This window comes from Calonectris borealis, chromosome 1, assembly GCF_964195595.1.
Source record: "Calonectris borealis chromosome 1, bCalBor7.hap1.2, whole genome shotgun sequence".
In the NCBI taxonomy this organism is placed as follows: Eukaryota; Metazoa; Chordata; class Aves; order Procellariiformes; family Procellariidae; genus Calonectris; species Calonectris borealis.
The window spans coordinates 209,127,905-209,272,083 of NC_134312.1; the positions used below are offsets into that span (position 1 = coordinate 209,127,905).

The 144,179-nt window shown below is 39.3% G+C and overlaps 1 protein-coding gene across 1 annotated transcript; it reads left to right on the forward strand.

The window, feature by feature from the left end:
• Positions 1 to 2,581: 2,581 nt before the first annotated feature.
• Positions 2,582 to 105,464, forward strand: SLC36A4 (solute carrier family 36 member 4). The gene is given in 12 exon segments (XM_075140135.1): positions 2,582 to 2,668; positions 2,670 to 2,700; positions 15,435 to 15,558; positions 16,325 to 16,415; positions 17,294 to 17,382; positions 19,199 to 19,294; positions 20,925 to 21,009; positions 32,297 to 32,524; positions 34,438 to 34,536; positions 45,559 to 45,728; positions 54,345 to 54,514; positions 104,876 to 105,464. Coding segments are annotated over 12 exon segments (1,578 nt in total). The 3' UTR covers positions 105,184 to 105,464.
• Positions 105,465 to 144,179: the final 38,715 nt, after the last annotated feature.

A 144,179-nucleotide genomic window follows, 5' to 3' on the forward strand; every position in this document is an offset into this window, starting at 1 on the left:
GTGTTCTTACATGTCTGCAGTTCTGGTGTCCTCATATGCAAATGAACATAGGAGATCTAGAAAAGACAGAGGAAGGGGACAGGAATGATCAAAAGCATGGAATGGCTTCTCTATGAGGGGAGATTAAATAGGCTAGGACTCTTCAACCTGGAAAAGGGATAGGAAAGAGAGTATGACAGTGATCTGTAAAATCAAGAATGACTTAGAAAAGGTAAATGCAAGAATTATTTTTACATTACAAGACTAGTGGTTATCAGATTAATGTCAGGTAGCAGGCTCAAAAGGCACACTTTTTTGCACAATGCATAATTAAAGTATGGGACTCACTGCCACTGGATGGTCTGGAAGCCAAATATAAAGGATCGCAACAACAGATTCCATGAAAAAATGGAAAAAAAGTCCCTCAAGACTTGAGCAGTCCAAAAACTAAAACTAGCTGACATCTGTGTGGAGGGATTGTATATTGAAACAGTATTTCTGTATATTTACTTGTATTTTTTTTCCCTAAAAAAGTGTGAAAGTTTAGCCAGAGATTAAACTCGGATTTAGACAGACCTAGCAGAGCAGCTATTCTCCTAAGGAGCACTTAAGTAGACAAAAAAAATTTCACTGAAAATGGCCCTTAAAGATTTCAGGGTTAGCTTTTAATAAAAAAATTAAAAATGTGGGTATTATACTCCATCTGGCCTTGTTCTGAACCAAAAAAACAACATGAGTTGAATCCATGATTTCTAAGAGGCAAGCTGTATATGCTATTCAGAATATGAAGCCTAGAGTAAATAAGCATTTGGTGACTGCAATATTCACATCATGAAGTAATTTTGCATTGATGGATGGATGGCTAGAATTTAACCAGATGTTTGCATTAAAGCAAATACTTCTATTCTTACCAATAAGGAACAAAATGCGTATCACAAAATCATGAATATCCATCACATTACAGTATCTCCTGTGTTTCATCTTCTGAATATTCATTGATCACCACTTGTTACTCAGATACTTGATATAATTTTTGGAGCACATTAGAAAAATCTCTCTAAACACATAAGAAACCTCTTCCCTGAAGAAGGAACTTCGATGCAAATAGTGTCAAGTAGTAGAAAAATAATTGTTTTCCATTGGGTAGGATGTTAAATAAAGATGTATACATCCTTAAAGTCTTTTCAACACCTACATGGGATTTACTGTGAGCCAAGTCCTGAAATGCAATGACAGGGTAGAACGAATGAACACTCTTAACTGAACACAAATTTTGAATATACATTAATGATCCGATTCTGAACAATGATCCGATTTTCTGAACAAACTTTGGCATTGTTAGAAACATTGGAGAATACAGAATATCCATGAATATAAAAAAAATAGTTATACACTGTGTAAAAGCTTGACACAAACATTGTAATTAGTGAGTCAGATCCTTAAATCGATAACCTGCAATTACAGATTCCCTACTGAGAACCCTTTTCCAAAATAAATCTGAGGAAGCCAGTAATAGCTCACTTACCTGGCTCTTTTTTTAAATAAAAGTTTGCAGAGGCATGGTACCTGGAAAGAAACATAAATTTGACAATTGAAAAGGAATGTCTTCCCCATTAGAACTTATTCATTGTAGATAAGTGAATTAGTGACGCCTGTCTGAAGATGATTGAAGCTTCTGAGAGCCTTCAGAAGATTCCTGCATTTCTCCTGTGTAGAAAAAAGACAAATTATTTTATCATACATTCTCATTCCAAAAAAAATGTTCTGTTTTAGGAAACCAACAGCTGGAAACTTTATTACTTAAGTCAAATTAGCCATAGATACAGGCAGAACATCATAATTTTTGATGAAAAAACACCGAGGGGTTATTCTGGGAGCAACTAGCATGAAAGACAGTTAAAGGGTGGGTGCCAGGTTAGTGGAAGATCAGTCTCCAAGTGTTCAAAATTCACAATAGACTAAGTTTGCTGGGAGCAGGTTCTATTGAAGGGTGATCCTTTTAGACTAGACAACGCTAATTCCCATGAGGCAGCCTGTGCTGATCTAAGAGCAGCTGCTCCTGAAAGGCTCTAAAGGGAAAAAAAGGATACAAGTTAATTTGCTGGCACTGGAAGGCAAACAAAAATTATCCAGTGTTTCGTAACTGTACGAGCCGTTGCACGTGGCGAGCAACTCACTGCGCGCTTCACCTCAGGCCCTGCCGCTCTTGTCGACGGTCGATCACAAGGGGAAGCCAGAGCTCCCGCATCCCACCGCAGGAAAGCCGTGCACAGCCATTGCAGCGTGGCCGGGCTGAGGTGCCCAGGGGCAGAGAGGAGTTCCATGGAGAGCGGGGCCCGAGGGCGTGAGGGGGGAACCTCCTGCAACAGAAACCAGATGGAGACTCGCGAAGACCAGCCCTGCAGAGACAGGCTCATATGTTTCAAAAGGCAGATGCTTAACAGGGCACCCAGCAGCGGGGTTGCTGCTGTGTCAGGGCATAGAGGAGAGCGCAAGACATCAGTCAGGAGGCGTCAAAGAGCTCTACATGGCCGCCAGCTGCACCCCGGAGGACCAACACCCACCCTGCCCCACGTAGGTCTTTTCTTTCCGGCTGGTATCTATGGTTCGCTCGGGCGGGGCGCATGCGCAGCGCCTCGCCGCGTCGGCCGGCTCCACATTGGCGGAAGGGCGAGCGGAGAGCCGGCGGGGAGATGGACGGCGCTGGCAGGGAGGAGCTGGGTGAGGCGTGCCGTGCGGCCTGGCGGCGGGAGCAGCCGAGGGGCAGCGGGATGGGGGCTCGCCGCGGGACGGAGAGGAGGGGGCGTGAGAGTGAAGAGCGGCCGGTCAACTTCTACCCCCCTCTCCTCGAGGCGGAATGGTTCGGCCCACGGGGGATGCGCTGCAGCGCTCGGCGCATCGAAGCGGGCGGGATGAACCATCCCACCCGGGGGAGGGGTGGGCCCTGTCTGGCTGCTCCCCCGCGTCAGGCGGCGGCGGCTCGGGCCTCCCCCGCGCACGGCGGCGGGGACGGGGAGGCGAAGGCCGGCGGCACCTGTGGCCGGGCGGGGCTGAGGGAAGCGGAGCGCGGCGCAGTGGACCTCTCCTCCCGCCGCGGCCTCCTCAGAGAGGGAGCCCTGGCGAGGGGCTCTCCACAGCGGGGTCGGCGGGCAGAGGGCAGGCTGCAGCCGCCTCGCGGAAACCCGCCGCTCAGGGCGGCAGGGGCAGTTCCCTGAAGGCGTTAGTCTCGCCTGGCTGGCTCTCGGTTTCATTGGGGAGTCACGGTCTTGCATAGAAGTTCAGGAAATACTTTCTCTTTGCATCGTTAGGTGATGCTTTTATCTACGGTGAAAGGTTGTGGGTTTTTGGTTTTGTGGTGGTTTTTTGTGTGTGTGTGTGTGCGCGTGTTGATATATTAGCTGCATTTATTGGAGATCACTCTTCGGACCTTTAAATCTGAGTGTGGGAGGGCACATACATGTTCACCTCTTAATTTGTCCATCCATAGATGGACAAGAGATAACTCGTAGCAAGTTTAGTTATAAAGTATAGCTGATTCTGGGCTGGACTGGGCAGACTGAAAGTCTCATCTTGAACCTATGTTCCACTGTAATTTCAGGAATTCGTCCTGTCCAGTGGTAATGTTGGGAAACAGGAGATGTGCTTCAGATTTTATTTTCTCAGAGACTGATCCATCTTGCAATGAGAGATTGCCACCTCCAGAACAAAGGTGGCAGAAAGAAATTTTAGCTTTTTTTTTTTTTTTTTTGCTAAGGTTCACAGATCTGACAGTTTCTCTGTTAGAAACCTTAGAACCAGATTTTTGAAATGGGATTAACTGCTTAAAAACGTAGATCAACACCTGGTAAGATTTCAGAAGTTTTTTACATGGTTTGGTCCTGTTGAATACTTAATAAAATTTAAATCTTACCAGTGTGTCATCACTTGAAAGTGTGTTAATCGTGTAGAAATGTGTAGCTTGGTCTAGACAGGACAGTGCATCATTTAAGACTAACATCTTTCCAAATAAATGATCTGTTGTGGGTTGGGGTAAAAGCGCTCCTCTGAAAGTGTATAATAAACTATGGAGACCTGTGTACACTTTGGTTTAATAATTCAGGTGTCTTGTTTTATTAGCCTTCTGAATTTGACAGTTACGATGCAAAAGCAAACAGTTCTTCCTGCTTACTGAGTGGCATTATTGGCTTTCAGCATTTGTTTAGAAATAACCGTTCTGAATTAATTATTAATTATTCTGCTTTAGAATTTATTAATTCTACCATACAGCAGAATAAATCTACTTTATTAAGTTACAATCTGTAATGAAGAGAAATGAATGACACAAAGATACATTTTCCAAAGAAAAATGAAGAGTGATTCAAATAACTGCACCAAGCATAGCTTTAATGTTCTTGAAAAAGAAACAAACACAACAAAAGCTAATGCTAATTTTTACTCTTCTGCAAAATGTAATTATTAGTATTTAATAGGAATTTTAAAATCAGATTAATTTTCCTTTGTATTTTTCATTATGGAAAATACATTTTTGTTTGAGAGGTTTTTTTTGTTTGTCTGTTCTGTGTCTCTTGTATTCAGTAGGAATTGTGGTAGTGGAAAAGAAAAAGGGAGCTGGCTTGTGTATGGTTGAATGGGATTATCTGTTAGCTCCCCCTTGAACTAGAAAAAACTACAAAAGTTTTTCAATCTTGACAAGCATGCCCCTAGCTCTACCATTCATAGGGACTTTGTGTTGATCCGTAATTTCTTCAGCGGTTCTGGAAACACGTGACTGAGTGATGTGGCAGATCGTGCCAGATTCACGTGTGTTTGGTGGACAGTGCCGTACGTGACAGTTTGATGCCTTCTGGAGAAATGCTGGGAAGGTTATTAATAGGCTGAAGTTTGGGGAGTGGAGAAACGGGTATTTTTTTCTGTGGTTGAGGGAGTAACTGAGAGTTATACAGCGAGCTGCCTACTGACCCAGTTGCAGATTCTGAAAATAATTAGTGACAATGTTTTCTTTGTAACCAATTTTTTCTTCAGAGCCCTGGTTCAGAACGCTGAATTGAAAAGCTCTGCTATTCAGGGACTTGATCACTAATCTTGTCCTGTAAGAGCAGCCACAGCCTTGGTTAGGTGGCACAGGCTCTGGGCATGCCCTCTGGATCATGAATATGGCATTCTATAGCCTGTGAGAAAATATTTGCATAAACCCACATTTTAGGCTAGTGTAAAGATTATGTGGTTCTGATTTTCTCTTTTATACAGCAGTCAAAACAGCTGCTTATTACATTGAATCTGTATCCCTATTACAGAGGTACTGGGTCGCCCTCTATTTAAGAAACACATTTCACAGGACTGTGAATCTTGTGCTGTGTTTCTGGCCACGTTAGCATGTTCTTGTGTAGAAGCTGACTGAGCAGTGAAGTATCTACAAGACCCCCTTTGCCTACTGCTTTTTGCCAAGCATTTAATATACACGTGAAGCGGTGCTCCAACAAGACCTGTGTGTTCCTTCTCCCATAAATGAGTAAAAGCAGCTGATGTAAACAATGATAAGCAGATGTAAAGATGTAAACAGGATATACCTGTCCCCCAAATCTTTTTATACTTATATGTCAAATCCAGTTCTTTCTATTCGATGACACTGACTCCAAAACCCTCAAGGAAAAAAAACAGATCATATTGCTAAATTGGATTTGGAAAAGGGGTTTTAGATAGGAGTTCGTCTGGGAGGTGACCTTCTCCGAAGGAACAATGGGAGATTGTATTTGGCTTTGTTTTTAATATGTCCTTTGCCTTTAACTTGCTGTGCAGCCCTGGCAAACTGCTTCATCCTTTTGCCTCTGTTTCACCCATAGGATGAAAATGGTGGAGATTAGTTTTGTCCCTTGTGGTGCTAAAAGGTTCAGTTAATTTTGGAAGTGTTAATTGCTTAAGCAGTATAGAAAAATTAACTAAAGTTCTTGGTGAAAATTAATTTCTTTGCAGAGCTTTTGAACCAAAGGATTACTTGAGTGTGCTTTAGAATTAAATACATTTAGTAACAGTTCAAAGGTTTCTTTGGCAGTATGTCTATAAGTGTTGGCAAGATGCTGGCAAATTCTGGGAGATAGAAAAATACACTGGAAGATACAAAACTGGAAATACTGGTCATAACAATTTAAACACTACAGATTTAATCTCACTATGTAACTAGTGGTTGACTAGTGATTGAAATTTTTCAGGTGTCTTTGAGAATACAGTGTTGACATTTATCCATGACTATAGTGTGATGTGTAGCTGTAATGAATCAGTGATTTATCTCTCCAGTGGATTAAGGAATCAGTTTAACATTGCAGTGGTAATTCTGGGAGAAGTTGAAATGCACTTCGTCTTGCCTTGTGTGGTGGGTTGACCTTGGCTGGACGCCAGGTGCCCACCAAAGCCACTCTCTGTTGCTCCTCTCCTCAGCTGGACAGGGGAGAGTAAATGTAATGAAAGGCTCGTGGGTCAAGGTAAGGACAGGGAGATCACTCAGCAGTTACCGTCATGGGCAAAACAGACTTGTCTTGGGGAATTATTACCAATCAAAATCAGAGTAGGGTAGTAAGAAATAAAAACAAATCTTAAAACACCTTCCCCCCACCCCTCCCTTTTTCCCGGGCTCAACTTCACTCCCGAATTCTCTACCTGCCCCCCCTGAGTGGCGCAGGGGGATGGGGAATGGGGGTTTCAGTCAGTTCATCACAGTTGTCTCTGCCGCTCCTTCCTCCTCAGGGGGAGGACTCCTCACACTCTTCCCCTGCTCCAGCATGGGGTCCCTCCCACAGGAGACAGTCTTTCACAAGCTTCTCCAATGTGAGTCCTTCCCACAGGGTGCAGTTCTTCACAATCTGCTCCAGCGTGGGTCCCTTCCACGGAGTGCAGTCAGAAACAGACTGCTCTAGCATGGGTCCCCCATGGGGTCACAAGTCCTGCCAGCAAACCTGCTCCAGCGTGGGCTCCTTTCTCCACGGGGCCACAGGTCCTGCCAGGAGCCTGCTCCAGCGTGGGCTTCCTACGGGGTCCCAGCCTCCTTCGGGCATCCACTTGCTCCGTCGTGGGGTCCTCCACTGCAGGTGGATATCTGCTCCGCTGTTAACCTCCATGGGCTGCAGGGGGACAGCCTGCCTCACCACGGTCTTCACCACGGGCTGCAGGGGAATCTCTGCTCTGGCGCCTGTAGCACCTCCTCCCCTCCTTCTTCACTGACCTTGGTGTCTGCAGAGTTGTTTCTCTCACATATTCTCACTCCTCTCTCTGGCTGCTCTTCCGCAACAGGGTTGTTTTTTTTTTTTCCCCTTCTTAAATATGTTATCCCAGAGGTGCTACCACTGTTGCTGATAGGCTCAGCCTTCGCCAGCAGCAGGTCCATTTTGGAGCCGGCTGGCATTGGCTGTGTCAGACATAGGGGAAGCTTCTAGCGGCTTCTTACAGAAGCCACCCCTGTAGCCCCCCTGCCACCAAAATCTTGCCACACAAACCCAATACAATGGCTAATTTTCAGTACGTTTTGTATTTTCTGTCTGGTTTTATGCATGTATCTTGTTTTCAAATTAAGCAGTAATTTTTATCAGATTGACCATAATAACTCCCCAAAATAAAACTCATATTTGGCAGGTTCATATACCACTATGTACTTTAAAGATGTCAGTTGTCCATATCTTCTTTTAAATGCTTCTACAATCTCACCGGTGTTACAGATTTCATAGGTATTCAGTTCGCATCTATATTTTTCTTACAAAATAAATGGCTAAGATATTTAATGTTCACTCAAACCATGAAATATTTTTGCTTGCTGGATAGTGAAGCATGTTTTAATGTAGCTAATGTCTTTTGTGGTATTCTTCAATGTTTTCAGAGTTCTGTAGATAGTGATATAATTCAGTAAGGTATGCTCTTGCATATACTCAGTATTTTTTTTTTTAAATAGAAAATGTTAAAATCACAGGGATTTCTTTTTTTGGTGAAAATGATGAAAGTTGAGACTTTTTCAACACATTTTATGAATGGATACTGTGGTAGGCAAGTGTAAGGTAAATAATCTTTTTGCTCTTGGCAGGATTTGTTTTGCTCAACTGTTGGAATTTAAAAATGGTTATAATTTAATCAACATTAAACTGGCATAAGCTGTTAGTTTTGCCTGAAAGGCAATTTTGTTCACTACTGGCTGCTTGCTGTTGCTTGGTGCTGTTATTTAGCTGGATGGTGGGATTGCATTTGTTGACTGCAGTGGCAGTTTATGCTACTTTAAAAGGTTCATGAAATTGCAGCTTTCAAAGCATGCTGCCTAATTCCATTATCTTGGTTCTCTCACCAGTGACAGGAGACATCTTCTGGGGTACCTATCTTACCTGTCCATTTTAGCATGGGATGAGTCTGGGGGGTGCCCTCGCTCACCACTGATAAAAAATGGAGAAGAGACTCAATGCTTAGTTTAGCAATAGCTAATGGAGGGTAAGGTGAATCTCATCCTTTTGTAACAACAGATGACTTTTCTGGTTTGCTGTATGTTGTATTAGCTTGCAAAATGATCTAAACCATCAACATTTTGATGATATAAAGTTGTTTTTCTTAATGAAAAACTGTAGCGTTTGCCCCTAATAATAATGATGATGATGGTAGTGAGACTGTGTGCCCTTATTGTCCTGGTTTTGGCTGGGATAGAGTTAATTATCCTCCTAGTAGCTGGTATAGTGCTGTGTTTTGGATTTAGCATGAGAATAATGTGATAACACAGTGATGTTTTAGTTGTTGGTAATCAGTGCTTATACTAAGTCAAGGACTTCAGCTTCTCATGCTCTGCCAGTGAGGAGGGAGGGAGGCTTCTCTGCACAAGAAGCTGGGAGGGAGCATAGCCAGGACAGCTGGCCAGGGGGCGGCGATTGCTGCTCGGGGACTGGCTGGGCGTCGGTCAGCGGGTGGTGAGCGGTTGCATCAGTTGTTTTTCCTGGGTTTTGTTTCTCTCTCTCTTTTTGTTGTTTTCCTTTTCATTACAATTTTTTATTTTATTTTATTTCAATCATTAAACTGTTCTTATCTCAATCCACCAGTTTTCTTACTTTTGCCCTTCCGATTCTCTCTCCCATCCCACAGGATAGGGAGAGGGTGAGTGAGTGGCTGTGTGGTGCTTGCTTGCCGACTGGGGTTAAACCATGACAGTCCTTTTTGGCACCCAATGTGAGGCATAAAGGGTTGAGATAACAGATCTGACCAGAGTGTGTTAAAATAAATTTGTTATAAGCATTCATTATATTAGTTTAATAGTTGCTGGTCACAATGTTGTTTTATTTGTTCGCATGGTTGTATTTTGTAAATCCTGACTTGCAGTGTGTATTCCCTACGGTGCTGTTTATCACTTCTGGGAGATGGATCAGGATTATCATTTTGCTGTACTGTGTAACATTGGTTTATGATATGATAACATCACTGGTCAAGAGACTAATCTGGTATTTGTACTTGGTATTGCTGTTATCTCCGTACCTCAGACGCCATCTCTCGGAAATTATTAATAATGACACTCTTCACCTTTTCTTCTTGAGAGGCAATCTATGGGGAAAAAGGGGGGAATGCTTTCCCCTGGTCTTTCATCTTTCTTTTTTCCTTCAGGCTAGTTACACCAGCTCTCAAGAATTTTGAATATCCTTGGGATGTTCAAGACAGCATGATCCTATTGCTATATCTCCTGTATGTGTTTCAGGTCTTGCTTAGGGTTAAAAAACTATTTAAAAAAATCACCCAGAGATCTGCCCTGAGGCTGGATGGTCATGGGTGGCACGCCATGTGGGAGAATATGGGCAGGTACTTAGAGAACTTCTTACCTCCAATGGTCTGGAACTTCACTCCTGAACAACTACAGGATCCTGATGAAGTGATGGAATGCTTGAAAAAAAAATGCCCTGGTTATTCCAAAGAGGCACCACTTACTGCACTGTGCTGGGCCCTGCTAGTATCTACCAAACACTGCTCGGTATTATGCAGCACCCTCCGGGAGAGGAGGGGGAAAAGAAACCAACAGGTGCTGCGGCCACTCTAACGCCAGTGACAGGCACTGTGGCTGAACCAGGAAACCAACCCGTGCCTGTGTCAGTCGCCCCCATACACAAGAAGAAATCTTGGAAGCGAAAGTCAGCTCATTTAATATGGGATGATGAAAAAGCAAGGCCATCACGACGAGACGAGGAGGAAGAGGAAGAACTCATAAATGAGGCAGAAACCACCCAATCCCTATCCCTGAGTGAGCTGCGAGATATGCGAAAAGATTTCATTTGTCATCCAGGCGAGCACATTGTCACCTTGCTGCTCCGATGCTGGGATAACGGGGCTGGTAGCCTGGAATTAGAGCGTAGAGAAGCCAAGCAGCTGGGATCCCTTTCTAGGGAAGGGGGTGTTGACAGAGTGATTGGAAAAGGGGCACAAGCCCTCAGCCTCTGGAGGTGACTCCCATCAGGTATGAAGGAAAGGTATCCCGTCAAGGAAGATGTTTTATATTGCCAAGGCAAGTGGACTACTATGGAGAGAGGTATCCAGTACCTGAGGGAATTAGCTGTGCTGGAGGTGATTTATGGTGACCTGGACAACGAGCAGTTATCCAAAGATCCTGATGAAATCCAGTGCACACAACCCATGTGGCGGAAGTTTGTACGGAGCGTACCATCGTCGTATGCAAACTCATTGGCAGTACTGACCTGGAAAGATGGAGAGGAACAAACGGTGGAAGAATTGGCTGGCCAGCTCCGGTAATATGAAGAAAGTCTCTCTTCCTTCCTCATCTCAGCTGTGGAGAAAGTGTCTCGGGAGGTCCAGCAACTCAAAGAGGATATGTCCTACTCCCCACCTGTAAGGACCAGGATCTCAGCTATTAGATGTAAGCATTCTTCTGCTCGAGAGAGGGGATATAGTGGGTACACGCCATGGGGCACCCTGTGGTTTTACCTGTGTGACCACGGAGATGACATGAGGAAGTGGAATGGAAGATCTACCTTGACCCTAGAGGCATGGGTATGTGAGTTTCAAGGAAAAACAGTCACTCAAGGGGGTTCTTCCAGGAAAATGGCTGCTTCGGTTTTCAGTGAGCATGCCCCAGACAGAGTAGAAGGGCTGATCTTACTTCTGATTGTAATGAAGAAATTCTTGACTCATATTTACAAGAAGTGAGTAATGAATACGATGACCAGGACTAGAGGGGCCCCGCCTCCAGCCATGAAAGGGACAACTGGATTTACTGGACTGTGTGGATTCGATGGCCTGGCACAATCAGACCCACAGGAGCGAAAGGCTGTAGTAGACACCGGTGCACAGTGTACCCTAATGCCATCAAGCAATAAAGGGGCAGAACCCATTTGTATTTTTGGAGTGACAGGGGCATCCCAAGAGTTAACTGTATTGGAGGCCGAAGTGAGCCTAACTGGGAATGAGTGGCAGAAGCACCCCATTGTGACTGGCCCAGAGGCTCCGTGCATCCTTGGCATAGACTATCTCAGGAGAGGGTATTTCAAGGACCCAAAAGGGTATCGGTGGGCTTTTGGTATAGCTGCCCTGGAGACGGAGGAAATTAAACAGCTGTCTACCTTGCCCGGTCTCTCGGAGGACCTTTCTGTTGTGGGGTTGCTGAGGGTTGAAGAACAGCAGGTACCAATCGCTACCACAATAGTGCACCGGCGGCAATATCGCACCAACCGAGACTCCCTGCTTCCCATCCATAAGCTGATTCATTGACTAAAGAGCCAAGGAGCCATCAGCAAGGCTTGCTCACCCTTTAGCAGTCCCATATGGCCAGTGCGAAAGTCTAATGGAGAGTGGAGACTAACAGTAGACTACCGTGGCCTGAACGAAGTCACGCCGCCACTGAGTGCTACCGTGCCGGACATGCTAGAACTTCAATACGAACTGGAGTCAAAGGCAGCCAAGTGGTACGCCACAATTGACATTGCTAATGCCTTCTTCTCAATCCCTTTGGCGACGGAGTGCAGGCCACAGTTTGCTTTCACTTGGAGGGGCGTCCAGTACGCCTGGAACTGACTGCCCCAGGGGTGGAAACACAGCCCTACCATTTGCCATGGACTGATCCACACCGCACTGGAACAGGGTGAGGCTCCGGAACACCTGCAATACATTGATGACATCATTGTGTTGGGCAGCACAGCAAAAGTTTTCGAGAAAGGGGAGAGAATAGTCCAAATCCTTCTGAAGGCTGGTTTTGCCATAAAACAAAGGTCAAGGGACCTGCACAGGAGATCCATTTTTTAGGAATAAAATGGCAAGATGGACATCATCAGATCCCAATGGAGATGTGATCAACAAAATAACAGCCATGTCCCCACCAACTACCAAAAAGGAAACACAAGCTTTCTTAGGCATTATGGACTTTTGGAGAATGCATATTCCAAATTACAGCCTGATTGTAAGCTGTCTCTATCAAGTGACCCGGAAGAAGAACGATTTCAAATGGGGCCCTGAGCAACAACAAGCCTTTGAACAAATTAAAGGGGAGATGGTTCATGACTTGGGCCAGTCCGGGCAGGACAAGATGTAAACAATGTGCTCTACACCGCAGCCAGGGAGAATGGCCCTACCTGGAGCCTCTGGCAGAAAGCACCAGGAGAGACTTGAGGTCAACCCCTCGGGGTTGAACCCCATATAAAGGGGTTCGAGCTGCTTCGGAAGTAGTTGGTACTGAAGCACAGCTCCTCCTGGCACCCCGACTGCCGGTGCTGGGCTGGATGTTCAAAGGGAGGGTCCCCTCTACACATCATGCAACCAATGCTGCGTGGAGTAAGTGGGTCGCACTGATCACATAACGAGCCCAAATAGGAAACCCCAGTCGCCCAGGAATCTTGGAAGTGATCATGAACTGGCCAGAAGGCAAAGATTTTGGAATATCGCCGGAGGCGGAGGTGACGCATGCTGAAGAGCCCTCACTGTATGATAAACTACCAGAAAATGAGAAGCAATATGCCCTGTTCACTGATGGGTCCTGTCACCTTGTGAGAAAGTATTGGAGGTGGAAAGCTGATGTATGGAGTCCTATACGCCAAGTTGCAGAAACTGCTGAAGGAGAAGGTGAAGCAAGCCTATTTGCAGAAGTGAAGGCTATGCAGCTGGCCTTGGATATTGCTGACCAAGAAAAGTGGCCAGTACTTTATCTCTATACTGACTCATGGATGGTGGCAAATGCCCTGTGGGGGTGGTTGCCACAGTGGAAGCAGAGTAACTGGCAGCACAGAGGTAAACCCATCTGGGCTGCCGCGTTGTGGCAAGATATTGCTGCCCGGGTAAAGAACCTGGTTGTAAAAGTACGTCATATAGATGCTCACATACCCAAGAGTCGAGCCACTGAAGAACACCAAAACAACCAGCAGGTGGATCAGGCTGCTAAGATTGGAGTGGCCCAGGTGGATCTGGACTGGCAACACAAGGGTGAATTATTTATAGCTTGGTGGGCCCATGACACCTCAGGCCATCAAGGAAGAGATGCAACATATAGATGGGCTCGTGATTGAGGGGTGGACACTATTGCAGAGGTTATCCATGAATGTGAAACATGCGCTGCAATCAAGGAAGCCAAGCGAGTAAGGCCTCTTTGGTATGAAGGACGATGGTTGAAATATAAATATGGGGAGGCCTGGCAGATTGATTATATCACACTCCCACAAACCCGCCACGGCAAGCACTATGTGCTCACCATGGTGGAAGCAACCACTGGATGGCCGGAAACATACTCCGTGCCCCATGCCACTGCCCAGAACACTATCCTGGGCCTTGAAAAACGAGTCTTACGGTGACATGGCACCCCAGAAAGAATTGAGTCAGACAACGGGACTCATTTCCGAAACACTCTCATAGACACCTGGGTCAAAGAGCATGGCATTGAGTGGGTCTATCACATCCCCTACCATGCACCAGCCTCTGGGAAAATCGAATGATACAACGGACTGCTAAAGACTGCGCTGAGAGCAATGGGTGGTGGGACATTCAAGCATTGGGACACACATTTAGCAACAGCCACCTGGTTAGTCAACACCAGGGGATCTGCCAATCGAGCAGGCCCTGCCCAATCAAAACTTTTGCGTACTGTAGAGGGGGATGAAGTCCCTGTAGTGCACATAAAAAATATGCTGGGGAAGACAATCTAAGTTACTCCTGCCTCGGGCAAAGGAAGATCCATTCGTGGGATTGTTTTTGCTCAAGGACCTGGGTGCACTTGGTGGGTGATGCAGGAGGATGGGGAAATCTGACGTGTACCTCAAAGGGATTTGATTTTGGGTGAGAATAGCCAATGATTTGAACTGTGTGATGTTAGTTGCTGCGTAATACTGTATGTCATCACTACTATAGTTGCCACATGCCATATCAATGGTGTTACAGTAAAAGTCACTCAGATTAGTGAAGAATGAACTTTGATGAAAGCGAGCAAAATGCAGGGGTGATGGAACCAGAACTGGCTTCAGTGTGCAACAATCCAACACCACACACCACCTCTCCTGCCCTGAAAGACTGTTATGAAAGATGGAGCCCAAAATCATGGACTAAATGAACTCAGCGGGCATTTTAGAGGGATGGCCCATAGGCTAAGGGAATGATATCTGTGTGTATATATATCAAAAGACAGGAAAAGTAGTGGTGATTAATAGGAATGTATTGGAAGGTGTGGGATCTGGGCATGACGTAGATGATAATAGAATAAGGGGTGGATGCTGTCCTAGTTTCGGCTGGTATAGAGGTAATTTTTTTCCTCGTAGCTGGTATAGTGCTGTGTTTTGGATTTAGTATGAGAATAATGTGATAACATACTGATGTTTTAGTTGTTGCTAAGCAGTGCTTATACTAAGTCAAGGACTTTTCAGCTTCCCATGCTCTGCTAGTGAGGAGGTGCACAAGAAGCTGGGAGGGAGCATAGCTATGACAGCTGACCCAAACTGGCCAAAGGGATATCCCATACCATATGACATTGTGCTCAGTATATAAACTGGCGGGAGTTGGCCGGGGGACGGCGATTGCTGCTCGGGGACTGGCTGGGCATTTGTCAGTGGGTGGTGAGCGGTTGCATCAGTTGTTTTTCCTGGGTTTTGTTTCTCTCTCTCTTTTTGTTGTTTTCCTTTTCATTACAATTTTTTATTATTATAATATTTTATTTTATTTCAATCATTAAACTGTTCTTATCTCAACCCCCGAGTTTTCTTTCTTTTGCCCTTCCGATTCTCTCTCCCATCCCGCCAGGGCAGGGGGAAGGTGAGTGAGTGGCTGTGTGGTGCTTGCTTGCTGACTGGGGTTAAACCATGACACCTATAAAGAGAGAATTTCCTGTGCAAACTTGTGGTATACGTATCTATCTGCCTAAATTGGATTTGTAGTTAGTAACACCCGTAAATCTCATGGTATGGCAAATTATTTGAGTCATGTTTTACTTCTAAACTATAAGTTTTTCTAATGTGTATTTTGTGTTTATTGTATAGACATGGAAGTAATGAAGCCTTTAATTGATGAACAAAATTCAGATGGCATCTCAGATGAGGAGCACGAAAGTAATTTCCTGCCAGTTGAGAAGCATTACCAGCTTGGTGATGAAGAAGGCATTACGTATGTATTACTCTTAAGTATCAGCTTGTTAAAAACCTCCAACTTGTTTCTCATGAGTTCAGTTCTCATTACTGAACTCCTAAGGAGTTTTCTTGCACCCACAGTACAGTTTTGTTGTTATACTTTAGCACTTTGCATAGTTCTGCCAAAAGGCAGCCCCTTTTGACTAGGTTCTGTGTTCTTTGGAAGCTAATGACTTACTGGCCGTAAAGTATTCCAAGGTGCCCATTTGTAAAGTTACTGGGTGACTCAAAATGCAGGCACTGTTTAAAGAAGATTTTGATTTATTTTATTTTTTTGTAAAGAAACTTCAGAAGACTTTGGCAATAATCTATTTGTTAAAGTTTAATTAGAAGATCTTGTAAAGGTTTGTGTTTTTTTTTTTCTTTTGATACACTTTGGCTGTCAGGACTGTGATTTGTAGCTGGTAATCATTTTGAATGCTATTGATTCTAAAATAGCATTGATGAAACTTGGTAATTTTGACCCTGAGGCAGAAGGACAATAAAATTGCACAGCAAATGACCTTTCCCGAGCTGGAGGAAGGAACTGAAGATCAGAGTTGTGTGTTTAATTGGAGGGAGCTCATATCTAAAGATTAATAAGAACATTCTTTGAATGTGCTGGACTATTTTGAAGTAGTTGAAGTTCACAAATTATCCCTGTATGTTAATAAATGATAGACAGCATGGGTTTTGTTTTGTTTTGTTTTTCCCCACCAATCTGAGTGTACTTCTAATGTGACTTTTTCTATTTTTATCCTCAGGTTTATACAAACACTTACGCACCTCCTCAAGGGAAACATTGGAACTGGGCTTCTTGGTCTTCCACTTGCAATAAAAAATGCTGGCATTGTGGTAAGAATTCAGCTATTTTTCATAGATTAGAAAAATTATTTAGAAAGATCTACAGATATGTGTCTGAGCCTGGAAAACTAAAATCTCAATAGTTTTTGTTTGTCACTACCAACAACAGAGTTGTGTTCTATTTTTCCTCTTTAGTTTGGTGAAGTTATTACTGAAGATTGAGATTTTTTTTTTTTTTTAAAGTTGCTACTTCACTCTGAAGACTTTATAGCATGTATTGTATTTTTGCTTAGCCAAAGTGTTTTTCTCTGGAAAACAAAAGCTTTGTCAGAAAAAGAAAGATTTTGATTCACTAAGACTGCTATGATGTCTTATGGGAATTGTTATGGGGTTGTCTTATCTTTGTCCAGACTTCTCTCTAGCCAGGTTGTATGTCCTAGGATGCAGTGTCAGCTTGTTAAATCAATCTTGTGTTTCTGCAGAAACAGGCTAGTTTATACCGTGTAACAAAGATCACATTTCCTAAATCAGGGTAAATTTAATTTAATTTAAAGGAAAGAAACCTTTATTGGCATTAACATTGCCACTTTAAAGTGGTTCAATATGCAGGCTTCTCTCCTGACATTTTTTGGCAAATATCTTAATGAAGTTGTTAGAGGAGTGAAATTGTTCATGCCCATTTGGTATTTATGGCTTGATAGCCTCTGAGTAGCCTTCTGTTAAGTAGTGAACTAAAAGTAAGGAATGCTGTAAAACATCAGCAGCAATTCCTCCTCTGAGAGGGAAAAAAAATCCAGTTGCATAAAATTTTTAATTCTTTATTTATTTGCTACAATGTGAAATTTTTGCATGTAAAGATTTTCCCCCAGCATATTTTCATGAAAAATTCTGTTTATCTCCCATGTCCTCCCTTTTTTTTTTCGTACCAGATTGGACCAATCAGCCTTCTGTTCATAGGAGTTATATCTGTTCATTGTATGCACATCTTGGTACGTTGCAGCCACTGTCTATGTCAGAGGTAAATGTGGAACTACTCATTGTGTTGCTGAGTTTGAGTATTATTTTTTTCTTTCTTCTTTTCTATTTCTAATTTTTGGCCTACAGAATGTTCTGATGCTGTAGCAATTTCTTCAGATCAGAATCTTGTACTTCAAAGAAACAACTCTCGCATTCTTATCGTGCAACTATAAATCATAACTGTGCTTTGTGCAAAACTGCTTTAATACATTGAAAAAATATTTCTTCTCTGCTCATATACAAAATTAAGTTGATTTAACTTGTGTTGCCCGGTATCCTGTTTCCTGTCCTAGCTGGCAAGTAATCAGAGCTTTCTCATTATGATTTTAATTGCTTAGCTTCAGTCCTTTAGTCCTTCTTTATCTTCATAGCTTTCTTCTTAGCTTCTGAATCTTCATAGCTTTGAAAAGTGTCCAATTTAAAAATAACCAGTTTATAAGTCCTTTATAGGAATAAAAGATAAACTAAGAATTGCTGTTAATGTCTTTCATGATTATATGTGAGCTCTGTCTCTTTGGATTGTGACAACTTGATTCTTCAAAAATGTAGTGCTGAAGGAATGTGTTAAAATGATGCTAGTGAGCAGTGTTAATAGATATAGATACTCCTCTAAGTGAGATGTACAGTTCTGGGGGGGAAGCAGTTATGCAAATTTGACCGATAAAGTATTTTGATTAATAGTGACTTTTATTAAACATTTTTATCTTACTGTCAGGTGTTAAAGAGAAGCAATGGGAGGGCCTCGTATTTAAAAAAGTGCAATAAAGTTTTTTAACTGAATGGAAACACAAAACTGTTCGTGTCCCTGTAGCTAAAAAAACTATCTTATCAGTTTAATGTGATATTGTACTGTGAAGGGATCCTGTCATTCCTGAATTCTTTGCTTTTTCCTCTGTAGAATCATAGAATCATTAAGGTTGGAAAAGACCTCTAAGATCATCGTGTCCAACCGTCAACCCAACACCATGCCCACTACACCATGTCCCTAAGCGCCTCATCTACACGTCTTTTAAATACTTCCAGGGATGGTGACTCCACCACTTCCCTGGGCAGCCTGTTCCAAGGCCTGACCACTCTTTCAGTAAAGAAATTTCTCCTAATGTCCAATCTAAACCTCCCTTGGCGCAACTTGAGGCCATTTCCTCTCGTCCTATCGCTTGTTACTTGGCAGAAGAGACCAACACCCACCTCACTACAACCTCCTTTCAGGTAGTTGTAGAGCACGATGTGGTCTCCCCTCAGCCTCCTCTTCTCCAGGCTAAACAACCCCAGTTCCCTCAGCCGCTCCTCATCAGACTTGTGCTCCAGGCCCTTCACCAGCTTCGTTGCCCTTCTCTGGACATGCTCCAGCACCTCAATGTCCTCCTTATAGTGTTTCTGTAGTTCTGAATGGCCTTTGAAGTGGTACATAAAACTAAGATCACTGAAACAATTGTGATTTACTGCTTGTCCAGGAAAATCTGTTGAGTCCTGTTGAAGTTCTTTGTGACTTCTAGGTTTGAGATCAATTTCTTGAGCTGATATTATAAGAATCTAATTTTGGATTATTTACTCAAGAAAGTTGTTCTGTAAGAAACTGATGTAGTACTGTTGAATTAGAGGGAAGCAGCATTGTGGTTCACATGCGTGTAAAGTGCTGAATAGCCCTTCCTGGGCAAAAGAAGCCCAAACCGTACCTCTAAAATTCAGCAGCCACAGAATGGTGCCACAGGTGATTACTTACTGTAACCCTGTGAGGCCACCAGAGTTTTCAAGGTAGGGATCTAGGCCCTCATAGTTTCTAGTAACTCTGTTCTTTCTTCACTCTTTGATTTCAGGATGAAAAAATCCTCACTGGGGTATAGCGATACAGTTAGTTATGCCATGGAAGTGGGGCCCCTGACTGCTCTTCGGAAACGAGCTTCTTGGGGACGGTAAGTTGCATTAGAATTTAATTTAATAAATCCGTTATTAAAAATTAATAGCTACACTTGGAATGGCTAGGAGATTTCCTTTTTACTAACATGTTACCTGCTTTAAGAATGTGTTCTCTGTGCTTGAAATATTTTTATGCAGTGTTATTTGTTATTTCCTGCAGCTAGTAGTGGTGACATGAGAGGATTGGGGAGTGTCTCTCTCTGTTAGGCATTTCAGTTTTCAGGTCTACAAGAGCTCTGAAGAAAAGAATTCTGTTTAGTAATATAGGAAAAGATGTGGTATAACCAGAAATGCATTCTGTATTGTTAATGTAATGAAGTAATTTAAATTTTCATTCTCTTTTACCATAAATGCATTTCTCTGCATCAGAGTTCACTCTTTAAGCAGGTTGGTACTGCAAATGTAAATTACTTCATATATTTATTCTGAAAGGAAGCAAAGCAATTCTTTGATTCCTGTTTAAATATAACATACAAATAATGGAGAAATATTTACTATATTCTGCAATAATGACACGCAGATATTAATAGCTTGTTGTCTCGCTTAAAGACTTTATCCCTCTTTTAAAAAAGACCATTATTTTTTCTTTGCCATTTGTTGCTGTATAGCTGTTTATGGAGTTTATGGTACGACTACACAGCAGTGAAACTCAAAAACTCAGACATGTTGTTCAACGTTAATTTAAAGTGGTTTTTTTTTCCTCACTTGAGGAAAAATTTTTGTTGGTCCTGTTATTTTCAAGGATGCAGCATCTTGCATTATGTGTTTTGGCTATTACTTTGTTTCAAATAAGGAAAAGGTGAGCTAGTCTTTTAAGATGTTTTGTGATGACTTCATAGGAATGGAGTAGAGCTCAATTAGAGGGGAGATTGGTTTGTAGTGAAATATAATGACAATTCTGTAATGCACCAAAGAGTTACAAGCCACAAATGGCAATTTGATTTCCAGAGACACTGCGCTGCAGCAAATCCATTCTCTGAGGCAGGTCTCTGCTGCCTCAGCAGCAGAGAAACTCTTTGCTTTTCATTACAGCATGTCTTCAGGCCACCATTGTGTATAACATTTTTCAAAAACAATCTGAACCATAGTTTAGAGTGTTTTTTCAATGAGATACAGTGCCTGAATGTGTATTTGGATACTTTGATATAGACCCACTTAATAAGATGTGAAAATGTTTGTTATCTTGAATTGCTGAAACTTATATAACTTAGACTGTGTAAGACATTTAATCTCTGGTCCTGGTGGAAAACTGCTGTGTTAGGGACTAACGGACCCCAGCAGAATTCATATGTGCATTGAATATATATATCTGTTGTTTATATTTGTACCACATTGTTAAGTCTTTGAATTTCATTTTATGCCACTTTAAAACGTGTGAGTACCTTCTTTTTTTTTTTTTTTGAGAAACTTTGATGCCTACTCAATGTTACCTTAAAAAACAAACACATACAAACCCACCCTATTTTGCCATAAGAGGAGCCTGCATTGCAGTGCTCATGAGATGAATGTGGCATTTGAATCTAGCATTTTGACTACTGTAAAAAGGAGTAGTAATTGCATATTAGGTAGAAATGGGTTAATTGTTTGGATCCTGAGTATAACGTATGTTTGTTTTTTCTTCCTCAGGTATATTGTCGACTTTTTCCTAGTGATAACACAGCTGGGATTTTGTAGCGTTTATGTTGTCTTCTTGGCAGAAAATGTGAAACAAGTGAGTAATGTTACTGTATGGAAACAGTTATGGTTTTAGATTCATTTTTTGTCACTTTTATTTCCTATCTTTATAAAGTCCAACAGATCTACTTGTAAAATGTGAAGTTGAGAGATGCACAGAATGGGTTCTACCATGGTTTCCACAAAAGAGCTTTTGGTAAAAAGGAGCAATGTGCAAGGTGAACTAAATTCAGATCTCGTGCAAGTGTTTGTGGCTTCACTGCCCTCTGATTTGTTTGTTGAATTTAAAAATTGATTGTGGAAATGATAGAAAATAAGGCTGAAAGTGGTTTAGGAGCCAGTTGTCCCTGATTTTTTTTTTTTTTTTTTGCCAGGCCTTCTGTTGACTTCCTTTTTTTCCACTGACCTCCTGGGCATATTTTTCCTTTTTCATGTCACTGGAATCTTTCTTTGGTTCTTGTTTAGTCTCTTCCATTTTCTAGAATGATCTCATCTGCCACAGAATCCATTGTATCTAAACCAATCCTGATTTTTGTTCTTAAAAATGCCTGACACTGAAATTTCTGCAGCCTCCTAAGTAGTCAGTTCCAGTGCTTTCTTATCTGTTAGACAGCTGCTTCTTTGTAGAAGCTTAAAATTTCTTATCGGCATTGTAAGTCCTTTATTTCATGTTCTAGCTGTAAGTAATTTATTATTTTCTATTTGTGACTACTTTTTATATTTTTGAATATTGTTACCATGTCTCCTCTCTATCCAATAGAGGGGAGACATGATAGAATTTGATAATAATTCTTGCTTTTCTGTGAACGCTCTGCAGTTGGTCACACCTGTCTCTTTTTTCCAAGTTTTATCCCTGAAGTTGGTTTTGCTACTCTAGTTGAAGTTTTGCTTGTGACCAGTAGAGCTGAAAGGTTATTTCACAGGTCTTACACATCATATTCCAGACTTGACGCTTCAGTATAATGGTCTTTTTGCAGGAGCATGTCACTGCTAACTCATGATTGACTTCTGGTCCACTGTGATCTCTCGATCTTTTACTGCAGAGCTGCATTCTAGGCAATTCTTCTGGTGGTTCTTTCTGCAGATGGTTTCTGCTTACCTATAGAATCCTTTATTTTTCCTTATCGGATTGTTTTTTAACAGTTCTTGAGGTTGAATTTTAATCCTGTTCTTCAATATTCTTTCACTTTCCATCTGGAATAGATGTTTAAACCCTGCTTACTACATCATCTCTGTTATTAATGCAAATAGTAACTAGCACTGCTCATGTAGCATTTCATGTGTTTTATTGTAAATACTATTACAAATATACTATGTAATATTAAACATATGCAAATACATTTCAGTATGTTTTTTAAATTGATTGAATATTAATTATTAGAAAAATACTGATTCATTTATGCAAGTTGATTTATTTAAGGATGTCTAAAAAATCAAATATTTTGTCATGCCGTATTTATAAAAAAGTAAATTAAAAATTGCAAGTGAACCCCCACAACCACAAATACCTATACACCTCGCAGACAACCCCCAAACCTTTCAATAAAATGTCCTTTTTCTCCCCCCACAACCATTCGTCACTGATAAAACCAAACAAAACCATGCCTGTCGCTTTCATGACGGCTGCTTCTGCTTTCATCCATGTTTTTTGTCTCTCATTCTCCAGTCCTTCTAAGCTCTTCTTTTTCTCATTGGTGGAGATTTTTCTGTTGACAGGGTCCCTGATGTCTGTGGGTCCTTCCTCTTTGCACACTCGGCAGTTGCAGTCAGCAGTTTGTCTGTCTGAGCAGGTAGTGCATGGGAGGTCGGCCAGCACAGGTTGGCTGCGCAGGCAGGAGCCACAGGCACTTTGAGCTTGTGGTGCTCTCTCCTCCATGGGCTTATTAAGATGCCAGGACTCTGCCAATGTACTCTGCTGTGTTTTCTGCTCATGAGGTTATGGTGAGTCACTTGACGTAAAGCTAATGAGGATGAATCTGGGCCTGTGTCTAAATATGTGTGCTTCTGTAATTAGTGAAGTGGGTGAGGAATAAGGTATGGCGGGTTACTGAGCTTTAATCATCCATGCGGATTCTTATTCTACCCAAAAGATAGAATAAATGTGTCTTGGCATATCTTAACTTACTTTAATTAGGAAGAATAGTGTCCCCTTGTTAGTACACAGAAGACAGTACGTTTTTTTCCCTCCCCTTGTAGATGAGTATTTATATTGTGTTTAAAAAGTATTCCAAGTTCTACGGATGAAGATCCTGTCAAGACGAGGCAAATTTGTGTATTTGGAAGCTGAATACTCTATAATTTGTGTCTTGGGAGGAAAAAAACCCCACAAGCTTAAAAACTACAGTGCCACTGTCACAATCTATCTCAATACCTAAAAATCCTATTTTACATCTGATGTCCTTCTGCTGGCTTTCTGAAGTGGGGATTTTTATTGCATCCTTTGCAATGTAAGTTTGAATTGAAACCTTTCCTATCAAATACATATCTGATCAACCAGTTGTTATATATGTGTTTTGACCGTAAGCAGAAGGCAAGACTGAATAGTTACTGACCTTGGCTTTTGTAGATTTTGAAAAAAACAAAACCTTTTCAGGAATCTTGAAGAAAGGTTGAAAGATCTTATAGAGAAGCAACCTCTGCAAAAGCGGTGGCTGCCGAGACCCATGACATGTACCCTGTGAGTGAATTAAAGTTGTCAGCAATTCAAAAGTCCCACTTCCAAGTGTATTTGATTCAGATTGCCCTGTACTCTTTCCTCTGGGTGGGAGAAGACTGTGGTTTCTTCCTGGCAACTTTATGTTGCAGAAATCTGTCCCGTAGAGGGCACCAAAGAACACAAATTGTTACTGCTTTAAATCTAATTATGCGTAGTGGAAGCATGAGGCAGATGAATAGAGGAAATGCGGGGGGTGGGGAACTAAGATAAAGGAAAAACATAGTCATAATGTTACTAATGCCACTGCATGACCAATACTTCTGCATTATGCTCCCTACTCTTCTGATGATGTTTGCATGTCCGTGTGTGCAAATTAAGCCTACTGGAACCAGTGGGAACTTCCACAGAGAACTTTTCTTTGATACTTAGTTAAAACTTGTACCACACCAAATTTAGTAGTCTCTTCCTTCACTTTATTTACTGTTTCAGAGAATAAAGATGTGACAAAGCATTTTAAAATGATTCTGGCACATGAATGGAATATTCATCAGTCCAGATTACTTTGAGGTGAATATTTAGACACATAATGGTGCATGTGAGTCTAAATATTTATTTCATCTTTTGAATTCTGTGAAATGTTTGATATACCCTTCTCACTAGTGGATATGCAGTATAGCTTCTGGTGCTAAATTTTTTCTGATTAGTGTCTGTGGGATTAAAACAATGTTGACTGCATTACATTAGTGTTTTCCAGACAATTTGTGCTACAAGACCCTATTTCCAGTTACTTCAAATTTCAAATGAAGCTTTTCCTAAGGAATATCTTCCTGGGGCACCAAAGAAACTCAGGTTGGTGGCAAGAGTTCTGGTTAAGCCTGGCAGCATGCAAATAAGAGGCTTATGTGTGAAGGTGTCTGGAATTGGAGAGGAATGGTAAAATTGGAACAAACAGCTGGAGGTTGACTGCAGCAAGACTGGAGCAGGAACACACTGGGACAGAAAAGAGAATCTGTGCCCAAAAGAGCACGGTCCTCTTTCACGCCATAGTTACTTTGCTTTTTCTGCTTGAGCAACAGAAGACCATAAGTCAAGAGTCTTGGCATTTATCAACTTGCTTGTGAATGTTTGCTGAGTTCTCTGGAAAAGTGTCCTTTTCTTATTGTTTGCTGATAAAGTAAAAAATGAAAACACATTCTTGCTGTGTAGGAGCACTTTATTAGATCTTTAGCACTTTGAAGATGACCTGTCAGTGGGATGCTACATAATGGAATTTTGAATTTTTTTTTCCAGTTTTCAGAAAAAGGAAAAAACTCCCCAAACTTAGGAATTTGTACTTAGACATAACACTAGAAGTGTTAAAAATGTTGCAAAGTTGAGTACTGAGTAATAATGAAATACCAGAACTAAATGAAGTGCGAAACATTTCTTTGACCTGTTCATGCCAAATTACAGGATTACAATATAGTCTTTATCTGCCTGATAACATACTGGTTTTGTGCCCGATCTGGCCTTGTGTGTTTACTGGCTGTTGCTCTGAGCTGAATAAGGAAGGAATTAGGAGGAACCAAGGGGTTCAAAGACTACTGTTTTGATCCCACTAGATGTTGAAAAATCTGTAGACTGCATGACAGAAAGAGCAGGTTTTGGGATACTAGCAAGGAAATAGTGGTCTCCGTTGAAGAGGCTAAGGAAGCAGAATTATTTCTTGCTTCTGAGATAATTCTTATAAAAAGTATGTTCATCAGCTGAACTGTATTTTCCACAGTCACTAGTTGTGCATTAGTCATTTTCTGAGCGCCTGGCATATGGAATCTGATAACCAAATTTGCACAAGTGTTTGATCTTCCTCGATACAGCTGAAGTTGGTGGATGCTGTGCTTGGGTTATGTAAATGAGACGTTAGGTGAAGAACTCCTGTAAAGAAAGCTGTTTCAGACATCACACCGTCATGTAAGTTAATGCTTGAATAACTAAAGTGGCTTCTGATGAAGTCACCTTGTGACTGAGGACATCACTAACCTTTGTAGTCACTATGCCTAGTGACTTCAGTGGCTGTGTACTACCTTTCTGTAACCATAATGATATTTCCCCATGTGGTTTAGGGAAATGTTTGTGGAACTCCCAGGTACAGTCATGATAAGCACAGAACAAAATGCAGATAATGCATGTTCAGATTGGAAGTTGAACAATATTCACTGGGCTCTGTGACATATACAAAAGAATATATGTATGTGTGTATGCCTTTTTCAAGAACAGATCCATTGGTTGGATAAGTGAAAAGATCTGTCTAAGTTGGCTGATACTCCAGTGATATTTCAGATTATGTTGCTTTGTTTAGGAAAAAGACAGTTAGATATAATGTCTGCTGTTCTTGGCCCAGCATGACTGCTGTATGCAGTGATGCATTAGCAGAGAGCAGCAGGAGATTGAAAGTGATTATTGTCCAGAATAGGAATCTGAGATTATATTAATTCTAATATTTAGGAGACTAGGTTAGACAGATAGTGAGTCATAGTCTGTCCTAATACAATCAGCAGTAAACTTGCACTGAGCTAAACAGCATATGAGAGAGTTTAACAACAACAACAAAGTCCTCCTGCTGCTTTGTATTTTGTTACTTGTTATACCAGTTTTAAGTGTTATCTGATCAATTTTTTTTAAAAATCTAGTAAAACACTTTCAAAGTTAAGGTAATGTTAGCCTGCATCTGAACAAATCAGTGTAATCTCATCTTCATTAGAGTTTTCCTCTGCTGCTCTTTACTGTCAAGTCTCCCACAGCCAATTGCTGAGGGAGAACAGTGATCCTTTTTATGATTTTTGCAATTTACTTTCCGACTCAGCTTTCTTCCACCCATCAGTCACTCTTGCCTGGTTGTTTAGCTCTCCTACAAGATTAACCTTTGCTGGATCTTATCTGGTGTTCCTCTTTTGAGTCACTGTACAGAATCACTGTTCTGTCATGTCTCAAAATCCACTTCTGCGGTATGGATATTTCCTGTGGCCTTGCCTAAACCTGTAAGCGGTACTGCCCTGGCTGATGTTGTTAAAGCTGCTTTATTGACGTGAAGTTGATTTAAAGGTATGTATATCCACAAAAGGGAATAAACTGTCCTCCTGTGCTTTTATATTGGTATAACTGTGTCCATAATATCAGTTATGTGGTATGTACATATGCATGTACGTGTATGTAAAATTCACCCCCAAGGTATTTTAGTAATGCTAAAACCTGTGTATAATGGACATAATGAAAACAGCTTGACAGTCAACAGTTGAACTGAAACTTGCAAAAGTTTCTTTTTTTTTATTAAATTGAAATATTAATTTTGAAGTCTTGGGCTTCACATTTTGCTGCATGCAAGTAATAGCTAGTGGAGAATAAATTTCAAAAACCTCCTCCTCACCCCGACAATACCGCTGTCTTTAGCAGTGTTACAGTTCACAGGAACCTCTTCATCCGATGGCAAGCCGATCTCTAAAATACTCTGCTTGGGATAAGTTTGTGCTGTAACTTTCAACAGTTATTAGGGGATAAGTGGAACTTAACTAACCATTTCACGTGTTTTTTCTCTATACAAAGCCGTAATCTTCCATAGGATAGGCTTCGGGAAATAGGTCTGTTTCAGGTAGGGCTCTGATTTTCTTTTTTTATTTATCTGAAGACTTATAGCAGAATAATCCTTTAGGGTTGGTCAAATCTGACTAGGGTGAAGGCTATCACAAATAAATAAGGTTTGTTCCATTTTCTGAGTAGAGTTACAAAATACCTTTATACAATGACAGCTGTGATCACACAGAACAAAGATGGGAAGAGAGTAAGGAATTACCCTGCTTTATATCGTTCAAGTCTGGTTAAAGCAGTATCACTGAAGACAAAGAGAAGAGGAGGGAGTCTGGGACCAGATGGGCTGTATCCAAGAGTGCTGGGAGAAACCTGAAGTCTTTGAAAGACCATACAAAGTGGGGGAGGTCCCTGAGAACCGAGGAGAGGCAAATGTTGTACTTACCTTCATAAAAGGCCAAAAGAATAATTTGGAGAATTTCAAGCGAGTCAGCCTCTCTTCAATCCCTTTGAAAATCTTGAGTTGAGTCTTCTTGGAGCACGTTTCTGGGCACGTGGGGGAGAATAAGGTGACTGGAACCGGTCAGCATGGATTTACCGAGGGACTGACCAACTTGATTGCCTTCTGTGAGAAAAAAAGTCTGAATTTGTACATAATGAGAAAGCGCTAGATGTCACCTTGACTTTAGCAAGGTTTTTCATGCTGTCTCTGGCAATATCCTTGTATCCAAGTAAGGCTGTTATGGATGGATGGACAACTAGCTGGGGAAAAAAAAAGCTGGTTGTATGGTCAGGCTCAGAGGGAAGTGGTCATGTTCATGAGCCAGCAGTGTGCCCTGACGGCAAAGGAAACCAACAGCATCCTGCATTGTATGAACAGGAGAATTGCTGGTAGATTGAGGGAAGTGATTATTATCCTTTACTTTACATTTGTTAGACCGCATCTAGAATATTCTGTCAAGTTTTGGATATCCCCAATACCAGAAAGTCATTGACAAACTGGAGTGAGTTCAGGGAGGGCTGCTGAAATGATCAGGGCTGGAGCACTTGCCCTGAGAGGGCTGGGGAAACAGGGCTTGTTCAGCTTGGAGAAGAACTGGCTTTTGGAGGACCTAACAGCAGCCTCCCAGGACTGCAAAGAGGTTGTCTAGAAAATGGAACCAAGCTTTTTGCTGAGGGCAAGTGGGAGGACAAGAGAAAGTGGTCATAAAATAACACAGGAGTTTCTGACCTGAGGCAAAGAAAAACTTTAAGACAGTCAAGCACTGGAACCAGTTGCCCAGAGAGGTTGTGCAGTCTCCATCCTTAGAAGTTTTCAAGACCCAGCTGGAGAATGGGGAGAGGAACAATCTGGTTTGACCCCAAAGCTGATAGAGCTGTGAGCAAGTGGTTGGACTGTAGACCTCCTGAGGTCACATCTAACCTAAATTGTTCTATGATTCAGTGAATGCAAAGCTCCATTTTTGGATGAGGTAATGGAGAAGACTGTTGAGAATACAATGTTTTGTGTAGTAGATAGGAGACTTGACAAGGCAAAGTGACTCAAATGAGAGATGGTATGGAAGAGAGGAAGGGGCAGAAGGAAGACTTTGTGAAATTTGTGGAGCTGGCATTTATTCCACACCTAGAATTGCAGCTTTTGGATTAAAAAGATACAAGAAGTAGGTGCTTTTCATAGCTGGGACTAAGACAGCTATGATTGCAAATCTGGTTTACTCAAAATATTAATCTGTGCTGAGCAGGTTCAGAATTTCATCTTTTTTCTTTTTTTTTCCTCCCAGCTAGAATGTCTTTGGTGCCCTGGCTTCTTTCCTTAAACTGTATTTCAAGGAACAGGATCTGATGCAGGCTCCTGCAAGTCATGACATTTTTGAGAATCCATTTGGCCTCTGAATCCTTCCTCTGGTGAATGCAGGGGCAGGGAAGAGTGCAGGGAGAAGGGTACCGTGCTTACAGTGTTGTAAAGCGGACTACAGTGTTGTGATTTATTGTAGGAATATAACTCACATCTGAAATGTGCAAGTGGGAGGTGGGAAGCTAAGGTCAGGGAGTCACGGTGTGATAATTTTAGTTGGCTGTGTTTTGCCAATTCTGCATCAATATTCATTGATGGTTGTGATGGTGGTTGTGATGATGGTTGTGGAGAGTTTGTGCGCAGCTGTAGCATGTTCTTTTTCTGTGCTTTCCTCAGTATTTTTGTGACAGTAAAAGGCAGATAATTATAAAGGCTATTTTGTATGACCACACTTACCTAACACAGCATGGAGGTGTAATCTCATCTTAAGCCCATCCTCAGGGCAGCTGATCACAGTAGACCTAAACTTGAATAGAATTATATAGAATATTGTACATTGCATTTTCCACCTGTATTAGCCAGTAAAATCTGGTTTACTATCTAGTTGGAATTTGGTGGTGTTAATAGAAAAAAATCAAATATTTCTGATTTTAGGAACTTTTTATTGGAGTTTGTGTGTACAAATGGAATGCCTTTGACTTAAGAGAAAACTGAAGTGGTTGAATGCTTGAAATTATTTGAGTAGAAGCTAGTTTATACTGTGGTATTTAAAAATGTATTTTAGAACCTGAACTGTATCCTGCCTGCTGTGGGGTTTTTTTTTTGTGTGGGTTTTTTTTTAAAGGAATAAACATTTTATTGTTTTTTTTTTTTTCCTAATAGCTCATCAGGCTACAGATATTTGTATAAATTGAAGGCATGCTAGGTTAAATATTTATTGTAGCTGAGGTTTTCAATGGGACTTACATGCTGAAATCACACTGTAATTCTTAGAAAACCCTCTTACATGTCCTTGTGTGCAGAGCAGCTCTGGCTACCTGCGAATGCATGCAAGCAAGTAAACACATGAGACTTCTTAAAGTGAAAGGCTGTTAAAGTGCTTGTTCTGTATTTTATTTTAAGTATGGTGGGAAAGCAGGCAACTTCTACAGAGAGCTTTACTTCATGTGGCATTAGGGAAGTAATTTGGTTAAGTGTTTGACATATTGCTTGGCAAAGTGGAGTTACTGTAGCTGCGTGAATTCACTGGAATTCAATTCTAAATCTATTTAGCTCTTCTTTGTAGCTTTCTAAAAATGTTATCTTAATGAAAACTAACAGATGTTAAATGTCTTGTAAGTGACACATAAGATTCTTGCAAGGCGAAAACCATCAGTGTTTCCGTAATGACTGGTGTCCTCTGTGTTCATTTAAAGTGAGATTTCTGGAAAACATGTGGTTGCAGGATTGTATCTTTTATCTTTCCCTTTTCATAATGAAAAAAATCTGTCTAGAGCTTTTTGTTACAGAGGAAAGAATTTTAAGTTAATTCTGTCTTCCTGAGTTTGTGGATTGTTTGAAGCAAATAAAGTGAATTGTGCAACTTTTTTTTCTCCTACACTTGTAAAGTCTGAGTTTTGACAAACTTGCCAATTTGAATGACTTGGTTTACATACACTTGGTTTTACATTATCAACCAGCTCCCTCTGCCTCATGAAAGTATCACAGTCCCAATGATCCCTTGATTGCCAACAGTATCTCCAGGCTGTCCTTTTTTCTCCACTTTGTCCTCTTCCTCAAAGTAAAAAATTAATAGCCCTGAGTTACTGTGACCTATAAAATAAAATAGATGCCATTAAGTACTGGTAATTGTGGTGTTTGCTTAGGACTGCCCTGGCTACATAAAAACTTACATTGTAATGGTAATACTTGTCCCTTTTATTGTAACAGCTTAACGTGTTTGGATTTTTGAGGCAGGATCAATGATCTTGTTTCACTTGCACAGATAATAACTGACATTTTAAAGAACAAACCGTGTTGAAAGAATTGCTCATAAATTAATCAGTCTTGGGACCGTGCCTGTGAACTATGTGATAAGGATAATAATATTTGAGCATTGCTACACTTTTACACTTCCTGGGATTGTAGTGTTTTTCGGTCTTCCTCTGAGTTCAATTCTATATCAAGTTTTAAGACTGTGGCTATAGTAATTGGTTCTCTGACGGTACTTAGGAGTCAGAGTATTGTCTTTGGTTGTTTTGTTATATATTGATTTCCCATTTTTGTTTAAGTCTCTTTGTGCTATAAGGAACTATTTTTTTTTTTTCACTGTATAGTTATCTTTTTGTAGTCATCAAGCCAGAGGCTTTCTGCAGCATGAACACATTAAGCACAGTCATGTGTGGATTTGTGAGATGGCAAATGCAATGGAAGGGAAAAGGAAAGGATACACTCCTAGGGAAAAGGCATGATAAGATTTAAACCAAATGGATTTGAACTGTTATTATTCTGCTTGCTGCAAAATTACCACCAGCGCTTGACGTTTTGATCGTGGTGTGCACATAGCACAGAATATTTCCACAAAACAAATTTTGGCAGTTACGGCCACATTAACATTTTTCCAAAAGAAGCAATGAGTTGTGAATAGTGCCAAACTCGGTCTTCTGAATTCCACCATAGGCAACTATTGTAATGTTATATACAAAAAACCTAATACACTTCCACATTGTGCACTACTCTTTATTTATAGGCATTAATTTATATCAATTTAATGGATACAGGACTCAACTCTATCGGAGCTCATGGTTTTTAAAATTGAGTTAACGGTGGTTAATAAGAGTGAAGAGTGAAAAATAAAATAATTTGAATTAAAAGAAAGACAGGCAGGTTCATATTCTAGCATTATTTTGTATGTGTGCTGCAATGATGTGCATGACAAAGTCATAAGGTTATTAGGCACTGAACTCGGGTACAATAGCAGTTAGTCATCTAACCCCCTTACTCTCCGTAGGAAAATTCAAACTCTAATATTTAGGCCTAGATCCATCTTGCTTGCATTCATTTTACCAATCTCTCTCTTTCTGAAAGGAATTTGATCTAAACTGCTCATGTAGATCTTTCAGGTCCTGATTTCATCATTTGTCTTAAGGATGAAACACTTGCTAAAAGTGCCTTGTCTTCCCCTCTGCACTGAGAGTACAGGGGCCCTGAAATGCCTGAGACTCAGTAGGTAAAGCAGAGGGTCAAATTCCCCTATAGAAAAACAGCTATGTGACCATACACAGAGACTCAGTGTTACCATTGTTCAATACGTTTTGTGGTTTTTTCCTACAGGTCCATGAAGGATTCTTGGAAAACAAGACTCCTCCCATAAATGTCAGTGCCACCAGCAGTTCTTCTGAGAAAAGGAGTACTGATTTACGAATATACATGCTGTGTTTTCTGCCATTCATGATTCTCCTGGTCTTTATTCGTGACCTTAAGAGCCTGTCCTCGCTTTCATTGCTTGCCAATCTGTCCATGGCTGTCAGCCTGGTGATCATTTACCAGTATATTGTTAGGGTGAGTATAAAAAAATTTATTATCTTTTTTTTTTTCAGTGTGGCAAGTTGTATTTGTTGCATGTGGCAGTTGGTCTCTGATAGATATATGCTGACTGACAATTTCTGAAAGGCAGAATTGTCTTATATTTAATTGAGGCATCTTAGAATCATAGAATCATACAGGTTGGAAAAGACCTCTAAGATCATCGTGTCCAACTGTCAACCCAACACACCATGCCCACTACACCATGTCCCTAAGGGCCTCATCTACACGTCTTTTAAATACTTCCAGGGATGGGGACTCCACCACTTCCCTGGGCAGCCTGTTCCAAGGCCTGATCACTCTTTCAGTAAAGAAATTTCTCCTAATGTCCAATCTAAACCTCCCCTGGCGCAACTTGAGGCCATTTCCTCTCGTCCTATCGCTTGTTACTTGGCAGAAGAGACCAACACCCACCTCGCTACAACCTCCTTTCAGGTAGTTGTAGAGCGCGATGAGGTCTCCCCTGAGCTTCCTTTTCTCCAGGCTAAACAACCCCAGTTCCCTCAGCTGCTCCTCATCAGACTTGTGCTCCAGGCCCTTCACCAGCTTCGTTGCCCTCCTCTGGACACGCTCCAGCACCTCCATGTCCTTCTTGTAGTGAGGGGCCCAAAACTGAACACAGGATTCGAGGTGCGGCCTCACCAGTGCCCAGTACAGGGGCACGATCACCTCCCTGCTCCTGCTGGCCACACTATTTCTGATACAGGCCAGGATGCTGTTGGCCTTCTTGGCCACCTGAGCACACTGCCGTGTGCTTAATTTAAGGAGGTGCCTTATTACTTGAGACATACTTTAAACATGGAGTTTTACGGTACTTTTGAAAGAAAGGATAATATTGCTGCACTTAAGATAATAAAAATATGTATTGTAATGACTTGAAGTCCTTGAGTGGAAGAATATGTGAATTTTTAGGGGTTGCGCTCAGAACTTGCAAGGTTTTAATCTATCAATGGTTTTGTTGCAGCAGCAGAACAGTTTCAACAGCAACGTTTATTTCTAGTATTTCTCTAGTACAATCAGGAGAAAGTTAAGACTTACCCTTTAAGAATACATATTCTTATGGAGACTTCCATCTCCTGAGAAGTTGAATAGTTCCTGTGTTTTTCTGCGTTGCTGCTGTTTTTCGTATTTGGAGGCATTTCATAATGGAACAAATTAAAATAATGGCTGAAAAAAAATCATGCCTCAAAACCTCTACATTTTTCTTTCTTATGATTTTTGAAAAGTGATAAGTGATAGACACTGTTGCGCACACAATGTAGGTAAGTGGTGAGTGCCACTATTATTTGAGAAAGCTTTCACATGAGTGTATGAAACGAGTGGGAAGCGGAGGATGGGGAGGAAGGCAGAAAAGCCCACGAGAGGTATTGGCTGGGAGAGGCAGGAGAAGTTACATAGAAGAGATTGGAGGAGGTAAAGAGTAATTAATTGTTCTGCAGGAACTCAGCTTGTATTAAAAAGATTTTCTTTTACTGTCCCTTATGGTTATGAAGAGTATCTATGCAGTGTGAAAGCAGATTAGAAAATGCAATACTCTGAGAATAGCATAAGTTTGCAGAAGATTAAGCTTGAGGTGTGAGCTTTCCCTTTTGTTTTAATTGATGCTCACTCATATACACCAGCGTGATACTTTAAATGTGAAAATTTCTAGTGTCAGTAATATGAACCTAGAATAAATGTATCTGCAAGTGTCTGTGTGTGGGTGGGAAGGTGACTATGAATGTATATAAAGGACTAAGTTTGGGAGGAAAACCAGGGATTGTAAATAGCAATGTATACACCACTGTCAACATGTACTAATTTTCTTTCCTATAGCATAACATATCAATCAAAACTGTAGGAACAGCTAAAGTGCTTTACATAGCACGGTTTTGCTTTGTTTTCTTCAGGATATGGTAGATCCTCGAAAACTGCCTCCTATGGTTGGCTGGAAGAAATACCCACTGTTTTTTGGGACAGCAATATTTGCTTTTGAAGGAATTGGTGTGGTAAGTGCTTTTTACTGACTCTTCAAAATACACAAATCTCTGCTAGATGATAGGATACAGGCAGTTTTCCTCCTGTTGTTATTTAGTTGTTTTTGTTGAAGCACTAATCTCCCATGTTGGTATGAAAAGGATTAATTTATCTTGTCAAATAAGGCAAAAATTGAGGGCACAACACAACACTCCCCATCAAAGGGGAGTTTGGTGAATACCAATTGCTACTTGGACACTTGGCACCTTCCCAAATTACAAGAATGTCTTTAGTTCCAGATAGATTGAGACAATACTGTAATAACAACTAGTATCATAATATGCTATGTAATAATATAATACGTAGCTAATAATATGATGGTACTATAATTATAATGATTTAGCAGCTCAGTTTTAGGTGATGAGGATGTAAAAATAGAAATATATTCAGCATCCTTCCTTTCCTTTGGGATCACAGAGTGATTTATTATAAATGTGTTATTATTCCTGCTTCAAACTTGTCTGTAGTTGTGACTTGACAGAGATGGAAGTGATAAGAAAAAGGATAGAAATTTCAGAGTATTTTTTTGATTCATGGCCTTCTGACCATGAACCTCAGTTCCTCATTGTTTCCTGAAAGATGTCAATTAAATAGATTTATCACTCCGAAAATTTGGTTTTTAAAAGTGGATCTTTTAAAATCTCTTATTCACTTATTACTGATTCTCAGGGCTTTCTGATTGCATCTCACGCTAGCAAAGTTTGCAAGATAGTTAGCCCTTTTGTGCCACATAACATATTTTAAAAAGCAGCCGAACAGGCTTCTGGGAATGGTAAGTCATGATCTCTTTAAACTGTTAGGAAATTACTATATACACTTTATTTGTTACTGATACAATTACATACTTCAGCAAGTGTTACTATATGCTTAAAACTAAAAAACAAACAACACCCCCACCCTCCAAAACCCCAACCAAACCAACCTCAAACCAGCATGCAATTAATCTGAAATGATTGTCATTGACATAACACAGGAGAGTTTTGAAATATCTTTTCTTTTCTGGAACTGTCAGCACTGCATTAAACCAGAATATTTTACCCTGCTACTGTTATTATCACTGCCAGAAGAGCTGAATAGGAAAAACTTGTTAACTCCTGTTATGTTACAAAAGTGTGTTTTCACACACGGTATATGTGGATCTAGTGACTGTGAGTCTCCATTTCTCAAACTGTTCTTGACTGTTTCTCAAACTTTGAATTAACTGATGCAGAGGTTTAGCTGCCATATATCTGAGTATATCTGGACATCTTTCCTTTTGTCACCTGGAAGTTCTGTCATAGGAAATCAGCCGTTTGTCTGGGATTGTTTGATGCCTGCAGGTCTTGGGCAAAAAAACCATGCTCAGTGATTCTGATAAATTGGGCTATACTAAGCTTCTTGCTCTTAAATTGTATAGTCTGTCTGGGACAGACTGCACTTACTGCATGCGTGTAAATGCAAGTCATGCGTGATACATACTCCAGTTGTATTAGATTTGTTGCTCATGTACTACATAGCATGTGGGTATGTATTTGTAGCCAGGAAATCCCAAGCAAGAGTCCTGTGAACCTCAGGAAAGTGTGGAAGGCTTACCATTTGCTAGGGTAGTTTATTGAATTATAGGTAGGGAATTGATTTATGGTGATTATTTTCTGGCACATTAGATCCCACATTAGACAGCTTCTTAAATTTACATCAGCAGTAGTAACACTGACTTCCAATGTAAACCTTTAAAGAACTGCCCAGAGCGTTGTGCTTGATTGAATCCCTGGTTGTTACTAATGACATCTTTAAGAACTCCAAACTTTTTTTCTTCTTTTATTCAAGACCATATAATGTAGGGTTCATTTGAATTGTACCTTTAAAACATAAAAATATTGCTTGATATTATTAGATATTAACATTATACGGTTGTTGCGTATATTTCTGTATAGGCTGTCTCAATTTCTTACTTGATCATAATTAACTTACTCTTCAAAGCAAATGAAGAGTGCGTTTTAGTTTTTTCCACTTTGTTACTGGTGTTTACAAACTAATTAAATGTTTATGTTCATTATGCTTTGATATACTTCATGTGTGTGTGTACATTATAGAAGACCATTAAAATAATGTGGCTACCTTTACAAGTTAAAATTATAGCAAAAGTGAAAATCTAGAGCTTAATGTTTCTTCCTTATATGTAGAATGATATTAATATGTCTGTGCCTCTCAGGGATATTTTGAACCTGCATAATGTTTGCTGTGCATTTGTATTGCTGTAGTTGCATGCATCATAGAGAAGGTTTGAAGAAACAAATTATTTTATGGATTTGAATAATCAGTACTAAATAAAGTTGTTTAAGCATGAAATAAATAAGATGAGCGAAGCAAAGTGAGACACACGTTTCCACTTTAAACAGTTAATATTTCATACAATTCTTGGCGATTGATTTAATTGATAACTAGTTATTACAGCTCAGTAAGTTACCATCATATACTGAACTGTGATATATCTGTGTGCTTGTGACCTCTTGCAAATGTGAAGTGAAACACGTTTAAAATTCTTCCATTGAGGTGTAAGCTAATGTAGTGCATTTCAATTCGCGTTACAATGGATTAAGAATATTCACAGTCACTGATTTGTGATAACCTGTTACTCTGTGTCTTAATTACTGTTGTTCTTATATCCATGTGGTTGAAGAGTTCTGATAAGGAAAAGAAACCACACCATTGAATTAGATTGGCTCCTTAGTCTACTCTCTCTGACTACAGGCACTCGAAGTGGATTTCCCTAATCTTGGTCTTGATGTTCGAGACTTCATTTTAGATTTTATTCTGGAATGTCTTGCAAGTAACACTTATTTCTGTGAAGCTATGTGAACATTATGTTATAAACAGAAGATTTAAGGTCTTAATTTTATCAGAAAAGTTGATTATGGTTGATTCATTTTATGCAATGTTAACCTTAAACAGTTATGAGGCCTCATTTTTCCTTTTCCTTGATTTCAAACATACTTTATGCTAATTCACACTGTACTCATCTGGGAGCTGCCAGATTATTGAATGTTATGAACAGGGACAGCAGATGAAATTCTGAGTTTTTGGGGCTAGTTAAGTCATCTTAAGCAGAACCTGACAAGAGAGGAAAAATGCCCTCGCTGTGGTTTCTCTACTACCATTGTTCTGTGTAAAATGGTCTTTCCTGCTAGGAATATTTAAAGATCAACAATTTGAGTAGAGGAATAAATGGTCTACAAGGCACAGTATAAAACAGTGCACCTTAGCTATAGCAGTCAGGGGGATTTATTTTCAAAGATACTTAATTGACTTTGTTTTCACTAACAGGAGAGTGGCTAATGTAGAAAGAAGATAATTGGCAGTTCATAATGCCATACTCAGTATGGAAACATGTTTGTCTGGTTTCTTTGAACCAAATGATAGACTGCAGGGGAAATAATCTAGCACTGATTTTTTTTTCATCCCATGGTTTCAAAAAGCTTTTTATATATGGATTTTTTTTTTTTCTTCTTTTCTTTCAGTTTAGGACTTGTCATCACTTGAAGTATGACTGTAGTTCTTTAGTAACTCTATTAAAATTAGTGAGACTAGTTAAACAGAGGAGTCTAAAGTCCTGTTCACTATGGGGAATGTGATTCAGAGAGGTGCACTGATTCAGCAGATTCCTAGTAAGATTTTCTTCTTGGACTTGGGAGAGAGTATATTTCTCTTTTAGATGGTGAGTGTAGGAACATGGGTTTTGGTTAAACTCTGTCATTAGTTTAGGACTGATTAGCTGTCCCTGTGTAATAAGAAAATCAGCAGTATGGAAGTAATTTGGAGTATCGTTGCTTTCGATCCCCTTAAATAGACTTTAAGAACCTTAATTTTACTGACTTGTGTCTGTAATAGCTCAAAGGAGGAAGGGTAGCCTATTTATAATTGAAATATAGAATCTCAAATAAACCAAGGCAGTGCCTAGACACTAGTACTTGTGTAATACTAAGAGCTAGTTAAACATTTAATCAGCCAGTGTTATAAAAGTATTTTGAGATATTTTCATTAAAATAAAAAATAATTAATATGATGAATTGATGATATTAATATGATGAATTGAGCTATTCATATCTGCCTGTGAGATCAATCTAAACTCTTATTTGATGGCAGAGTTGAACAGTTTTGTCGTTTTGCTAAAGTCCAGGCAAGTTGTTTGTTTGTTGCTACAACTACTACAGCAGAAATAAGGTTAGTGCCATCAAGGGCCTGATTAATGTTAATGCATGCTAAACTCTGATACATGTAACAACAGGATTATAAAGTGCTGCAGTCTTTTGCTTGTACTATTCATTTCTTTGCTCCCCGTTTGAGCTGTCTGTAGAAGTGGGGTCACTGCTGATTGGTATAAGGTATCTGCTGCAAATTGTGAATGTCTTGGCAGCCACGTGCTAATGATTGCTGTGTACTAACGGGAGGAGTTGGCAGCAGGGTTACCCAGTGATCCCTTAATATTGAGTTAGCAAAGAGGAACTGAGAGCTCAGTACTGTTGATCCGGTGGTTATCATTCATAGTGTTGAGAGTCGGTTTGGGATTTCAACACTTGTAAGTTAAGATTTTAAGATCATCAGGGTGACCTTGTGAAAATCGTATTGACTGGTTGCATCAATACAGTTTGTGAAACAATAGTAGCAACAGAAATGCTTCTGAGTGGATACAACAGACCATTTTAGATATTTGGTTTTGGTTTAAAGTGAGGATTTCTGTTCAGAAGGCAATAGTATGTTGATTAGGAGCTGGAGAAACTATATTCAGCACTCTGTGGACCTTTTTGAATACGGGGCTCTGCTAGAGTTGGGAGAATCTGCAGCTGCTTCTTTCCCTCTGTGCGTTAGCTTCTCTCTGGCTGTGGGTTCCCTGTGCCAGATGATGCTACCTGGCAAATCGCGGGGCTGGTGTTCAGGCCACAGAAGAGAAGAGAGTACCAGCACTACTTTTTGAATACAGGAGCTGCAGGTGATATAATGGAGTGAATGTGTCTTTCACAGAAGGTGTAACATTACTTTTTAAGAACCATGTTCAAGAGCCTCTTTCGTATTCCAAAGGTGAGTAGGTCTGTTTTTACAATGAATGTGAAATTTTTGTTATTGAATTAACAAGTAACTTCAGATTGTGCTCCTGAGTGTGCTCAGAATGTAGTTAAACCTCTTGAACATACTTTTCAGAAGAGTGTAAAACCAAAGCCTTTGGGCTTGAATACGTCTGTAGCATTACCATGTGCAGGTAATAGCTTTGCATAATGTTATATAATAGCAGTTACACTTAATGAGTATTTTGTGGTGAAGGCCTGGTTGGCTTTCTTGTCCGAGGTATAAAAACCAAATCCAAATGCGGAAGTGATATTTTAATATAAGCTTCAGGGGGAAGGAGGATGAAATAGATTCGTAACGTTTAAACAAGAAAGATAATTTTTCTTCTCTATTACTTATAAATATGCTAAATTAAGTACAGTTTGTACAATTGAGTATTTTTTTTTTTCTTCCCCTGTTGAGTGCTACAGACTGATTAGCCTATCGAAGAGAAAATATTACTTTCCAACATTAATTTCAGGTTTGGAAAATACGGCTTCTGATGTTTTAGCCTATTACTTGATGGTGTCTATTCAAACTACTTTTGAACTTGGATATCACAGCTTTGCAGTAGAAAGTCGGGTGGTATTTGTATACCAAAAGAGAGGCTCTGGAATTACATTAGGCAGCAGCTAACCAATTCCCGGAGATTTAGAAAAGAGAAAACTAAGTGGATTATGATTTTAAAATGTCGTTATTTGGATTTTGAAAGGGATGCAGATGAGCTTGTTAGGCCTGTGGCTTTGAGATAAAGGCCTCTCATTGTCAAAAAGTCTTTCGCTGGATTAGTATTATCCTTCAAAAAAAATAATGAAACCCAATGGCATTCTTCTGTTGTCTTTAAGACCAGACTGGATTTGTCAGAAACGGACATTTAACAGGTAACATGACATCATCTAAATCTGCTTGGGGCATCTCTAGAAGGTGTTCATTGGTGTTCTTTTGAGATAATGCAAAGGCTTTTATCATCAAAATATAAAAGGTGGGAGTTCTTAGAGGATGTTTTTACATTTGGACACCCAAGTGTAAGTGACTGGATTTGATGACTGTGGAGATGACCTACTTCTGAATGTACGTGGTAAATGTGGACTTTAAATGTCTTGTCAGCAAGACATGTGTTATACTGTGCAAAATCATTTGGTTTGGATGTCTTCTGAAGATTAATGTAAGAGAGGAGGAAAAAGATTATGGGCAAATGTGTAGAAACAGAGAATGTTGTTAGATGTAGCAGATAAAAAATGTTGTATCAGAAACTGTAAAAAAAAAAAAATCATCTGCCATATTCGGCTGAATGTATCAGGCAATTTGATATTACCTCTTTATCAAGTTAAATATTCCGTACCGATATCTTGCATTTCCTGAGTATGGAGAAACTTCCTTTTACCTTGGAGAACCGTTTGTTTGTGCATATTCTAACTTTAATACTTCCTATATTTACAGCGAGCCTTACTAACAGAAATAGAAGACTCCTGAGTATAACTTTCTTTCAGGCAGCATCCCATACCTGGGGGAGTGATAAATAAGCTCTTAAGCGTAAAAAAGCAAAAAGGAAAAAAAAACTCTGGAGAAAATACCAGGCTCAGATGACAAGCTAAGTAGGATTTATATAATTCCTTCAAGAATTGTTAAATCAAGGCCATCAGAATTGGGCAATAGACTGTTTTTTTGTGGATATGAGTAATTCTTTTTCCTGGTGAAACAGATAGGAAACTGCTTTGCTGGAATCTGAGAAGACTGAGTTTTGGAGTGATTGGAATTGCTCAGCAGATTTCAGAAGTAGTGTTCTGTAATGAGAACTTTGCTTCTGGATTTATTTATCTTGTATAAACCTTTTACTATAAAAATTGATGTACAGTCACCATTTGGCTTGCGTCTTTCCTTGGGTAATAGTAGCCACCCTTTTATTTGCAGTCATGAGGGATCTGTTAAGGAAAATTAGATTTTTTGTTGCACTTGTTGCAAAAGAGTGACATTCTGTATCTTCCTCAAGAGAGCGAGCTTTAAAAACGTATCTAGAAGTGATGGAATAAAAGCTTGTTGCTCAAAATACTGCATAAGACTTTTTCTGTACAGTGAAAGGAGATGGACAAGGGCAGGCAAGCAAAACGTAGCAATGTAATAGACATATGATCGTTAATAATGATAATATGATCATTATTTTACTTGGAGGAATCATACTTTTTCTGCAGACAGTTCCCCAGTACGCTGTAGGGTTGTAGATCTATCTTTCAGTGAACAAATGAGTTCGTTGGTACCTTCTGCAGACAAGAAGGAATGGGCCAGGCCTGGGCTGCATTGATTTACTGAGGATTCAATCATCTGTCTTTGGGGGTAGGTGGTAGAATTTACATTTACATACCTTGAATACCTTCGATATCAGCTTCCTCAGCTTTTTTGCTTTGAATGAACAGACCTTTATTTTGTTGCAGTGGGACATGATTATAGATGGATTTTTTTTTTCTGAGTGAATGTTGATAAATACATTGGTTTTAATTTTCCAAAATTCTTGAGTTGTCTGTACCTTAAACTAATCAAAACGTCTGTATAGCTGTCTCTATTACCTGAAATACTTATTTTAAAAGTGTGAGGGATGGAGGATTGCTTCATTCTTGCCTTTTTAGTGGTATTTCCTGAAAAAGGGAAAGATGGCCATATATATTTAAACGTTAAGCATGTCTGCTATTAAGTTATCTATTACAAGATCAGTTTTTAGTGGCCATGACAATTAAATCACAATTTATCTCATTATCTGCGGGCTGAATTCTCTTGTGGGTTTTTTTTGGTCTAGTCATATAAAAGGTACAGTAGAGATTTCTGATTAGGATTAGACAGTCCCCTGCAGCTTAGTTGTAGAAAGACTCAGTGTAGCAGCATATTCAAGGCAAGGAATGAGGAGACAGTGGTATTACTGGGGGATGTTTATACCTACTGCATGCAGCTTGAAATGAAAGGGAAGATACTTTGCATAATGGATGATGGTAGATTAGCCAGGTTATTTCAAAGATTTGATTATGCTTCTTTGCCAGTAAATTATGGGTAGTTTTGACTTCATTTGGTGGATTAAAGGAAGGTGAATTATGCTTTTATGTAAATTAAGAAACCAAAGGTTGACAGTTACTGAAGGAATCAAGTATTAAGTTCCAAGTAAAATAATAGCAGTGACATGTGCCAGTGTCTCAGAAATGATAGGAAGATCTCTGTGAAGCAGGGGGCAGAGAAATGTGAAAAGATTAAAACCTAAAAAATAAAATATAAACAGCTGTTAAGAATACAATAGAACAATAGTTGTAGGTTGCCTGTGAGGAATTGTAAATGGTACTTGCCCTTTATTCTATTGATTTCACATTACTTCAGTTCACATATTGATGTCTAGATTGAATTTCTCATAATAATCACTTTTTCAATTTTTTCACGTATGGCCTATGAAAAATCATAGCATCTTGCTGGAGGTAACAATGTGCATCCATAAAACCACAGAAAAATTAAGTTGGAAAAGACCTCTGGAGGTATTCAAGCCCAAGCTGCTGCTCAAAAAAAGGTCTACTTTTAGGTGGATTAGTTTCCTCTGGACCCTATCCAGCTGAGCTGTGAAAGTGTCTGAGAATGGAGGCTCTACAATCTCTCTTGGTACCCTGTCCCAGCAATTAGCTGTTCTCTTTATAAAATTATTTTTCCTTATGTCCAACTGAAAATTCCCCTTGTTGCAACTAGTGGCTGTTGCTTCTCATTCTTTGACAGTGCACCTCTTAGAAATTGGCTTGGTCTTCTCTGCAAGCCCTCTCTTCCTTTGGTGAGCTGAAGGCTTCAAGGAGATTCCCTGCCCTAGCCTTCTTTTCAGGATGAGTTAACTCAGCTTTTTTTTCCGTTTATAATCGCCAGAGAATTAACAGATACTCGCTGAATGAACGTTTTTATTACTGGTCCAGGCCCAAATGCTACCTGTTTGTAGGAACTCAAGAATGGGAAAACTTGCCTGAACATGAAGGGAAAAATTGCCTGTAATTTGCATCCTTCAAAGCCCTTAATAAGGAGGTATGTTAAAAGAATCTGAGTGCAACTGAGAACAAAAGAATCTGTCCTACCTGGCAGTTTTTGATGTGAAATATAAAAAGATGACTTGATAGGTACTGTACGGACACAGAAGCTTAATTCATTTAGAGGAATTAACATATTTTGTCTGTGTGACAGTAAAGTAATACTTCTTGCCACCTCTCCTTTTGTATTTTTTCTACTTCTCAACACTATCATTTAAAAATTGATTTAAGTTTTGAAATTCTTCCTGGTTTAAATTTTGCATTCTCTACCAGACTAAGTTAACAGTGCAAGCTCATATTGCTTTCTGGAGGAAAAACGTTGGCAGTGGAGGCTCTGACTTATATAAAGAGGCTCCTCAGTTAAGATGTTTAATGTATTTTAATTGAAGATGAACGAAAATTTGGAAATGCCTCCGAATGTGCATCTTTTTAGAGATCTCTCTGTTCCCAAGTGTAAAATGACTTCTTCAGGATTTCTAGTGTAGGAGAAATATAACAACGTGGGATGGATTGGCAGTGCTGATACTCAACGATAGGTCAGGAAGTGAATATCAATGGGTGACCAGGAGGAAAGGAAATAATACAGCAGCAATTCAAATACCAATTTGTTTGTTAATTAGTGGATGAAATCTGCTTTCTTCATAATTTACATTGGTTAAATTGAAAATAGTAAATATTCAGTCATCTAAAAAGCAATTTTGTATGACGGACAGTAGCTTTTACAGGGCAACCCTAAAAAGACGACAAGCTTGTTTAATTACACTGTCATACTGTTAATCGAATATAACCTGCATGTCTATGGAAAGATAAGCTGAACTGCGGTCTTCATTCCACTGACTATATTGACTAGCTCTTCGTTAGTGATCTTCATTACAGAAGCTTAGACATTTTATTTTTATGTAGGCATACAAAATTAGGTGTTTTAATCTTGAACTATATCCCATATGGATATGAGTGTACAGTTCTTCTGAATGACGTGGGGAAAGTATGCTTGTCTAGGACCACCCACGTACCTTCAGTTTGTGTCTTAACGAAGACATAAAAGGATCTGTAATGCTGAAATTCAAGGTGGGAAGAGCAGCATGTGAGCTTGTTACTTGGATTTCCTGCCTTGCCTGGAAATTGTGTGTTGGTGACTGAAAACTTGTTGGAACTTACTAAGTATATTTTTCTATACACTATGTAGTACATGTAAAAGGCAATCTCTCCAGCAAACTGCATGCAGTAATGGTTGTAATGCCTGTATCTTCACTTTGAAGTGATGGCAGGCCCAGCAAGCTCACTTGGCTATAGTTCAGGCTCAAAGCATTACGTTTAGGAAAAGCGGTGCTTAGTGTGCCTGTCCCTGTCTCTGTCAGAAAAATGAAAAAGAGCATGGGTCCACATTCTGGCAGCTGTGGACTCGAGCTTCCTATCCGGGGAGAGCCGAGACTGAGCATGAGCTTGTGTGTCAAGCGTGTGCATGGTAGGTTTGTCTGTGATGGAGACTGACAGTGCAGACATACCTAATAAAAATAGGAGAATTACCCTTGGATTCTGAACAATTCAGTTAAAAAAAAATCAATAAATAGTGTTGCTCATATTGCCTGTGTATTTTTATCTGGGCACTATAAGTTTCTCTTGTCAGTTTTTCTAACCTGTGAATATTGCTTTATTTTTCCACACCGGTGCTGTTTTTCAACCAAGATAGGTACTTTTCAGTAATTGAACGTTTCTATTGGGTCCATAAAACATTGCGATTTTCCAGGCTGTAAAACATTATTGTAGAGTAATCTTTATTAATAGCATCACCTAAATTTCAGAAATTGGCTTTGAAAGGGGGGAGAAAAGTAGTCGTATTGTGAGGACATAAAGTGTAATTGATTCTCCCTCTATTTCCAGGTACTCCCATTGGAAAATAGAATGAAGGACACCACGCGTTTCCCACAGGCGCTGAATATTGGCATGGGAATAGTCATGACCTTGTATATCTCATTGGCCACTCTAGGGTATCTGCGCTTTGGGGATGAAATCAAAGGCAGCATAACTTTAAACTTACCACAAGATATATGGTAAGTGCATACGTGACTTAAAACCAGTAATGTAGAAGGCAGAAATGTTGCAAAGGTTTTTCCATGCCTCAGTGCTGTCATGCTTATAATTGATAGATGCTCAAACTCTTTTAAAAGTATACTATATATACTATCTCTGTGCCTTGTACAGTTGAGCTATGATCCTAGCCAGCTCAAACTCTTTTAAAAGTATACTATATATACTATCTCTGTGCCTTGTACAGTTGAGCTATGATCCTAGCCAGCAATTTCTTGCATATTAAAAGGAATTGCATATGGAAACAGATCAATGATCTTTATAGTTAAGTATTCCATCTCTAGCAGGAGCTAGTTCCAGGTGTATTGGAGGAGGGAATATGCAGTTTGCAACCAGCTGTATTGCAGTTCTGAAACCAGTTAGTTTTACCTGGATATCCTGGTAACATAGTGGCCTTTTTTAGTGGAGTCACTGAGTTTAGCAGATAAACAACGAGAATAGAAGAAATCAAAGCTGAATAGATTTGTAGTTCAGATGCAAGTCCATGGATAATGTATAATAATAGCTTCCTATCAGGAAAATGAAGCTTATGCTTGCCAGTGTCTCAGGGATATTATAATTTTTGTTTAACTTTTTTTTTTTTAATGCTACGAGAGCTCCACATGTCACGTGCTGAAGAAGCACTGAAGACTATTTCAACTCGTGCATAGTTTGTTCTGTATCTGTCTATGGATGGATATGTACTGTAACTATTAATTTAAATATAACTCTTAATTTTTTTAGTACCTTTATGTCTGATGGGCCTAAGATTAGGTATATCAGCAGGGCACAAGTGTAAAAGCTGAAAAGTATTTTAATGTTTTCATTCTGATCAAGTAATGTCTTACATGTTAGATGCTTGCATCAACTTGTTGTTCGGTGTCTGTTGTGGTAGCGTATTGAAGTAGTGAAAACTCAAATTATGTGAAACAAAAACTGCTTTGCTGAACTGAATGCTGACTCCTTTTTTACTCTTTGAAAAAGAGAAGAACACATTTAAAGAATGTTCTTAATTTTCAAGTGTTACTTTTTCACTCTTTTTTTCCCTTTTCATTCCTTGGAGTCAGTGAGAGCTATGCATTTTTAATATTCTTAAAAAGTTTTGTTTAACTGCCTGGCTGATTCCAATGATAAATACATGAAATGACAATAAAATGTGTCTTGAAGGATGAAAGGTTTTTTTGTTGCTAGAATTTTCATGTCTTGGTTGTTGCTTTTTTGCTTGTTTTGTTTTTGTACTGCTATTGTTGAAAAACGGAGATTTGGGCCTCAGTTTTTTGCCTGTGTTGTGTTTTTTGTGGGTTTGTTTTTTTTTTTTCCTATTTTTTCCTGTGGTTCTATTTTTTGGGGCATATTGCTCATGATATATATTTAATTGTGTCCTTCCATTGGACATACATATTAATTAAAAACACCAGAAGTCTTCAAACATTTACTGCATCCATTCTGTCTATATGATGCATCTGAAAGCGAATATACTTCTATTTGTAATATTAATGGTATTGCTCGTTGTTGATATGATTTGTAAAAATTTTGTTTTAAATTGTAGCTCTGGGTTTATTTGTGCCTTAAGAGAAGTGCTCTTAAAAAAGGAGGAGGGAGAGGAATGTGGAATGAGGTGAGGTTGCTCACTCAGTTGCTTTTTATTGTGCTCATGCAAGCAACAGGATGAACTTTATTCTGCTGTAATATTCTGTTTTACTCTGCAGCCCTGCTGTCTAACAGGGCTGTTCAAATACGAGTTTTCAAATAGCTCTTGGCTACAGTGCAGATGTGATGAGAAGATGATATTTATCCTGATGGCTTTACAGACCTAATGCAAAGAAAGAGATAATAAAAGAGATGGAAACTGGTGTTCTATAAGGGGAGAATTGGCCTTATAAGTTTAATAACCTCAGAGCTGCTCAGGGCACATATGTAGAGATAACAGAGGCATCTGTTTTCTTCTTACCCTGGAGAGTACCCCAGAGCACCAAACAAAATTAGGAGAAGCAGCTCAGTGGTACGCCCACAGGTTGTGATGTACGGTGCTATTGCTGTGCAGTACTGTGAGTCTAACTAATACAACACTGATGAGCAAATGTGTGCAATTAACTGTGCTAGCAAAACAAATTTCCAGTGAACCATATGACAATATTTTGTTATTTGGTCCTCACATAAAAAGCCAGTAAATGGCTGGATTGAACTAGAGAAACGCAAGGAGCGGATGAGTTTTTATAAGAAAGCGATCATGCGAAAGAGCCTGGAATGTAGCTAAGCAGTGAGACTTGGCTTATGTGTTTAATTCCAGCTGGACAATCCCTGTCTTAAAAATAAGCCTTTCCTGATAAAGAAAATTAAAATTCTGCTGCTTTCTGAGTTTTATTTGATGTTCTTGCAGATGAATTGGCCAGAAGGCATACACAGGCCCTAGGCCAGTTAAGTCTTTAATTTAAATTATTTAATTTAAGTTATTTAATTTAAATAGAAGACTGCTCATATTCTTAAAGACATTCTGCTAGGTTGGAGCTTTTGGAGAAGAGACTTGTTGCAGTTCTAGTTTAGATTGTGTTTTGGAGTACAAATTGTCGCTCAGCATATTAATTAATTAATTCTAATATATTAATTAGAATATGTTGAAAATTGACTTTATGAAAAGAGAGTAGTTTTCAGCTTGTTTTTGCTGATCTTTAACAACAACTCATTTCTGGAATCAAAGAATTCTATTTTACTGCATTAAATCTTTCTTTTTACATGCAGTTATGTTTAGCTGTTTTGAATATCTTAGTAATTGTTTTTCATATCCTCAGAAGTATGCAGAGTACCTAGTGACATGAATCTTTTTACTCAGTTCGTTGCTGACTGAAGAGAGGACGCACAGGCACAGAGTATAGTTTATCTGATTTATTCGTGATCACGAGGTGCCTCCTGACCCAAGCCAAGGAGGGGCACCATTTGCCTAAAACAGCACATATTTATAGTCAAAAAGTGCATCAATTCGATGCACTTCAAATTGATGACCATCAGTTCGAACTAAGTCCTGCGACATCTGCAAATACAGATTATGGGAAATTCTGCTTTAGTAGAATTGGGGTCTCATACAATCATAGAATGGTTTGGGTTGGAGAGAACCTTTAAAGATCATCTATTCCAAATCACCCTGCCATGGGCAGGGACATCTTTCACTAGATAAGGTAGCTCAAAGTCTCATCCAACCTGACCTTGAACACTTCCAGTGATGGGGCATCCACAGCTTCTGTGGACAACCTGTTCCAGTGTCTCACCACTCTTATCGTAAAAAATTTCTTCTTTGTCCTTGGGTGGGGTCTCATCTTCCCGAATCCCAAAGGTTAACTACCATGCAAATATTATAGCATATTAAAGTTCAACAAGATGTTACAGGGTACTAGTTCAAGTGGAAGCTTAATGCCCTATTGGGTCTAGCTGTATTGATATGCAAGTTTTGTTACACAAGTTTCCAATTTTTTCCCCTTAAAAGAGGTACAAAAAAATCTAAAATGTAGAATTGAAGAGAAGCAGACTTCAGTTAACTTCTTTTAGCACATATGAATGATTTACAATTTTTTTAAAAGAGCCATCTTTATCCGATTGGACTATAATATTAAATTACTAGTAAAATCACTTTAATAATATAAAAATTGTTTCCTAATTTGAAAAATTTGAATCCTTGTAGAGCTAGAAAAATAGTTAGTGTAATGGAGATACTTACTTTGAACTACTGTGTATTTAAAGTTTTGAATCCTGTTTTTGAATATCTTTTAAAAATTATTTTTGTAAATGTTTGGGGTGATCTGAAGCCTGAGTGTTACAGGCTAATTGTGGGTAGCTGGTCAGTTTTTGTTAACCAGCTAAAATCCATCTAAGCTTCTGGAATAAGGACAGTGATGCAGAGCTGATAGAAAAGCGACTCTGTTTTTCCTTCTAAATTTCTTAAAACTGCTCAGCAGTCAAAAAGGAGTATGTCACAAAAGCAGTGACTTCTAAACTAGCTACACCGTTATGTCACCATGTAAAGTGATGTAATAGTTTTTCTGTGTCTTTGAATATGCCTTTGGGGCTTTATTGAGGTGTGTACAGTGATGGTCAAACCTTTGATACAAATAATTTAGGACCTGCTAGTCAAAGTGTATTTTTCTTTTTTCCCCATATATTTTATTCCTTCTGTATATTTGTTCAGCTAATAAAAAAGCTGATTTTATTAGCAGTCTTTTGGTATCATCAAAAATTGAAAACTTGATGAACTGTCTTGCAGTTGTGAGATGAGAAGCATGTAAGCCTGGACTGAAAGGGCTGTTCAAGTTCATCAGCTGTATTCCTCTGCTCAAAACACTCCAGTGTACCGAAACCATTACTGACTGTGTGTTCAACACTTCCTTCAAAACGTTGAAGGAAGGGTGATGGAGGCATCCTGTTGTGGTGGGAAAGAGCTGAGCTGTATGGATACAAATTTTGCCATGCTGAGCCATTTGGCCACAGGACGAGGAACCAAAAGCAATCCTGGCTGGATTTTATTTACTAATAACAGATACAGGCTATGATACTCGAAGGGAGTACGCTTTGAGTGACCCCTGCCAGGCTTTGAGAGATACAGAGACAAAGGTCCGATTTGTTCTTTCCCTACTCTTGCCACTGTTTTTTCTTTTCTTACTGTTGCAAGTTGCCTTTGCTTTCTGGTTGCAGTTGAACCTCTTTTTGAGGACTGAAGCAAAAAAAGGACTCGGTGCTTTGGTCTGCTCAGCATCATCTTTTGTTATGTCATTTATGAGAAATATTTCCTCTTTCATTTGTGAACACATAACACCCCATGGCAAATGAACCAAACTTTACCCAAAAGCTTTGATGGTGTTCTTATTTGCATTCTTAGAAACAAAATCATACCAAGAGACTCATAACTTGTGTCAGTTGGCTGTAAGCAGACCTATGACAAATGCTTGTAGTTTATGCAGCATGGATTAAAAATGCATCTAAATTTAAAACTCTTGGTGGCATGGATAATTCTTTGTCACTTGTTCATTCACCACAAGTTACAGTGGTAGAAGTGTCCACACTTCTTTTTTTTTGGAAGATTTACTCTAGTTGTTTGAGAACTTAACAAAAGTTCTCAAAGTAATTTCTCTGAGACCTTCTCTTGGAGTAGACCTGCAGATATTTTGTTTACAGAAAGCTGGAGATGTAAGAAAACCTTCAGACAGATCATGAAGGAAAAAACAGTAATGCTATAACCATATAGCAACGGATTGCACTGTGTTAAGATAAGTGAGATAAGAGCATGAGCATGATATCTAAAAAACCTTAACTATCTTGGGGAAAAAAAGGAATTTATTTATCTAAAATTTGGCAAGACAGTGCCAATATATGGGTTATTTTCCAACATACGTAAGGAAGCAAGATGCACAAGTCCATGCAAAATTGTATTGAAGTTAGACTGCCAGCCCATTCAGGCATTTTTAAAAATACATTTTCCTTATTTTATACCTGAGCCTCACAGCCGCTTTTATTATATTTCTTACTGAGATACAGTTTATCTGAGAGTAGATGTGAATTTTTTTCCGTGTTTTTTTTTGTCTTCACCTTTGATATAACTCTTTTTTTCTAATAAATACTAATAATCTTTTCCTTTACGCACAGGATAGGGTTTACGGGTTCAGCACAGATCTGAAAAAAAACACATAAAGATTAAAGCTGGATGATCTGAAGTCAGTTAGTATCTTTGGAATAGTAAAGAGTATTTTGAACGAATTTAGGCAAAAAGAAGTTAAATGTAGCTGAGCTTTATATTGTTTATAAAGAAACTGTCCACTATGTTGCACTTTCTGAACATTTTTATCTATACTTTGATGACATGCAGAGTGGAGTAACACTAGGATGGAAAGAGATTAATGAGAATAGAAATTCTTCCCTCTTCTTAAAATGTAGCTTGTGCCTTTTACCAGTACGCGTAGAGATAATTTTGCTTTTAATGTAACTGAATTCTTGGAGTGGTGCAAGACCGCAGCTTGTCTTTGTCTGGCACAGAATTTAAAACCATCCGGAAGTAGCTTTTCAACAAAATACAGAGTCTCTTAAAAAAAAATTATCTTGATGCCTAGAATGTTTGTCTAGTTACAGCAGCTCTAGTCCTGTATGTTAAGAAAGACATCCCTGCATAAAAATGATTCTACAGGAGCATACCTTCTTTTTCCAATTCCTTTTTTTTTAGTAATGTATCCTGCCAATCCACCACTGGCATAAGGTTGGCACAATTTGGAGCTGTAGAACTCGGTACTCTGTTGTACTGCTATGAACCCTATGAAATTCTGGTACAAAACAGTGTTTTTTCCTATCATTACTGACTTTAAATATCAGGGCCATTACTTATACTTCCATCACCTCATATTTGACACAACCCTACACTAAACTTTGGTTGTGTGTTACTCCTTTTTGACATGGCACAGTAATTTAATGGTGTTCTGTACCTAGTACTTTTGAAGAGGAGGGAGTGGACAGCAAGCAAATTTGGGTATTTTCTAGCCTTGAAGGTACACCTTCCAATTTTAATAAATTTCCTGAGATGTCCTCTTCCCAATGTGAAAAGTCTTGTTAGGAACACTTTGTGAATATGCAGAAATCTGGAAGATACTGGCTTTGGTCTTTAAAATGGCCAATGTTTACTTCCACTGTGAAAGGTTTATCAATGTGTAGGTTATATTTGATGTGAATTTGGAATTTTCTTTTCCCAAATAACTGCCTGCTGTATAACCTGCTCTTCTTTAAGTTTATTGATATGTGATTACATGATACTGATTTTTTGTGGGTTTTTTGGGTACATATTTTGGCAGTATCTGCTAGATCTTATGCTTACCTTCTGCAGTTTCATAGGCAGTTATAACTGTTGCAAGCAGATAATGTTATGTTTTTGTTTACTGGGAAAATACACCCCCACACCCCCACTTCCCTCCCCTCCCTTAGTGCCATGTGGCTGTAATGATACTTTGAGCATCAGACAGAATCCCACTACCATTCGTGAAAGTGCCTAACATATTGTATCTTTTTGCATTTTTCCTTCAGTTGATTGTGATCATCATCATCATCATAACTATTACTAATTTTTGCACCTCTTTTTATTTTGTTGGAGAACTTCATAGCAAGGTATTAAAACAGAATAGAACGTAATCTGTGTAACATTTAGTTTTCTATAACAGAATGACTGGTTTGGCTCTGAAAACTGGAACTGTGGCCTTCATAAGTGCATATAGTTTTGGAAGCAATAATTGATATGCAGGAAGGGCATCAAAGCTGTCTGGAAAAAATGACTTCTCTAGGATTTTCTCACACAAAATCACCACACTGCTCTTAAACAGAGACTTCATTGCTTAGATCCCAATTACAGTTATTTGTCTTCAAACAGATTTTTATTTTTCTGTGAGTGCTTATGTTACTAAGGTGTTTTTGATTGTGTTAAGAACTGGTATTCCATTTTGTGTTTGATCAATTGTTACCTGATAGCAAAGACTGATTGTCAAAATGATAGTGCATGATCAGTTTTCATCTTCATTAAGAAACACAAACACGATTACTTGAATTTTTGGTTTCCCACACATTAAAATACTTCTGTTGTATTGTTTTGCCCATTATTGCAGCTTCTCTGTTAAAGAAATAACTTGGCAAGAGAGGGATGAAATCCTGTACATGTAATATGGCTTTTATTAGTATAGTAAGTTGTGTTAGTATAATAAATTAGTATAATTAGTATAATATGATCACTGACTGTGTCTTGGCTTATCTCTTGAAATGAGTAGTGGCTACATTCTGTCATTGTGGCCTTCAGCCTACTACGTAAGGAGTCTGTAAATCACATTCTGGCTCAAAGCACGTCTGTAGACCCGCAGTTTGTGGAGAGACTGGGATGCTGGAGAGCGTGCGGTAGCATTGGATTTCTTCTTTCTATTTTCCCCCACTGTGGAGCCTGAACACGGTCACTGAACACTCCTAGGCTTGGGGTCTTGGAAGCTATAAATAACAGCTTTGTGGGATTTGAGCTGATTTTTAGTTTCGTGCAGGCTGCCTAGTGTTGATTTAGTTGTGTTGTCTAATGGGCAGGGAATTCTCAGAGTGAGTAGAAAAACCCTGGCATTGCACGTGTCAGAAGCAAAATTTGAACCTATTGCTCTGAAAATCCAAATAATCTTTCTGTCCACACCTTCCTTCTGTTTGGAGGGAGTTGTTATATTTATGATGTGTTTTTTGATGTACAATTTTAGAAGAAAGCCACCGTTGTTAACCAAAAATAGTCTTAGGGAAAAAAATTATAGTCACTTTACCAGTCTTTTTAGTTAACAATTCAACAACTGTGGGGATTTTTGTAAACCTTAAAGTGAAGGGGGAAAAAAAAAAAAGCACTGAACAGGTTATGTTTTAATAGGCCTTGTTAAATACTCTGAATTTACATACAGGTATGTAAATTCATACATTAGAAATGTGGGGCTTTGCTTGCTTAGCCATTAATGAATTCTCAAATGTCATATGACAGAAAATTCTTTAAAAGAAAAAAAAATTAGCAAGCTAATTTTTTAAATTAAGAGTTTGCAACTTACATGAACATGTGTAAATGTTTTGAACAGGTTATATCAGTCTGTAAAAATTCTGTACTCCTTTGGGATTTTTGTGACCTATTCGATTCAGTACTACGTCCCTGCGGAGATCCTCATTCCAGCTGTCACCTCCAAAGTGGAGCAGAAGTGGAAGTTACTCTGTGAGCTTGTGGCGAGAGCACTATTAGTCTGCTCAACCTGTAAGTATGTGCAGAACATCCATAAAAAAGCTTGCTATTACACATTGTTGGGGCTTGCTTATTTAAATACATGTTTTTTTACTTATTTTTCCAGAGGCTAGCAAACCTGAAATTTTGTTTCAGTGATTCAGTATGTTTTGATTGTCATGAACAAGTGAATCTAATGTTATATTTGTATTTTAACCACACTTTTTTTAGTAGGTGTGACCAAGTATTTGACAACCATATCTTTTGCCAATAATACTCTAAAGCTGCCAACTTGAAAATAATTTTCTTAGAATAAAAGTTTTTAAGTAATAGACACACATTGCTGTTTCATGTCAGTGTTTCTCTATGTGATCTGCAGTACATGCTGCTCGTGGAGAAATTCTTTTTCTGTTTTGTTAGTCTGAGGGTTAAGCCTGAGGTGTGCTGCTCTGTATCCATACAATAGCACTGGCAAACGTGGGTGCCTGGTCAGAGTGTTCATGCAGGGCCACTTATTTTAGGTGATAATGCTCCAAAGTAGTTTTGCACCTCTGCAGTCAATGTCTGTTACTCCTTTTGTTTTTCTCACTTGTCCGCTACTGTTCCCATCCCTCCTACTGTGTCCCTGCCTTTCTCACAGTGAGTCTAGGTACCACAGACACTAGTAGTAATCAGCAGTGCTCATGGAATGGGGAGCATGGTCTCATCTAGGAATCGATATTCCTGAAGATAATGAACTGAGGAAGTTTAGATTTGTCTTTACAAACTCACATCTAAAGTGCTGAATAACATAAGATGCTTTTCTCAAAGATGTTATAAAAAAGTTGTTTGCAGTATAAAGCTGGCTTCTTGGCTCCTCCATTTGTACTGAAATGAGCTGTTTACCTTAAAAAAAATCAAAACCGCCAAACAAGCAAAAAATGCCAAAACTTGTTTTTTAGGGGGAAAATATTGATGAAAAAGTAGAGTTTATTTTTTGTTGGCTCCCTTCTCTTGGTGAGTACTGACCAGTGGCTAATGTGCTGGACGGCAGCTAATAATTGTCTGTTGTCAAAGAGAACTTGAACATCCAGTGAGACGTTTTTAAGGTTAAGCCTGTTGAGATAAACAGTTTAATGTTGGTGCAATTTAATTACTGCAGTAAGCAAAGGGAAATACCATTGATCTAATAACTTGCTGATCTCAAAATACATCTGCTATGTGAAATTACAAAAAAACATAATGTGAAAAGCTTTCTTGAATAACGAAGTGCAGATCTCCTGAAGCACTATATAGCCTGTGTTCTTCTTCCAGTGTTCTTCATAGCAAACCTATTAAGATTTTAAGATTGAGGATAGATGAATAGCTCTTGTAATACCTGAGAGACATCTAGGTGAAGATGCTTCAGGATCCAAAATGCTTTTCAGTGTCTCTCCAGGATCCGAGTAAACTCTCCAGTATTAACCATATTTTGGTGTCATGAGGCCCTCAAGTCCCACTCATCCTTTATTGTGCTTTATGTGCCCCTTATAACCTGCCCTGGTAACAATACCACAATACATTTGAAAAGCTGAAATTCTTGTAGATCCAAACTGTTGTTTACAGCTGAAGGTTTCGAGAGTTTATAGGTGAAAAAGATGCTTTCAGAGATGTGTCTGATGAGAAGAGCCTGTGGCGAATAGGTCTAAAAGCACATTTGCCTGTTTGACTTCAGGAAATTATAAATGACTCCATGGTATTCAGCCTTTGTTTGTTTGGTTGGTTTTTTTTCCTCAATTTTATTGTTGAGCTTTGTAATTACTGGGAAGACAAAACTGGGGAACAATCTCCAAGAAAAGGAGGTAGAAAAAGAAAGAGAATTAGCTTTAAAATCTGGAAGAGGAGTCTGTGAAAGGTAAAAAGAAATGGAAGCAAATCAGAGGTGGGTTCCTTGTGAGCAGGACTTGAAAATGGAGCGGTTGTCTATTGGGTATAATTAACTACAGTTGGGTGAATTGGGACAGAAAGAATCTAATCCAGCATGAATTGTGGTGGATCCCTTTTTCCCAGAGGTATGTTGACATGTATTTTTTCTTCTTCTTTTTGTTTCCATGCAATTGTCCATTGTGATTTTTTCAGATTTTTTTTTGTATTATAGAATAGCAGCTGATGGCCTTTCTTTTCTGAAGGCATAATAAATACTTTAAAATGATTCAGTATAAAGTGAATGCTATATCTTTATTTCTTTTAAAAAATGTGTAGTAAAATTGGACGTGGTTTGTGCCATTGAAACTTATCTATGATGCAAAACTCTAAAATGGACCTGCTGAAGTGTTACAGGTGTAACTGGGATATTTGAGAGTATTAAATTGTTTGCTGCAAGGCTCAGAAGAGTAAAACTAAAAGTTTGCTCTTCAATGTTTGATATTTGCCAGGCTGTTGTGTGATATGTTGTGTTTATCCTAGTTGTCATTTCAGTTTTTTTCAAGTAGTTTCTACAAATTCAATGCATGCAGTATCTATAATACTTTTTCACCAACAATTGTGTGTGTAGGCTCCCATGCTCTGTTTGTCGTTTTTCATTGAAGTATTGGTTATAAACCAGAATTGATTTAAATAGTGCTTCGCTTTCACTAGGTGCAGACCATGGTTCCTAAAATGATTCAGAAAAGTGTTTCTTTATTAGAAAGAAAAACCCCAAAACCTTTTAAATTGAGTTTTAAAAATGAAATGGTTTTGGTATCTGTGGCAGAATATGTTGTAATGTCTGGACCATTCAGAGGTCATAGACTGATTAAAGGGACTCTGTCTGCTTGAAAAGAATTCTGTAAAAAGAGAAACTTCAGCTGTGTTACAAATAACACATTAGCTTACTAAGCGAAGACTTGAAAAATCAGTTATTACTTATTTTTTGGGCTTTCGCGTTTCTTAAATAAAAATCAATGAGGTCATTTTTTTATTGTTGCAATATATCAGAAACTTTGCTGTGAAAAAGCATATCCTGGAGGGTTTTTTTTGTTTTGTTTGGTAAGGTTTGTTTTACGTAAGAACTTGACAAACGACCGGAGATGTAACATGCATCCAAAAAACCATATGCCTTGCTTATGGTTTTTCATTATTTACTTGCTCACTTTTGGTTCTGTTACTGTTGCATATGCATTTTTATTTGAAATGTACTTTTCTCACAGATTTTACTTAGTGTTTGTGGTATTTGAATGTCAGATAACTTGAGTACTTTGAAATATTTGTCAGTGTGGAATTTTTATAATGTTGAAAGTATTTACCCTGATTTTATATCTGTAAAACACATGACACATCACAAAAATAGTTTGGATCTGGGTTTGCTGGATCTGCTTGGATACAGCTTGGGCACTGTGCCCATGGTTCAGCCCTTAGCTGAGCCTGTTACGTGATGGAGTTGTGGCTACGGCACATTGGGATTGACCATTTGAGTGTGAAGTTTTTTAATTTGCTTCTGAGTGAACTGGACCATCCTGGCTGAATTTTTAAAAGCTTTGTTAATATCTTTGCATAGAACAGTGTAAGTTTTACTTATATCTTTTGAGAGACCAGTTTATCTGGGAGAACAAGAGAAAAACCTTCTAGCCAAATGAGTCCTGTTTAGTGCATTGCTTGAAATAAGCTGCCATTATATCATGAGAGTTTTTTACTCTTCCCTGCCTACCTGGCACTGAGATCATGGTAATTCTGGAAGGGGAGAGTTTGGAGAGGTTTTGTTGAGCCTAAACAATTAATTCTCCTGTGTTAACAGCTTTAAAGTATGCTGAGAACATGGAAATTGAGAGGAGATCTGGAGATCATCAGCTTCAACTGCCAAGCATTAGTCAATATTGATGCTAAATAGCATCAAACATATTCACTTCTATTGATGCCTCTCAGTGAAAGCTGTGGTTAAAAAATTTAGGATGGGGCAAGAATGTAAGTTTCTAGTAGAATGTAAATGTAAATTTCTCACTTACTGTCTAGCAAAGGCTTACTCCTGTCTTCTGCCAGAAGGGCACTAAAATTAAATTGTGCTTGCTGGAGGTGTTGGAAGAATTAAAAAAAAAAAGTAGTATTGAGAAAATCGTTTTCGTCTGAATGGTGGCAGCAAATCCATGAAGAAGTAAAGGGATAAAATAGAAAAGAACAATTTAAGCAGTACTTTAGTTTTTAAAGAATAAGTTGCGTTTGATTTATTAGTTTCAAGATAGTAGTGAAAGAATTTTTTTTTGTGAATTGGTAAAAGCTGATGAAGAGCATCAGCAAATATAATGGAGAAAATGAATTGAGAGTTAATAGTATCTTTCATCCACACAAGAAATATAGATGGTTTTTTAATAGCTTAATTTAGGGCTGCATTCCTGCAACCATGATGCTCCTGTTAAAATGAAAACGAAGAAATACTGCATTTGAATGTGGATGTGGAGATATCAGTTGAATTGTCAGTTGTTTTGATTGTTAGCTTGAAACTTAATTGAAACAAATTTAATTGAATGGCTGATCCAGCCGAGTGTGAACTGAGCTGTTAGTGAGCTGCTTTCCATTAAAAAAAATTAGCCTGAGCTTAGTGTGTAATTTTACCAAGAGAATAAATGCATTATTCACTTGAACTTGTCAGTTATGCTTGTCTAAATATTTCCCCATTTGAACTGTACCTGGTTTTAGGAAAGAACAGTCCTTGATGCCACACAAGATAACATGATGTTTACCAGGTATCTTACACTGTTTAATGACATTGTGCCAATAAAATACTTGCTTAGAGTAGCTGCAGCAAAGGTGACATGAAGGAATTTTAAGACCTATATAGACTTTAATACATGCTTTTAGGATTAAGTGATAATTATTTATATAGAAGTGGTTTGTGTATCAGTCATTAGACACAGAATTTTTTAGTATGAGTTTGTTCATTTTAAAGGGTAATATTAATGACAGATAAATTGAATAGTTAACCTTGTGAATTACAAAAACTCCAGTTGGGATTTAGAATATTTTTGTGGACTGTTAACAGGCCCCTTGAAGTGGGCTTAAACACAAAATAATTGGTTATGAATTGTTAAAGGAATAAAATGAAATATTTGATTAATTAATTCAATTTTTTTTTTCAGTGTGGGTTTGTATATTTTTTTTTCTTGGATATGGGTGGTTGATGAGCATAATTCTTATTTCCTAGTAGAAGATCCTGTGCTGTGGTTTTCAGTTGAGAGATGAGAACAAGCATCGTTGTGTGGTTTTTTGGCATATGCTTAGGCATGAGAAATAGAGATGTGAAATCCAGGTTCTTCCAACCTGTTTGAGTATCTTTGCAAGAATAATGGATCTCTTAATATCAGGGTTATATCCTGATTATGATTTCTTTCTTTTGGTGTGCCATTATGAATTATGGCACATCATATGAATTGCCGTTGGTGTATGCATCACTTTCTGTATGTATAATAACTAATGTTCTTTCTCACAGTACAAATATTAAATTTTTTTTTACCTGATTTTAACATATGGATACCAAATGCCTATGGATTATGATTAATGGTTAAATGTTGTCGATTATTTGAATGATACTAGAAGTGTTTCTTATTGCTGGTTGCTCTAGAGACGTTAACTTGTGAATGTAAGTTGTATGAGATAACGGGTTGGGGATTTTCTTTCCAAAACTAGCACTGCTTCAGAAGTAACTGTAGGGTCCAGCAGAATAGTCTAATGTTAGTATTCATCAAAGCCTTATGAAGCCAACTGGTTTAGTTCTTCCTTTTGGTCCATTGCTTCAGCTGACATCAGATCTTTAACAGTGACTCTGATATGGACCCAAACAAGACGTGGGACATGGTTTAATAGGCATGGTGGTGTTGAGTTGATGGTTGGACTCGATGATCTTAGAGGTCTTTTCCAACCTTAATGATTTTATGATTCTTTGATTCTAAGATATTACTTGCAAATTATTATATTTTTAAAACCTTATAGGGAAAGTTAAGGTAAAGTAAGTAAATTATTGAAAACTTTAAATACGTCCTGCTTTATTTATTTTTTTTAATTACTGCTGTGTTGATTGGACCTCCTTTGGTTTAGGTGTTAATTAGGATTCTGTGGATAAATTCAGGTTTTGAAGTGCAGCTGTTGTCCAAAATTTTTTTGTAGGTATGGGACAGAAGAAAAGTATGGGCTTTGTGATTGAGGTAAAAACCAGAAAATTCTAGAAGATTAGTAAGAAGAAAAATTAAAAATATTTTTAAATAACAGCAATGTCTTCGTCATAAAATTTGCTTGCTTTTTCTTTTTGAGACTTTTGTTTTATTATTTTGAAAAAACAGTTAAGAACAAATAGTTTAGCAGTGCATTTATGTACTCTGAAATAGTTGATCCTATTCTGGGACGGTAATTATTTCCTAGTAAACTTATTACTTGCTACAATTTAGTGTTTGCATTAAATATGTATTTTACAACTCTGCAGGAATTCTTGTGGAAAAGCATTATGGTATTTTAATTGAAAATTGGATTATAACAGGGACTTTTTTTTGTTTAGTTAATTTATGGTTCCTTTTACAGGCTCCTTTGCAAAATTTAAAAATCTAATCTATTCCAGCTTGCTTTTGACACTTTTTTATATGAATTTTGATGATGTTTATTTTTCTTATTTCTAATTATAAGGCTACCTTTTCTCTAATGCTTTATGGATTTTGTGCCAGCCACTGATATTGGCTGGGTTCCTTGGGGCAGCTGGTGATGGATGGGCAGTAATGGCAATGCTGGGATGAGCAGTCAATTAGGAGCCTGGTCTATGCAATGCGATGAAGGCAGAGTTGCTCTTATCTTGTAGATAATTTTAAATGAGATGAACTTTATTCTCTATGGTTTATACCAGTTTCCATCTGACAGGTTTCAATATCAATATCATTTTAACCTATAAAATCCCACATGGAGTTTTCCAATTTAATACTGCAGTGCTATCTTTTTGCTTTTTCCATATCCAGGCTCTCCTGAATATCAATCTTACCAATTTTCAGTGACAGTTTAGCTGTAAAAAATTCATGAATCTGGTGTTTTCTAAATTTATAACTTGAACCTTTGGGAAAAAGATGGGAAATCTAACTTTTTCTCCTAAAGGAAATTCTAGCACAGCAAATTTCTTGATACACTTCTAAACCTGATGAGAAGGAGTAACACACGTGCTCAGGTGCGCTGCTGCTATTTGGGAGAGGTGGGTTTAGTTTTAGGCTGCAACATTCTGTGTTACTTTAAGAATTTGGTTGATCTTCCTGGATATAACTCTTAGTATTTAGAAGCCATATACGTGTATTTACTATGAGATGGTCAAGTACTGCAATGAGAGGAAGTATAGTAATAGAAATAGTGCAGCAAATTCAGATGCCAGTGTGTAATACTGAAATTATATATTGTAATACATAATCTGTATATCTGGGTGTTTTATATCTGGGTCTCAATAAGGATTCATGCATAGGCCATAACTTCTTTAAACACATTAACAAAATCACTCTGTACGTGGTGAAAAGTGTTTTAAAAGTATTGTCAAAACTAAGACTCAGTGTATGTTTTTATTGTTTAGATGTTATTAGTGCAAAGGAAGCCAGGAAAAAGATGAGAATTATATTCTGTTTGAACAGTTTAGAGGTTCCTTTCTAATTCATACTAGAGCAAATACAGTGCATAAAAATTACCAGACTATGCTTATTAATTTCAAATATTTTTATTTACTTATGCTACAGCAACATTTTATGAAGTGCAAGCTGAAGATTCATAATACTATTTACAGTGTAAACCTGTGTAGCAGTCCGTGCTCTGAAGACTTTAGGTGATGCATGGCATAAGTTGCAAAGTGCTACAGGGGTTAAGAGTCATCTAGTTTAGCATGCAGAAGTGTGTTGTCTGGACCTCTGCACCTGCAATGGTCATCCTAGCTAGACTCGTTGTAAGCAAGGGAAATTAACAGGTGCTTGGAAGGGCACCATTTGTTTGATCTGGACGAGTTGAACTGGGCCAAAGAAGTGCTTGTTTCCTTCTTCGGGCTACTTGAAGGAATATAGGTGAGAAATATATCTAGCATTTGGTATGGCGAATCCTCAGAAAGAGTGATAAGTGATGCTGAATATCATGCTCAGTTGCCTGCAATTCAATCCCATCTTCCCTTTCTAATGATAATTTTAAAACTAATCAAGCCTGCTTTTATTTTTGTTCCACTTTATATTTTCCATCTGTATGCTTACAAATACAATGAAATGTTGATATAAAAATTCTTCATCCAAATAACAAAAATATATATATTCTCTAGCTAATGGAAAGTGAACTTTGTTTGTAGTATGTTCATGATTCTGTATCTCTCTGTTATTTTGGCCCATTATATTTCTATGCATGAACTGGCTTAGAAGAGAAGGTCATTTATGGGGTGCCTTCTTAAATGTCGTACATGAACCAGTGATTTTCTGTCATGCTTATTGGGTGGGGCAGCTATTTTTGCATATACTCTTTATGCATTTTACATCTACCCAGTGGATCATAGACTTGAAATTTCTGTAAGATCCAAAGATTCCTAAGGGAGAAGTAAAGGAAGAGGCAGATGGAAAAATACCCCTTTTTTCTAGTGCCCAGTTAAGAGGAAGCAGAAAATGGTGCTTGACATTGTTAAAAGTCTCCCCATTATTTTCAGGAGATTGGCATATGTCTTCCTTCCTCCCTCCCTTTCGATATGCAACAACACAGAGTTGAAAAGGTATATTGTATTAATGGGAATACCAAAAGTAAAATATTTATTTAAATATTTATTTGTACTTTTTCACTTGATAAGGTCCCACAGTGTAGATGTAGTGATAATGAGCAACATTGATTTACAGGTACAGAAAGTCTAAGGGAGCTGTAGCACAAGTGATATCCCATTCACTTTTTAATCCTTATGTTTTCAAAGTCATGTTCAAGGTTTTATTAATTTGTTCTTTCCTGTTGCATCCTGTAAACTTCTTTTTTTTTCCCCGTCTACTTTTTTCTTTTTTCTTTTCTTTTCTTTTTCTTTCCTTTTTTTTTTTAACTTGGAACTTTTCCTAGACCTGACTTGTACTGCGGCCCCCAGACCTTTGTCCTGGCACAACCAGAAGGGCTGTATTCTAGAGTTCAGGAGATGGAGGGAGGAAGAGGAATATCTTTACAGTACGATTTATGATATATGAGTCAAATTAACAGCTTACTGCTTACAGATGTAGGATATCTTACTCTTCTGTCTGTTTTTCTTCATCCTACCCTGGCATGTAATCCCATAGTCTTCCTCATGCTGGCTCTGGCATTCAATCAGAAAAGAGCAGATCAGATTCACTAATCAGCACAAACCTCCATGTTTAACTGTTTTGTGTATTTTTCAGTTCAGCAAGTGATGGAATATATTGTGTTTTGACTTGCAGTAATTGCTCATTGATCAAAGCTGTTGACTTTTGCTGTAACACAGCAAAATAAAAATTCTGTGTCTTGTTCTTCGAATTTAAATACGTTTTTATTTCACCTGGGCTTTTCTGGTAAGTTTATCTAGACTATAGTTCTTCCTTCAGTAGAAAGTATCTTGAATCATGTTACTTTCCTGTAAACTAATAACCCATTAGCAAGGTGTTTCTGTGGTAAAACAAAGCATACGTAACTGATAATCATACAATATCAGGCAATCCCTTTTTATTTATAAACTTGAAAATTGCAACAGGCTACTTCTTGAAGTTTTATATATTCCACGGTGTTTCAGCTGAATATCCTACCTACTGATACTCCATGTTCTCAGAGGGCAGTTTCGACGAGATGACTGAGTAGAGAATATATACTGGATGCTTTGTTTCTGCATTAAGGTTGAGCTGCCTTTATTTGTGTACTATTTTGACTGATTTTTGAGGCAGTGTTTGACATACTCTAGTAAGAGGGCTTAAATGAAAAGGACATCAGAAGTATGTCTGTGCTGTGCCAAAAACTGCTGTTTAATATTAAAGAGTTTTCTGGCAAAGAAAAATGTAGACTAATTTTCAGATTAGAGCAGCATAGATGTGTGATGACTTCTGTTCACCACAGTCCTGACTGGTCGAGGAAAAAAACTGTGTATGTTTACTCACCTTGCCACCTTCACTCCTTCTTATTTTTTTACCTTCATGAGCTTTGTCCTCTAGCTGAATCTCATAAGGTGTTTGTCATGCTTAAGTTGGTATCTAGTATGTTCTGTAGTTGCAGATAATGGCATTGCTAGCCATAGGGGATGAGTTCTGTTACTGTGTCCCACAGAAAGAAAAAAAGGGAGGAGGCAGCAGTTTGGGATAAGAAACTAAAAAAGTACATATTGTTTCATTCTATTTCTGTGTTCTTTAGGAGCAAGGCAATTTTAAAATTCTCTCAGCAAATTTTTTTTTTATTTTCATCCTGGTGCTTTACCAAATTTCAGACCAGTTCTATAAAAGTAATGAGTGTTAAGTTACAGAAAAAAAATTACTTCCATTAAGATGAGTAGCATGGCTGTGTAGTTGTTTATACAGAGCATGGCTCATAAAGACAGTCAATGCAAGATGGCAAACTGAGACTGCTACAGTTTGAGACAAAAAATTAACTTAGCTTTCAGGACAGAGGTGTCCTCTGTCTTCTCACAAGTACTAGGATACCTTATAATGCATGTTATGTAAATGTATAGTATGAAGCAGGTAAAAGAATTGCATGAATTACCATTTTGGCTATAGCTCTTGGACATTGTGAGACCTTTGACATTCAGAATCAGTTATCCAGGACTACCAAGACCACTGGTACAACTGTCGAGTAAGACCTCTCGTTATCTCGAACACCATGTGTGTCACACAGTTATTTTACTTTTAATTACTTGTTGGTATCTTTATACTCTGTTTTATTTCCTTTGAAGCTTATTATTATGGAAACAATGATGTAATTGGTCTAGGCAAAGTTAAGTGGAGTACACAAATTTATTATGCAGATCTGAAATTTGTTATGATTTGTGCAGTAGTTCTGTCTTGGTTTCCACTAGTCTATTCCATACTCAACAGATTCTGGCCAGGGAATTTATAAATTACAGTCTTTCAAGGACAAGGAGAGTATAGATAGATGAGGTAGCTGAATTTGAAGAACCTCTTCCATCTGATTCAGTATGGATATATAGTTTTTAAGCAAAAATAATTTCTTACAGGTGAGAGTTCCATGTCAAACAAGTGTTACTTACTGCATATAATCAAAACCTGTTTGAAATGAGAGTTGAATTAGTGTGCTATACCTATTTTTTTTCTTGAATGATTCCAGCTATTTACTGTCCTTTCAGTGGCATGACGTGCACGTGCATTATTGGACCACTGCAATACAGCTAATAGATAAATTTGTGTGCTTGTATAAATATTCTCTTTCTGGATAAAAAAATCTTTATGATTACAATGCTATACTCTGAAAAGATAAGAAGTTATATTATGTTTACATGAAATATATGTTGGTAGTGCCTACCTGAATATTTGAAAGAAATTTGGAGACATTTAATTTCAAAATATCTTTTAAGAATTTTGTTGATTCCAACTGGTTTATTTTGCATAATTGTGTAGTGGCCTTTTAGAAACTATAAATTTCCTATATATCAGTCTAATACTTTCTTTGACATGCCAGAAAGGAGGACATTCATCTTTTCTGGGGATAGGAGAGGAAACATTCTTGGAGGAATGTTCTTAAAAGCAGCTTGATGGAATTTTTTTTTTTTTAATTTAGTTTGGTTTCATAATTTTGTAGAACTTGACAAGCAGTTAAGATATTTGCAGTAACGTTACATTTGTGATATGTAAAAGGAAGTTTTATATCTAGGTCTGTAAATACTTGTGTTTCAGTTTTGAAAGGCTAAACAGCTTTTGTAGTATTACAGTCAATATTTCGAGTTCTTTTTAAAGTAACATTTTAGTTTCTTCTTCTTTTTTCTTAAACTCAGAATTTTGTAATCTTGTACATGTGAGTGATATGCCAAGATAATGAAGAGAATTCTTGCCAGTTGCATTCTACTTAAAGTACAAGGTATTATGTTCAGGCATACTAGTGGCTTATAAAAATAAGGGAAAAGTAGAAGGATGTGCCAAATGCCAACGTTCTTTTGTATTGTAAAGAAGAATCCAGGACAGGAAAAATGGTAAGCAATTTCTTCCTGTAGAATCACTTGCCCTGGCTCTAATGAGTTATTTATATTTTAGCTTATTGCCTTCACTCTGTGAAACACTTTAATGAAAATTAATTACAGGTTTTCAAGGAAAGTGTGTCTAATCAAATAAGATGATTTAGCTACAAACATTGACTGATTAGTTTGAAACATAATTTTCACTGCTGAAGACTAGTTGGTTCAAAGTCAGGTTTCTGAAGGAATTAGGTGTATACAATTGCTCCATCAGTGTACCCCCCCACAAGTAGCTTTTAAAATCATAAAATAACAGAAGGATTTAAGATTGGAAGGGACCCTTGAAAGTCATCTAGTCCAACCTTGTGCTCAAAGTTAGCCTAACTTCAAACTTTTCGGCAACTTCTGAAAGAAGGCTGGTGGCCTGAATGATGATTGAATTAATAGAGATTTTTCATAAAACTTGTCTTAAGTATGGGTTGGAGAACCAGATGGGTAGAATTTAATATTGTGTGTTCTGTTCAACTTTAGATGTTTAGCCTGAACGCTCACCTCTGGACTACTGGTAGAGTATAATGCCTGTTGGGAGGGCAGTAGGGACACGCGGAAGAGAAATTGAGGGAGGCAATTTCCAGGAGAAAGTTGAGAGTCAACACTAGCAGAATCTCCTTTGAGGAAAATACTTAGATAGCGTATTTCATTTTGGGTTGCTCATGCATATATCTCCTGTAAGGAAAACTCAGTGCAAGCTTTACAAGTTACGGAGGAATGACTATGCATTGCTTTCAGGAAGCCTGTTGAAAGCTGCTGTAAGCATGCTCCACCACTCAACAACAAAAAGTCCTAATATTGCCTCCTATGCAAGTATTTCTATGAAATGGATGAATTCCAATATCAAGTGAATCAATGAGAAAATTATAGTGGACAAAAGTATCTTAAAAATGGAAAATGTTTTATAGGGTTGAATAACTTGTTGTATCCAAAGACCGTAGGATGGTAAATTTGGCTTCAAAATCTGACTTATGCCTACTCGGGGAAAAGGAGGGTGGGAGAGAGGGGAGATGGGGACAATTTTTTCTCTGGGTAAATCTTATTTATATGATTGATTATACTGTATTCTGAATTGTGGTGTCTGAACAGATTTAGCTTGTGCCTCAGTAACAGAGAAATATTGCATCTAGGCCACTTACTGGAGGCTGCCGTTTCTGAGAACAGGGAAGAGTGGGATCTCTGTGCATCTTTTTGCCTTTTTAACACTTTTGTGAGTGTGGCAGATCAGGAGCACTGGCTAAATCTACAGAGCTAGTCATTACCTTTTTGGTTACTCTTCCATCTCTACAATCTGTTGGCAGTCCTTCTAGTAGGAGTGCATCTTATGCAGCTGGGAGTTACTAGGGCTATTTTTAGCAGTTACATCCCATGATTTTTTTTTTTAATACATATCTGTATAAAGATACATATTATAATATATAATATAACCATACATATTATAATATATAATATAACCATACACAGAATGAAAGTCACACTCTGCAATAGCTTAACTAGCATATATATGCTATGCTATATGCAATGTGGTAGGTACTCAGATTTTTGTTCTCCCATTGGCAACTTTCAGTCCCATGTTTACTATTGACATAATTTTTCGATATATCGCAAAAGGTCTGACTGCCCTCTTTGTTAGGAATAAATCCAGTTCTCTTGTATCATGGTCTCACACTGCCAGCTCTCATTCCCTTTTCCCTGGCTCCCAGTGCTGCTTCTCATCCTCTAGGTTAGCAGAATTCCTGTCGTCTTGTCACGCTTCTTCCTTTTGTAGCCTTTGCTAGATCCCTCTGTCTTTGCTGGATTAAGATCAGGTGCCACATTTTTGTTCTGCACAGTTCAGCTCTATTTCTGTGAACTACTGCTTTTTCACTCCACTGTTACCTGCCCATGGTCTTGCTGATTGCATCCTCCTTGACCTTTCAGATCTCTACCTCCATTTTTACTATTGTTGGAAAAGCCACTCAGTCTCTTGTTCTGTGTTTATCCACTGTTTATCCAGTATCCAGAAACCTTTTGTTTTGTAACTTTCCTGCATTTATTTTATTTTTTCATCTTTATTTGTATGCCTTTCCCTTTATTTTGTGCTTTGTTTTAATTGTCTGACATAATTCATCTGTAATATCAGACAAGGAACTGGAGGATTATTAGTATAAATGCATGGAATGAGCCATTATTATTATGTGACAAGTAATCAACCTGACACAATATATTCCAGATCTGAAGTCGAAGTGGTTTGGCTAAGAGAGCTGCAATTATGTGGTTTTTGTTTCCTTTAATTATCCCTATTTGATAGTTGCAGACTATATTTCTTACTGGAATGTGGAGGCAAAATTATTGCAAATACTTGCTGCCAAACGCACCGCTGAGAATATGGTAAGAGTCTAATTTTAAGACTTGGTGCTTAGACGTATAGACTAGGCTAAAATAATTTACTATTCAATTAAATGTAAAAGGGTACATTCTAAATGTATGTGGAGTTTGATTTAAAATTTTGATCTTGTTTCAAGGTTGCCATCTAGAAGTTATATATTTTGTGGAAATGTCCAATAAAGTTAATATGCAGCTCAGAGACCTGATTGAGTTTTGATTGCAGAAGCACATATTCTAGATTTGTCACTCTTGGGAAAACAGGGTAAGCATTTTGGATATCATTGCTTAAATTAAAGCCCTGTCCATACAGTGAAGTAATTTTTTGTAATTTTTTAACAAATTTAATCCAAAATAATATTTAATCAGCTAGAAATTGCAAGGCAGCTAGCTGAGGTTAAGGAAAGGTTAAAGTATCATCAATGAAAACTAAAATAATTAATTTTTGTGGCTTTCTTGGGCTGGATATCTTAGATCTAATTCTTACTCAGCTTTGTGCCAAATAAACCGTGGAGTAGTGGTAAATTAACCTGCCTCCTGAGGGTACAACAGTCTGATGTGGTATTATGAGAAACTGAATTGCTTGGCAATGTTAACATTTGCTCAGTAGAAAAAAAGGGACCAGAACCCTTTGTGTTTTGGGTCTTGCTGGGCACCTTTCCGTGAGTCAGTGTTTTAGAAATGGCTCTTTCTCTTTATAGCTTTTTTTAATTGCTAGAAGGAGCTGCCATCCCATGTAACTCAGGTTGTGTCTGCTTTGAAGTGCAGAAAAATGCTTGAAGTGTTGGGCATATCCATCTTGATTAGAAAGATGAATCTGGTGACTTACTACCCTTGCTCTTTTGTTTTTGTATTTAAAAATTTTCCTTTTTCTGTGTTGCATTTATCAAGTTTCAACTTTTGCTTATCTTTTGTCTGCTAGGTTTAAGGATCCTTTCTTACCACATTTTTTGTTCCACATGTTAATGCAAGCAGGCTATAATTAATTTATAGTTGGTGTACTCTTTGGTAAACTAAATAGACTGAGTGTAGGAGGTGTTTTCCAATACTTTTTGTTTAAGATAATCTTTTTTTATGCAGAGTATAAAAGAATACTAACACTCATACAGTCTCTTTCACATCTGCCAAAACAGAAATTATTTTCAGTACAGAGCAATAACTTCCCTATTTTTACTTGTATTATTTCATGTTTATGACCGTGTTATCGCTTTTGGTTGTAGTATCTGCCTCACGTTCACCTGGGTGGTGAACCAGCTGCCGTGGTTCCCAAGATGTTAAAGCAAAGTCTTTTGTTCTAGACTAGGAGTCCTGGGGCTAGATCCTGTGCCCTGTTCTCCAAACGTCAGGATGCTTTCTCTAGTTTCCCATTTCCTGCAGTGATTGTCAGCTCTGACAGCGAACATTTTTTTCCCTATTTCAAGATGGAAATGTTAGATGATTGGAGTGTTGGAATGGAAGGGTACAGGCTCTTTAGGAAGGACAGGCAGGGGAGACAAGGAGGGGGTGTCGCCCTCTGTGTCAATGACCAGCTGGAGTGCATGGAGCTCTGCCTGGGGATGGATGAGGAGCTGACTGAGAGCTTATGGGTCAGGATTAAAGGGAGGGCAGGGACAGGTGACATTTCGGTGGGGGGTCTGCTACAGGCCACCCGATCAGAAAGACCAAGCAGATGAGGCCCTCTGTAGACAGATAGGAGCAGCCTCACGTTCACAAGCCCTGGTCCTCATGGGGGATTTCAACCACCCCAATATCTGTTGGAGGGACAACACGGCAGGGCGTAAGCAGTCCGGGAGGTTCCTGGAATGCGTCGATGATAACTTCCTTCTCCAAGTGGTAGAGGAGCCAACGAGGAGAGGTGCTATGCTGGACCTTGTTCTCACCAACAAGAAGGGTCTGGTGGGGAATGTGAAGCTCAAGGGCAGCCTTGGCTGCAGTGACCATGAAATGGTGGAGTTCAAGATCCTTAGGGCGCCGAGGAGGGCGCACAGCAAGCTCACTACCCTGGACTTCAGTGAGGGTGAGGCCTCTTCAGGGATCTGCTTGGTAGAGTACCATGGGATAAAGCCCTGGAGGGAAGAGGGGCCCAAGAAAGCTGGTTAATATTCAAGGATCACCTCCTCCAAGCAGAGAAGCAATGCATCCCATCAAAGAGGAAGTGAGGCAAAAACGCCAGGAGGACTGCATGGATGAACAAGGAGCTCCTGAACACATTCAAACACAAAAAGGAAGCCTACAGAGGGTGGAGGCAAGGACAGGTATCCTGGGAGGAATATGGAGAAATTGTCCGAGCAGCCAGGGGTCAGGTTAGGAAAGCTAAAGCCCTGATAGGATTAAGTCTGGCCAGGGACATCAAGGGCAACAAGAAAAGCTTCTATAGGTATGTCGGTGATAAAAGGAAGACTAGGGAAAATGTGGGCCCTCTCCGGAAGGAAACGGGAGAGCTGGTTACCTGGGATATGGAGAAGGCTGAGGTACTCAATGACTTTTTTGCCTCAGTCTTCACTGGCAAGTGCTCAAGCCTCACCGCCCAAGCCACAGAAGGCAAAGGCAGGGACTGGGAGAGTGAAGAGCCGCCCACTGTAGGGGAAGATCAGGTTCGAGACCATCTAAGGAACCTGAAGGTGCACAAGTCCATGGGACCTGATGAGATCCACCCGCAGGTCCTGAGGGAACTGGCGGATGAAGTTGCTAAGCCACTATCCATCATATTTGAGAAGTCGTGGCAGTCTGGTGAAGTTCCCACTGACTGGAAAAGTGGAAACATAACCCCCATTTTTAAAAGGGGAAAAAAGGAAGACCCGGGGAACTACAGGCCAGTCAGTCTTACCTCTGGGTGCCTTGGAAGATCATGGAACAGACCCTCCTGGAAGCTATGCTGGAGGACATGGAGGAGGTGGAGGACAACGAGGTCATTCGAGACAGCCAGCATGGCTTCACCAAGGGCAAGTCCTGCCTGACCAACCTAGTGACCTTTTATGATGGAGTGACTATATCAGTGGACGTGGGAAGGGCTACAGATGTCATCTATCTGGACCTCTGTAAGGCCTTTGACATGGTCCCCCATAACATCCTTCTCTCTGAACTGGAGAGATATGGATTTGATGGGTGGACTGTCCGGTGGATGAGGAATTGGTTGGATGGTCGCATCCAGAGGGTAGTGGTCAACAGCTCAATGTCCAGATGGAGGTCGGTGACAAGTGGTGTCCGTCAGAGGTCAGTAAGGCCTTTGACACTGTCTCCCACGACATTCTCCTAGAGAAGCTGGCGGCTCACGGCCTAGACAGGTACACTCTTCGCTGGGTAAAAAACTGGCTGGACGGCCGAGCCCAGAGAGTTGTGGTGAACGGAGTTAAATCCAGTTGGCGGCCGGTCACGAGCGGTGTTCCCCAGGCCTCAGTTTTGGGGCCGGTCCTGTTCAATATCTTTATCAATGATCTGGACGAGGGGATCGAGTGCTCCCTCAGTAAGTTTGCAGACGACACCAAGCTGGGCGGGAGTGTTGATCTGCTGGAGGGCAGGAAGGCTCTGCAGAGGGACCTGGACAGGCTGGATCGATGGGCCGAGGCCAACTGTATGAGGTTCAACACGGCCAAGTGCCGGGTCCTGCACTTTGGCCCCAACAACCCCAGGCAATGCTACAGGGAAGAGTGGCTGGAAAGCTGCCCAGAGGAAAAGGACCTGGGGGTGCTGGCTGACAGCCGGCTGAACATGAGCCAGCAGTGTGCCCAGGTGGCCAAGAAGGCCAACGGCATCCTGGCCTGTATCAGAAATAGTGTGGCCAGCAGGAGCAGGGAGGTGATCGTGCCCCTGTACTCGGCACTGGTGAGGCCGCACCTCGAATACTGTGTTCAGTTTTGGGCCCCTCACTACAAGAAGGACATGGAGGTGCTGAGGGCAACGAAGAGGGCAACGAAGCTGGTGAAGGGCCTGGAGCACAAGTCTTATGAGGAGCGGCTGAGGGAACTGGGGTTGTTTTAGCCTGGAGAAGAGGAGGCTGAGGGGAGACCTCATCGCGCTCTACAACTACCTGAAAGGAGGTTGTAGCGAGGTGGGTGTTGGTCTCTTCTGCCAAGTAACTGGCGATAGGACGAGAGGAAATGGCCTCAAGTTGCGCCAAGGGAGGTTTAGATTGAACATTAGAAAAAATTTCTTTACTACAAGAGTGGTCAGGCCTTGGAACAGACTGCCCAGGGAAGTGGTGGAGTCACCATCCCTGGAGGTATTTAAAAGACATGTAGATGAGGCGCTTAGGGACATGGTGTAGTGGGCATGGTGGTGTTGGGTTGACGGTTGGACACGATGATCTTAGAGGTCTTTTCCAACCTGTATGATTCTATGATTCTATGATTCTATAATATGGATGGTGCTTTATTAACAAACTGCAAATCATTATCCACTTACCCTTCAAATCTTGTCTGGAAATTGAATAATGGTAAATATATCTACCTTTAAAATCATTCCTTGGCAAAAAGAAATCTGATAGTTCAATGCAAAAATAAATAATACAGTAGCTATTTTTTCATGTTACTATTACAATTTTTATTTGCAATTATCAGATGGATAAGAAGATAACTTACTATTTTAATTTATTTTTTCATTCTTTGCATAGTGGGTTTTTTTTTTGCTTTTTTCTTTAGTAGGTGGGTGAACCCCAAGAAAAAGAACAGCTCAGATATTAAATGGACTGTATATGCATAACTTCGAGTGCTCTACTCTTGCAATGGGAGAGCTGGAATGACAATAATCACAATAAAAACAAACACAAATTACTGGGAGCAATTGTTTTAGCTCAAATAACTGTAATTCTATATAACAAAATTACAGGGGGTAAACACAATAGAAATAATTGCTATGATTAAATATGAACAAAGTGCTTGATAGCAAAATAAAGCAAGAATACGTTATTACTGATTTGGTTACCAAAGTGCAGGGTAGCATTTTAAATTCGCTAAAGATGATCAGTCTTCAAGTTCTTCGTAACAAAGGACTATGTATAATAGAAAAATAACATGATAGGTTTTCTCAAAAGGATCTTGGGTCCTGTGGTTCTTGGTGCCGCAACTTGAATCTAAAAGCCATGAACCTAGTAGCATTCATGGAGCGAGTTCAGATCAATTCACAATGCTGAGTATTGCCCATCTTACTTGCCAGGGTATGGAACATAGTAACAGATTATATCCTTAAGCAGGCAGGCAAGGTAATGTTTCTACACGGTATTGAAAGTCCTGCCTTAAATAAAAGGGAACAGAGAGAAGCTGTAGCTAACTTTTTTGTAACATATTTCTTCAGCTCTGTCACTTGGAATAGCTACACTTTGCAAGTGAAAGATCCTAGAAAAACTGGTATGGTTATATTCAGCATAGTTCATCTAAGGCTGATTTTTTGTGTGTTGTGTTAGCAAAGACTAGGCATGCTGAATCTCTTTTGATGCTTCAGAGAAAACTGGAGAAGGAGTTTCTGTTTAGGATATCATTAATATTTGCTATTCCAGAACAGGATATTTTTCCATAAAGCTGCCTGCTGATTTATGTACAACTATAAAGTTATCCCACAAACTGAGAATCAAAATAATTTTCTCTAATAATATCACAGTGAAATAAATTGCAAAATACGTTATGTAATAGTTTTGTTGTATATATTCATATATATGTCTGTATATTTCTCATGCAGACCACAAAACATTAGAGAGAGAGAAAATTTATGAAGCAGACTCTAACCACTCTTATATAAGGCCAGGTTCATTGAGTCTCTCACACAACAGTAGAGGGTAGGTGAGCATTTCTTACACTATACCCTATAGTGTATAGACTAAGACTGTAAATCACCAAAATAATGCCTGGTATCAAAAGCATGCATAATAGCTAAAATTATAGTTAACCTTTTCCCCTCATTGGTGCTATGTTTGCACAAAAATATCAAGGAAGTTTCTGCATTTCTCTTGCAGTAAATGTCTTTTTCCTACCTTCAGACCACTTTTCCCTGACCTGCTTAAAATAGCTATATATTTATACTAATAAATTTCAACAAAACTGCTTGCTGAGATACTAGTAACTATTTTTATCTGATACTGAAGAATTTAGATGGTCCATATATTTTTTTCATATTTATATATATGTATAAAAGAGAAAAAATATAAACTTAGGTAATAGGGAGCAAAGACATGTGACACGTATTTGGAGTAGTTAAACAACATGTAATTTCAGTTTCATCATTGTCATCTAAAGGAGTACCCATAGCTTTTCCTTTCTTCAACCAAAGGCAGTTTATGATACCTCTCTCCTTTCACAAATTATTGTACTTAAAAATGGTATAATGTTAGTGGATATTGGACAATGGGTAGTGGAAAAGATAGGTGTTATAAGTTAAAGACAAATTTGTCAACAGTAAAATACTGGCACTAAAAAGTTAATATTGTATATCAAATAATTGGGGGTTTGTACCTTTTGAAAGATGTGGCCAGAGTTGGTGGGTATATTAAGCTGGAAAGTGTGATGAAGGGCAAAGCGTGTGCCATTATAAATGGTAATTTATGTATGAATGGACTGTATGTTTTATGCACAAAGAATATATGTATCCCTGTCAATAAAGACCTTTGATCTCAGTATAAAACAAACAAGAACAGGCAAGAAAACACATGATTAAGTAACTACCCATCAGTTGTTCATCAAAGGCTGGCATTTCTCTGTGTACCGTTAGCAGAGTCAGTTTACTGAGAAATTCCCAGCTATTGTACATGTAGGTGATGCAAAAAGTACTTTGAGGAAAATAGGTTGAGAAGTGTATGTTCTGCTTCCTTAGTCTTTGCAGTTCAGAGTGCGGTTCAGCTGCACGCCAGTGGCTGGTGACAGAGCTTCTGCAAAGGTGGTGTATGAGGTTAAAGTGAAATTGTAAAATTTACTTAAAAAAAATCTGCAGATAACACAGTCCTGATACCAGAAATGTCGTCTTATGCGCAGACAGGCTCATGAGAAAAATATGTCCCTTGGTGGTGGTGATTCCTTGGTTGAATCAGGAGTCATTGAAAGTGCTGATATTGTGTTTCTTGTGTATGTGCTCCAAGGAGCTCTGAAATTCAAGGACCTTGAAGAGACACTACAGAAACTGGTGGTTGACAATATAACCAAAGGATAGTGTTTAGTCAGCATATTTTAGAGAGCTGGATAATGCACATGAGGTGTCAATAATTGCTTCAAGAATCACTTAAGTCGTCTTTGACTGCGAAAGAGTAACTCCTGCATGGGGGTACTTAACATTAGGAAAGTATTGTCTGTGTTTTGATGCAATTCACTGGACTGCAGGAAATGAAAAGATAAGGAAGAATTCTAATATTACTGCTCTTTTCTGAATGAAAACACCTGCTCTTTTAAAAAAGCTGTTATATTTTTGTTATCCTCTCCTTGGAACTCATTTGTGCTGTGATCTCCGGTGTTGCCCGGGCACTGGCTACTTGCATGTATTGAGATGGCTTGGAAGAGATTGTGTTTGTATGTCCTTTCAGGATCTCTTTTATTACCAATTTCTTTGTTTTCTTTGCCTTTCTTTTTCTGGTCACAAAGTTCATTTGTTTGAAATTCCTACACTGCACAACAGTTAAAAATCTTCTTTCATTTCTTTCGTGTGCATGGAGCCACGGAAAATTGGAGTTTCACGTAAGTGGTTATCTAATTTCAGTTTCCTAATGTAAAAATTCAGTGTTTTCTAAGAGAATTCCACCATAAATAGTGTTAAAATAAAAAAAGTGGAAAGAAATAATTTTGAAGGGGAGAGACTTGTTTTAGTATTTATAGGTGTTTTACTTGCAGAAATATTAGGACTTAATCACTGGTAATAAGAACATGTTTTGAGAGCACGAGAATTTATAAAAACAAACAGCATTTTCAGCTTCTATATCTAAACAATTCTTCCGTCTTTAGTACCTGTAAGTTTACAAAGCTAAACTTAACTCTTTTTTTTTCTCTCTCTTTTTTGATAGAAGTCCTTCTGTGTTGATTTAGTCTTGTATTGGGGTATTTTTGCACAGAGGGTACAGTTTAAATTTTGGAGCAAAGAAATTGTTTTGATTTGAGTGTATAATCTTTTGTTTATAGACGAATGTGAACTTTTTGAGGTTGATAATTTCATTATCTAGTTAGTTACTTTTTGAACTCTAAGGTTGCACCAGAGTCTTGGGACTCATTTAAAGTGAAAAACCAATGAGGTAGTTAAAATGTAAATTAGTTTAGACCTTAGAATCATAGAATCATTAAGGTTGGAAAAGACCTCCAAGATCATCGAGTCCAACCATCAACCCAACACCACCATGCCCTCTGAACCATGTCCCTAAGCACCTCATCTACACGTCTTTTAAACACCTCCAGGGATGGTGACTCCACCACTTCCCTGGGCAGCCTGTTCCAAGGCCTGACCACTCTTTCAGTAAAGAAATTTTTTCTAATGTCCAATCTAAACCTCCCTTGGCGCAACTTGAGGCCATTTCCTCTCGTCCTATCGCCTGTTACTTGGCAGAAGAGACCAACACCCACCTCGCTACAACCTCCTTTCAGGTAGTTGTAGAGCGCGATGAGGTCTCCCCTCAGCCTCCTCTTCTCCAGGCTGAACGGTCCCAGTTCCCTCAGCCACTCCTCACAAGACTTTTGCTCCAGGCCCTTCACCAGCTTCGTTGCCCTTCCCTGGACACGCTCCAGCACCTCAATGTCCTTCTTGTAGTGAGGGGCCCAAAACTGAACACAGGATTCGAGGTGCGGCCTCACCAGTGCCGAGTACAGGGGCACGATCACCTCCCTGCTCCTGCTGGCCACACTATTTCTGATACAGGCCAGGATGCCATTGGCCTTCTTGGCCATCTGGGCACACTGCCGGCTCATGTTCAGCCGGCTGTCAGCCAGCACCCCCAGGTCCTTTTCCTCTGGGCAGCTTTCCAGCCACTCTTCCCCAAGCCTGTAGCGTTGCCTGGGGTTGTTGTGGCCGAAGTGCAGGACCTGGCACTTGGCCGTGTTGAACCTCATACAGTTGGCCTCGGCCCGTCGATCCAGCCTGTCCAGGTCCCTCTGCAGAGCCTTCCTACCCTCCAGCAGATCAACACTCCCGCCCAGCTTGGTGTCATCTGCAAACTTACTGAGGGAGCACTCGATCCCCTCATCCAGATCGTTGATAAAGATATTGAACAGGACCGGCCCCAAAACTGAGCCTTGGGGAACACCACTTGTGACCGGCTGCCAACTGGATTTAACTCCGTTAACCTTAAATTGATCTGGAACATACGATGAAGTAATTTACTACAGTTCATAATTTAGAATTGAGTTTCTTACCACACAATAGCTTTTTTAAATAACGAAACTGGGTAATTGAGTATATAATTGTAGTTCCCTTAATTTCATAATTCCATAGCCTTTTCAGAAGATTACATTTTGGTTTTGATACCAGCCTTTTTAATCAGTGTAGAGCTGTAATGGAGCAAACTGTAATGCAAAGGAGCAAGATTCTGAAAAAATGCTGGTAATTTTATTTGCTCTCTAATAGTGGGTGCTGGTATTGACTGCAGCACCACTGCGGAGAGCTGCAGAATAGGTGATGTATTTGCCTGACCTCTAGCTCAGTGAGAAGAGCAGAGATGATGGCGAAGCTTAAAACAGTCCGTTGCGGATTTGGGAATTTCTGGAGCTCAGGCAGGGCAGGAATGTTTTATGAGGAAAGGTTATGCACAGAGAAGTGGGGCCAAACAGTTGAATGTCAGGAGAAAGCTGGTACCTTCATTTTTCCTGGAGACCTGTTGCCTCCAGGAGTGGGGGGAGTGCTGATGGTGCTGGAAATGTTTCTTTATGATCCCAATGAACTCTCTTCCCTTGTAATCAACTGGTATTCACACACATGGAGAGACTAAAGCAGTTTAATATAACTTAGTATTTTATGTGCTAAGGTGGTCAATGCATGAACTCCCCCTTCCCCCCTGCCATCATGTCTGAAGAGCACCTTGCAAACATTAGTTAGGTAAACATCACTCTTACGGTAGATAAAGCATTTGTAAAATACTATTGGTCTTGCAGGTTAGACTGCCCTCAGAAAATAGGGTCAGTTGAAATATATAATGATGTTGATTACTCAGTTACCACAAATTTGCCCTAAAATGTCATGCTCTGCTAAACCATTTGTTTTGCATCCACATTCACACACACCTGTCTGAAGTTAATATTGGGATTAAATATAGCAATGGTATAATGAAAATACCTGTTTTGTCTAGGGAAAAGAAAAAAAAAGGGTGATAATGAACTCTCTGTAGAGGAAACAATTTGTTTCAGCCAAGGAATTAAAATAACTTACAGCATATTGTTTAAAAGTTAGGAGAACAAAACTTGACACAAAAATCTAAGTACGGTGATGATTTATATCCGATTGCTCAATTTGTAAGAACACAAAGAAGAAGGGGAAGCAGAGAAGCGAGCTGTCTAGTACTGTGCTGCAGCAGAGCTGTATTGTGAGTTTCAGGAGCAGAATGGATTATCAAGGGGAGCAGAGTTCTCTGGGGAGAGATTTTCATCAATTTTTGAAACTATTCACTTCTAAACCTTGTTGTCTAAATAGTATTGTAGTATTTCATAGTATTGTGATTTTTCTTTTTTAATGTCAGGAAAGTCTTCATTGGCATCACCTATGCCAGACACAAGTTGGAAAAGACATTTCTTATTAAAGAGTATTTGTGAGATCTGTCATTGCACTCAAGTTAGAAATTACTATGTAGCAAGAAACGTATTATGTACGTTATAGCCATGGCATCATTGCTGCATTTTTGAAATTCAGGCTTCTTAAACCAATAAATGAAGCTGAAAATCTTCCTCAGGAATCTTACTGATAATCAATCATGATTCTTAAGCATATCTGCTTTAGCTGATAAAGAAGGACACCTGTGACATTGAAGAAATCATGGCCAGGTCTTCTTTTCTGCGCAAAAAGAAATATCCACAAATAAAATAAAATAATCAAAACAAAATAATTTTCATACCTTCTTCTATTCCAAAGGAGCAAAGAAAACTGATTCTGTGAAGTGCTGTGAGTTGTTAGATGAAAGGAGCAAATAAAGAGATGAAAGAGAAACAGGTGATGTGTATCTGCGCTAGTCCTTGCCAATAGAAATGCTTCTGAAAGCAGAGACACTTCCTGGGCTGCTTTTGTAGAACAAAATGATAAACAGAAATAGATTCAGTATGCTTCATATCCAGCACATTCCTATTGAGGAAAAAAAACAGAATTGTGACATCCTCAGGGAACAGATGTGTATCATTTGCATATTAATTATCACTGCATTGATTTAAATTGAGTTCTTCAGGAGGCTTCCATTTACATTGAAAAATGTGGAGGAAACTTCATTCCTCTTGCACTCAGATCAGCAGAGAATCCCTGGTTGCCCTTAACACTGGCTTCTCAAGGTACTCATGGAAGTCAAAAACTATTGCAAATATCTGGTGGACCTGTGAAGGATTTTTGTGCATTCCTGGTGCTGATACTTGGAAATCCTGTGGGACAAAGTGTGTTGGGGGCTTGGATTTAGTGGTAGCAGTTCTTAAGTGTACTTAATTATAGTTCAGAAGAGAGTTTATCTGTGGCCCTTAGAAATGGAATACAACTATGGTATTGTCTCGATCGACCTTAAAACACCATGTAATGCCCTGACTGCCATTTGTGATGGCTAGATTAAGAAAATAAAAAAGGAGAAGGGAAACTGGCTGCACGAAGGGGCAGTCCCTGTCTGTAGTTAGCAGTAGTTCTGACTCTTCCTGGAGGAAAGCAGAGAATCGTGATGCAGAAAAAAGGACTGCGGCATTATGGATAGCACTTTTCAATCTGAAAGTTTGTTTTGAAGCACAGTTGGCCATTCCTTCTAGGCTTCGGGTCTTAATTTTGTTTGACAAACTCAGGATTTCTGTGAGTCGGTTGCAGAATTATCATGCCTAAGGTAAAGCTTAAGGCTATTGTAGAAACAGAAACCTTGACTTTTATGCTGACCTTGACTGGAGAAATCAGAGGAGTTTCAATGATACGCCTAGCCTTGTGGAGCAGTTGGTGGTTTGTGTAGTATGTAGCTCTAACTAAAGCATTTGCGTCGCATTGACAGGTTGCAAGATAATTGCAGTGGAAGATGGTAGATCGATTGCTTCTCTCATACAGTTTAGAGAAAAGTCTCACAAGTATTGGTTGAAACATTTGAAGGAGTAGTGACTTCCAGCAAGTCAAGGACAAGTTTGTGGCATGGTTTTTTAAAGGCAGTGAGTGAGTTTGAGTTTATCCCTGCTGTTTATTCTGTGTGCTTCTTTTTAGCTGAATGTCTTTACCATTCCAGTTAAAACAAACTACTCAGAAATTTTGCATTTAAATTGTGCCCATGGAATAAATACTGTTAAACTTTTTAAGGTTGATGAGGAAGTTATTTAAAGCTAGTGTGAGCAGAAAATACCTGAGTGTGATGACAGGATCTGTCAGTATAGGTGCTTACTTAAGTTGAAAACGGGGTATGTGTTTTTAGTTTTTTGTTGAAACAAAGAGGAGGGAAAATGAAAAATGTATTATATATGGAGTTTTTACATTTTAATCAAATCCAGCAACTAGAAAATGAACATTTACCAAAAATACTCTCAAATAAAACTTAGGAGTAATGATTTTTCTTGTTAATGTTGTTGTCCAGCATTTTTTCTGTTGATTAAATACATTTGTGTGGATGATGCCAAACATTCATAGCCAATATGGTTTTTGTATGTCCATGATAGCACAAATGCTGAAAAATTGAATGGATTTCTGTCTGGAAATGTTGCCATTATTTTTAAAAAGTTAAACATATTCAATATGGAGCATGCAGTTTTGTATTCAAGTCTGGTCTTGAATTGTGTTATCGTGTATAATTCCTTAGTTTTGCTATAAAGCTTTGACATCAAGAAATCAAGGTTGCCTGTACAGTCTTAATCCTTCCTATGATCTGAAGAGCATGTTACATTCTGTATATATAAATATATACGTTTGTATAATGTCGTACCCATTATTTATGCCTACATACTCTTCTGGCTGCTGAAGATCTGTGAAAAGCATTTATATTAAAAATTTAAAGTAAGAGCTCCCACTTGCATAAATAGACCACTAGGGCAGTGAAATCAACAGTACCAATTCTTCCATATTATGCTTTTCAAGACCAGGGCCTTAAAAATGCATCTGTACAATAAGAATGCAGAACATAGTCCTTGCTTTATTTTGAACTCCTACAGTTTAGGGTCTCTTCTTCTGTCCCTGGTACAGATAACATAAGTAGGATTTTTGTCTTCTAATAGAAGTATTTCACATTTATTGGAATATCTTCTAACTGAAGTAGAGATTTTCTAAGAGTATGGGTCTCCAACAACACCATTAAATTTCAGAAGTTTCTATTTTATACCATTTTAAACTGTAGTATTAGACAGGAAAAGATTTTATTTAAATTGATTTTTGTTTTCGCGAATGGAGAAATGAAATTGTTTTGGATCCTTCTCAATGTCATTTCTGAAAGGTTTCATTTTTAGTGTACAATTTTATGGGCAGTTGAACAATAATGTAGAGTAGACTACCTTTTTATTTCTGACACTATAATACAAGTCTAACAAAATATAAAAATGCTTAGCATTGAAGTAGGCAGCTATTTTTGTCCTGATGTGCGAATACTGCATCTTATATTTAGCTTTTTGTTTGATTATAAATTCTGCAGGACAGAGACTTCTATGTAATAGGTATAAAGCAGCTTGTAAAAAATAGCATGATTCTGCATCAATTTTATTCTATGATAGGTTTAAAAATAAAATTACCTCTTTCTTGCAGTCCTTCCATGTTTCTCTGTTGATATCTATTTACAAGAAAATTGTGCTGAAGTCAAAAGTGAGATTGTTGTTCACCTGAAGGCATGAGAGATTTTCTGGAAGGAAATAGAGCTGTATGAAATAAAATTGATAGTGTTTTTATATGGCATTTAGCACAGTGAACTCCTGCCATAGTGATACTATAGATGTCCAAATATGAATCATCACAGTGTCTTACCTTATTATTGCCTACATTGTCACTCTGATATTTTCTTTGCTTGAGAATCATTACTTTCTCTTTTGTTTCACCTCTCTCCATCTCCATTTCTTTCACTGCAGCTAATTCAGGACTTCCAGAAAAGCAGTACTATGGCAAGAACCTGAATCAGTCAGTGCACTGTTGTTTTCAACTACTCATACTGATGTCGCTTTGTAACTGTTAGACTCAGTATATTGAACTGAGAGTGACAAGTCTGCCAGCGTTAAAAGTGGTGTCTGTTCAAATGAAAAAGTGAAATATGTTTCTCTTTACCAAGATTGAGAGAATGTGAGCAGAAAGCCATTTAAACTGCAGTGGAAGTGCATGATACAGTGCTCTTGACAGGCGCTCTGGGTGCATCATCTTGCTACCTCTGCAACTCCTCCTCAGCTGCTTTCTCCTCGCTGCTTCTTTTGATTGCATATTATCTAGGGAGGAAATTAAACCATGTCATTTTATCACATTCCCTTAAATTTTCTTCTGAAATTTTTTTTCTGAAAATTTAAGCTGACTCGTCAAAGATATTTTAAAAATGTAATTTATTAACCTCCTTCAATAGGAAAGTTAGAGTAAAAATTGTTTTATTTTACTTAGAAGTACTTTATTTAGTAAATTCAATAGCAAGATTGCAAGAAAAGCTGGAATTTATTTACTCCCTTTTGATATCAAAGAGAGAGACAAAGGGAGAACACGTTACGTGATTGTAGATGGAATAATGCAGCCCATAAGTGATTAAGAGTCTTAAGCTCTGTTTGCCAAAATGTCTTTGACAGTGAGTTTTGTTCCATTCATTAATTGTATGTTGCTTCACATATTTTTAAATTACAGGCAGAGATTGTACTTTATGCAGAAAACTATCCATAGTGCCAGATTGCACTTTGCAGTAATGCATTTGGTTTTAATTTTAGTTTCTTACAGCAGCCAACAAAGATACTGTTGCCCACCTGTAACTTGAGTGGGTGTATCTCCCTTTGGAAATTAGGCTGCTATGTGAGAAGTCTAGTGCAACTTTTATATCCTATTTAAAGATTAAGGTACTGATGATTTCGTCTGTAAAAATAGGTATGTTTTATCTACGTTTCCTGTTGAAAAGTTGTAATCTTATTTGCAGTGTGACAACTAAGAATAAGATGCCAAATCACTTTGAATAAGTAGCTAATGTGGATTTATGTTGAGATTCCTGCTTGGGACCTCAGCTCTTTTTATTAAGAACCTTTAAAGTCTGCCTGTGACATAGATTTTGAGTAATTGTGTGCCCCTTTAGTCCTTTTATTAAAGCCTGGGCCATTAGGTCACAGCTTGTGGACAAATTTGATGGGACCGTGGAGTTTCTGTAGAGCTACGATAATAATTTCTTTAACCATCTACTAACTTTTCGAGGAGTTGAGTAAGAACCTCCTATCATCTCTTCTGAAATACTGTGGGGATGAAAGCTAGTCTTCATCTTGGTGATGAAGAATACGAAAATCTCTTCTGAAGGATGATCAGCATGTTGTCCTTTGGAGAAAGAATTACTGAACTCCTCACTTGGGCCAGGAAAAAAGCCTAAACATGGCCCTGTAGTAAACAGAAGTTCTAGCGCAGTCTGTTTACCTGAACTTGCCTGTAGAATGTGGAGGTATCTCAAATTTTAATAGTTTTATTTATGTAGAAAAATAAACTGAAGCTTCTGGGAGTAAATTCTTTAAAGGTTGTCTAGTTACTGTTGTGAGTTATGTAGCTCGAGTTCCAAATTGGATGTTGTCATCATTTGTCCCTTGGCAGAGGGCTTTAATCCTCCAAACTTTCCTGCTTTCTCCAGCTACATCAGCTAGTCTAATAAAAAATACTGCTTTTACCACAAAGTTAACTTTATTTTAGGGAATATCTGGCTGCAGGCATGAGCACTCATAATTCAGGAAAGTCAAAAGTTAATGGCTTAAAAAACATGAAGTTTCATTTCTGTTTTATTTATCTGATTTTGTTTCTTAGTAGATACTGATCTTTTTCTCTTAAAACCTCGAGTTCTTGACTTATTTTCATCCCTTCATATCAATGACTACTTTGCATTCCTGTCCCTAGATGATATACCAGAAGAGACCGATAGTTGATCAGTCTGAATTCATGAGTAACACTGGCTGATGAATTGTGTTGTTTTTTTTTTTAGTTTTAGTAATCTGTGTTACACTTCATTTCTTAGACCAGCATGCAGTCTTAAACTGAAGACAAGATGGAAATATTGTGCTATGAAGTATTTTCCAGATATCTCTGGCCTTGGCTTCTTGCTCTCGGTTTTGTTTGTACCAGATTTAATTAGATGACAGAACTCTTTTGTGCCCACTTTCCCCTTTCCTAGTCTCAGTTATGTTGTGCGCAGAAGTAACATATTTTTTCTGTCCTGACTTACAATTTTGTGTGCATCTCCAATGAGCGTAGTAGCCCTTTTGCCATAGTATTACTGGGACTTGCTTCCAAGTTACTTGCTCAGCCTAACCTGTAGGTACTTCTCATGGTTGCTGCTCTCCTGTGCTCTCCTGCACCGTGTCACCTGTACATACTTCTTGGGGTTGCTGCTCTCCGGCAACGTGTCGGTACTTCTCGGGGTCACTGCTCTCCGGCACCATGTAACATCCTGTAACTAGCGCCAGCGTTCCAGCTCTGATCCTTCTGTTCTAGTTAAAGGTGCGCTGGGTCTTAGTGTTGAATACTTGCGATTTTCTAGAAAGTTTTGGGTTTTCTAAAGACCAAGTGGGGAAAACCATACAGGATCTGTTGGTTTGTGATTTTGGGGTGGGTGGTTTGTGGTTTGGTTTTTTTTTTAAATCTACCAAAGTTATAAGTTAGTAATTGTACAACAGTACGTTGTCATTAATTAGAGAAAACATCTTAAATATTGTAGCAAAGGTTAAAGCCATTCTGGGGCAAAAACTTATTTTGCGGTGTTTAGCAAAGCTAAAGCACATAGCTCAGGAGGAAGTTGTGCTGAACTGGTTTTGGTATAGGAGTTGAAGACAAAAACAAAAGACTTCATTTTTTTAATGGAAAGGTTTTGAAGAAGATTTTTAAGGGCTAATATTTGAAGAAAATTAAACTAGAATGAATAAGGATAAAATCACCATAATAATGGAAAGGAAGAGCCAATAAAAGAATGAAAGAACTGTATTCTGAAGATAAAGATATCATTGTGGTCATATAACTTACATAGTAATCTCTTATTCTTAGTAATCTCTTTCTCTTGGTGTTTGAGCAGTCAGCTGAAGTGATTGCTTTTATCACGGCAAAAGCCCTCCTTATCACGGCAAAAACCCTCCTTTAGGTTTTATTTTGTTTGGTTTTGCATTGTTACTAATTCTCAGTGTATTGCTGTTTCATTGTAGGTTACAGCTTATCTCCAGAAATTCTTAAAAAAGCATTTACCTTTATGACTGAAAACAGATTTTCACAGAATGTGCCTGTCTCTTTGTGGAAGCCAGATTATAGCAAAAGAATAAGAGAGTCTGTTACCCATAGGATGACTTGTCTGTTTTAGAGCACTAAATGAAATAAGTCTACTTTTTAAAACTCTCTTGTTAAAGAAAACAAACATTTATGGGGTTTCTATTTATTTAGTTAGTTATTTTTATTTCTCTGCATAGCAGAAAATGAAATTTGAAGTTGTTACTTGGTAAAGTCCCAGGAATTTTAGGCATAAGGATTCTGCTTAGGGCTGGTTTATCTCGTACATCTTTACCCTGCCCGACTGTTGTGCTGCTGAGTTGATCTGTATTTCTTGCAGTATCCCCTTACGAACATGGCTTAAGGAGAGGGAAGCCTAACTTTCGTACTTCTCCCTCATTCCATTGGGTTTTATCACAAATTGTTTTCTCTTTCTTACAAAGTTGTATCTGTGTCTTCAGTGGCTTTCAGTCAGCCTGGAGTGACGTGAGTGTTTGGTCAAGTGGTCTTCCCTGTGGCTCTGGCTTAAAAGAAGTATGGGATAGCCAGTGAATCCTTTAATTAATTTTCGTCTTTGCAGACAGACATTTACGGAGCCAGTAGAGACATGCAGGCTAATTAGTAAGTTGGAAGATGCCGAACATTGTCCTCTCCTGCCGAGGAGCTAGCTCAGTAAAGATAAACATTTTAGGTAAGGGGTAGTGCAACTTTGGGAAAAGGTAGGTACAAAAAATTCAGCAAAACCAGCTAAGCAGTATTTGCTCAAATAAATTCCTCTGACTGATTGATAATGAAGTCTATCAAGTACTTAATACAGAGACTTTTGATGTTACTTAATATAATTTTGGAAGTCATTTAGATACAATTCCAAGTTGTTGTCAGATACTTGCTATAAATAAGACTTATCAAGCATGCTACTAAGCAAGGGAATGAATATGACTGGGGAGCAAAGTAATTCTATGAGTAAAGGAAACTGAAAATTATTGTCAAAAACATTGAAAGTGTTTGTTTCCCTTCAGGAATATATATAAATATGGAGCAAAATGCTAAGAGATGTTATTACCAGTCTTTGCAACTTATATACAGAAGCCACTTCTGCTTTGGAGTATTGCTTTCTAACTCAAACAAGGAAACAAGACGAAAAGAGAACCGTAACCCACTATGGTCTATAGGATTTAATTTCTCTTTGGATATGCTGTCCTCACAATAGGCTTGTGGAAGAAAATGATCTAACTAGTAGAGCTAACTGATCAGTAAAATGTTTCAAGCAGTGATGTGCACATGTTTTAATGTCTTAGGCACAAATGCAGCACATGGAAAAAATTGACTACTGGGCAAGAAGGAAATGACTCAGCTAAACATATCTGGGTACATTTTTGGTTTACGAATTGATGACATTTTGTTTTAATTTTCTAGTGGTAATTATTTTTCTTATCTAACAGTAGACCAGAAAGTAGACTTATCTAAAAGTAGAACCACAACTGTGGTTCTAGTAGAGGCGAACTGTGGTCCAGTGAATTCCCTGCTATGGACTCTATCCATGCAGCGAGTTCACTGGAGAATTGACACACGCTTCTATGTGTTACATGTGTGTGGCAGTCTGGATATCACTCAACCGACAAGGGGCATTTAGGTAAGATTTTATCTAAATTTAAGAGTGACAGGGAGTCAAAGTGATTGCATTCTTTTTGCAGCACTACTTGGTAGAGAGCAAACTCTGCTTTCCCAGGGAAGGCGGGGGAAGTGCAGTCAGCATCTCCAATTGACTGCAGTCTTGTGTGAGCTCATGTAAAAATGAGTGAAAACTGTTCTTACCCATCTGTATTGCTAGGTTAGCGTGAGAGAGCATTTAAAATTTGAATAGTGAAATACTGTGTTTAATGTATACTGAGTGAAAAAATTTCAGAAACTGATTGGAAGTCTCTTGAAGTGAGCCCTAGCAGGACATCTGCTGCTAAGGTTGGGTTGCAACTAGCAGGAGGTCCTGAATGCAAACTTCTAATTAGAAAAGCCCTTTATTTTAAAAATTATTTCCTAATTTACAGATGAGGAAGAACATTTTTCCCCATGCATAGATAGATCATTGTGCAGAAAGACAAATGTGCAGCGTTTTTTTTTGAAGATGCTAGAAATGATAGGCAGATTGCAAGCCTTTTGAAGATTGCAAAGGATAAAGGTAGCAAAAGCATTTCTTGAAAATATTTGAGAGCTTTTTCACTGTATATTGAAAACAATTAGCAATAAAGAAAATACTCAGGATCATCAAAGTATAACTTTTCTGCCAGTTTGTATACCGGCATCCTAGTGCTTCTTTTTCTTTTCAATAAAAGTGAAACATTGCTTTAAATTGTTTCTTGAAAAATTACTTCATAGCTGGAATTAGTCACTCCAGGCATTTTCTTTGCTAGTGCTTCAAATAAGCATGAAAGCTAAAATATTAATGATGCCTTAGTGTTATTCATGATTAGTGGCTTGATAAGCTGATCCTCACAACAGGCGTTTAAATGTCTTTCTTGTTTTACAAAGGATTGGAGAGGAATTGCTGGCTGCTAGCAGCATGTTGTGTCTTCTGAACTGCCATTGGTCAAAATTAGCAAATTTTAAAATTTTATTTTGTTTTCATTCCTCTACCCTTGTATAATGGACAGCAAAGTTAACTTGAAGTCTTTGAGATACATATGGAACTGTATGAAAATTAAGCCCTCTGTGGCTTCGTTATAAGGACTTCACCAGCCTGCTGCAGAGTTAGGACTTTAAATATCGCTTGTCATAATGAAGGTATACAGCCTTAAAATATCAGAGCAAAATTAAGAAAAAATGTATAGCATATTTAAATTAATTACATCCTTGCAGTGTTACATTTTCACATTACTGTTTTGTTTTCTTTTTATGTGATTTTCCTTTCCCTGCCTTATTGAAATATTGCAACTCGCTCTGAAAAGTAAGATGCTTATGATTGGCTGTATGATCTGCTCATGTGGATATACTTGCTAAATTCGTGCCATAAACGGAAGGGATGGATAAATCCTTGTCATTTACTCTTCCTCATTAAAGGACTTTCTTTTTTAGACTATATTCTCTAGTGCTTTGTCTCATCCAAAAAGAATCACTTATCCTATAGTGTATAAGATATCTTCTGATAACAAAAGGGAGGGATAAAATATGAGCATTCCTTAGTACAAAAACTGTTCTTCATTTCATTTATAATAGATCCTTCAAGGTCTTTGGGAGAGGATCTCATAGACCTCACTGAGATCAAGTCTGGAAGAGCAATCCAATCTTGAATGTGTGCCTAATCTGTCCACATTCAGTGCAATTAAGTACTTTTTTTTTTTTGCTATACCTTTTTGCTTTTCATACTGTAACCGAAGTTAAATATTATTTTTATAATTAACTAAAATCAATATTACATAATTTATGCAAATTCTATAAAATAAATTCTATAAAATAAATTCTATAAAATAAATTCTATAAAATAAATTCTATAAAATAAAAAAATATTTTAATAATTAAGATAATTACCCAGTAAACATACTGGGTAATTCAATCCATGGGGTACATGCTAAACTTTCCTTTACACAAATACGGAGCATTACCACTGAGGTATGGATATTTGCTGGTGGGACTAAGAGCAAAATTTTGACCTACTGTGTTTTCTGACCGTGTTAACACTTCTCCCCAGTGCTCTGTGGTGTTCAGCCATGCCTAACCTATAAAATATGATTTTCTGTGACATAAAAATCTTGTTTACAAGATTGATCCAACCATCAGTTTTTGTTTATCCCAAAAAGCAACAGTCAATACTAATCTACCTTACTATAAGCCCCTGTACTTAAATCCACATGTACTATAATTTTTCATCCTTGTTCTTTTACTTATGTTGGAAAATCCTCTTAGTCCCTTCTGATACAGTTTGATATTACTGTTCTCCTGTGAGTATTTTCATAATTCCTTTTTCTTGTTTCTTTCATGACTTTTTCTTTAGAGGAGAACTAATGAGAGGAAATTCTTCCCCATCTGATCTATAAACAGCAGTATCATCTCTTCTAATTGACAAAACTTGTTGCAATTTTGTGTTCTTAATAATTCACTTGTTTTCTAAATTGATTCTTATACTGACAATGGGTAGATCAATATTCTAACTCCATGGTTTTAATCGCATCCTTAAATCAATATTTACAAAGCTCTTGGCAGGGAATAAACTGCTCCCTCAATTTAGGTTGATAATAAAGCAGTGCTCCAACATCCAGATCAATTTTTTGGGAACAAAAAACAGTATAAGATCTTTCCTATACTTACCCTACAAAGTTAATTTTTTAACTTTTTTAACTTTTTAACTTTTAACAAAACTACTCTAAATTTGAATATTACATTATAAATATAGTGTGATCCAGAGCTAACGATGAAGTCATTGCACCAGTTTTTTGACAGTAAAAAATTAGGGATTTGATGAATTTCAAACATACCGTAATTCACTTTTTTGTGTTAGTTTCCACTATTTTTAGTAATACGAAGACCATAGAGAACAAATGTACATAATAATTTCCACAAGAATATTCCAATAAATTTTAAGTAATGCAAGTATTTGTATCAAAGTATGGAGACGGTATTACATACTCTGAACATTTTTTTGTTGGCTTTATTAGTTGATCTAATTAAGATGGCTAATTTTGGGCTTATCAGAAGTAAAACAAGTCTTAGCAATGATGCAACAATGAAATTTACTTATTTCTATTAGGAAATGACAAGTGTTAACAGTCATGCAAAACAGACATATTTGAGAGGTCTCAAGAAAAAGATTAATATATGATTGCTGTTAATCAAAATAGTTTTATGTAAAATTGATCTTGCCAAATAAATCAGATTTTTTTTTTCTATGGGATTACCAGATTAAAAATAATTTATGAAGACACAGATGTAAATTTAGGTTTTCATCACACAAAATTATGGTAATTTATCATTGTAAAGTAACCATTTCAGATTAATTAAATAGTGATTATCTGATATCTCATAAAGAAGCTGTCATTGAGGTGAGATACAGAATTCTGGCTATTTTTGAAGAGTATCTGGTGGAATCAGTACTAGATGTGACACTAGTTGGTGCTTTTGCCCGTCATCTGAAAATTAGAATTAAAGCTGATAGAATGTACAGACAATACAAAGAGCAACACACAAATAATGAAGAATACATAGCACACAGGCATTTTGAATAGTGTTTTCTACAACTGTTGGAAGATGGCATTCTAAGAAGAAAGGGGGGATAATAAGGTAGTTAACTAGTTGAACCTGAGCTCAAAGTACCATGTTGTGTCTGAGGAAAGGACATAGTACTAATGGTTTTTAGGCAGAGGAGTGTCATATATTAATAACTATACAACAAAAAAGATGATGGAAGTATGTTTGATCGAAGGAGGATTACAAAGTTCAGCTGATGATCTATACCCAAGAAATAGTTAAGTGACTTCTGATAGTGGATAGAGCTTTAATCATCAAAAACAGATAGCAAAGGTTACTTGTCTGGACAAATTCGTATTAGAATATTGGAAAGCTCAAACTTCCAGGGGTGGGGGTACTCGGCCACAGAGGTAGCTCACCTATGGAAGTAGGGTGTCTTCTCGGTAAGGACAGTATTCAATTCTATAAGGGACTCTCTTAAGTTTTAGGTGACCAAGTGGAGGCACATACACTTACAATGTTGTGTAAATAGAAGTGTAGTGTAATTTCATTTGTGTTGCATCTGTTAGTGAAATGTCAATGACTAACATGTAGCCTAGGACATCAGGGGACTCAGCTGGGGAATACTTTTGACCTTTGTATTTCATATTTTCTCTGACACAGGTTTAAAAAGAGGGCAAGTGATACTTATTTCCCAGTCTGTTCTCTGGCCTGATGCTTGGCACTGTCCTGGGAAAGGGCTGACAAGCTTGACTTCTCTGAGATGTGGGTATTGTGCTGGACTCAGCACTACAGGAAAATATTAAGCACCATCAAAACAGATCTTTGTTTCAGGGTCTGGAAGGGATATAAGCATGGAGATGATGAAATTTAGGATCCCAAAGAGACTCATGTGAGAAGTAAGATTTTAGGTGCTCAGGTTAGTTACTGTGGTAGCACCTGTGGATGTGTATAGAAGAAAAGCAGCTCCTTTTTTGGGCCTTTGTCCCAGGATTTCACAGGCAGTGGTGCTATCCCTTGGTATCACCATCACATAGGCAGTGCTAATTGAAAGAGAAGCATGGTGGTTTTCAGGGACTGCCTGAACTGGCTTATGTTCTTCAGGGGCACGGGGTTTTCTCATAAAACCTTTTCTCCTGCAGTACTGAACCACAGTATTTTTTCCTAAGTTCAAGGGAGAATGTTCTCTGAAAGTTGTATCTAATACGAGCCCATGCTGAAACAGATAAATTGAAGCCAATGCCTATGTTCTGTGTCTCCTTTCACACGTCCTTTTATGTTGACATTGAACTTTGGGGTTCAGAATTTACATATATCATGAAAAAGAAAATCCTATTATCTTTAATTGTTTATTGTTTAATTATGCTGCTAAGTAAAAACCTAATACCTAATTTAAATTAAAGTTTATTTACTGACTTTTATCTGAAATCTTACCTTTTTAGACACTTTTTTTTTGAGAACAAAAGGGAGATGGAGTTCAAACATTAACTCAACAGTAACTGTTGGAGAAAAAAAAGTTGTTGGGTTTTTTTCCCTGTGGAAAGGTAAATAATGGTTATCTAAAGAGCTGTAGGATAGACATCAGCACCATGCTTCACACTCGTTGCAGATGAGCTATGACTGGAAGCATACTTACTTGATTTGCCAGGTTTCTTCATCTTTATTTGGAACGCTACCAGCAGGCACCATTTTTACTTTGGGTAACTGAAACGTTCAAGGATGTTGGCAGCGGTGGTTGTAATGCCTGCTGCGTTAAAATATAAATGCGTTAAAAAACGGCATTATACTACAGTAATATCTTGTGCTTGATATTTAGTATTGCCTTTTATGCTGTAGGAGTCCATACTGCTTTATAAAGTATATTTACACATAATCGTTTCACTGTGCACTTAAAAGCATTACCAAAGGATTATGGTAGAGTTTGGTATAGGAAGAAAACCATCCCTAAAAGAAAATGCAAAGCATTTGAGGATAGCCAAAAAAAAGGTGTCTGATCACGTAACACCAGCTCAGTTCCTTATTTACCGTTTATCGTGTAGGCACATGGACAATTAAGAGTAATGGTCTTTGATATCAGAGTTACAGCATAAGTATTAAAGCTCTAACAGCTACTGCATGATACTAAAGGTTGTTATTTTCATATTGTTTCTATCTATCACTATCAAAGTGCCTTACAAAGGAACTCACTATTATTGTTGCCATCTTGCATGTAAGGAGGCCGAGGCATGGGGAGGGGAAGTGATGTGCCCAAAGCTACTAAACGGACCAGTGCGAGTGAAACACGCTGAAAATAGGTTTCCTATGCACAGATTAAAAGCTTTTTTTCTAAGGATACAGCGCCTTCCCTTCACCTATGAGGAGTGAGAGAAAATTACAGGACCTTGTGGTGGTGCATTCCCCCCCGTCCTGGGCCGCTCCACGATCTCAGAAACTCCCGTTAACCTTGGCCTTGGTGTAACGAGTCAGGCGGTGAGGCGTCCCTTGACCGTATCAGGAACTCTCGCATAGCTGAGGTTGGGGAACGTACTGACCGTACCAGGAGTCCTGCTGCCTGGCCCAAGTGGGGGACGAGAGCGGGGATAATTGTCATCCCCTGACACCCTTATCTGAGTCGTAACTCGAGTGGGATGGTACCATCGTTACTGAAACCTTGAGAATTTTCACGGATGACTAAAGCCAGTCATCTTGCGACCCTATAAAGAGCGGTCCTAAGCAAGACCCTTTGAGATCTCCTGGACCACAGCGGGCTGCGCCCAGCATCTCCCTCTGAGCGGGACGTCTCTCAGAGCTCGTGAGCTCTCGAGTTTGTGATATTCAGAGGACCGTCACTGACGACGGGACCTGGGCTGAAACACTCCTCGAGGCTCAACCCCTCGCCTGTTGAGAAATGCCAAGACATTTGACGTGGGTGTTTCACTGGACTCAAGGGGAATTTTTAACAGGTATACCTTTTAAATTTGTCTCTCTTTGTGTGTGTGTGAGTGAGCTGATAGTAAGATGATTAATTGCTACTAAAATCTTACGACCTATCTTAAACTGTGAGTGAACCTTAAACTGCTGTTGAACGAATATAATCCCTTATACATAAACCGTTGACCAAGTCTGGGACTATGATTGGATCCAGCTACACCTAAGCTCCATCAGGAGTTTAGAAAGCAAGGGGGTCTCCTCTGTGGGAGGGTCTCCTTACCCTTTTTGTATTAGACATAAAGCATTATCCAAGTCTGAGACTAAGATTGGATCCAGCTGCACCTAAGCTCCATCAGGAGCTCCCCTTTAGAAAGCAAGGGGGTCTTCTCTGAACCTCGTGACTCAACGGGAGGGTCTCCCTTACCCTTTTTCGTCCTCAGCCTCTGTATAAATCATTCTAGCTCGATTCTAACACAATTTTCCTTTGTATGTGTCATCCATGTAGTAAGTGATAGAGTGAACCTTGCCATCAAACAAAGTCGCGCTTTTATAAATTTCTATTAAAATCACTTTCTGCTGATACCTTTGACACTGATTCTTTAAGCAGCTTCTAAACCACTCATTCATGACAGACCTACAATCCCAAACATTACAACCATGGGGGATTTGTAAGCTGTTTGAGAGACCATCTTGTTCTGGTATTTTTACAGTGTTGAAAATCACTTTCATTGACCATTTCTTTAGACCAGCTGCACTGCTTGTCTCCTGATAGACTTTGAAAATGTTAATTTCCCAGTCTGTAGTCCATCCAGATGCTTTCTGCTTCTTTGCTCTTTTTCCTTCTCAGGTAAGTGCTTGTTTGGTGCACTGCTGTTTCTGAGCAACCTACATCCTATGACTATATCCTATGCAGATCTGTCAAATCACTGGCTCTTACGAGTACTGTTTTTAACAGAAGATTTCCTGACATGAAAACTGCCTGCTGTTTTATGTTGACCGTTATAGGGCAGGAAACTAAACGGCTTCATTCTTAAGTAAAAAGCTTATTTGAAATGTAACTTTAAGTTTGCAAAACTTGGGAACAGTAGAAAACGTGTTTATTTCAGAAAACTGCTTTCTCAGAAGTCACAGTGAGACTTTGACAGCTAAATCATTTATATCTTGATAACACACACAGGTTTTAAAATGTTTTCTTTCCTTTAAAAATGTCAAAATGGAGTTGTGTTTTAAAAACCCTGCAGAAAATCTGAGAATTCCTCTGGCAAAACTTCAGTGAATCAGCAACTTCAGGATCTTTAAGAAAAAAGACACAGCTGGAATAATCTTCTGACTCAGGAGTAAAATTAAATTTTTGGCAAATTTCTTTGGGTGATTTAATTAAAAATATTATGTTTAGGAAAAAAAAAAGAATTAAAAGGTAATTTTGTAGGTGAAAACTATGAAGTCAGTGTTTGGGACACTCGAAGTGAGATTTAAACCTCAGCTCCTTGAGGAGAGCACCAAATGTGGGTCCCCCTATTCCTGTGTAACCGCTGTAAGCATTAGGTTATTATTTTCCCTCTCCCATCAAGTTGAAAAGATGATAGTGAGCTCTTTGAAAATTATAGATAAAGGATAGTATAGTGGTACAGGCTTATGATATGCAATCACCCAAATTTATGTTGGGTATTGATTTACTTGGGTCACAAAAAATTAAGCATGAATGCTAAGGAGGGTGACCCCTTCTCTTGGGCATGCATAGCGTACAGGGGGTGTTTCCAGACATCTGGCAAAGAGTGAGCTGAGCAGTCAGCTGTAGGCTGCTATGCATTTGGCAGTTGAGTTTTCCTACCTGATGAAGCAAGCTGCTCTCTCCAAACTTCACTTTGTGAAGTGAAATGCCAACAAATTAAAATTAAAAACATCTGCAGATGACTGCATTTTTTGATGGATTTGGACTGCAGGCCATAGTTCAGTACTTAATCTGCCTAAGCCTGTCAACACAGGGAGCTGAACCTCAACTAGCTACTGCAGGTGATTCTCTCCGGGAAGCCAAGGCCCTTGGCAGCTTGTTTTTTCTATATCCTCAATCAACACAGCAGGCTTTAGCTAACTCCTGCCTGTGACACCAGCTGTTGCAAAGCATTATTTTGGCAATGCATTGGTCATCCCACTGCAGTGTGATTGTTGTCTTTTTATGGGCATTATTTTTTAATTTATTTTTGATATGTTGCAGTAAATTCACAAGTTATTTATTCGTATGTCAGTAATAATATAGTACATGCCACATGCAATAGGTACTAATCGTACCAAAAACCACTGCATTTTCACAACCCAAAATAAGCAGGCCAATTCAGATACTTAAAAACTACATGAGAATCCAAGCATTTGCTTTTTATGAAAAACTTTTAACATTGTGTGAAATCAGAGTGTGGCTTCCCGTTTGAAAGTGGCTAAAATTTCTCTGGGGATTAAAGTATTTAGTTTGTAAGATACTTAGCACTGCTATTATTTAAATAATATGACTTATCATCTGAAGTTATAAATAAGCAAGAATGAATATCTCTTTAAGCCATTTTACTTAAGAAATAAAAAAACCCCTGTGAAGTATCACTGTTAAAATATAAATTTTAATCCAGCTTTGAATCATGATTAAAAATCAATGATTTAAATTAATTTGGACTTAAATATGATGTCAGCCCACTTTCGACACTTTTACTTTGTGCTACAGGGATGTTTTTGTGAGAAATTAGTATTGTAGTGAGCGCGTTTTCATTTTCTAGGCTTAAAGAACATCATTCATGTCATCTTAAGTGATCATTTCATGTTTTTATCAGTTACTGGAAGCTTTTACTTTCCCTACTAGATGTAGGATTTTTATCAGCCTCCAGGTAGAGTATGACCCATTAACCACTATTCTTTTGTCCAATGAGTTTTTTTTTACCCGTCTGGTTTCCCTCCATCCAGATACAAGAACATTGTGGGAGACAGTTTCAAAGACCTTTCTAAAGTTGCAGTAAATGACATCTATCGCTCTCCCCTCATCCATAAATCCAGTCATTTTATCAGAGAAGGCAATCAGGATGGTCAGGCATGATTTACCCTACATAAATATATTTTCTGTTCCCAGTCACCTTTTTTCTCCTTCATGTGCCCAGAAATGTGCTCCGACATGACCTGCTCCATGATTTTTCCAGGGACCCTGGATTATTCTTTTGGCCTTTCTTGATGACATTTACTTTCTCCCAGTCACCAGGGATCTCCCTGAGTTTCCATGACCTTTCAAAGACAATATAGAGTGGTGTTAGAAGAACATTGACCAGTTCTCTTCAACAGTCTTGGATGCAACCCATCATGTCCTGTATACCTTTATGGTTTGAGTTCTCTCACGTAAACCCTGATTCAATCCTCTTCCACTGATGGTAGTTCTCGTTAAGGTCTTTCACTCATCACAGGGGCTGGGAGACCGACTGAAGTACCTCAGCGTTACCTGTGTGTACTGTCACTAAATCCCACACCCCATTCAGCACCAGGCTCACACTCTCCTTCTTCAGTCTTTTAATTACGAATGTGGTTGTAAAAGCTCTTCTTATTGCCCTTGGCATCCCTTGAACATCTCTGCTTCAGTTGAGTTTCGGCTTTCCTGAGACCGTCCAGACATGTCCATGTGATGTTTCTAAATTTCTCCTTTGTAGCTTGTCCCTGTTTCCATCTCCTATATGCTGTCTTTTTAGAGTCATGAGTTCCCTCCTTATGGACTCATGAGTTCCCTTAGGCAAGCTGGTCTCCCGATGAGTCTTCTTGTTTGGAAATGTGCAAATTAATGTGTTCCTGCTAATGGAAGCTGTAGCACATGCAACACCCCCAAACACAGGTTAGAGACTCTTAGCTCAGTTTTACTACAGTTATCCAGAACAGAATCTCCTTGTTCTGTAATTTATTCAATACTCGGGGGGAGGAGGGAGAGCTAATTTAACCTGTTATTTAATAAATTTTTAGTCCTTAGATGGTAATTAGAGAAGATAATTTATCTGGCACAGTTGTTATGATTTTTGGCATCCTGATGGGTTCTATTTTGACAAAAGGGTTCCACAATAACATAAATATTTTTTGTCGTCTTAATCAGCTGTTCCTTTAATATTCTTTAATAAAGAAATGTAAAATTTGATTATTAAATAGGACAAGAAGCCTGAAGGATAAAAATAAGTAATTTTAACTGTTCTTAAAGATGTCTTTGGCAATGTTTCTCCTTCATACGTACGTTTAGTATTTATGGAGCAAAGCATAGTAGCTTAAGATTAAAGGTAAGTATGTTCAATTTAATCTTAATTACATTATTTTTTGCTCACTTTATGTAGTAATCGGAAGGTATATAATGAAATTTTTATTTTCAAGGGTGAGGGCAAGACAAACTTTTTAATATAAAATTAACTTATTATTGTCTGGGTCTTGTTTTTGTTATGAGACAGGAAAGTAGCCATGGATCACTGCCTACTTTCCTGTGACATAGCTTGATATACATAGTGCATCCAAGAGAAAGACTGGGGAGTATGGAGTGGTGAAGGTGAGTGGAGGGAAATATATGACTTTCCAGCAGCATCGGAAGCAGCATGGCTGGCTCTTCAAGGCTTAGCCGCAGCTCTCAACTCTTTTTTTCACCTCTGCTCCCCATAGCAAAAATGGTCATGTCCTTGGGTGAGCAAACATTAATTTTTGCTTGCATTGTGGGGGCCCTTCAGCTGTCTCAGAGTCAAAATTTGTTTTACGAGACTGAGAAAAAGAGGACAGAATTTTAATTGCAGACTCATTTCTGGTAGGTCCATAGAATCGCATGTCTGAAGGAGAGTGATTGGCAGTGGGGACAGTGTCAGTACTGTAATGACATAGGATCATCCATTTAGAGCTCAATATTAATGAGTTTTGCTGCATGCTTTACATTCATTTTTTGAATCTAGCTGCATATAGCAGTTGTTTACATTATTTCACCAAAGTATGTCTAAAAAGATTTATATGATAAAATATCGGTAGCAAAGCTCAAATAAATTTACTGCAGAGACAAATGAATAAATACAATGTTTCAAATTTAACGGTCTAACCAGATGCCATTTGTGAGCCCATGGATTGTAGTTAATTAAATGAAATACATTTGCTCATAATCCAGCATGTGCTGCATGTGTACTTGCTGGTTTTATGAAGATCACTTGGTGTTGCAGCTCCGGGCAACCTGCAGCATGAGGAGCTTCCTTAGTGTCTCGCTGCCTGGTTTGCTTTATATGTTGCTGTCTAAGATGAGTGCTTAGTAAAAAGACATTAATTGTGAAGATCTGATGAGGGGCAGACAGAACAGGAGGAGGCCAAGCAGTTTATTAACTACCTCTTTGACATTTGACTAGGAGTGAGCAAGTCACTCTGAATGGTCCTGAGGAGGTGCACAGGGGGAAGAATTGCCTTATAGCTGCATTGCTGCTACTCTGTCCCTGTCCCTGTAAATCTATACCTGCTCACACAGCCTCCTCCTGCATGAGATTGTTGTGACCGAATTCTGCTTAAAATGGGTGCAGAGCCTGGAAACTGAAGTCTGAATGAATTACACTACCTGAGTTTTGGTATTGTATGAAGCACAGACAACCTGGGGGGAGAGATGTTATTAGTGGAGCATGGAGGGAACGCTGTCCTCCTGTACCACTTGTATCAGTGGTATGTGCCAGTCCTAGCTTGGGTAATGTGGTAAAAAAACTGTGGGCTCGATGCCTCTTTTAAGTCGCTGTTTGGTCTGATGTCATTCTTTATGCTTCTTTCTGCATAAGGAATAAAAAGAATATAAATACAAAACCTCTTGTAAACAGCTTTGAAATCTCTGATGCAAAGTGCTGTAAAAAATGAATCTACTTACACATCTCTGAGAAACTGATGTGGAGGGCGCTGGGGAAGGGATGGATCTGCCCATTCCCTGAACAGGTTATTAGGGCTCTGCTGTGTGTCAGGACAGTGTCCTTGATTACCTCCCATTGTGAAGGGTAAGTTTATTTAAACCATCTTCTCCTGTATGAGTCTAGTCTTTCCTACTAACATAGGCCAAAGTAATCATAAACAGTGAGTTGTAGCGTGAGGGCAAATGATGTGACGTACTTTCTGTCTCTGCATACTGTATGTTGCAGGAAGATAATGATGAAAGAGTTTTTCATTCCAAAGGGAACAAAGCCAAACCGTATGATGCATGTGGTTGTCCTGCGTCCAAGCTGTATCTCGTTTTCTCTCCAGCGTGAAAGTAGAATTTGTCACCTTGTAGTATAACTGCAATTTATCTTCTGCTTTGTTCCTTTTTCTGTTTGGTTTTGGTTTTGAGATTGAGCTGGTATCTAAAAGCATGCTTTTTAAGAAATTGGGTTAAGAAAATTATTTTTGGTGAAGACTGAATATAAATAACTTTTAAAGAAATTATCTTCTGTATGTATCTTAAAGTCTTTTGATGTCTCAAAGCTAAAACAAACACCACCTCAAACCCTATGTTAATTAGCATTTTTAGCCAGAAAAAATAATTTTCTAATTCACAATTATGTAATATCAGGATCTTTATCTAAAATCCTTTTTTTTAAACTGCATCCATCAATACGTAGATTTCTTTCTACCTGTGTGCAAAGCTCTGTAAATTATTCGCAAATGCTTTTAAGTGATTATTTGCATTAGTTTATCTTCAGATTAATAACAGGTTTCTACTTGGTCTTATATTCCTTTGTACATACATGTCAAAACACAGGTTAGTTTCCACTGTGGTACTCTCAGGGAAGGCATTATTTTTTGTTATTTGTTTAAACGAACTACTTTTTCTTGAAATACTAAGTTCTGTTAGATTTTGTCATTTATTTTTAAAATGTGAATTGTTTTAATTGTGATGTAGTATGTTACTGTTTTATAAAAGAGAGATAAATGGTTTATTGTGTCTCTCTAAATAAGTTTGCAATGTCCAGCTGATGTCTGAGGGGTAGCAAGCACTGTTTTGCCTGCCTTCAAGCCAAGGTGGAAGATATAAGTCATGTACAGAGCATGTACATGAAATACATTTGCACAGAAAACATGACACGGATCCCCTGGTCAAATGACCAGTTCAGAAGATGTAGATATCCTGACTTTATAGTTGTCCAGCCTGCACATGTAAACTCCTCGCAGCCAAACCTGCTAAGTTTTCTGGGGTAGTCCATAGTAGAGAAATGGTTTTCTATTCTCTTAGGAGGTAAAGGCAAAAACCTTGGGCAATGTGGAGGAGAATGTTGCAGAAAAGGAGTGGGTTGGAAGAAAATATGAAAGTGCTGCATTAGGGAAGGGATCCAGGAAACAATGCAGTAAGGTGAAGGGAAGGAGAGGATGCCAGTTTGACTGGCTGAGCATTACTACAGTAAGGAAAGATGAGCAGAGAGCATAGCCTGGGATATTAAAATAGGAAGGAGGATTTGGGCTGATATTTTGAAGTGCCATTTTGCCTACAGTCAGAATTCTTTGGCAAACATTTAATTGTAGGCATTTTTTCCTCCTGGAAGGGACTCTTTGTCAAATCATAGGCATCTGTCTGTTAAAAATATAATATTGTTTTGTGCTTTTGGAAAGTTGTATGTATGTCAGACACCCATCTTGAATACATCAATGCTCCAGTCTTCTGATTTGGTCCTGGAAAAGTGGTACAAATAGAGAGTAAGTTTAGGGTGTGCTGACTTCCTGCAGAACAGAGACCTCTTCAGCACTATCACTGCCTTTGAAGAAAACTGGCTGTATGTCGTTTGAGACAATTATTTTGCTCTTCAACTGTGTGAAGTTACCACTCCCTAGTAATATCCAACATTTCTCATACTTAAGAAGCTCTCAGTCTTTTTGACCATGAGATTTATAAAATCTGCTGTTAGGACAATTTGCTTGGGCCATACTACTCATCTGGTAACATATGTATTACTTCTTTTCTTCAGGTGCACTGCTGACCTGTTTTTTGTCAGAATTATGTTGAATACTGAGATAAAATGTAAAATCTGGTACTATCTGGAAAGTAATTTCTTTTAAAGATTTTAGTAAAGAAATATTAAACAGGTTTATTATTGGGCTAAAGGAAAATTTAGTAGAAATTACCAGCATTATTAGCCTTTTAAATTTCAAAATTGCTTCCTGGCTTCTTATAGGATGCTTATAAATAAATTAAATTCTACTAGAAACATGTAAAAAAGGCTTTTTAAGAGAGCTGTACCATTAAAATCTCCTGATGAAGTTCTAATATGTTTTGCTTTTGATCTGTGTATGGACAGGACCAAAATTATAATTCAATCTTCACATAGATCCTAATTACAGCAGTGCACATCTTGCTGAAGGATGTAGCATGGCATATGCATTACTTTTTGATAGAAAAAAAAGTAGCTCAATATTTGATTACTACAGGAAGTATTGGAATATGGTAATCACATATTTGACTTCATCTTCAGTTAGAATGCACTTAGGTTGGGTAGTAGTAAAGAGATGGCAAAACTTTTTTTTTCCCCAGTGGTCTCGTTGAGATTACCTCAGCAAGCAAGTCTGGCTAGTAATGTGCTGATTCTGTAACAAGGAGAGAAAGTTGTAAAAGAAGCAGCACTATAATATAAACAGAGTAAAATTAAGGGTATCTTTCCACTGGGATGATATGTCCCTTAAGAAAATTGAAACATTCTACTAGAGTGTTCCTCCCGAAAAAAGCCCCATCTGATACAAATGGGTGACTGCACGACTGAGAATCCATTATTACTGGTTTTTGAGATTAGACTGCAGAGTTAAGGTAGAATTAATATGTTGCAATCTCTCGTTATCTCTGCAGGATGCATTGTTCATATAGCTCTTGCTGTTTCATTCAAGCTTGAAGACAATTTAACTGTTGGCCAAAAATAAGTGTCATATTAATATTATAGGACTTATTTCTTCAGTTGAGATTCATGGAGCTTCCAAACCAGAAAGTTTCGTGACTGTTGATAAAGGTTCAGAATTTCTTCTTGATATTGTATTTTTAAAACCTATGCATGGCTGGGAAAATTAGGCTCCCTACCTGTAGGAATGCCCAACCTGAAAGTTGATACGCACTTTCTGGTTTTCATCCTCATGTGTTACGTGAGGCTTTCCTTCCTGCTCATTCCATTTGTTTATTGCCCTAAGCATTGTTTACATAATATTTGGTTGGTGGAGGAGTTGCTCTAAAGCCAAACATGCTTTTATTACGGCTTAAGAGTTAAGAAGGGAGGTATAGAAGAATCAAAACACATTATGTGGTATTTTTTATTTGCTGGTGGCTTTTACACCAGTTTTCCCCATTCCCTTTCTTCCTGATTGCTTCCTTGTCTTGATGAGAAGTGATAAAAAATGGCAAGCAGGCAGATGCTGTAGATGTTTACGATAATGTCTGACAGCTAGAGGGTGATGTATTCGTGGAAGGGAAAAAGACATTTCCACCACATACAGGGGATCATATAGAGGCCTATGCTCAGCTGGCCTTTGAAAGCTGTTTTCTCATACAGGACTGAAAACATTACATGACAAGGTGTATCTGGTGTATCTGAGCTAATGCTGGGGTCCCTTGCCTAGGCTTGCCAGCCAAACGGGTTAAACCCAGAAGCGGTTCTGGTCCAGCATGATGGATTTTGTTTCTATGAATGGTTTCAGGGGGTGAGACTGGCCATGCCATGCCAAAAGGCTTAGTGGACCTTGCGTTCGGACTTGTCTCTTGGCAGAGCTAAGTTCTTGTTTAGTTAACTGGGCAACTGTTACAGTGGCATTGACAAATTGAATGTGGTTGTATAGACCAAGATTTTTCAAGAGGCAAGTTTGTAGGTAAAAGTGACTTAAATGATTGTGAGACTACCAAGTGGCTGGTGGGTTTGGTTCATTTTGAATAATTTTGTGTCGCTTTTAGATTATTATTAACATATAGTAATTAAAAGTAATATATTTTTGCCCACTGTCTCCTGGGAAGCATGCAACAGCCCCTTCCCCTGCTCTTTCTGAACTTTATTCTTTTGTCTTAAAAACCCAGCAACAAACCAATTTACATACAATTTCTTATTTCTCGTTTCTCTGTGATTTGCAGGCCGAATTTATTTACCCTGTAAGTGCAAGAAAACTTTAACTTGAAGCTCTGCCAGCTCGTGCAGAAATTCAGAATTGAAACCGAGTATCTCACATGAGCGTGAAGATGTATCTTACTCACCAATACATGCATTAATCTATATATCGTACACCACTGGTAGCTGGAAAAATAACGGATGGCAGAACTTTTTTAAAAAGCGTGAACCACTAGGTTATGTGTTCGTCACGATTTTGTTTTTCGTGAGGATGTTGAATCTGAAGCCACTGTTACTCTTCTTGTGTTTTAGGTGCTGTAGCAGTTTTGATCCCTCGCCTAGACCTGGTGATTTCTTTCGTCGGAGCCGTCAGCAGCAGCACTCTGGCACTGATTCTGCCACCTCTGGTTGAAATCCTCACTTTCTACAAGGAAAATTTACGTTTATGGACGATATTTAAAGACATTTTTATAGCTGTCATTGGAGTTGTTGGATTTTTAACAGGAACGTATGTGACAGTTGAAGAAATCATTTATCCTGCATCCACAGTTGTAGCTAATGCAACAGAGAGCGTCTCTGTGGACTTAAATGCTACAAACTTGGTGGTTGGTTTAAAGTAATAACCAGGCACTGTGAACTATTTTGTTCCTTAACAAGAAATCCTAGATGGATGGCAGACCTATGTGTGGGACAAATTTCATTTCCAAATGAATTTTTGAAAAATAGCATGCAGCCCTTTCTCACTCTGTTGTTTGTTCTTTCCTTCATTCCTTCCCATCTGCTCCCTGAATTAACCCCTTTGCTCTCAACCTCTGCTCGTTCTAGTGAAAAACTGAATTGATGTCAAGATTTAAAATATATACATGAATATAGGAAGGAAATACGATTTTAGGTTATTTGCAAGAAAAAAAAGAAGAATTTTTATAAGGAAGTCAAGATGCCTTCCTCCTCAGAAAAGGTGGAAGTCAATCCATTCATCGTATCTAGGCACCAAGTCTAGGTACTACTGTTTTCACTCCAGCTCCGTTGTAAGGGTTGGAGTGATGCATAGACCTTCTCTTGGCTGTCTCTGATGGGGTGAATTGCACCCCAGTGAACCAGAGGCACTATAGTTTTAGAAAAGAGCAGCCGTGTTTTTCACTTCCATTCTGGGGACTTAGATGTTTGCCATGGAAAAGTTTTTGGGTAGTTGCAGTTGCCTGGCTCTGGTTCCGGGGACACGGTATGTCTGGAATTAGAGCGCACTGTGCAGAATGACTGTGACCCTTGTTCAGTCGTTTCACATTGGCTCCAAGGGGAGTTTTTCAAGCGATTGGAAGGACCAAGCCCTCCCTGGTTAGCATAGCAGACCACTGCTGGTGGTCGGTTACATGACAGTGAGCATAAAGGCTTTTTTTTTTTCATGCTGACTATCTTAACATTTAAGCTGAAGAATGGACAAGACTGTAAGGTAAGGTTTAGAGGTAAAGGCTGGATCTTTTATTAGACGAAAAAATTGCCTGTTAGGAGCGTTCTTGCCGTCTTACATGATCTGTTACTGTATGTTCCTGTACCATGAGCTGTTCAGCACAGCCAGACCCCTGCTCCAGGGAAACGGCAACTGTGATGCTCAGTAGAGCCACAGAGGTATGACTGTCCAGAGCAGCTTAAAGATTCATGATGTTAATTTCTGTATGAGAAAGGAAAGGATGAGACACTACTTTCTAGAATGGAGTGTGTGCCATACTTTCACACGTATAAGCTGTGGGTTAAGCTTGAGAAAGAACTTGAGATTCCACAGCACTGTGAGCTGGGGGGGCACCAGGGATGTCTGCTTTGAAGCCCTTTGTCCCTACCTGCACCACCTGCCTGCAGGTTGTCTGAAGATGTGGGTTGTCTCAGGACTTGCTTTCAACCCCTGGTACTTTGTAGAGCGGTACAGCTTACGTGAGATGTAGGGTATGCATGTGAAAATATGATTTTTTTTTTTTTTTAGAAAGTAATTATATATCCCTTTTGGATTTTGAGTGAAAAGTTACAGGATGTTGTTTATCAGAGCAATATTACTTTCTTTAATGATGCAAAAACATTCAACACCACAAATAAGTAGTTTTATTTTTTTACATTTTGGTAACTGCTGTCCTGACCCATTTTTTACACCATTTCTTTATCCTTGATTTCAACTATACAAATGTATGAAATGCTGTATTTTTTTTACCTATTGCTAGAAGTCTGTAGACTGCCTATCTATATTTCTATTGGAACATATAATAATTATTTTTGCATCCTTATGTTCTGCCTTAAATAGAATCTAACATGCCCTTTACTGATTTTTGCTTCTTTTGTCCATTCTGGAAGGAAAAAAAGAACAAGTTGATAAGTTGGTAATTGGATAGAAATGATTTTTTTCAGCAAGCCTGCGCTCTGAGTCCCCAGCCGGAATCCTGATTTTCAGGGTTCGTATTTGACTTCCTGGCTCACACTTCATAGATGACTTTCACTCCAGATGCTAAAGCTATATTTTTGGATTTGTTTTCTAAAAACATTCTATATTTTGTACAATAAGAACTGTATTTATCATACTCATTCCTGTTATGAAGAACCTCCATTTTCTAAAGGATATTTTTAATTACAATATTCCCCCAAGAAATATGGTATGCCAAAACCTCTCTACTGTATTCATACAAATTAAGATAGAAATATATGTAATATTTTGCTTGCCTTCAGTGTATTCCTCTTGGTAATCTACCATTTGACATTACAGTCCTAAAATAAGATAGTGCTAGATATATCTATATTTGTATTTTCTCTTCAGAATATTTCTCCGGTCATCTACCATGTGGTGACTGTATTTAAGCACTTTCATCTCATGTTGATGAGGGCATTTCTGATAGGCATTCGTTATAGCATGTAGTTCAAACTGCATGTGTTTGTTCAAGCAATAGTTCTGAGCAATGCTCTTATTTTCATTTTAGCGTGGACAAAGTTAAATACTTGTCAGGCACTTTAGAGGGATGAATCTCTGCAGATATGATACTATAGAATTAACCTTTTGTATGAAAGAGGAAGAGCAAACACAGGTAGTTAGCAGAGAGGCAAAAGGTAACTTCAGCTTTTCGTCTTAAAGGTTTTTTAGTCTTTAAGCTGTTTTGAAAGACATTGAATCTAAGTGTTTCCATCTGTTTCATAATGAATCTGTTGTTTACCTAAACCATAGAACGATAGAATATATATACTTCTGTGCAGCATATTTTACTTGACATTGAATACTTCTACATGGAACATTTTTATTGGGACTGATAGGATTTAAATAAAAGTTGTTTTTCCTGTTAGTTTTGCATCTTTCTACCCATGTGTGTTTGGAGAATAAAGGACTGTCAAGTCCATTCATATCATCTGTTCTGCATCAGCTGTGTCCTAGTGAGCAACTCTGAGAAGATGCTTCTGCCAGGGTGCAGAAGGACTTGTCCGGTTCAGAGTTTGGTGGTGATTTTTGGCCGGTGCAAGTGAATACTGACATGGTACTATCAATGCAGATTTGCTGAGCTGGGAACCTAGAACCTAAATAGGTGGCCTTGGTACCCAGGTGAACGCAGCATATCTTTTCGAAAGTCAGGCGACTTGTTTAGAAAGTTGATAGGTTTGAGGAATCTAATCTTAGCCATCAAAGTTTGGATAATCTGGCCCAAATACAAACCCTTACACATCTTACTGCTCTGTCTGACCGGGGAGCAGCCTGTCAAGGAGCAGATTTTCAGACCGATGTATTGCCACTGACTGACCAGGTATGAAGTAGTGTGTTTATGCAGTGGGCCCGTGTTGCCATGTCTAACAATGTTGTATCTTTTGAATCTCTAAAATGTTTATTAATATATTTTGCACAATGTCAATTTTCTCCTACAGTGTAGGATTTTTTTTATTTTAACACTCATACAGTGCATTTGTGTGGCCTGCTCTTTCAAATAGAAAGAGTCAGGAATCAGAGTATCTTGCTTTCAATAAGACTAAAATGTCATGTAGTGAAAAACTACTAAGTCTGAATAATAAGAGTGTTCCTGTGAAACATTGCCAAAGATTTAAAAAATAGGAAATTCTGACAGAAACCTCTTCTGAATAATGAGTGTTCATTGAGCTTTTAAAGTACTGTAGTATAAATTGCAAGTTAGGATGCAGGGAGTGAAACCGAGAGATCTAATAGGTATCGTTTACATGAATATATATTTAAGATGGAAATGTACTTTGGCACAAGCTAAATTAAACTGAAAAATGTATGTGATTGGCTTATGTTCCTGACAAGGAACAGAAAGCTATTGTATTTATATACTGTACATGCACTTATATTTTACAGTATAATATTGTTAACAGTTTTAATGTAATTTAATCATTAGCTGCACTATGTAACTGGATCATTTTCTTGTTGTAACTGTTCATCCTCAAATATTGGGCAAGTAAGAGGGTGGGTTTGCCTAATGTTCTGTAACTTCAATCTTCTGTATCAATAAAGACTACAATAGTATTATCCTGCTAACTCACTGTTACCTTGCCTGTCACCACTACTACATCACTAGAAGAAATAGCTGTCTTAATGCAGAATTTACCTTTGTTTTTCTGTTGAAGTTATCCAAGGAATGGCAAGCGAGTGACTTGAGACTGTCAGGCAAGCTCAAGAGCTGACTTTTCATTGATAATAAATCTCACTTCAAAGTCACGTAAGCACTCCTGAAAAACCCCACCTCCACTCCAAGGTTTTTCATGAGGGCACACTTAAAGTTAGGCTTTTGCATCTTTTTAGATGTGCTTTAGTAAATGAGTTAATTTCTAAATGCACAAAGGCAGCCAGGAATTCTCACTGAAATTCCAGTTCCCATTTGAAAAACTGCAAAGAAAAAGCCAGACTTTTTAAAATTGAACAAGCCCTTGCATACTTGGTATGGACTTGGCCTTAATTTTGAGTATGGAGTGTTGGATAATTAGGTATGGAAGAAATTGATATTAAAGTTTTGTATTTTCTATCTAAATTTGAAATTACTAGTTGGAAACAAAAGTGGCAGCATAAGCTTTCATGTTCTCACCAATTACTGGATACCAATTTTGCAAAAGTACTTGTATTCCCCATTTCAATACAAGGCCCTTTGAATGTGTGCTCAGTGAGGCATCCAGAAACACCCGACCCATTATAGAGTTGCCTGTATAAATACAATTTAGACAGAAGTAGGATACAAATGGCCTTGAGAGTCATCCACCAAAAAAACTGTTTTATAAATAAGAAACCTGGAATGGTCTAAAAGTCCTCTAACACCAGCAGAGAGACTGTAGCTGTTAGACTGGAAAGATGGATTTCAGTCTCCTGGGAGTCAAGAAGAATTTGAATCCTTATCTCCCTAAAGGACAAGCGAAAGCACACGTATGGCCGAATTCCCTCTTAGACCTAGCTGTTAGGGACATGTACTTTTAGAAGCTGACTTTCAGCAACACTTCTACTTCTGAGAGTTCAAGTCCTTTTAACCTGAGTTTTCAGTTCCTAAATTTTGTGAGTGCTTTAAATCTGTTTATTTCAAAAATTGGCCCTAGGTGGCTGGTTATTGGGAACAATAAATTCCATTATTGTCCTCAAATATGTGGAGAAGAAGTAATTTCTAAAAGGTTAGACAGAAATACACATTGTAGCTGACACTTCACATTTTAGATTGTTTTGTATATCTTAGATATCTGTGAGACAAAACTACTGTTTCACAAATGTAAAACACAAAATGAATGCAAGAATGTAGTTTTCCTTTTTCAAATACTCATATTTATTAGGCTGAAAATTAACACTTATAAATTGTAGTATGTGTGGTATGGGAGCGAAATTAATTCCAAGATATGAAAAGCCTCTGTGAGAGTTTTGGGTGCATGTGAATGAAGCAGCAATCAGAAACGAGTAAGATAATTCAATAATTTTCATCCCTCTCCAGTTTCAATCCCTGATCTTGCAATAAGCATATAGACAAAATAATGAACTGTTGTTGACTTGGATTTAAGAAGTATCAATACAAATATTCAGGCATAGAATATGTTGCCCACACATAAGCACATCTTGTCATTTTAGTCACTGTGGGATACCTTGTATGACATTGACTCGCTCTTGTCCAAGAAAGGCTTGGGTCTCCTGTAGATCCTGTGTCATATTGACCTCTTCTGTAATTGCAGATGTCTTAGATATCAAAGGGCATTTCAAACAGCAGTAGACAGCTGTGATTAAGTACCCGAGTCATGGTCTTAGAAAATACCAGTATGAACTTCTAGAAAGAATCTAGGGCTCAAGTAAGTTGGTTAGATTTAGGTATTGGTGCCATTTGAGATGTGTGAGAGCATCTAGACATCCATCTGTTGTTTGTAGATATGACAAAAGACTTGAGCCCTTCCTGATCAGCAGTGGGAGACAAGACAAGATACGCAGGGCATCCCAAAGGGCAGTGTGTGTCTGTGCTTGGCAGCTGGACTGTGGACAGCATAGGTAATCGAGCTCAGAGTAATTTAGCTGACCAGCTATTCCCAGGGGGAATTAATTTGTCTAGACACAGTGCCTGATGCCGTCTTCAGCTGTTACTCCAGAAAAGCACAGTTTTCCCGTAAGTTGTATCTTTGGTGATATCTGTGCACCTCCATGCAAATGTCCCAGAAATACTGTGGCATTACAAATGACACTAAATGCCTGTCTTGATACTTGGTCTTGATCCATTTCTATGCATCTCAAGTGTGCTGACTTGCTGTCTAGGCTTATATGACTATTGTAGCAGCTTAGGCACACAGGTCGTGTGTGGACATCTATGTCCATGCTATGCTATCTAAATTTAATCTAGATCTGAATACCCCCAAAAGTCATGCTGCTTGCAGTGGCAACAAGAATGTATAACTTGAAATGCTAGTGATGCTTTACCACTCTATCTTGCCTTGTTTCCTACTGCTGATCAGGAAGGATTCAGGTCTCTTGTCGTATCTGCAGATCACACATGGATGTCTTGATGCTCTTGTGCATTCCCAGTTGTTTCAGTCATTGCTTATGACAATAAAGAGTTGCATTTTTTAAATTGGTTTTCCTGAACCCTCTTCCATGGGATGGTGATGGGGGTGGATTTCTGAGCTAGAGGTATAAAATAAAATCCAGATCATAATGTCCGTGTTCTGGGTGACCCAGCTCTGTAGTAAACTCTGAACACCTGAATAAGGACCTTGACATGCAGACCTATGGAGTAATTTGTTTTAAATATTTTGCTATCAGTTTTGCTGTAATATTTTCCATGTGCTTACCTCAGATCATACTATAGTTGCATGTATCCTAATTCCATGTTAAAGTAATAAATTTAAAACATTTCCAACCAGCATAAGCCATAACTGGATTGCTCGCCTAAAATCTTCCATTGTGCCTTCTGCAGAACTGCACCTCCATTTACGTATTGTTTCTTTTCAAAATGTATATATAAATGAAGATGAATTGAAATAGGATTTGTGCTATCTCAATGTGTTGACAGAGATGGGAAAGTGTTACTTGGAAAACTACCAGCTGGAAGTGAGGAATGAGATTAGTCAATGAAAAACCTGAAGGCACTCAGATCATCTTAGGTAGAGTGAAAGGTAAGAGGGGCATCGTGGAAAAGCGATTATTTTATTAATTTGATACGGAAACGTTTCCAGATGATCTGGAGAAGCTGTGTACATCGCTACCATTGTGTAAGTGATGGAATGTATTATGAGCTTTGTCAGGCCTCCCACTCTTCTGCTTTAATTTATTGTTTTGTATGGAATTATCTGTATTTCTGCTCCTTGTGGGTTTCTCAAGTGTCCAAGTATCCTCTGGTAGAAAATTAAGCAATGCGACTAACTTTGTTAGCGTTTATTTTTCACATGCTGTCCACAGTATTCGAGGTGCAGCCTCACCAGTGCCGAGTACAGGGGCACGATCACCTCCCTGCTCCTGCTGGCCACACTATTTCTGATACAGGCCAGGATGCCGTTGGCCTTCTTGGCCACCTGGGCACACTGCTGGCTCGTGTTCAGCCGGCTGTCAACCAGCACCCCCAGGTCCTTTTCCTCTGGGCAGCTTTCCAGCCACTCTTCCCCAACCCTGTAGCGTTGCCTGGGGTTGTTGTGGCCGAAGTGCAGGACCCGGCACTTGACCTTGTTGAACCTCATACAGTTGGCCTTGGCCCATCGATCCAGCCTGTCCAGGTCCCTCTGCAGAGCCTCCCTACCCTCGAGCAGATCAACACTCTCGCCCAACTTGGTGTCATCTGCAAACTTACTGAGGGTGCACTCGATCCCCTCGTCCAGATCGTTGATAAAGGTATTGAACAGGCCCCAGTACTGAGCCCTGGGGAACACCGCTTGTGACCGGCCGCCAACTGGGTTTAACTCCATTCACCACTGATGATCCTAAAGGTCTTTTCCAACCTAAACAATTCAATTCTGTGGGTAATTTGTGCTGGACAATCTTTGACTCCTGGCCTGATTGATTTATTTGTCTTTGAAGGAGTGAATTCGAACTACTATAGCCAGTGAAGTCCTTTCAGTTCTGTTTTAGCATCGGCACTCAGAAACAAAGTCTTATTTTGGGAGCACCCCCCTCTGTATCTGCACACAGATATTTAGGGAGAATTGATCGTTCTGTGTTGTAGTTCTCAGCAGCTTTCCAAAATGGTATTGCAAACACCCCAAAATTCAAATAAATCATCTCTTTAAAGTATCCATTCCTCTAAATGTTGACATAAAAATACCATTCGAAAGTTCAGAGTTTATTCACTTTTTTTGACCATTTTAATATCTGATACAATTGCTTTGCAGAACAGAACAGGTTTTTTGGTTTTTTCAACCACCAGCCCTGAGAAACCAGAGTGTCCTGGGAAACCAAGTCCAGTTCTCTGTTTTTCATACTTCATCATGGTTAATAAAATCGTTGTGAGGATTAGTTAGTCTCTCAGTGTCATTTGTGCTTCGCTGTCTTCTTCAAAGCCCATGACACGATTGCTGTTAATGGGTTCATGTTGATGGAAGGTATTGGAGCAATTCTCCTGGCACACAAGGGAGAGGATCAGTTCTTTCCCACAGCTGGGCAGGCTCTGGAGGGTCAGCCTAGGGCTCAGCAAACTCGTTATCACTGACGTGACTAAATATGACTCAGCTGTACACAGGGAATAAGTCTGTCAGGTGAGAACTTGGCCTCTTTCACCTCCTCGGTCTTACAAGCCACCCTTGAACGAGTACGTAATATGTACGTCATACATATCCTGCATATGTATAGATTTTACAACACAGGTACTACTTTACTTTAATCTCCATAACCTTGATCAGACTTTTCAAAATTTTTGCCTGGAGAGTTGGATCGGGTTCACCTCCTTGGTTTCCCCTCTCAGTTGACAGCTCTTTGCTGTCTCAAGTTTCTGTCAGAACCCGTGGTGCGTACGCTACCTCCGCAGGCTTATTGCGTCAGAGCGCTCTCCCTCCTGAGTCTGATGAGTCCGCGGAGACTTTTGTGCCTTCCCATCTTAATGCTTCACCCTACCTGTCACTTAGGGATGCCTTACTTTCCTAGTTTTTATCTTGAATTCTCTGCCATTTAAAGTTCTATATTGCTATTATAATTGCTGAACTCATGTCAGCTTGGATGAAAGGTTCTTATTTTTTATATATACGTAAATATATTTCATATATATTTATAAAAATTACCCATTATCTTCCTGCCTAAGCAATTTTCTTGCAAGTCGCTGCTATGATCTTTCCTGGCTCAGAGTGCAAGGCTTGCTCTGTCCCTGGCTCTCAATTTTTGACTGTCATGCTGCTTGTCATCATGCTGTGGGCTGTTATTTATAGTCTGTTCATTCAAAACACCTCTATATCATAAATGCATATCTGAATTAAATTTATTGAAGAATCTCAAATTTCTGCTTGTTTTGTTGAACCCAGTTGCCAGAGCTGATTTTAGAAGATGAGATTCAGAGGGAGTTTAAGGACTCGGTTGGTAGTGATGCTATTAAGAACATGTGCCTCATTCAGTGGAGTTATCCAAGAAATGAAACAAGGTATGTTCGATTGTTGTTGTGCTTGTTACTTTAGGTGGGAAGCAGGAAAATTCCTTGGAAGGCTTCCTGAGCCACAGGTACCCTTTCTGTTACAGTGGTGCCAAAGATCACACTAACAATGGTGTCACAAAGATCACGTGCAGCAGTGGCACGACAGCCCCCAGCCAGCCGGTGGTCCTGTGTGCTTGCTGAACGCAAGCATAGTGCGGGCACAGTAAATCCCTGGTGAGGTCTTCATTGGCTTGATAGACCCAACCAATCACGAGACCATGTGCCAGCTGCCCACAAGCATAATGGTTGTAAGCAACAACCTGTAGTGGATCTGGATACAGGGTTTTTTTTTCAACGAGCTGAGAGCTTTTACCCTACTCAGTTATCTCATGCATTCATTCTCTCGCTCCCCCCCAGTGCCACGTTCACCAGGTCCTGACTTCCCCTCCCAGCAGGGAGGTCGGGCATAAAGTTTTGTTGGTCGGTGCTGCAGTTACCCATCCTGAGCATAACTGGCTGAGGTCCCTGGGCATCCCCCAGTGTTTGTGTCCGTGCACCTACCCCATCTCCAGGATCTTCCCCACTTCCAGGATCCTTCCTCCAGCCAGGATCTTCACCTTCTTCACAGAATCATTGAATCATAGAATGGTTTGGGTTGGAAGGGACCTTTAAAGATTGTCTAGGCCATCAGAGACATCTTTTAGATCAGGTTGCTCAAAGCCCCATCCAACCTGACCTTGAACACTTCCAATGACGGGGCATCCACAATTTCCCTGGTCCTCTTCTTTCCAAGACCACTTCCTTTCGGGAAGCCTTCTTTTCCACCACAGCTCCCTAGTTTTCCCCATCTGAATAGTCTATGTGCAGAAGCACAATGCATGATCAGCCTCCTGACTGGTGGTTCTGTCTCAGGTTTCTTTATTAATTGGAAGATTCAGGATTTGCCACTTTTGTTTAGTCCAGGTGTTATCAAAATTTACAACCAGCCCATATCAGTTGCAGGAAGCAAGTAGCAGCCTTCTACTTCAGAGTTCAAAAGTCCAAACTGAGGTTTTGGACATTCACCCCCCAACACACATGTACACCTAATTATCTGCTGCCTCTTAGCATTCACAATTTAAGCTATTTTTGCCTACAACACAGGCACTAAATGTCCTGCCAAGTCCTACAAAGTTGCTCAAGGCACTGGACAGAAAAGATGATCTGGCATGCCCTGAAATAACCTGAGACTCTAATAGAAAGTTTGGCTTAGAAAGCCTGGAGGTCTTCAGATGAGGACTCCATGAAAGAAGCCTCTCAGGGGCACCCTTGATAAAATCTTAAAACACCAGTGCTCTTGTGCCTTCAGCACAGACGTCTCAAGGAAAGGCTTGCTTCATTGTGCTCCCTCAGGTAAGCCCCAAAGGCTGTGCGCTGGGGCACTCGGGCTCTATCTCAAATATCTGTAAGTGCCCTGGGGTCTGATTCTCCAGTCACCCAGGTCAAACACCTGGCCAGAGTGGGCCATGCCTCTCTTCTGGAAAACCCACCATTTGGACTGGGGAGGTAGGAGGAGGGCAGGAACAGCATGGACCGTGTCTCAGCTGAAATGCAGCTGAAAAAACGGAGATGAAGATCCAGGCTGGAAGCTGGAAAGTCTTTCTGGGTGTAGTCCAAGTGCATGGGGACAACCCATGGAGATCGTACCTCACAAGACCTGATCTGCTGTTGAGAAAATCCCACAGCAACAAGCAGTGGCCCCAGCCTATCCCTAAGGCCTTTGCAAGCTGCTTCTGGACTCCCTGTCCTTCCCACCTCTTTTTTGCAGCCTCAGACTCCAGAGGTTTGCTGGGTCTTGCTTTGTTCACAAAAATCTGCGTCAGACAGTCAAGCTCTTGTTCTTCCTGAGATTTCCCTACCTCTCTATTCAGCGCACAGCTTCTGATTCCATCAGTTTCAGCCAGCTCCGCTGATTATCTTTCCTCTTTACAAATGCATTTCTGCCATCTTACATTTTATTTCTGTAACATGCCTCGCCTTGCACTGTCACATGCAGTGCCAGTTGCTATTTACAGCTTCTATGATTTTGTCCTCTAAATGTTGGCATTTTTTTGTTTTGGAGGCAATGCTACAGTTTGTAAGAAGCTTGTCAAACATTTTAATTATGGTCCTGGGCCTCCACATTGGAGATAACTTTATTAATAGTTTGGAACATTTTTCCTTTGTTAAATCGTAGTGCTACATTTCTTAATTAAAATACAGCAGGATGACCCTTCTCAATATCCTGAATGATAATGCTCTTAATTTTTGATATAGAACAGGGCTATGAATCTTGGGACTGCTGGAGGCCAGGTTGGCATCACAGTTTTCCTACCACAGTCACGTTGTTCAACTCAAAGAGGAATGATGCCTTGCAGACATTGCAATGCCAGCAAGATGTGTTGATATAACAGTGTTTTCCCAGTGCAGTTTATTTCTTTTGAGGCTTAGATAGATGAAGAAATGTGCAGTTTGTCCTGCCGTGAGGTGAACTACCCTATGGTAGCAAACAAGACTGCGGCTTGCCTAGAGACTTTCCCTTCAAACTGTGTAGCTTCTGGTTTTGCAGTGGTTGTTGACTGCCATATTTCAGTCTACTGTCATGTCTCTCTGTATTTGTAAGAGAAATTGCTTCTTTTTTTTTGGTTGGGACTGTATAGGTTATGCGTCCGTCTCCACGTTGTGTTAGAGTTAGTGGAGATGGTAAGGCAACAGAAGTAGTAATGTTCAATAAAAATATATGAATCAAAAGATAAAAAGACAAAAAGCCTTCATGGTATTGTGAAATCAAACAGAAAGTAAAGCTAAGCTCTTACTAGTACAGAAGACAAGGTGCTAGGCTCGATAGACAAATACAGCAAAAAATCCATTTCCCTCGAGAGTGTACCTCCTCTAAAGTCTTCAGTGTTCTCGCTTATAAACAGCTTTAGTTCACTGTGAATTGTCTTGAAAGCACCTCTGCAATATAGATCTCCAGTGCACTATGCTTTGAGGAAATAATTCAGATTTGTATCAGCGTCAGCAAGGATTTGGCTCACCGTGGCAATTAAGCAGGTGAGAAGAACTGATATCTTTCTTATTTCCCTCCTTCTTTGCTACTGAAGGAAGACACTTCAAGAGCAATAATACAATGTATTACTATCAAAAGATCAAACCTAGAGGGGCAGTTACCCAGAACTGTCTGAAATGCAGGCTCTTTTCTGCAATATCTCTGGTCAGGCACACAAGCGAGGTCCCCAGGTCTGCTAGTGACTTTTGAAAATCAGGGCTCACACCAACACAGTTATAATTAGGAAGGGACTGTCCATCAGATAATTATGGCAGATGTTCAGTGCTCTGCATATATAAATGTGGATATGGGTGGCTCACTTCAAGCAATGTTTGCTGCAAGCTACAGGTATTTATTAGCTTTTGCCTTTCCCATACAACAGATTCTCCCCTGTAAAACAGGACATGAACAGTTATGTGGGTATTGTTGTCCCATGTTCGATTACCTCCATCAAATTTTGGCAGGCAACCTCATTTTCTGTTTGCTTCATCCATGTAATGAACAAATGTCATTGCTGTGTGTTACAAAATACCTCCCTAACATTTGTTTGTATCTTCCTTTTTTTTTTTTTTAAACAGAAAGTTAGAACGTCATAGAAACTTTGGTAAGACTCTCCTACATTTTTCCTAAACTCTGTTAGTGATACGGGGTCATATTGTCATTAGCAGTATGAAGGATTTATAACTAGCAAAGGATAATGTGCATCTAAAGGCTCTATGCTTCTTCGAATATCTCACCTGTAAGTGCAGCTTCACTCTCATTTACTTAATTAATGAATAATCACTGCGCTCTGCAGCCATGTGAGGAGCTCTTGGTTTAACAACAGTTTTGAAATATCTAAGAATGCTTAGACCTGTACTGCAAAAAACAGTGCAGTGCAAGACAAGGGCCTCCAAGCACAGCCCTTAGCATGCATTGGACAAACACCTGCAGATCTTGGCCCGTCCTTTCCTCTTTCTTTCCTGCTGAGGTACAAAACACATGCCGGGTGCAAATACATGCATTAGGAAACAAATCTCTCTGCCAGATTGTCTTGAGGAACCATAACCTGATGTTTGCTTGTCTCAGCCATCCCTTTTGACTGGCTCTATTGCTTTTTGTAACCCTAGCTAGGGGTCTCAGAACTTCTATCCTTCTTTTATTGCAGTGAACAGAGATAATGGAAGGTATCTACTTCTTTATAGCTATGGGTACATGAATAAGTAGGTACTTTCTTTAGATCACGTGTGCTTCAAAACACTTTAAATCAAGAAAGTTCTCCTTTAGCATCTTGTAGGACACTCCAGATTCTGAAATATTGGCCAAATGCTAGAAGACTGAAAAATTTTCTAGACTTTGTAATTTCTCATTTCTTGGGCTTTCTGTTCTGGGGAGACATGGGGAGAAGACTCTGGAACTGAAAGGGAATATCTAAAGATAGAAAAGACTAAATTTCACAGTCAGTCAGTTGTAGTGCCTATTATCCAATACTCCAGAGGAACAAATTATGAGTTTTACCTGACTTCTTTTCTATTTTTCTTCCTCCTGTCTCATAAATATTTACGGACTCCTAAGCTATCAATTTTGAGAAAGGTAAATTTATTACGTAGGGGTGAGTTTAATTTTCATTTATTTTGCAGTTATCTATGAGTAATAGCTGTGTAAATGCACTCGCTGGGTTCTCAAAGGCTGGCTTTCCATGAAGCTGCTCCTGGCAAGAAACAAACACCTTTATGTTTTACCACAACGGTTTAGCAGAGGGCTGCTTCAGAACTGCAGTATTTTCAGCTTAGTCTCTAGATAGGCTGTTACAGATTCCTTAGCAGATAGGTGGCTCCCATTACACATTGAGGCCCTTTTTGCATTAAGTTCCTGGCAAGAAGTAATCCCTGCCCGGGAAACAAATAGAGGACAAAGAAATAGTGGAGGGAGAAACAGGGTACCCAAGAAGTGCAGTCACTGGGCATGGATCATGCAGGTGAATATGAGGCTTGGGTACAGATGCCTGATGGTGTGATTAGGATGCTGTCCTCCATCTGTGCCTCTCCAGAGGCCTTGAGTTCTTCTGTTTTCTCCATCTAGGTAGAATTCCCTCCTGTTTCAGATCTGATGCAGAGCCTAAACAGAGATTAAATCTTATTTTTAGGGCTCAATACTTACCCAGTAAGAACACAGGCTGTTTTGGGGCATGGTATGGCAGTGAATTTTGTTTTAGCAAAACCTCACCTACCTTTGTTTCATCATGGAGATATCTTTTCTGTTTAGCTTGGTCATTTTTCTGGTGTCTGCGTATCACTTTGGAGAAACTTGAGGGCCTTTTGAGGAGCTTTTTCCTGCCCCAGCTGTGCAGGATACTGGAGATGGGCCTATGACCCTACACAGTCAAGTGTCTCCAACAAGATCTGCACAGCTCTGCACCTGAGGTGCTGGATTTTCCTCCTGCTCTGATCTTCTCTTTCCCGCTTTTCACCAAAGGGACTATTGATGTGCTCCTCTGTCACACATCCCACCGCGTGTTCTTCCAGGAATGTTGTGCTGTTTTCCTCCCAGCTCCTGCAGCAGCAGCTCAGCCAGCTCTTGCCTTTGGTGGGATGGCTCAGGGTTAGGATGGAAGCTCCGTGCTCAGGACTAGTTTGATGAGCTTATTGTTGTGTATCCAAATGTAGTTTGAAAGCAGAAACAGAAGATACATAAGGCACCTTGCTCATCCCTGCCAGCAGCTCTGTTGCTTGAAAGCCCTGCTTTGTCTAGTTTAGTCATAAATATCTGGAAGTTGGAAGCTTGGAAGCTCTTATCCAGTTCCATACCTCTTTCCGTCAGCAGATCCTGATTAAGGCTGCTTGAATTGTTCATTGGGAATACAGTTTTCTTTTGAGCTGAACCTTCTTTTGCCCCCTCTCTTCTTGTGAATCTCCCACAGCCTCTCTGACCGCTGCTGTTATCGTCTGCCTTCTAAATGGTGTCTTTAATTGGAGCCTGAGAAAGATAAATGCATTCCAACTTCCCTGTAATAACTGTATTACCTACAGCTCTCAAATCTGAGCATTTTTAAAACGACTTTTCTATTAAATCAGTTTTTATTTGATTTATAATACATATAGAGACAAAATAAATATCTACAAGAAATAATGCAGTTTGGGATAATGACATGCTGCTGAAAAGCCTCCCAGGCAATATAAGAAAAAAACTGCAGAGTACATTTTGCAAAAATCTGTATAAATACAGAGAAAATACACTTCTGCTTTGCTGGTTTCACTTCATACTTTGCACAGTTTAACTGGCATTTGCAAAAAAATATGAAAAGGTATATAGCCCAGGAGAAGGAGTAAGGGACTAAGACCTCTTCTTTTGCTCAATACTGGATAATTCAACTGTTGGAGCAGAAATGGATATGTATTAATAAAACAGGGACTGCTTTTTGTAAGGCTAGGCAAAAAGTGTTGGATTCCTTTGCAATTTGGCTAGAGACTGAAACAAGAAAAGGGGCAGCTCTGAAAGTGTAAAGGCAGCAATATTCACATATTCATAGAGCTTAAAGGTGAAAAAGGGATCAGGAGATCACCAAACCCGAGCCCGGTGCATTACAGACTGTTACCTGACATCCAGTAGCCTTAGCCCTTAAATAAAAATGCTTCAGGTCATTATGCGAGAACATCAAGAGGATGAAAATCCAACACTTCCTGTGGTATTTTGCTCAAAAGTTTAGTCTCCCTCACTGCTAGAATTTGGTTTGTAGTTTCTGATTTATGTTTGTCTCCTTTATGCTTTCAGGCTTCTTTTTTAACAAAACCAAAACAATAAAAAAAAATTTATTCCCCACCAAATTAAACCCCCATTCAGGACTTAGAACATTGTATTTTCTCCCATAAAGGTATTCCAACACTTGAATGAGATAATTTATTGATTATCTTTGAAAACAAGTTGAAGTCTCTCACTGAAGAATAACCTTTTGTGATCTTTTATTTTTATAGTCTTTCACCACAGGTGTGCAATGTGTGTTCCCATTGAGCTGCCTGTCCACTATAACCCTGACAGATTTTATTGTTTCCCCTCGGTGCATAACCATTGCATTGCTTTTTCCCAGGCATATCAGCTTCCACTTATTTGAATGAAATCACTTCTCCAACACCAGCTTGCTCTGAATGATGCCCTGTCTCTGTTAGTACTTTCCCGTCAGCCGTTTTTTCCATCATCAGCTCTACAAAACTTATCTGCAGTGATTTTATATTTACTTCTAGTTCATTGATGAAAATATTGAATAGTGTCAGGTCTAATACTGATTCCCAGCTGTGACAGCTAAAATATTTTCAGGCTCACAAGGCAGTGAGAAGCTCTGGATAGTCTGGATGAAGGTCCAGGCCAGGAGAATTTGGGGTACATGTGAAGATGCCCGCGAGATGATGGGGCAGGATGATACTGCTGTCTGAAACCAGGGTGCGTTGCTGCACGGACCTGTACTGTATAAACACACTGTGGTGTTTGGTGGTCTTACAGAGCCACCATCAGGGACAGAAGGTTTAAGGGCTTTCCAGCACCAGGGTACCAGTGAAGGAGTCCAGAGAGTGTGGTTCAGCCCTCAACTGCGCTACTGATCTACTTGGGAACTTTGGGTAAATTCCCTACATCCCTCGTGCCTTATGTCCCCTGGTAGGAGAAATAAGAGGGTATTTACCTACATTCTCAAGCTGCTTTGAGACCATTAGACTATGGCCACTACAGGTAATTTTGAACCACTGTAAGGTCAAACTAAGGTAACTCAGCGTTGTGTTGGCCCCATTTTAAGCCCTGCATGTTGGCATGGACACATGCGATGGCACAGAATCCCTTGTGGATATGAGCTCTTTGAGGGAAATACTATGTATTTCTGGTTTGTGTATTTCTAGATGCTAAGGCCAAAATATAGCCTTTGGCTAAGGCCAAAATGGTAGTCAAAATGAACTTTTAGCATAACATGGAAGGTCTTGAATATCCAATAATTCCTGCAGTTGGCTTTGGGGTGGAATATAAAGTATCTTTGTAATAGTCCTTATTGTTGTTTTAAAGCTACGATAGAGACTTTGCCTTCCCAGCACTGCATCTACTGTGATTGCCATGTCAATTCCTGGTTTTCAGTTGTCCCTCACTTCTTAAAAACTGCATTTTATTTCCAGCCTTAGAGTCCTATCTTCAGTCTATAATCTTTGTGCCTTGCTATGGCATTTATCTATTACAGAGGGAATCCTTTGCATCCATTCCTCAAGGAGGTGTGAAACAATCACAACCGAATTATCACTTAATTTTCTCTTTGATAGATAAATATGTCAAGTTTCTGTTCTCTCTCTGTGAAGTAGATTGCATATATGGACGACACTATTTTCTCCCTGGTGACATTTTCTTGTGGAAAATTTGAGATTTTTAGCCTGATATGTCAAGGCAATGAATTATATAGTTGCGTATGTGGATCTTTGCTTGTCATATCACCTTTTACTGACCTTGACACATTCTGGCCAATTCACCAGTCTGGCAGAGGGCATAGCTATCACCTTTAAAGTTTTGGAAAAGATATTTTTTAAAGTTTTGTCAAAACTGTGACTCTGGAAAAGGCATCCAAATGAATCCTGTGTGATTGTCATCTGCTCTGATGTGCTCGCCCATGGAGCATGCTGGTCCAGTGGCAACGCTCCCAAACCTTGCAAGCAACAACAGCTTGTATCAACTTTTGCCCCTTCAGTTTCTGGGAGATGGATGGGGAGTTCTGCTAAAAGAGGGAAGGAAACAAGAGGCTGTAAGAGTCATTAAACACAGATCTGTGTGATATCAGGCTTCATTAGATTTATTCTTCATGGAGGAACCTGTTTACATCGTCAACGCCAACTGTGATAACTGGGGGGATGAGGTGGATTAAGTCAATTTACTTGGTGTTTTTTATTGTTCTCGGGCCTCACTCCAGAGTCTGTTTGCATTTATAGTCTTTCATCTGGAAAAAGAGGGAACAGATAGGCTATAAAATAGAAAAGTGTATTTGCAGAGACCAAAAAGTTACTAAAAAAACATGGAGCAGATGCATATGGCACTGCATTGTCTTTAACTTGATTTTGAAAATGAAAGGACTACTTGAGTTGATAATGTCCCTTCAACAAGGGCTTTGATTTATTACTACAAAACCAGAAGAGAAATGTGGAGAAACTTGACAGAGAATTCTCTGGGCTGTAGCTGCGAAGTAAAAATAATTGGTTTATGCCATTAGTTTCACACAGGCAGAACACAGCGTGGATGGCCTTTCTTCTACTGATTGGTATAAAGTCCAGAAAGCATTCTTCCAAGAGTGATGATGTTTGCAGCACAAAGTGCTGGAGCACCTTTGAAATGTTCCCTTTGATGGGAAGGCCAGAGACCAGCAGGTCTCAAAGGCTTATTGTTAGCTCATTACGGAGCAGTCTTCATGTTAATTGACTGGTTTTCTGAGAATTAGGGTTATTTTTCAAATGATATATGGGAATAAGGTATATTCCACACAGTGACTTGATGGCAAGAAGTATCAACTCGTAGATGTAAACCCTGTGGCATAACTCTTAATACTTTATATAGAGACAAAATTAAACTTCTTTTTTTTTAAAACTCTGTTTTAGCAGCTTAAACGTTGACTTAGGTTGTAGCTGTGCCTATCATCTCCTTTCCTTGACGGGCTGGAAACAACTGTGCTCTTCGGAAGGGGCTATGGAGACTCCAAGTAGTTTCCTTCTCCGGAGCTCAGGTCATCTGTCCAGCCACCTTTTGAAGTAATTATGCAAATATCGGATGAAGAAGAAAGCTTTTGTTCTGAGATTAATGTGCAGCTCCCAAAAGATGTGTCTTGCATGAAAGCAAGTATGATTTCACTTACTGAAACACCTCTCGTCTGGATTTGATTCAAGTTTGGAAGACTTTTTTGTAATTTTGGAGTCTAAATGTCATTCACGATTTGAGGAGGAGGATTTATAAGACCTGTGATAGCTGGTTAAAATGGAAGAAAAATCACCAGATATAATATCAGTTTGTTATCCTAATGAGTATAAACTAAAAATCGCAGCTATTACAGAGTATATTTTGCCCTCCTACATGGCCTACATGGCACAAAAGGATAGACTGCGTTTTGAGTCAGGTTTGTACTGCGTAAACCTGATCTTTCTCATGTTCCTCATTTCCTCTGGGACAACAACCCATCCTGAGTCTGTGAAGGACAAAGTATAGAAGAATGAAAAATGATATTTTATGTGTTAGCACAAGTAATATAACCACAGTTGAAGTGTAATAACTTTCAATAGTGTAAGGAAAGGGAGGAAGAAAGAGATGATGTCTATGGAGCTGTCTACCTGTATGTGCTTCACTAGCACAGTATCTGAGATCTTAAGTTACGGTTACATTTTTCCTCATAATATACCTGCAAGATAGTGAAGCTGTATTTGTATTTCATGGAGAGTGGAAAGGAAGGAAAGTTAGTATTTTTTAAAGTTTTCTAGTACTTCTGTATGTTTAACAAGCAAAGATGTCAATATACTTACAAATGAGATCCAAGATGTCTCAAAATGGGTGGCCAAACTCCAAAACAAGAACAATATGTTCTTTTGAAAAGTATTGGTTAAGGTCAGTATCTGAAACTTCTTGGCTATAAAGAAGAGGAAGAAACTTTGATAAAATACCTAGTGCAAAGTTGGCATAATGTTATTTACTTTTGTGGAGGTATTCCACCCTAATAGAGAAATAGGTAACCAGCCTAACAGACAAAAAGATTTGGTCCTCAGAAACACGAGGAAAAAAATGAGTATGTTTATAAAGAATAAATCTTGCCAGATTTTTTTTTCATAGAATTACTAAGATGGTCATTGAAAGCAAAGCAATTGATCTAGTTTATTATGCTGTTGGATTATAGCACGTCATTTCATTAAGCAGTGAGCATGAAATACAGTGTCTGAAAAACTCACACTCAGAAAGAATTCAGATAAGCCTGAATATGAGCTCTCCTGGGACTGAAAATGAAATGAAAAACATACAAGGTTAAGACAAAGGGTAATATTTTTGGCAGAGTGAGGTGATAAGCCAAAGATCTTTATAATTTCTGTTGTCAAGTAATTTCTTCAGTAATGATGCAGAAGGAAAAGAAGAAAGTGTGTTAATGCAATTGAGTGTCCTACACTAAGAGGAGTTGGGTGAAGACAGAGATGTTGGTGATGGGAGTGAGAGCGGAACTAGGGACATATTGTGGAGGAGGAGGAAAGAGAGAAAGAAGTAGTTTTGGAAACAAAAACTACTGAATGTTAACGATTGAATGTGAGGTGGTTAGGGGCAGTTTGGGGTTGACACAGTCCATGAGTCAGGGATCCGCTAACTGTTGTGAGAAGTTAGGCAATGAAAGGCTGGTCCCTGCCCTCCAAATCTAACTGCTATAATATACAGAAAACACGAAGGATGGAACTAGAGAGACAAAAAGAGAAAATATTTTGCTTAAATTTGCAACCAGGTCAGCTGTAGAGCTGCTAGTGAAGCAGAGGCCATCTATCTGCCAGACTGGAGAAGCTCTTGAGTATTCTTGAGGTATAAAGTAGCAAGTTTCAGTGTTTGGGAAAATCCATTGGGAAAATAAAGATTTAGGGAGTACTGGAGTTCCTCTTGAATTTATAGAGAATGGTAAGTATCCAGGGATTAACAGGAGGTATCTCAAAAGACGTGGCACTCTGGTAAAGATGTATATGACAAGATGTAGAACTTTTAGAAGGCTGTTCATGCTCCTCAGATAATTGCAAAGCAGGAACTTTTTTTTTAAAATAAAGTCTCAACTGAAATTATAACTTAAGCTACTAATAAATTGTGAATCTTTCCCATTTGCTCTCAATAATATTTTTCTTGACAGATCTTAATAAAATTAATATTCGCATACGGGAATTTTAAATATGAGCTCTTTCCTGTAGGAATTCTGACCTGTCATCTCTGAATGCGTTCATGATCCTGAGCCGAATACAGGAAAAAAGAAACAGGGCATCATGACTGTGAACCAGCCACACCAAGTTCCCAAGGGGAAACACGAAATATCTGCCCTGAAAACTGCAGAGTGCATCTGGAGGGATGAAATATTTTACCAGAAATGAGTGCATAATTTGGAACAGTAAATACGTTTGATCCTTTTACAATCTTCTCATGAATCACTTGCAAAAAAGGAAAGTGAAATACAACTAAGAAATAACCCGGCATGGTTGCCTTTGCTTCACTCCTTGTGCATGTGAGCAGAGCAGCCTGGGAGGAGTATTTTATTCTGCTGTTAAATCTATAGTCAGTGTTAGGGTTAGAAGAATAGTACACGGATCAGAAGATGGAGACCTTTGGTGGACATCTAGAACAGATGACCATGTGAGGCCACTCTCAAGTTTATATATTTTCTCTGTCTTTTGGAATTAATACACACACATACATGCGCACACACACCCCCCCCCCCAGGCTGCCCTGTACTCTTTTGCGAGAGACCAGTGTTCTCATAAAATCTCCTTAAAGGCTGTTGTAAGCATTCCTCCCTTCTTCCTCCTTATTTCTTTGATTTCTTCCTTTTTGTTTTCCTTTTTCTTTCTTTTTTTTTTTCTTTTTCTTGGCCCTTAAAATTTGAAATTTATCACCTTCAGAATTTTCTCTCTTAAGTTCAAAGCATTCTCAAATTCTTTAAAAAAGGAATAATTGCTTAGAGGGATGTTTTAGAAAGGGCTCTTAATTTCCTTGCCTTACGTGGACCTGACTCTTATACCAGTGTCACTCTCTGATGCAGATGGGAAACTGATTAGACTGCCTTTGGGTAGTGGAGTGCCCCTGTGTTTGCAATGAGTTTTGACTTAAAGTCTTTGAGGAATAACACAGATTTGGGTCCTCCCCTCCTGTTGGACCTGAATCCAGCTCTTTAATAAACTTAGATATAGCTAGATCTTGGAATAATTACTAGTTAGTGGGGGAAAAAAAAAGAGCCCTGCCTTGCCCCTGGAAAAGCATCATTAGATACACACAGCACCTCCCATGATCAGAGCTGGGATGAGTTTGGACTGCCGTAAATCCAGTTCTGATGGTTTCTCAGCAGAGTTGCTCTTTTGGCAGCAATGTGGTCCAGTGACGTCCACTTCAGGTTTCAGAGGATGTAAGTTTTTCTGACATTCTTTCTTGAAGAATTACTTTCAGTGGTCTGCATTCTCATTCAGATCTTGTATGGGTGTAATTTCTCATTAGCTAAGAAATGGTAATTCTTTCTTACCTGGAGGCTAGTGGCCAAGTAATACTGTTTCTTTTAACTATAATTAACCATTTCCTTTCCCTTCCCTCCTCATGTTTTGCGTAGCTTTATGTCCCCTCTAGCTGGACTCCCTTGGACTCTCTCTGTCTCAAGTGTGATATTTGTTGTAGCAGGGAGAAGTGGGATCAGCCGATCAGACCCACTCCCCCCTGTGCTGCCTACACCTTTCCCCACACTGAAACTGAGCTCTAGGCCTTTTTTTCTGGCACACTTACAGCATCATCCATCAGCTCATGTCCTGTAAGCCAAAGGCTCTGTGGGCCCTATGCTCAGCTGATGCAGAGTGGTTTATCTCTGTTGTACCTATGTGGACATGATGTGTTAAGCTACCTGAGACTCACTGAGATCCATATTTTCTTTTTAAAAAAGATTGAGACAGAAGTGTTTTCTTCTTGTTATTGCAAAAGTACTCGTGCATTAGATATCTTAGGTGTTATCCTGCAAGAAGTAGTGTGTACTTGAGTACTAACATCTCAGCAAATCTGTCCAGACCCTTCAGAAGATGTGAAATACAATGAGATGTATGATGCATTCAAGGGGCAGTTTGTGGCAGAATCTCCCAAGTCACAATCTTGAGCTTAAATTGAGACCAACGTTCTCAAGGGCAGAATGTTTTCCTGTGACAGAACAAAGATTTCATCCGTTTCCCAAAGTGCACCCTGGGATGTGGCACATTGAGACAGCCCTAGAGACAGTAGGAGCAGAGCATGAGCAGAGGCTAACACAAAGAAATGGATCACTTTGCCACAGGTCAGTTGGAGTGACCTGGTCTGTGCTGAGCTCTGTAACATAAGTGAAGATGATGAACGAAGGGAACAAGTTATCAACTGGGGAGTGTGGAGGGTTTGTGAGAAATATTTTTCCCATTAGACTCCACTCCCAATATTGCTACGAAGAAGTTTGGATGTCCTTCATTGTCACAGTGAAATGGTGAAGTGATCTGCTGTGGAAATAGTGCGCTGAGCAGCAAGGATCAGGAGGGGAAACGAGAAATGGGAACCTGGTCCTGGCCTGGTGGTGGGAGCGCTCAGCCTGGGGGCTGCTCTCAGCACTGCTCTTGGAGATCCAGCCTGGTGTAAAGGCAAACGTGCTTGGGCTGTCCTGTGGGTTTTACATACCTGAATTTCAACATAGACATGGGTTACGTAGCCCAGATCCACATAGTACTGAGAAAACTGGACAATTTGGGGATTTTTTTTTCTGAGTTCTGCCACATGACTGCTTTGTGCCCCACAATAGTAGAAATGAGAAAGAAATCCTGAAAAGTTTCACAAGATCATTGTAGATTTTGCAACATGCTACCCAATTTTGTATATAGATTCAGATCAGGTGCTAGGAAAGGCTTCAGTAAAGAATAGCAGAGGAGTCGATATGAAGGAGCACGGAGAGCCCAGGTCACTGTCCCCTCTGGTGGGAACACCAGGCAGAGGCAGGTACACTGGCAGCCCGAAGGGGAAACACACTGTACGTGAAAACTGGAGTGTGCCTGTACGTAGTGTCACTTTTGGTGTCTGGGTTAAGCACCTAACTTTGGCTTCTGTGACACAATGTTAAACTTCTTTTTTTCTGGCTTTGACGTGAATAAATATGTTTTGTAATCTCTGCATGTAGAATAAGTGGTCTCCCGAGGGAGAGGGAGAGGGAGGATGTAATCCTGAAAAGATAAAGGTGAGACTCGGTGACCCAGGCAGTTTTTTTCTGCTATAAGCTTGCATAAAAATCCAGTGTGACAGTCAGTCCTGTGTAATATACACAACCAAATCTCCTCTTATAAATCTAGGAATCCTAGATTAGTTCTGATTTAGCAAAGGCCAGTATCCCTGAAGTAGAGATTTTTCTAGAGCTTTACTTATTCCTTTTTCAAAGCAAGAGTTATCTGGATAATATAATACTTTGGGAGAAAAAAAGAAAAATACTTATCATTAACTACAATATTAACAGATAAACTATATCTTCACTAAAAGTTTGTAATCCTGTTCTCCAGAGAACTTACGCTCTCCCTGTGTTCACTTATTTTCAGTCTTAGGCAATTGGGCTGTGCAGTGCTAGCGGCAAGAGGAGTTTGGCTCCCGTTGTGCAACTGCACACTAATTGGCTGCAAATCAGAATTGGATGTAAAGGTGTCAATGAGTTCCCTTTCAGAAAACAATTAATTAGAGCCATTCTCTTTCTCCAGAAATTACTGTTATTCAATTTGACTGAAATATTCCCTCCTCCACCATCCATTATGTCCAACCAAGCAGGAGTTAATAGTATTCCACTGATATGGCAAATTAAAGTAATCTTCATTGGTGATGACACAGCATGCTCAAGAATCTTTGCCCCCACTTTTTTTCGTATTCTTCCAATGTGATTCACCCTCCTACATCTTTTTTTCCATTGACTCATGAATAATTTCTCTTTATCTGCATCAAGCAGATGTAATGCTGTATAAAAGCTGGAAACTGCTGCTTTTGTACTGTAGTTACTGTTAATAAGACTCTGGTGCTAACAGTTCTCTGATCAATACAGCCTGATTTTTCCTTTGTGAAATGTAACATTCAATTTGTAAAAATTGGAAAAGATACAAATTAGGCATTTATAGTTTCTCATAACCTGAGTAGGGTCTCAGATACGCCCTTTGCTTTAGTCCATCATTAGTAAAAGTAGATTCCATGTGCATACTCTTTTCAAGGTAAATATCATTCCTGCTCTGCAGCGATATTGTTGGCCGTGTAGTAGAAGCAGTATGAGAAGGCACACCAGTTTGACACAGCATATATGTTGTCAGCTTTCTCCCCAGTTTGGGACATGGAGAGGATGTTCCATGGAACAAGGAGGTGCAGCAGCCTGGGATTGTCACAAGGACAAGTTAGTTGAGATAGGTTCAACAAGTCTGTCAGTGTGGTAAACAGAGAAGCCACTTATGGGCTATTTTCAGCTCATTTAATGGCAGGCCTCTAAAAATAAATCATGAGTCTCCTTTTGTTGTCAGTGGAGAGACACAGGCACCTCAGAAAGCAAATCATACAATCCATGGAAAAGACAACCCTGTGGAGGTGCCTGTTTCTCTCCATTCAGTGTAAGAAGAGTGCAGACAACTGTGAGCATACGCACAAAATTAGGCAAGAGTAATTCTGCTTCGCACTGTACAAAACTGAGAAATGTCAATGGGAATTTCTAGACCTTCAGTTCTGACAGAGAAAAGAGCTAATCTGGTAGCCAGTTTAAATAAATGCTGTACCTTTGCTGGACTAACTGAACGAACTCGTGTGCTCCAACAGCTCAGAGAGGAGCACTATCCCCATGACTTTTCCCTTTTAACCAATGCTGATGGGGGAGAGGGAGGGCTGGGAAGTATATGCAACTCACAATACACAGCTTTTTACACAGTAGGCAAATGCCTAGAGTGATATAATTTTGATCACATGTATACGTCTTAGACTGAAGGCCTTCAATGATGAGTTGGAAAGGAACATTTAATTATTCAATGTAAAAATGAAGAAATAAATGCATTTAAATTTGTGATTCAAAGAGTTTTGTACCGAGAGAACAAAGTGGGAGAACAGTCAAGTCAGAAGAGCAAGTCAACAGTTGTCATCCCCTGTCACTGCTGCACCCTTGTACTGAGCCATTCCTGCAAGGTATTAAACATCTCCTGCGGTAAGTGAGTTATCCTAACTACTGCCACAGTTCCTAGCACTGCTCATAAACTTCCTTCAGAAAGTGTCAAATTCGTGCAAGGTTTGGCCAATTAGTTGTTAGCAGAAGCCAATGGAAAGACTGCTCTTGACTTCGGTGATTGCTGGAGCCGGTTTGGCATTCACCCCCTCTACCTTTGGCTATCTGAAAATAACGATCAGGTTTCAGCAGGATGCCCAGGTCCATTTTACAGCCAATGGTGAGGGAAGATGAAGGCATGGGACATGAGGAATTCATCCCACCTATCTTAGTCCCCATATTTTAGAATATAAGGAGATGCCCTCCAAAAGTCTTTTCCCACTTGTTTTCTCTATTTGGTAAGTAGGGGAGGGAAGGAGGTGCTACATGCCTGTTTTCACTAACTTGAAGATGACTATCTTCAAAAAGAGCTCAATGTTTCCTCTCTGGAGGAGAGGACAAGTCCAGCAGGGGAAGCAGCACTCTCTGAGAAAAGTCAACAATGGCTTGTGGAACCACACCAGTTTAATTAGCACTGAAGAACATACATCGCATGGGTGGGAAAGAAGAGTAGCTCCAGCACGCTTGTAATTCAGGTCCTTTGCAGCAAAGGAGCAATGGTTATGAAAATAAAAACAACAGAAGGATTGTAAATGTCATGAGATTCGTTTATTAGGAGGGATTGAACTTCTTCATGAGCCTTAGATTTTTTCTGCTTCAGACTTAGCTGGGTTATTGAAACAACTTCAGAAAGGTCAAAGGTTCACCAAGAAACTATGAAGCTGTGGAAGAGCCATTTGCTGCTGGAAGGTCCAGATTCTCCTTCCAAAGTACAGCAGCAGGTGCTGCAAGCAAAACTACTTTTATTTATTGCTCTGGACAGTTTTCAGAAGAACCCAGGTTGTGGTTCCCAGACTGAATACGGGATGTACGAAATCACCACTGTGCCAGAATGCTGCTACTGCTACATATTTTATCTTCTCTCTGATATTATCTTAATTCTAGGCTATTGATGTACTGGCAACATTTCTAATGTTTAGAAATAAATTTAGCAAAAGTTATATATATATATATTTTCTAAATTATTTATTTCTGATGAGCAATGATTTCTCACCGTGAGCAACCACTGCCCCTTCTTGAGAGAAAGCAGCCCATTTTTTCCTTGAAAAGGCTATGCGCTATTTTTGCCATTTGTCTCAGCTTTTTACATCATGTGTATCTTTTGGGGAACCTGAACATCTCAGTGATATATTAACACTAGTGACACCACAACATTTTATTGTGAAAGCTAAAATATATGAAACTATTATTTTAATATTAGGCAGTCTTTTCCTTTGGAATACTGACCTCATTCAGAGACCAAAATATTGAATTTTTTAATCTGTCTCTCCATCCATACATCTCTCCATACTTTAAAGACCTGTTGCAAAGACCTGTCTTTAGACCTTGCCCTGGATGGACGTGTTGGCAAACGACATTAGCTCCGGTGAGGATACAAAGACAAAGAGAGTGCATGATTGGCAATGAGAGATTGAATATCAAATGGCAGCTTATAATAAATAGCTGCTGCTGCTGTTGTTCTGATTCAGTCATCACTTTCCCTAAAAGCCTTAATCAAAATAAGGCAAATTAGAAATAAGACTGACAGGAGGGGTCAAAAGCAGGGGTGAGAGCTGCAAGGCTCACTAGCTTTAAATAGATGACACAAATGTGAAAAAACACAATGGATGTCGAAATGTTCAAGACCTCATTTTCTTCAGTTTTCAGGAAAAGAATGAATTGCAACCTAAAATCCTTAACACAGCATCAACAAAGTGAAGTTCAGAACAGAGCCCAAACTAGCAAAAGAGCAGGACCAATGGTAATGAGACAGGTTAAAGATACTAAATTCATCGATAAAATATGTTAGACAAATTAATCTGGTAGAATCTGTTGTTTGCTGATTGTTGAACCTTTACCGATTACCTTTGAGATGCTATGGAGGACAGATGAGGACTGGACAGAGGCAAACATACCTCTTGTCTTTAAAAAATGAAAGAAAAAAGAGGGAATAATGAGGAATTGTGGGGAATAATGGGGAATAATGACCCAATCAGCCTTATTTCAAATACTGAAAGACATCAGTACAAATAATTAAACGATAAATTTGTAAATCTCTGAGGAGAGAAAGGAGATAAGGGAGAGCCAGCACAGTTTTGTCAATAACAATTTGTGTCAAACCAAGCTAATTTCCTTTCCTTCAGTGTAATTGGCCTAGGCAATAAGAAGGAAGCCATTATTATTAGATATTTTAGCTTTAGAAAGGGTTTTGGCACTCTCCTATTGCAGAGGGCAATATGGCCTAACTTATGTTATTATAGGGTGGATAGACAGCTGTTGGCATTAAGAAGAGTCCAGCAACAAAGCTGAAATATTTTCATAATTTTAATCACCTTTTCCAATGGCCTAAGAAGATAATTTGAATTTGCAGGTGGCACTTGCCCAGGAATGGCTGTAGGCAGTGTTGGGAACAGGGTTAGAATTCCCAGGTCTTTTAATGAGAAAAATGGTCTGAAATCGAAGTTGCAAAATTAAATTAAAAAAGAGAATGTTGAGGGAAGTACATAGACAAATAGGAAATAAAATGCACAGAAAAGAATTGGGAAAGTAGTGAAGCCCTAAGCCAGAAGAAAAGGATCTGGGGGCAGCGTGAGACGAGTTAATGTGAGTAGCAGATGGGACAGTTTTGCAGAGAAGGCATGTGCTCTCCTTGGAGACCATATACACAGTCTGCAGCTAATCAGTATTTTCTTTTTCTCATTCTTATCTTTACCCTGGCTGGTTTGGCCTCAGTGTGGTCTCATTTAACATCATGTTTTTAATGTACTGATGTGCATTTTTAGAAAGAAACACATACGTAACCAAAAGTCGGTGGGAAAAGGGTACCAATAACGACAGATGTAGAAAGCAGAAGTGAAGGCTGAGCAGTTTGCCCTGCTTATTCCTGAAAAGAAAAGACATGACAACTGCATACGATTAAATTTGTTATAAGGAAGGCCGTGTTTGGTTGTTTACCATGCCCACTGTGGGACAGAGTGAGAAAGAATTGTTTCAATAGGCCGTTGGTTAAATTGAGGTGAGATATTAGGAAAAGATTTTTAACTGTAAGGGGATTGAAACATAAAAACAAGTTATATGGGGAAATGTTGTCATCATTAAATTGGCATCATTTAAAAACTTCATTGAAAGATTTAAAAAGAAGATTGGATGATTGTATGTCAGGGATCACCTAAGTATACTTGGACGAGGATGCAGTGACTCACTTTTTGCAAGGAGAAGAAAAGCCTGCAGCTGCAGACTTACCTGGAAGCTTATGAATCCCACCGGAGGGTAGCACAGGATAGCCTCAGCTTTTTCAGGCACCAAAGAGGGCTGAAATCCACTTGTCCTGTTTCCAGCACTGCTCCTTAGTCATATTTTTGAATTAAAGGTATTTTGCAATACTGTCCTGCTTTGTGCAGGGTTCAAGGCTGTCAACGTGAACTCAAAACTTCTAAGAAAATGCACTGGTTAAAATTTAATACAGATTTTTAAGATTGCATCCTTCAATTTAGGTGCCTACCTACATTTTACCATGGGTTTAAAGGAAGTGTCTCAATGCTTTGGGTCAGAGACTGAATTCTACTATTCAAACACCCAGTGTCCAGAAACAATAGGATTCCAGTAAAAGCTTGGGCAGCGTTGTAGAAATAAATGCAATAAGCAGATACTGGTCACCATGGAAGTGGTTTTTCTTGCTTTCCTCCCCTCTAATCACCCTATTTCTTATGCCTGTGGCAAACAGCTTGCTGTTCCGGTACCTGTTGATTTGCAGGCTGTGTTCTGCCAGGGCTGAGCGCTGGGGCCAAATGACAGCGTTTGAGGTGAAGCAGACTAGCAAGCGCAGCAAGCGCTCAGGGTCTGACCTCAAAGTACTCCCGCCTGGATTGCACGGGTGCTCAAATGGGTAGTGAGGTGAAGCGAGTTGAAAATCAGATGGGAGATCTATGAACAAGCCTTCTTCTTGCCAGCTCCTTGTCCTGTTTCTGGGCAGTTGCATGAAATGAAGGGCATTCTCCTGGAGGGTTTTGGGTGAGGGGAGGTTGTCTCGGTTGGGTAGGTGTGCTTGGAGAATGCCCGCAAGAAGAGGATCCCCTGGATGAGAGGGCTAAACAGCCTGACTGGGCTTGGGTGGGAACTTGGGCTTATATGAGCTGAGGGTTCTCAGTATTTATCTTGGGTTTTGCATGTCCACACTGAAAATGAGCCGAAGGAGGCTGTAGCCAGCAGCAGGGGAAGGCAGTTGCTGAGAGAGGGTTTTGTCAGATGCTCAGTGCTGGATGCAGGCACCTGAGTGCTTTTCTGTATCAGGCTCCAAGTACGTAAATGCACAAACGATAATAAGGCCCTCGATCCTCTTCAGCAATGGCCTAAAAGAACTCTTGAGATATTGTTTTAACATTTTAGAAAATACTTGAGCCCATATTTGACAGACATCCAGCTGCAGGAAGCGCATGAGGTTCTCTGCTCTTATCACATTAGTGCAAGGGCCACAGCTTAGGGCTATGTTTTACAGCGTACTGTGCAGCTCGCTGGTTAGAGAGAACTGAGCTGGCACTGAGTGAGCTCCCCTATCTTCATGGTAAAACACAGCGTATGCATTTATCCCAGAAGCAGAAGAGCTCTGCTGACTTGTTTGTGCACCTTTCTGAAATTAGCTTGGGGGTCTCCTACAGTGCGTGGTGTGGAGAGCTCCCCAGAGTCCCCGTGCTCAAGTCCCTGCCTTTAATTAACCAATCTTGTCCTGCATTCTGTATTCCATACAGAAAACTAGTAATTGTTTTTAACCCCACTGGAGATGAAACGTATTTCCAAGTTTTACAAAGTCTTGCAGCTGGTTTGCAAGCATTAGATAAGAGGTAAGGAACAATTAGGACACCAGATGGACTTTTATTAGTTGTGTTTAGGGCTGATATGCAAGATTCTGAAGATTGCAAAGCTATTTTTGAGGCTGGTTCTTCAGTTGAATCTCTGTTCCTCAAGCTGCAGAGAGACTAAACAAGGTGGGTTTGATTTCTAAGAGCTTTGAGTGGCTGAGCTGAGCTGTACTACAAAAATAATTGAGGGAAGTGTGAACATGAGCCAGGAAATAAAAGTTAAGTGATAAAGGTGATAAGGGATAATAATTTATTTTCCCTTAGAGGTGTGTAGTTTTCAGAAAGGTTTTACCTTTACATGGGAAATAGTCTGAATGTGAAGGATTTTCTGCTCTAAGTGTATGTGTTATCTATTATACTGTTTAGAAATATAACATATATTAACACATTTAGTAGGTGTTTTGCAGAGCAAGAATAGACCTCATTTTTTATTCCAAAGCTTTTGGAAAGCATAAGTTTAAGAAGTGTATTAAGAAGATGGATTGTTGATAAAATAAATAAATAAATAATGATATTTCATAAAAGCAATAAGAAAAGGGGAAGAGAAAACATGATGACAATGAAGATAGGACTCTGAAAAAGGTAGAGGGAAACATAGAGAAAGAGGATGAGGAGGCAAAGTGAAATGAGAAAAACAAAAGAAAACGGGAAGTTCAGGAAAAATATAACATGTCAAAACCAGCAGTGAATTTGATAGTATTATAAGGAGTGCAATAAGGAAAGAATGTCTTCCAGCAAAACGGCTTGTGGCTTGGCTAAAGGCCACTGCTTATTTCAAGTGCGAAATACTGCGATGCAATGTGTATTTTCAGGACTGAAGTCTCCAAGACCGGTTAACCCTACTAGAACATATTGCTGACCTCTCATCCAGAGCCTGCTAAGTCAATGCAAAGACTGGGATAGTGGAATTCATTTGACCACACCTAGATATCCACATCTGGCTGATCATATGAGACTGCCTCTGTATCCACAGGGAGAATTGGGCCCTGTTGGGCTGATGCATCTCGTACTAAAGCAGATGACTGAAATTGGCTCAAGGGATCATGATCTGAAAGGGTGTTTCTCTCCATAGATTTTAAGTGGAACCTAACATATCTGGCTGGAAATCTGTATTTAGGTAAGATAAACTTCACTGCCCTGACTTCAGCAGGCTCTTGGCATGTTTTGAAAGAAAAGCTGTGTGTGACATTTTGTTAAAACGTTGTTAGTCACTGCTGCCTTCTGCGAGGGCTAGTGTAAATGAGCTACTACTGAATATTTATCTGTTATCATTAAAACACAATTAGACCTTTGGGGAGGCTGCATCTGTAAACAAACAATGAATAGATTACATTCTTTATCTCCTTTCTACTTATATGCCCAAGGATGAGGACTGTAATCAATTTCTGTAATACTTTTTTTTTAATGGAAATACACTTGTTCAGTCAAAATGGCTTTTCCATTAAGTGCAGAGCTCTATTTCACTGACTTCTCTTGAGCTCAGAGGACTGCTGGCACTTTGAAGGAGACTTTGGGAACCATTTAGGTGAGAAACAGCGCAATTTCTTTAGCAAATGTTGCGGAAGAGGGAGTTTCTTTCTTCCCATTCTGCTTTTCTGTAACCCTTTTATGAGAGCAGGGTGTTTGCTTCTGTTCCCCATTCTCTTCTGTAAATCTGGAGATAGATCTGCTGGAGGGAGATGGACCTCTGATGGCAGTAGGTTGGAAAGCTCCTTGGCCACTTCCAAAGTATGTCAGCAAGGCAGAGGCTGCAAGCAGACTCCCCAGCTTGGTCCGTGCTGACCGTGAAGCTGGTACTGTGGGGAAGCCTGCGTTAACATTACCCTGACTTAGGTCACACGGGACAGGCAAACTGGTGTTGTGTGGCTGAGAACTAGGGTTAGCTAACTTCAGCACAGCACAGGGCTAACTCTCATCTGATCTGCGCCTTGCTTTGCTCTGGGTGTTCATGGCACTGTGTGCCAGTGGACTTGCTGGCTTCTGTCTTTCCTAGGTTAGTTATTTCTGTATCATAGAATCATAGAATCACAGAATCATTAAGGTTGGAAAAGACCTCTAAGATCATCCAGTCCAACCATCAACCCAACACCACCATACCCACTAAACCATGTCCCTAAGGGCCTCATCTACACGTCTTTTAAATACTTCCAGGGATGGTGACTCAACCACTTCCCTGGGCAGCCTGTTCCAACGCCTGACCACTCTTTCAGTAAAGAAATTTCTCCTAATGTCCAGCCTAAACCTCCCTTGGTGCAACTTGAGGCCATTTCCTCTTGTCCTATCGCTTGTTACTTGGGAGAAGAGACCAACACCCACCTCGCTACAACCTCCTTTCAGGTAGTTGTAGAGCGCGATGAGGTCTCCCCTCAGCCTCCTCTTCTCCAGACTAAACAACCCCAGTTCCCTCAGCCGCTCCTCACAAGACTTGTGCTCCAGGCCCTTCACCAGCTTCGTTGCTTTTCAGAGGTGGACAAAACACTCAGGCTTAACTGGAGGCAGCCATCAAAGTACGTCCAGAGAGTCTCTGTCAAATCTTGTTGGATGGGCAATGCATTTTGTATCTGAAGTTGCATTTGTAATTTATTGCCTGACTTCAAATACAGAAACTACAGACAGGTAGCAGAAGCTGTGGAATATATAAATGAAAAGTATTTTTTTGGGTAGGAGTACTGTGCTGTTAAAAAGTAAGTGGTATTTTCAGCTTCTCTTCTGCAGCTCGTGTCTGTGTTAACAGGCTGCTGATTGCTGTCAAAGCAGAAGAAGTGAGGGGACCAGTAGTGATTAGAGTTTTAGGAAAAGGGGGCAATTAATTAGCAAAATTTTTTAAACCATCTTCCCATGCAATCAATAGTGTTAATGGTCATTGATTTTTGTATAGCCAACAGAAGGCATGTTGCTACTATTTGCAGTTATCTCCTAATACTTAATTTAAAATGTGGCAGAAACCAGAGTCTTGCCCCAGTAGTCACTGCTAACTTCTACAGGGGTTGGTGAATTCTGCTCATTCTGAGAGCCAGGTCATGCCCAAGCACCAACGGGAAGCATTGTTTTTACCTGGAAAGGAGGCAAGACTCAGAGCAAAACCAGCCTATAAAACCCTAAAATTAGAGTATCTTAGCCCACGCCCTACTACACTGAATTGCTCCCTTCCTGGTAGAAAAGTAGGTTTTCAACCTGCCCTCCAAGGAATCGCTACCTAAGTTGGTGACTTCTCTTGCATGTATGCTATTAAAGAGCTTAGGCTATTGAAGAGTTGAGGCACTAGGTTCCTAGCAGAGAGGTTAAATGAATCCTTAATTCTTGTGGGTAATGTCTCTGGGCCTAGGCAACTATCATCCGTTTAAATACGGATAATACAACATTTCCTTCCTTTCAGGAAAGTAAGAGCAGTATTTGCACTACCAACTTTTTATGTAATAGCCTAGTGAGTAAAACACTTATCCAGACATGAGGCATTTTTACTTAATAACAGCTGGTCCTGGCAAAACCCCTTTTTATAATGAATAAACTATTCCCTGGAGGGAGAAAGAAGGAAAAAGAAAAAGGAATAAAAATCACATTGGCTTAGCTCTAATATCTGAACCAGATTACTTTTTTTTGTATTAGTCTCTGCAATTTCCTCATCAGTTTCACAGATTTTTAGGCAGCATTGGTTTTATCCCAGACCTTATCTCATGTTTATTTGCAAATATCACATTAATGCATTACAGGAATCATTTCATTTTGTACTCACATGGTGAAAAAAAAAAAACCAGAATTGTAATTTCCTCTGCAGCCTTTTATAATGAGAAATACTTCAGGAATAAGCAATTTTAAAGAGCATAAACAGTTTCTCCCTCCAGCAAAAAGTCTGCAATCACTGATGAAAGGGCCCTTCTCATCTGCACTGCTAATGTACAGGCAGCAGTATGAGCTTCTCTGGCCACCCAGTGTAGAGGCCATCGATTCATGCCAAATACTCTGGTACTCTTCTATACCTATCGGGAGAGGAGCAACCTCCAGAAACAGTCACTGTCTCCTTTCCTGAAGCTTTGAATTATTCCAAATCGGCTTTCTCACATTAGGTTAAGTCTCCTCTTCACCAGGAGGAACTCCTTCTCCTGCAGGAGGTGGCATTGCGGTCTGTGAGCCAGATGCTGGGGCTAGTTCCAAACTTTATTTTCCCTGCAGGTAATACATGGGGATGGGAAACCATTTGCTGGAGAGATCCTCCCGTTGGAGGGGAACAAGAATGATCAGCCCATATACCCTCTGCAACAGGGAGGTGGTACCTTTGCTTTGTTATTAGGTTGTGTTACTTTATGCTGCTTCATAAAGGGATAAGGGAAGGAGAAGCTTAAAGCAAATTATCACAGAATTTTTTTTTTGCTCATTTCAGCTAGAGTCGAATCATACTGGGTATGACACCAGACACGAATCAATCATCTCCTGAAAAGACATGTCAAAAAAGGCTTCCAAAATCCTTCCCACCCTTCCACAAAGAGCTCTGACTTAGAGCCATGGTGGCAATATTTGTGAATAAGGCTTTTTTTAGTGTGAAGAAGGTTACAAGAATCTCTTTTTTTGACTAAGAACAGGTGCTGGATCCTTTCTCATATTATGAGTCTTTCTGAGCTACCAAGAACTCATTGCACTAAGTTTTCAGACCCTCCAGCTCTTTCAATTTTGCAGTCCAGTGGAATAGGCCATCTCACTGTTATAAATTATCTTGCAATGTACTCCAACCTTTTCATGAAATTTGCATCCCTCCAAGCAATGTTCAGTTGCCAGCCTGTTATATCCTTTCTCTGGCCCAATTAATTCAGAGGCAATCAATTTAATCCTTGAATAGTTTGCGCAGATGATTACATCCTTCCAGCTCCTGCACATCTTTCTCTGAAAGATTCTCTGTTGGTGATGCAGACTGCGTGTCAGCCCACGTGGCACGTTCAGGGGTACCATTCTTCCACAGGGTTCCTGACAGCATCTCAGACAGCAGATAAGGGTTGTCTTCATTCACGCAAGCTTAAGCCAGGGTTGAATTCAACCTGTCCCACAGGATTGACACAGGACTTGTACAGAACCAAAGCAACAGGTTTCATTTCGCTTAAATAATTTTATTTACAGAATGGCTTTTCACACATCTAGCTACATATTAGTGTGGCTGAATCATTGGGGAGAGAGGAGAAAAAGAGCCACGATTGTTTTTTCCTTGAGTCATTTTAAAAACTGTGAGGCATTTCGTCAAGGAAAGTTAGTGAGTTTCTGCGCTCTGCAGCAGTGCTTTTGAAGGTATGAACCTGCTGTCAGTAGTTAAAGGATTAGTCTTCTCAAGCTGAACCTTTCAAAAGGAGTTTTAAAGAAGGAATTGGTCCAGAGCCAGAAGCAGAGCAGAAAAAAGGAAAAGAGCCAGAGTAAAAAGCAGCAGGAGGCTCAGTAGTGGGTAGCATTGTGGGTAGCACTAAAAATGGTGACATTTATACTGCAGTAGCATTTAAAGGCTGTAGTCAAAGGAAAGGCCCTTTTAGACAGGCCCTGTGAATACCTGAACAGCTAAGTGTCTGACAAGTGCTGAGAGGTTGATAGAAGAAAGCAAAGCAGTGCACAGGGAGTAGGAGGGATGACTATGATTAGCTGAACTATCTGGTCGTAATTGATCCAACCCTGAACCTCTCATGATTATTATGTAGGTGTAAATTGTTGAACAAAATATCAGTGCTCCCAAAGCAGTGCTAGTGTTTTAGTAGCTGGCTGGGTACTTGAAGGGTTACTGCAACCCCTGTCGTATGCTTGGATCCCATCCTCTGAAATCCTGCCCATTCATAGAGTCACATAAATTGGAAGGGACCTTCGGAGGTTGTGTAGTCCTCAAAGCAGGGACAGTCTGCAGGCAGGTTACCTTGCCAGGTTGAGTTTTGGATATCTCCAAGGACAAAGACTGCACAGCCTGTATGGGCCTTTGTTCCAATGTCTGACCATCCTCATGGGGATTTTTTTTCCCCCTGTTATCTATCTGGAATTTCTCATGCTCCAGCTGGTTGTTTGCCTCTTGTTTTATCACTATGCACCTCCTAAAAGTCTGGATCTTCTCTATATCTCCTGTTAGGTAGTTAAGGCAGTTGGATCCTCCCCTTATGGTTAGCTTTCTCTTTTTAAGGATGAGTAAGCCCAGCTCTCAGTGTCTCCTTGGATGCCACATGCTCCAGTCCCCTAACTCTTATGGTGGCCTCAGTTGGACACAGTCCAGTATGTCAAAGTCTTTTTAGCATAAAGGAGCCAAAAACTGGAAGGCGCTCCTGACCTAGTGTAACAATTACTGTTCAGCCTCAGGATGGCGGATCCACCCATAAGGATGCTATTGAGACATTGGACCACACTTTACAAAACAGACTAGAGAGCATAAGGACATTGTAACAGAGGATTGTAAGGACACCCATTGATAAAGGAAATGCAGGGATAACTGATAGAAACAAGATTGGAGCCAGAATGTGATCCCAGTAGGGGAAAGAGAGTGAGATCTCATGTAGGACATGAACCCAGATTCCTACTAGTATTTATGAGTTGGAAGCCAGGTAGTTGCACCCTTAGCAACTAACTGTTACAGGCACAACATTAATAATCCATAACTGTGGCTATTTGAAAATCTGAGTAGCTCTGGTCTGCCCTTGCTGCCTGTAGATTCATCAGATTTTGTCTTCTGTTATGATGTTCCTAATGTTAAGACTTTCTTTTGTCATACTGTTTGTTAGAACTTGCAAATCTGACTGATCACTCTCCTGAGACAGCCCTGGGAGAAGCTGGTTCAGGGGGTCCCTTTGCTTTGATTAGGTTGTTGGGGTTCCTCCACTCCTTTGTGTTTACAGTGGCTGGTTTTGAATCACACAGTTGGACACTATCCTCTTGTCATTGTTCTAACGGCTGTACTTGTCAAAAATCATTTGCAAACCTTGCTCCTTGGAGATGAACCCTTAATAAGATTTTCCCCTATGGGAATGAAAAAAATGTAATTTTTTTTCTAGAGCTTCAAGAGAAAATTTAGCAACAGACAGAAAGCCATTTAAATAAACAGAAAAATCTTTACTTCCACAGATGATCTTATTGGAGTTACAGCACAGGGCAAATGCTTAAACCCAGTGATGTATTTTTCATGCCATTATTTCTCCCTTTTGCTCATTGTTCAGAGTCCTATGTGTTAGGAGGTAGAACTGTTACTGACAACAAGCTCTATCACTCCTCCTCCTCAACTGGACAGGGGAGGTAATATGACGAAAGGCTCGTGGGTTGAGATAAGGACAGGGAGATCACTCACCAATTACCATCATGGGCAAAACAGACTTGACTTGGGGAAATTAACTTAATTTGTTGTTAATTAGTAGGAGAGTAGGATAATGAGAAATAAGAACAAATCTTAAAACACCTTCGCCCCATCCCTTGCTTCTTCCTGGGTTCAACTTCACTCCTGATTTTTCTCTACATCCCCCCCCCCGAGCGGTGCAGAGCGACGGGGAATGGGGGTTGCGGTCAGTTCATCACAGTTGTCTTTGCCGCTCCTTCCTCCTCAGGGGGAGGACTCCTCACACTCTTCCCCTGCTCCAGCGTGGGGTCCCTCCCACAGGAGACAGTCCACGAGCTGCTCCAGCATGGGTCCTTCTCACAGGAGACCGTCCTTCACGAACTGCTCCAGCGTGGGTCC